The sequence below is a fragment of the Pseudorca crassidens genome, chromosome 3, assembly GCF_039906515.1.
Source record: "Pseudorca crassidens isolate mPseCra1 chromosome 3, mPseCra1.hap1, whole genome shotgun sequence".
NCBI classification, from domain to species: domain Eukaryota; kingdom Metazoa; phylum Chordata; class Mammalia; order Artiodactyla; family Delphinidae; genus Pseudorca; species Pseudorca crassidens.
Genome location: NC_090298.1, coordinates 104,561,986 through 104,698,674, shown reverse-complemented (window position 1 = coordinate 104,698,674; position 136,689 = coordinate 104,561,986). Strand labels below are relative to the sequence as shown.

Here is a 136,689-nt window from a genome sequence, read left to right as displayed (position 1 = left end):
CTGGTTACACTGAGCCCCTTGTGACTGTCTGCCCCTCCCTGCCTGCATCCGGTGTTATAGCCATACTGCCAGAGTTCCCAGCTCCCACAGTGGACCTGAGTGGCTGTGATTAGCGTTCCCACTGTATGAGATGGTAATAACGCCCATCCCAAACAACTGTAAAGATTAAAGGAAAAAATTACAAAAGTAATATAGTGCCTGGCAGTGGTAAGAGCTCAATAAATGTTGTTATTGGGGTATTTTGCACTTTTAAATATTGTCTATTTTCCTAAGTGAAATTCAGAAGCATTTTTCAGGTTTCTGAAAAGCGAAGTTCTTTGAGATTTTTATCGGGATCATAGATTTATAAACAGGAAAGAATCAATTTACAATACTCATGTTTTTTAAAATCTAGGTATATGGTATGTACGTTGAATTCAAATACTTAAGATGCTTAGCAAAATTATTTCAAGTTTATTCCTATATGGTTTATAATTTTAGTCATTGTCAATTGGATTTCTCTCATGTGTAAATTATCGCAGAGGCCATTTATTTTCCAAGGTAGATTAGCTATGAAAATAGGAACACAGATCCAATAATTCCTCAGTGTTTGCTGTTTGCTGGTTGTAGGCTTTTTCACTGGCAATTCCAGGGTTCTAGAAATCTGGCCAGGAATCAGATACTATCAAATTGTCTTCATGGTGTTGACCTGTAGGTGGTGCTGTTGGTCAGAGCAAGCGCCTCAGTTGGGCAGGGCCAAGAGTTGTGTGGACTCTGCTCTCCAGGAAGTCATCGTGGAAAAGGTTTTGTGTTCAGCAGGCAGATGTGCTAAACTCAGTGCCCCATTCTTTTTTTTTTTAAACTGAGTCTCCTTTTTTTTTTAAGAAAAAATTTATATATTTTTGGCTGTGTTGGGTCTTCGTTGCTGTGTGTGGCTTTCTCTAGTTGTGGCGAGCTGGGACTACTCTTCCTTGTGGTGCGCAGGTTTCTCATTGCGGTAGCTTCTCTTGTTGCGGAGCTCGGGCTCTAGGTGTGCAGGCTTCAGTAGTTGTGGCGTGCAGGCTCAGTAGTTGTGGCTCGAGGGCTCTAGAGCTCAGGCTCAGTAGTCGTTCACAGACTTAGCTGCTCTGCGGCATGTGGGATCTTCCCAGACCAGGGCTCGAATCCGTGTCCCCTGCATTGGCAGGCGGATTCTTAACCACTGCACCATCAGGGAAGCCCTAGTGTCCCACTCTTCTGAGCTGCTTTCCATTCCAGCACTACCGGTTACCTGCCTTCCCTTCTCCCGTCTGATTACGCGGATCATTTCTGCTGCAGTTGATTACTATGCGCAAGTAAACCATGAGCCCCGAAATATCAGAGAAAAAATGATGGCTGTAATCAGAGTAGTGTCTTTTAAATTTAAAATATTAAATAAGCTTTATTTTCCATCCACTCCGCCCCTCCCCACAGTAAGCATGCATGTGAGGTTACTCCATTTTTTAACAACTCCAGGGGACATTGTGTTTTACTTAACCATGGTCCAGGCACTTTTCAAAGCACTTAAATATAAACCCATTTAATTCTCATAACAGTTCTACAAAGTAGGTATTATGATCCTCATTTTACTAATGAGACAGGTACAGAGAGGGTAAGCAACGTTCCCCAGGTCTTACCGCTGATAAACGATGGGCGCTGAAACTGGCACCCAAGCAGTCTGGCTCCAGGTTCGTGCTCTGGTGATAGGAACTGCAGTCCCTGAAACTGTGGAGCTCTTACAGTGCCCTCCTTCCCTGCCTGCCTGTTTCTCAATTGCTGATATTTCCTTTTTCCTTTTGTATTGTTCTTTATTTTTGACATAATCACGAACTTAAAAATGGAACTTTTCCCCCCTAAACTGAGAATATGTTGTTGACCTGATTCCGCAACAACTCCAAATACTTTAGTGTATATTCCCCACAAACTACATTTTCCTACATAACCATGTACAAGCATCAAAAGCAGGAAATTGATGTTACTAACATTCTAATTCTTAGATCCATTCACCTGTCGTTTGAGCCAGTAGAGTCCTTTATAGCAAAAGGAGCCATGCTGTCATATCTCCTTAGTTTCCTTTAGTCTCTCCTTAACTCTTATGGCCTTGATACTTTGGAAGTTACAGACCACTGACTTGGTAGGATGACCCTCAACTTGGTGTTTCCTCATGATTAGGTTCAGGTTGCGCACCTTTAGCAGTACGATTGCAGAAATGGTGCCGTATTCCCCTAACTGAGTCCCATCAGGTGGTGCATGATTCCGTTTTGTCTATTATTCGTGTTACCATCGATATCTTGACTAGAGTGGTGTCCACCAGCTTTTTTCATTGTAAAGTGTTTCTCCTTTGTAAGTTAATATGTCTTGTAAGGAGGCACTTTGAAACTATATGTTCAGTTCTCCCTCAAACTTTCCATTTATCCACTTATTTGTCTCTGTTTTCCTATTTTATCCAGTAAGTGATAATCCATTTATTTCATTCCTTATTTGGATGCTCAGAATGTACTTCGATGTCCCTGATTTGGCCAGCAGGACTCCCTTCAAGCTGGCTTCTGTGTTCTTTGGATGTGTCCCCGTTCTTTGGGCGCTTCTTTGCTATTTGAAACAAGATGTCTCAGGTGGTTCTTGTACTTTTCCTTCTCCAGCCCTGGAATCAGCCATTTCTCCCAGGAGCCCTGATTCCATTTAGTCAAGAACCGTATTTAGGAGCCAAGATCTGGTGTACGTATGCCTATTGACATGAAGATGTCACTGCTCCCAGGTCCTCACAGAGGACAGAGCTGGGAAATACATGTACAGTTGACTTTTTTTTTTAAAATAAATTTATTTTTTATTTTATTTGTTTTTGGCTGTGTTGGGTCTTTGTTGCTGCCTGTGGGCTTTCTCTAGTTGCGGCGACTGGGGGCTACTCTTTGTTGTGCGCGGGCTTCTCATTGCAGTGGCTTCTCTTGTGGAGCACGGGCTCTAGGCACTCGGGCTTCAGTAGTTGTGGCGCATGGGCTCAGTAGTTGTGGCTTGCGGGCTCTAGAACGCAGGCTCAGTAGTTGTGGCACATGGGCTTCATTGCTCCACGGCATGTGGGATCTTCCTGGACCAGGGCTCTAACCCGTGTTCCCTGCATTGGCAGGCAGATTCTTAACCCCTTTGCTACCAGGGAAGCCCCCCTACAGTTGACTCTTGAACAACAGAGGTTTGAACTGCACTGGGCCACTTACACTGGGATTGTTTTCAATGTCATTACTACAGTACTGCAAAATCCATGGTTGGTTGAACTTGCAGAATTGGAACCTCGTTTACAGAGGGCCAACTCTAAGTTTATGCGTGGATTTTCCACTCTGCAGAAGGTCAGCACCCCTAATGCCCGTGTTGTTCAAGGGTCAACTGTACACACAAGTATGTCTATATTTACTTCTGAATCTGTCTGCTTATACTGAGAGCCAGGAGTTCACATCAAAACTTCCACATCCAGCCCAACATTACAGGGTTCGTTTTGGTTTTTTCCCTTTCAATATTTGCAGCTCTTATCTCTGATAGTAAGAAACTGCCTCTCATTACCCTTGATGTACTTTCTCATTGGAATAACCTGTTTCCCACCCTTCTGAGGACACCTCCCTCACCTCCTGGTTCTGAGGGTGCTGGTCTCATCTCCCGCATGGATGTCCTCACCCACCTAATGGCTTTAGGCCTGAACTGTTCTGGAAGAAATGAGGTAGAGAAAGAGGAACTGGCCTTTCCTTAAATGTAGATTTTTTAGTCAGAATTAAAATGTTACTTGACTCTCCCCCACCTCGCTTGTTTGTCCAGGAGCTGAGCTGCCCAGGGGTTCAGCCGGATAAATGGGTGGCACGGGTCTGGGAGGTGGAACACCTGAGTTCTAGGCACAGCTCTGCTTCTAAGGGGCTGGATGCTCTTAGAGGAGTAATCTGACCTCTCCGTGCCCTAGCTGTCTTGTCTGCAAAATGAATACTCTGGACCAAAACTGAAGTAAAAAATTGGTGTCCATGGGCCACAATCGATTAAGTGGTTGAGTCATCCTTGGGAGTTAGCTTTCAGAAAAAAATCAAATTGAAATTTCTTCAGATGGAGGCTGTGCACGCCAGTTAGCTACAGGTGGGCCACAGCTTGGATGATCTTTTCCAGTTTCACACATCTTCCAGCCCAAGGATCCTATGGCTTTATTCTTTAGGCTCTGATGAATCAGGCTTGCCCAGCTCTAACCCTTCTTGGCTAATGACAGCGTTTCTACCACGAAGAGCGAAACAGCCTATAGACTTCCAATAAGGACCCTGCTATTATTTAGGATATGATTTTATCTCCTCTAACAGACTACAGAGAATGAAGGCTCAACAAGGTAGTTTGTCTCTCCCATTTAACAGTCCAGGTGTAAGTAGTCCAGGGTGGACTGGTGACCCCATGGTGTCTGGGCCTTAAGCTTCTTCTGGTTGCTGTTCTGCTTGGTGAAGATGGCTCATTGCTACCACCTACATAATTAGGGGAGGGCCCTCTTCCACTTACAGGTGTGACCCAGAAGTTGCATACCTCAGTTCCACTCACATCACATTGGCAGAACTTAGTCACATAGCACATACTATATAGCCAAATGGGAGGTTGAGAAACAAACCTTTTTTTTTGGGAGCCGTGTACTCAGACAAAACTGGGGTGTTCTATTATGTTGAGAGAGGGAGAGAGGACAGAATGGATACGGGGGAAAATTAGCAGCTTCCACCACAGTATTTGTTAAAAATATTCTCCTCCTCCCACTGTCTGGAATATCCTCTGTCACCTGCCATTTTACTTCCTTATGCTATCTGATGATCAGCCAGTTAAGAATTCATTTAGATTCTGCTATCATTTCCCAGGGCTATCCGTTATTCATCCCTTTGGTAAAAAAAATAGAAGTAATCAGCTTCCAGAAGCAACCAGTCAGGGAAATTTCAAAATTAGTTAGGACAGAGTGGGAGGTGGAAGAGATACGTTTGGACAAATGAGACAGTTGGAGGAAGGGTTGGCAAAGATTGGCAATCCTGTAGGGAGCCAAGAGGCCAAATGGAAAGAGTGGGACCTAGAAAAGTCAGTGCTGGTAAAAGAGAAGTGGGAAATGGGAGAGGGGCTGGGTGGGAACCAGATGTGAGCTTCCTCTGCATTACCTCTTTGCTCCATTTTTCTACTCTGACTCGGTGGATTCCTAATCTACCACATTGGGGCTGTCAGAAGAGCTGGATTCGATTCCCAACTCTGGACCGTGTAACACTGGGAAAACCACATCTCTTCTAAGGCCCCCCATCTTCCTCTGTAAAATGGGCATAATCTTCCTACCATACTTCTTTTCCCAGAACCATTGTAAAATACAAATGCAATATCGGATACAAGAACTTTCTGGGTAAAGTGTAATAGACACCTGGTATTATTGGTTGAAATGATGGCACTCCCTGTGTTCTGTGTGGAGCTGTTCTAGGCCTGGGCCAGCCCAAGGGCTCTGATTTAATTAAGAGAGGCTTAGTGGTCTGGACCGATGGGGGACTGATGGGGGCATCCCTGATTCAGAGGTCATTCCTTTGGCAAATAGGGTCTGGGGGAGATGACATAGTCTGGGGGGTTAGCCCTACTTGGCAGGTCCGGGACCTGGGCTATTAGAGTAGACACCTATCTGGAAAGGAGGAGGGGGAGATGGGCATGTCCCAGGTGTATGGTCAGAGAGAAGCATGTTAGGCTGGGCTCCTGTAGCTGTGGTGGGATCTCCAGTGCTTTCTCTGATGAGCTCAGAGTCTCTTTAAGGAAGTCTTAGCCCAGGACGTTTGAGAGAAACCCAAGAACCATGACTGGAACTGGTTTGATCTTGGATTGCAGTGAGCCAAATACCATACCACTGAATTTCTCTCCTCTTGACCTGATTTGAGCTGGTGAACTCCTATTCAAATTGTTCCGCTTTCAGCTGCGAAAATCTTCTGAGTGGAAAGAGGAGACATTTTCTCCAGTTTAGGGATCATTTAAGTATGCAATTAACATGGGGACATTCAGCTGTGAGCCAGGAAATGCGCTTCACTCCTGATCTCAAACAGAGCCTGTGAGCCTCATGTTCTGTGAGAGGCTTTGCCCGTGTCCTTTTTTGGGGAGGAGATGACACATTGCCTTATCTTTTCTGGGGATAACATGAGGGGCCAGCGTCTTAGGGATACATCTTGTCTTATTTCAAATTGCAACTTGGAGAATCAGATGTTAGTTTTATACTACTTCCCTCAGAATTAACAGCTTTCATTAAAAAAATATAACAAACTGTGTTAAGAATAACCAAGACAACTCATTGAAGGTTTTTTTCTTGCCTTGAAGTAATGATCTGCCCCAACTTAAAAAAAATCATGCGTAATCATTGCAATATTTCGTGGTGTTTTAAATCCAGACTCTGTCTACCCAAAACAGAGTGATTAAATGATTTTAACCTCTTGAAATGGAAAAGAACCTCTAAGGAAAAAGTACCAGGCTTTCTACAGCTTCTGGGCCGTAGACCCTGTGGGAACGACCCAGTGAATTTTTATTCCCGCAGTTTGCCCTGAGCAAGGAGTCAAAGAGAAGACGTCTTCTCACCTCTGCCTACCTCTGCCGTCGGCCTTAGTTGCCAAGTAAGTGGCAACTCATTCCAGTATCTCCTGTGAATACCGGTAAGCTGAGCCCGCATTCCCCATTTGTATTGTTTGACCTCTACACATTTACCAAGGACTTTCTCGTGACCACACTGCCTACCTTCCTCCTTGAGGGATTTCGTTTTATTCTTTCTCACAAAAGCTCAGAGCCACGCTGGCTGCGGCTGCTATGGCCTTCCCGGCAGCACTCTCCGCCTGGCCTCCCAGGGCTTCCCCACCACAGAGGGTCCCCACCCCCATCAAGATGTCACAGCCTATGTGCTGCTCAGGCTGAGTGACTGGAGTCACGACATCCCCTCAGTCCTGGGTCTTTATAAAGAACCTAGTCAGTGTGTTGTCCTCTTTCTCCCCCAGCAGCATTCATCTCTGTAAAGTACATCCTCTGAAGAAGGGAAAAGCCCAATTGTTCCCTCTAAGCTGCCTAAATGACTTGAAGGGCTTGGATTTTTAGTAGCTTCCAGAAACAAAAAGGGCTTTTTAACTGGACAGACCATTTCCTCCAGCGAAATCTCACTGGCTGGCCTTTGTTTACTAATAAGCAACATAGGGCTGCTGCTCTGCGGCTCATAGTCAAAGAATCACTACAGGAAATTCGCTTCCGGGTTATTATTGGACTTATAAGGTCTACTTCTGGTTTGTTATTTCTTTTCCTTCTGTGTTCCTTAACAACCATAAGGAAGGTTACAGAAAACTTCATATGATCATCCTCACCCCAATGTGAAATTGATTGCTCCCTCTTTTTGCACCCCCATGGTTATGATGTACCTGTAATTTTTATTTATTTGTTTGTTTATTCTTTTGGCTGCATTGGGTCTTCGTTGCTGCACGTGGTCTTTCTCTGGTTGTGGCGAGTGGGGGCTACTCTTCATTGTGGAGCATGGTCTCTAGGCGTATGGGCTTCAGTAGCTGTGGCACGTGGGCTCAGTGGTTGTGGCTCGAGGGCTTAGTTGCTCCGCGGCATGTGGGATCTTCCCGGACCAGGGCTCGAACTCGTGTCCCCTGCAGTGGCGGGCGGATTCTCAACCACTGTGCCACCAGGGAAGTAGGGAAGTCCCTACATTCCATTTTAACCAAGGGCAATACATTGTGGAGAAGTGACAAGATGAAGGAAAAGGGTTTGGGCTTCTAGGCGTAAATTGTGGGATGCTAAGTATACGGGGGAAACATGGAAGACAAGGGTTATCTAGTAAGGTTTAGTTTATGCAGACTCATCTGGGTGCTGTCTCTACCTCTGGTGATAAAGGTTGTTCTTTCCTTCTGGGTATGAGAGAGGAGGACACCTTCACAAGTCAAGTTAAGCTTTTAGGCAGATGGGGCATGGACAGAGAGCTTTTCCTGTGTCTGCTTTTTCTCAACTGCCTTCAGCTCAAAAGAATCCTTCTGCCAAAGTGGCATATTTTGGGGTGGCATATTGTGATCCCTTTCATGTTTTTGGTAGAATTTGGATGTAGTAGAGATGGCTCATTTCCTAATCCAACATCCATCCTCTCCCTCTTGTGGTGGCACGATTGCCTAGAATAAAGACAGACAGCATCTTCTAGTCTCTTGCAAAAAGGTGTGGCCGTGTGTGAAAATAGCTTGGGTTCCTGAGGACTTTTAGGTGCAGCTCTGGACTGCCAACCCCTAGGCTCTTCTGAAACAGAGAGATAATCTTCTATCTTGTTTATGCTGTTGTATTTTTGGCATTTTATTACTTGCAGCCACAACTAATTGTAACAGGTATGTTGGTTTAACATTTGCATTTCCGAGGGAAAGATTGGGAGTAGAAACCTAAATCTAGCTGGGATGATCACAGAAAACCATGCCAGTTAGAGGTGTTCTGAATCTTATGACAGCCTCAGCTGAGGTTATTTTCTTTGGTAATTTATTTCATATTTATCCACTTACCAATGTGGATCATGTCCCCTCTTTCCTTCTTAGCCTTTGGATTAGAAATATTAATAACATTAGTATATTAAGTGTTGACATATTGATGTGTCCTATTAGGCTGAAAATAGCTGTGCACTGACAACTGGCAGCAAAGAAGTCTGATATACCCATCTTAGTATTTTTCACTCTTAGGCATAAGAAAAGAGCAAGCAATTCCTTTTTTTTTTTTTTTTAAGGTTTTCCCCTTTTATATTTATGTCATCGGAAGCATTTTCTGTTTCCTGGTGTCCTTAACAGGATTTGAATTTCTTTACTGCCTAGTCTAATTTAGCTCATATGAATAAGAATTTCTTGACAATGGTAGGTTTCCTTATGTTGTGAACTAGTTGTTTCCTATATAGACTGGTTGTCTAAACTATGTTTCACTTACCTTAACCATAAAGGAACAAGGAAATTCTGTTGTTTTTCAAGGAGTGGTGGCTATGGTGACGTGCAGACAGTGTGGAGGGGGCAGTCTGTGAGCTATACCTCTAGATGAACAGGTTTGTGAGCCATGGCTCTACGAGAAAATGCTTTCCCTTCAGTTTTAAGTGAGTAATATGTTTTTTCCCCCCATTAAGCTCAGACAATCATGAAGTTAGGAACTTTCTCAATCTAATTGGAGTCATGAAACATTAAAATAAGAACTTTTACCTCTGCATGCCCCTGCCCCAAAAGCAGATTGGGTCATCAGGTTGGCCGTTTTGGGAATTGTTATTGTTAATCTCTCTTTTGTCTGTTCAGTTCATACACCCAGCTACAGAAGCTGAGACGGTGGAGGAGCCAGGCCCTCCTCCCTTCCAGCAGGAAGGAGGTTGGCACATGTGACAGACTTTCCAGGAGGAGGGAGGCGAGGCCAGTGTGGTTGGTCTGGAGTGAGGCAGGGGGTGTGGACTGAGACCCGTGGTGCACACTTTCATGGACTTGGAAGAGAGCTGGAATTCTGTCCCATGGCACTTTAATTATATATGTAGTTTTAAAAGCAAAAATGGAATAATTCTGTACCCATAATCATTTGTGACTTATTCTTTGAAATTATCTATACCTGTGTTTTGGGTCCATAGTCTTTCTGATGCACGAGTGTCCTTACCTAGGTAGCCCTAGCCTGTTTCCTGCTCCCTTACTGCCTTTGTAAGAGAGAGAACTAGTCTAGCTTTTCCTACCAATATAAAACAAATTAGGAAAAAGAAAAGCTGCCACTTTCCTGTGTATGCATCTATGAAAGTAGTTCCCCTGGAACTGAGTAAAAACCCACAAATGGGCATTTTCCTGATAGGAAAAGATTCTTTTTTTGTTACTGGCCTGTCTCCTGCCTTCCTTGAAGCCCAGAGAGAGGATAAAATTGAATTTGTACACAGTATATTGTTTTTAATTTTTACTTTTGGCTACGTTGGGTCTTCGTTGCTGCGTGCTGGCTTTCTCTAGTTGTGGCGAGCGGGGGCTACTCTTCAGTAGTTGTGGCTCGCAGGCTCAGTAGTTGTGGCTTGCGGGCTCTAGAGAGCAGGCTCAGTAGTTGTGGCGCACGGGCTTAGTTGCTCTGTGCATGTGGGATCTTCCCGGACCAGGGCTCGAACCCATGTTCCCTGAATTGGCAGGCGGATTCTTAACCACTGCACCACCAGGGAAGTCCTGTACACAGTATTAATACCGTTAGTTAAATTGTAACACCTTAAAATAACATTATCTATCTGCTCTTATTTTCTTCAGAATCAGACGTAACTCGGTATTTAGTCAGAGTGATACTCTGATTTCTCTGAGAAATTAATATGCCCCTCTGCCCTTCAGCTGGTATATCAGTGGGGCATTTGGGGAGATAGTCTGTTTGCTTTGCATCACTAGGCTCTTTTTTTTGTCATTGTCACTATTGTCAGTTGATAATCACCAAAAGGGACACAGGGATTATGGCATGTGCCAGCCTGGGACATGAGTTGCTTTCAGAGTTTCAGCACTGAGAATCTCAATATCCAGTCCTGACTAGTCAAACCTCATAGCCTCAAGTGAAAAAGACAATGTTTTGAGAGGCAAGTACAGCAAAAATGACTGGCGTATTTTGGGTGGTATTTGATGGCAGGTTTACCCAAGACAAAGAAAACAAACAAAATAAGCCAGGGATGTTTTTTAATAGGTGGGTGATTTCCCAGGGTTTTCACAGGTGTCAGAGAAGAGAAATTCTTTTCAGGTGTGTTTGTGCGTTGGAAAGCTTTGCTTGGTTGATAGTGAGAAAAAGACACCTCCACATTCTCACACACACAGTCTGAGGGGAAAAACCACTCACAATCCCCACCCAGCTGGAATTCCCCACTTGATCCACTTTTTGGTGAAACCTGAGATCTGAGATGGGACAGCTGTTTCCAGCTGTAGTCTCAGGAGCCCAGTACATTCCGTGATTGGTGTGGACTTGTTGGGGCAGGCGGGGCGTGGCCACATGCACTGCAGATTCAGCCCAGGTTGCGATTTAGAGGATTTGGGAGCAGTATTCTTGGCAGGTATTTTCCTGAATTATCATAAGGAAAAAAACCCATCAAATCAATACAAAGAGATTTTTGCTTTTAGTGCATTTTCTTTATATAAAACCTAAGCTTCCTGGTTGTCCCATGTGGAAGGAGTAAGACATTTGAAATATATTTTATTAAAGCAATCTGAGGCCCAGAAAGGGGACAAGAAACCTGCCATTTGTAAGATTCAGAATCTCGGGAATCGGTAATTCCCAAGTGGGCGCTCTTGGGTGCAGAATCTGAATGGATGGGTGGAAGCCAGAGTGTGGATTTTCTCCACTGAATGGCTTCCAAAAATGCAGGAGGCTCTACTTAGCTGGGATAACTTAGAAGCAACGCCCAATAACAGGAAACTCACCACTAGAAAAATCCAGGGAGTTTTCACTTGAACACTCTAATGGATTCTTGAACAATTTAATGGATTTGTACTCCCAGGAGACTCTAAAGAAATGGGAAGTTTGGGCCCCTGGAACTCCTGTGTGTGAGGCTGAAATGAGGAGCAGCTTTGGTTCCTTACGTCTTTGGTTCCAGGGCACTGGGTGCTGGCTGTGCAATCCCGGCCTCAGAGGGAATTAGATGAGGGTCCCTGTGCTACTGCAGGAGCCAAGGGTGCCCACACTGACCTCCAGAGCTGGGGCCGGACAGCAAGTGGCAGGCGGACACAGTTCAGCCCGAGATGAGATGGAAGGCCCCGGGCAGCCCTTGTGCAGCATTTGTTGCCAGGGCTTTCAATTCTGTAGTCCTTTCTCTGAAAAAGAAACCTTTTCTAGAAATGTTTACTTTTAGGAAGTAAACTTAGGGTGGCGAGACATGTTTCCAAGCCTACAAAGAAAAGCCTCGTCCAGTGATACAGGACTATTTACCTGGTTTGTCATTCAGAGTTTGGTCTCATTTGGTCCTAGATAATGAAAACGTATTTCAGATATTCTAAGATTTGAGGAACCTAATGAAATAGTAGAGTTTACTAATGTTTTTGTGCTCTTAAAAAGGAATAGTGACCAGACAGAGAACAGACTTGTGGTTGCCAGGGGAGAGAGGGTGGGATGGGAAAAAAAAAAGAGAGTGGTAATTTCAATTATCCCATATTATGGGCCCAGGAGTCATTCTGGATGTGTAATTTTTTAGATTGCTCTATCTAGGCTTGGGAAATAATCTCCTAATTTGTTCATTTGTAAACTTATTAACTGTGCTTTGCTGGATATCTGTTTAAACTATTATAACTTCTTTTCCTTGAATGCTGTTTTCCCAGTGAAGCATGTGTAGTTGTCTGTTAAAGACAATGTTGTGAACTTTGGACAGTTTCTGAAGGTGCAGAAAATGTGAGTTTAGACAGGAGACAGCCTAGCATAGTGGTCAGCAGCATGGCTTCTGGAACCAGAGCGTCAAATCCCTGGCTCCTCTAACTAACTAGCCCTGACCTTTGAGAATTTACTTAATTTCTCTGTGACTCAGTTTCACTACCTATCAAATGGGGTGGGGGACGTGGTGGCCACTAGGAAGTGCTTTGCAAACCTCCAGCTGCAGAAAGCATAACGGACCACGGGCCCCAGCCACTGTGCTCTGACATCCGTCACCGAGGTTCCATGAGGCCAGGGGCCCGCGGCTGCTCCTGGCCTACTGAGCGTGGCAGGGATATGGGGCAGACCCAATCCTGGGCCACATGGAGCTCCTTTGTTTGCCACTTTGAACTAAGGTCTCTTTGATGGCTTTGCCTAACCCACCCTTTGTGATGGTTCCAGCCAATGTTCTCTGCGTTTCCTCTCTGGGCTCAGACTTACATTGTGGTCTGAGGTCTCTCCTGGCCTGGTCTGGCTCCCAGCCTTCCTCCCAAAGTGAGGTGGGGACTGGTTGGCCTCCAAACTATGTGCCAAGTTCAGGGCACCTCCCTGCTCTGGTGTTGGCACCCACAGGGCTGGTAGAAGCCTGGGTGATCCACTCAGAGAGGGGGACCCTCTCAGTGGGGCGCCTCTGCTCTCTTTTCTGCTGAGTGGACACTGCCTGGCTCCTCAGCCCTCACTGTTTCCTCTCCAGCAACACCATTTCTCACTTCCTTTGCTCTTTTTGTCTAATCATCTTCTGTTTCCCCACTGCTTTATGGCCTTTATACAGAGAGCCAGGCCTGGTCATCAGAAAACCAGAATGCTCTTTCTCTTCTGATAAACCTCCAAAAGTTGTATTTCTAGTTATTCTTCAGGCTGTTTCTCTCTCTCTCTTTTTTTTTTTTTTGGATTTTGATCTATATATATTTTTAAAAATTTTTATTGAAATATAGTTGATTTACAGTGTTGTGTTTCAGGTGTACAGCAAAGTGATTCAGTTATACATATATATATATATATATATATATATATTTGTGTGTGTGTGTGTGTGGTACGCGGGCCTCTCACTGTTGGGGCCTCTCACTGTTGTGGCCTCTCCCGTTGCGGAGCACAGGTTCCGGACGCGCAGGCTCAGCGGCCATGGCTCACGGGCCCAGCCGCTCTGCGGCATGTGGGATCTTCCTGGACCGGGGCATGAACCCGTGTCCCCTGCATCGGCAGGTGGACTCTCAACCACTGCACCACCAGGGAAGCCCTATATATATTCTTTTTTTACATTCTCTTGCATTATCAGGTATTACTGGATATTGCACATAGTTCCCTCTGCTATACAGTAGATCCTTGTTGGCTATCTATTTTATATATAGTAGTGTGTGTATTTTAATCCCCAAATCCTAATTTATCCCTCCTCCCTTTCCCCTCCCCCCCACCCTGGGCTGTTTCTCTTTTTAATTGTTTGGTTTATTTTTGCCTCTTTATCACTACTGCTTGCTTTCTTTGAACTATCAGGGTCTGCGATAGTCTTGTTGCTTGAATTCTGGAGGGTTGAAATCCGGATAACTGAGGTGATATGAGTGAATTATGTAAGAGTAGAAACTAATGGAGCAAATGAACAATTTCATTGTTATCTGGGAGATGCAGAGAATCTTTTAAGCTCAAAACAAAATGTCCTGGATGCTTGGAATAGAATCTGGGTATTTAAATCTTATGTGTTAGGACCAGATTCATATGAGATTTTTGATACCAGTAATACATGAATTGATTTACATTTCCCTAAAATCCAGAAAATAATAATTTCAAAATACTATGTGGACATCAGTTCTTATGAAAGATAACTTTGTAATGAATTTGCTCCCCCCTTAAAATATTAGCCTTCTATGTGCATTAAACTTCATACTGATGCAAGTTACCAGTGGCAACACTATAATCACAAATACTGCTTATACAATTGAGCTTAAACTTCAGGTCTCAGTAAAATCATAGGATCATTGCACTAAATGAATTTTGAAAGATTATTGGACCCAACACTTTGCAAAGGCAAGTTGTCCCAACAAGATCAAAATCAAACTTATTTCAAAATTTCTGGAAGATGTTTGCATAACTTGACGCAAAATGTAAATTCTTATTTAACAAAAATGCAAACTGAGTTATTTAAAGAGTGGTCGTATTAATCTTGTCCATATAATGGTTGGTTTGTGACATATTTGATGCTTAATGAGATATGATATAACATGAAGTCTACAATAATTTTAATTTTGAGAGAATTTTGGAATTAGTTTTTTTTTCCCTAGTGGTTATGAGATGTTTCAAAGCTTTGCAGTCTGGGGATTCCCTGGTGGCGCAGTGGTTAAGAATCCGCCTGCCAATGCAGGGGACACGGGTTCGATCCCCAGACCGGGAAGATCCCACATGCCACGGAGCAACTAAGCCCGTACACTACAACTACTGAGCATGCGCTCTAGAGCCCGCGAGCCACAACTACTGAAGCCCATGTGCTAGAGCCCGTGCTCTGCAACGAGAAGCCGCTGCAATGACAAGCCCGTGCACTGCAAGGAAGAGTCGCCCCCGCTCGCCGCAACTAGAGGAAAGCCGACGCTCAGCAACGAAGACCCAATGCAGCCAAAAATATAAATACATTTATTTTTTAAAAAAGGCTTTACAGTCTGGATTTAGGATAAACTCATGAGGCATGGCATATGGTAGAGGCAGAGGCTGGGATTTTGAATCAGAACACCTGGATTCAAATGTGTTTCCCTGCCATTTAGTCCCTTGGGAAAGTCATCTAGCTTCTCAGAATTTAGATTCCTCATCTGTAAAATTTTAATACTATATGGGAATGAATTTTTTTGGCCAGATTTTTCTGTGGCTTGAAGGCATATTATATAAAAAAGAGCTTTGTAACAAGTTCCTGTTACTATTTGCGTGAGGAAGACAATGTTCATATAATTTGTCACTCATAAGGAGAAACCTCGGGTTTGTTTTTAATTACATTCAATTATGAGGTGCTCAATTCCAACAGAAGTTGATCTTTTTTTGGGAGGGTAGGGCACATCAGTCATTCTGCTCTTACAAGTGATCCTTAATCAAGGAAAAAAAATCATAAAGGGGGACTTATGCATATTATATTCCTGGTAGGTGAGGCTCAGCCTCTCTTCCCATGATGCCATCAACAGCAGCAATGCCAAGCACTCGGTGACCCTGTTACTGAAACATTGTGCTCGTTATCTCACTGACTGCTGCCAACAAACCTGCAGAATTGAGTCATTATCTCAATTGCAGGCAATGTAACTAATGCCAAAAAGATAGGGAACTTTGCCATACCTCATTATTAGTAAGTCACAGAAGAAAAATTTGAATGTAGAGATTTGAGTTCCAGAATCTATGCTCTTAACACTTATAACTGCCTTTGAGATCACAAGTCACTGGGTTTAGGAATATTGTCATCATGGGTATCTCTCTTTTCCAAGAACTCCTGGGAATATCAAGAAGCTCAGTGCCCTTTGGCTGGGCCAGTTCTGCTCTAAAAATGCAAAATTCTTCTTGCTGTTGTTCTACTGGGTGAATGGCATGAATTTCTGTGGACTTTACTTGACATTGTAGAGGAGGGAAAAACTTTTCCTCTACCCCCTTAGGTTTAGTCTATGAGACCTGCGAATTAAATTGATAAACAGCAGCTTCACAGGAGAAAAGCTATACAGATTTTACTGATGTAAATAATTTTACATGTATGAGGAACTTCACAGAAAAAAAGTGAAAACCCCAAAGAAGCAGTTAGACTTGGAGTCTTATATACCTAGCTTAGTAGGAGAAAGGGAGGGAGAGAAAAGGCATTCAGGGGAAAACAAATGAAGTTTTGGAAAGATAAAGGGACCCTTAGGAGACTAGATGGAGGTATGCTAGTCTTGCAACAATGTCTGTTTGGGTGTGATTAGATTAGAGTTCTTCTCAGAGAGGGGATTTATGACAATTGAGTTCTTTTGGGAGGCTCTGCTTTTTGGTAGATAAGGGATTTCAGGGACTCAAAAGCCTTCAGTGCAAAATAATTTTTATGCCCAAATGGGATGGTATATTGTGATCCCTTTTAGTATGTTTGACTGAGAATGAAGTTCTTAAGTTACCTAATAAAGTGATATTTAGAGTTATTATCATTTGGTGCAATCTATGAAGACGATCTTATTCACTTTGTAGCTGCTAAGCAAATTCCTTGTGGGGGGACTTCATCTTTGTGGAGGCAATGCATGAAGCACCCTTGGGGACAGAAGATTGGCCTCCAGGCTGGAGAGGCTGGCTGGCTGGAGGCCCTGCTGCCTGTGGTGTGTGCTTGGGAAGGTCAGATGGTGTGAGCAAGGACCTCTGCAAAGGGCAGACTCTGAGAGATCAGGGGAGAGGAGGAAAACCTGTGCAATACCACAAGTCTGGACAGTGCATGATGAATGCTTTCCCTGGGACCCCTCAAATTATCACGTTTATATCAGTACATTTATATGCCCAGAAACTTGTACTGGATCTTTTGAGGAAACCAATGAAGACAGTGGTATCCAGGTCACCAGCACCCACAATCAGAGAATTGGCAATACAGGTACCAAGAGGAAGTAAAAAATGGGGGCAGTAAACATGTCAAACAGAAAAATACATCCTTTTGAGCAAAAACTAAATATTAAAAAAAAATAATAAACCACTCATGTGATGGTTCATTTTGTGTGTCAGCTTGATTGGACTAAGGGATACCCTGCTACTTGCTAAAACGTTATTTCTGGGTGTGTCTGTGAGGTAGTCTTGGGAAGAGATGAGCATTTGAATCAGTAGACTGAGTGAAGTAGATCACCCTCACCAGTGTGGGTGGGCAGCCAATCCTTGGGGTCCAATAGAATAACAAGGCAGAGGAAAGGCAAATTTGCTCTCTGTTTTTGAGCTGTGACATCCTTCCTCTCCTGCCCTTGGACATTGGAGCTCTTGGTTCTCAGGCCTTTGGACTTAGACTGAATTATATCACTGGCTTTTCTGGTTCTCCTGTTTGCAGACAGCATATGATGGGATTTCTTAACCTCTAGGACCACAAAGTAAATCTCTTATATCTGCATATATCCTATTGGTTCTGTTTCTCTGGAAAACTCTGACTAATAAAATGCAGTAGGCCATATAATATACCTTAATATATTACAAAAGGAACAGTATCATCCAGACTATGTTTTCTGACCATAATTGTCAATAACTTAGAAACCAGTAACAGAAGAATAGCTTAAACATCTCATATGTTGGAAACCAAATATTATTAAAGAAATCTTAGCTTTAAAAAAACTCATAAATTTAAAAAGAAGCCCAAATTAAGAAATATTTGGAACTGAGTGACATGAGAGGTGAGGCAGTTACAGATGGGAACCCTCATGGCTGAAGTCAGGTTGACCTAAACTTCTGAGGTGCAGGAAGGCCAGAATTGTCATAGTTGTCTGGACACTAGAATCAGCCTGCTGTTAGAAAATTCCGCAAATTTTTTTGTGGTGTCTTTAGGATTTTCTATACATAGTATCATGTCATCTGCAAACAGTGACAGTTTTACATCTTCCTTTCCCATTTGGATTCCTTTTATTTATTTTTCTTGTCTGATTTCTGTGGCTAGGACTTTCAATATTATGTTGAGTAAAAGTGGCAAGAGTGGGCATTCTTGTCTTGCTCCTGATCTTAGAGGAAATGCTTTCAGTTTTTCACTATTGAATATGATGTTAGCTGTGAGCTTATCCCATATGGCCTTTACTATGTTGAGGTATGTTCCCTCTATGACCACTTTGTGGAGAATTTTTATTTTAAATGGATGTTGACTCTGTAATGGCCTGTATGGGAAAAGAATCTTAAAAAAAAGTGGATATATGTATATGTATAACCTATTCACTTTGCTGTACACATGAAACTAACACAACATTGTAAATCAACTATACTCGAATAAAAATTTTTTTAAAATGTATGTTGAGTTTTGTCAGAAGCTTTTCCTGGACTTCCCTGGTGGCGCAGTGATTTAGAATCCGCCTGCCAATGCAGGGGACATGGGTTTGAGCCCTGGTCCGGGAAGATCCCACATGCCATGGAGCAACTAAGCCCATGTGCCACAACTACTGAGCCTGTGCCCTAGAGCCTGCGAGCCACAACTATCGAGCCCGTTTGCTGCAACTGCTGAAGCCCACATGCCTAGAGCTCGTGCTCCGCAGCAAGAGAAGCCATCGCAATGAGAAACCCACACACCACAATGAAGAGTAGATCCCGCTCACCACAACTAGAGAAAACCTGAGTGTAGAAACAAAGACCCAACACAGACAAAAATAAATAAATAAAATGTTAAAAAATAAAAAAAAAGCTTTTCCCGCATCTATTGGGATAGTCATATGAATATTATTCTTCAGTTTGTAAATGTGGTGTATCCCATTGATTGATTTGTGGCTATTGATCCATCCTTGCATCCCTGGGATGAATCCCACTTGGTCATGGTGTATGATTCTTTTAATGTACTGTTGAATTTAGTTTTTAATGTTTTGCTTAAGATTTTTGCATTTATGTTCATCAGTGATATTGGCCTGTGATTTTCTTTTTTTGTGGTGTCTTTGTCTGGTTTTGGTATCAGGGTGATGCTGGCCTCGTACAATGAGTTCAGAAGCATTTATTCTTCTTCATTTGTTTGGGATAGTTTGAGAAGGATAGGTGTTAACTCTTCTTTAAACATTTGGTAGAATTCAACTGTGAAGCTCTCTGATTCTGGACTTTGTTCCTTGGGAGTTTTAGTACTGATTTAATTTTGTTACTGATAATCAGTTTGTTCATATTTTCTATTTCTTCCTGATTTAGTCATGGGACGTTGTAGATTTCTAGGAATTTATCCATTTCTTGTAGATTGTCCATTTTAATGGTGTGTAATTGTTCATAGTAATGTCTTATAATCCTTTGTATTTCTGTGGTGTTGGTTGTTACTTCTCTTTCATTTCTGATTTTATTACCTGGGCCTCTCTCTCTCTCTCTTTTTTTTAATGAGTCTGGATAAAGGTTTATCAATTTTGTTTATCTTTTCAAAGAATCAGCTCTGCATTTCATTAATCTTTTCTATTGTTCTTTAGTCTCTATTTCATTTATTTCTGCTCTGATCTTTATGATTTCTTCTACTAACTTTAGGTTTTGTTTATCCTCCTTTTTCTAGTTCTTTTAGGTTTAAGGTTAGATTTTTTTTTTTTTTTTTTTTTTTTGCAGTACGTGGGCCTCTCACTGTTGTGGCCTCTCCCGTTGTGGAGCACAGGCTCCGGACGCGCAGGCTCAGTGGCCATGGCTCACGGGCCCAGCCACTCCGTGGCATGTGGGATCCTCCCGGACTGAGGCACAAACCCGTGTCCCTGCATCAGCAGGCGGACTCTCAACCACTGCGCCACCAGGGAAGCCCAAGGTTAGATTTTTTACTTGAGATTTTTCTTGTTTCCTGAGGTAGGCTTGTATCACAATAAACCTCCCTCTTAGAATTGCTTTCGCTGCATCCCATATATTTTTGGATTGTGTGTTTCCGTTTTCATTTGTTTCCAGATATTTTTTTGATTTCCTCTTTGTTTTCTTCAGTGACACATTGGTTGTTTAGTAGCATATTGTTTAACTTCCACGTGTTTGTGTTTTTTTGCAGTTTTTTCCTTGTAGTTCATTTCTAGTCTCATACTGTTGTTGGTGGAAACTATATTTGATATGATTTTAGTATTTTTAAATTTATTGAGACTTGTTTTGTTGCTTAGCATGCAACCTATTCTGGAGAATGTTACGTGTGCACTTGGAAAGAATGTATTCTGCTACTTTTGGATGGAATATTCTATATATAGCTATTAAGTCTTTTGGTCTAATGTATCATTTAAGACCAGTGTTTCCTTATTGATTTTCTTTCTGGATGATTTGTCCACTGATGTAGGTGGGATATTAAAGTCCCCTAAGATTATTGTGTTACTGTTACTTTCTCCCTTTATGTTGGATAATATTTGCTTTATATATTTAGGTGCTCTTATGTTGTTGCCTATATACGTACAATTATTATATCTTCTTGTTGGATTGATCCTTTTGTCATTATATAATGTCCTTCTTTGTCTCTTGTTACAGTCTTTGTTTTAAAGTCTATTTTGTCTGATATAAGTATTGCTACCCAGCTTTCTTTTTGTTTTCATTTGCATGGAATCCCTTTTTCTATCCCCTGACTTTCAGTCTGTGTGTGTGTCTTTAGATCTGAAGTGAGCCTCCTGTAGGCAGCATATATATGGGTCTTGTTTTTGTAGCCATTCAGGCACTCTGTGTCTTTTGATTGGAGAATTTAGTCCATTTACATTTAAAGTAATTATTGGTAGGTATGTATTTATTGCCATTTCGTTAATTGTTTTCTGATTGTTTTTGTAGTTATTTTTCCTTTCTTCTTCTTTTGTTCTCTTCCCTAGTAATTTGATGACTATCTTTAGTGTTATGTTTGGATTCCTTTCTCTTTTTTGTGTGTGTTTCTATTACAGATGTTTGGTTTTGGTTACCATGAGGCTTATGTGTAGCAATATACACATATATACGTGATTATTTTAAGTTGATGATCTCTTTTTTGTTGTTTATAGCAGCTTTATTCATCATGACAAAAAAATTGGAAACAACTAAGACATCCTTCAATAAGTGAATGGATAAACACATTGTGGTACATATATACGATGAAATACTATTCAGCAATAAAATCTAATGAGTCTTCAAGCCATGAAAAGACTTGAGGGAATCTTAAATACATATTGTTATGTGAAAGAAACCAGTCTGAAAAAGCTACAATACTATATGATTCCAACCATATGACATTCTGGAAAAGGCAAAACTGGAGACAGTAAAAAGATCATTGGTAGCCAAGGGCTGGGGAGGGAGGGAGGGAGGAAAGGACAAATAGATGAAGCACGGGGATTTTTCAGGGCAGTGAAATTATTTTTTATGATATTATAATGGTGAATATACAACATTATGCATTTTTCAAAGCTAATAGACTGTACAACACAAAGAATGAACTCTAATGTAAACTATGAACTTTAGTTAAAAATAATGTATCAATACTGGCTTATCAATTGTAAAAAGAAAAAAAGGTGAATTGTGAAGCATTTTTTTTTTAATTTAATTTATTTTTTATATAGCAGGTTCTTATTAGTTATCTATTTTATACATATTAGTGTATATATGTCAATCCCAATCTCCCAATTCTTCCCACCCACCCCCTGACTGTCCCCCCTTGGTGTCCATACGTTTGTTCTCTACATCTCTGTCTCTATTTCTGCCTTGCAAACTGGTTCATCTGTACTATTTTTCTAGATTTCACATATATGCGTTAATATATGATATTTATTTTTCTGACTTACTTCACTCTGTATGACAGTCTCTAGGTCCACCCATGTCTCTACAAATGACCCAATTTCATGCCTTTTCATGGCTAATATTCCACTGTATATATGTGCCACATCTTCTTTATCCATTCATCTATTAATGGGCATTTAGGCTGCTTCCATGACCTGGTTATTGTAAATAGTGCTGCAATAAACACTGGGGTGCATGTTTCTTTTTGAATTATGGTTTTCTCTGGGTATATTCCCAGTAGTGGGATTGCTGGGTCATATGGTAAGTCTATTTTTAGTTTTTTAAGGAACCTCCATACTGTTCTCCATAATGGCTGTATCAATTTACATTCCCACCAACAGTGCAAGAGGGTACCCTTTTCTCCACACCCTCTCCAGCATTTGTTGTTTGTAGATTTTCTGATGATGGCCATTCTGACTGGTGTGAGGTGATACCTCACTGTAGTTTTGATTTACATTTCTCTGATAATTAGTGATATGATTAGTGACATTCATGTGCCTCTTGGCCATCTGTATGTCTTCTTTGGAGAAATGTCTATTTAGGTCTTCTGCCCGTTTTTTGATTGGATTGTTTGTTTTTTTTAATATTGAGCTGTATGAGCTGTTTATGTATTTTGGAGATTAACCTTTTGTCTGTTGATACATTTGCAAATATTTTCTCCCATTCTGAGGGTTGTCTTTTCATCATGTTTATAGTTTCCTTTGCTGTGCAAAAGCTATTAAGTTTTGTTAGGTCCCATTTGTTTATTTTTGTTTTTATTTCCATTACTCTAGGAGGTGGGTTAAAAAAGATCTTGTTGTGATTTATGTCAAAGAGTGTTCTTCCTGTGTTTTCCTCTAAGAGTTTTATAGTGTCCAGTTTTACATTTAGGTCTCTAATCCAGTTTGAGTTTATTTTTGTGTATGGTGTTAGGGAGTGTTCTAATTTCATTCTTTTATATGTAGCTGTCCAGTTTTCCCAGCACCACTTATTGAAGAGGCTGACTTTTCTCCATTGTATACTGTTGCCTCCTTTGTCATAGATTAGTTGATCATAGGTGCATGGGTTTATCTCTGGGTTTTCTATCCTGTTTCATTGATCTATATTTCTTTTGTTGTGCCAGTACCACATTGTCTTGATTACTGTAGCTTTGTATTGCAGTCTTAAGTCTGGAAGTCTGATTCTTCTGGCTCCACTTTTTTCCCTCAAGATTGCTTTGGCTATTTGGGGTCTTTTGGGTCTCCATACAAATTTTAAGATTTTTTGTTCTAGTTCTGTAAAAAATGCCATTGGTAATTTGATAGGGATTGCATTGAATCTGTAGATTGCTTTGGGTGGTATAGTCATTTTGACAATATTGATTCTTCCAATCCAAGAACATGGTATATCTCTCCATCTGTTTGTGTCACCTTTGATTTCTTCCATCAGTGTCTTATCATTTTCTGAGTACAGGTCTTTTACCTCCTTAGGTAGGTTTATTCCTAGGTTTTTATTTTGCAGTGGTGAATGGGATTGTTTCCCTAATTTCTCTTTCTGATCATTCGTTGTTAGTGTATAGGAATGCGAGAGATTTCTGTGCATTAATTTTGTATCCTGCAACTTTATACCAAATTCACTGATTAGCTCTAGTAATTTTCTGGTGGCATCTTTAGGATTTTCTATGTATAGTATCATGTCATCTGCAAACAGTGACAGTTTTACTTCTTCTTTTCCAATTTGCATTCCTTTTATTTCTTTTTCTTCTCTGATTGCCGTGGCTTGGACTTCCAAAACTATGTTGAATAATAGTGGTGAGAGTGGACATCCTTGTCTTGTTCCTGATCTTAGAGGAAATGCTTTCAGTTTTTCGCCATTGAGAATGATGTTTGCTGTGGGTTTGTTGCATATGGCCTTTATTATGTTGAAGTAGGTTCCCTCTATGCCTACTTTCTGGAGAATTTTTGTCCTAAATGGGTGTTGAATTTTGTCAAAAGCTTTTTCTGTATCTATTAAGATGATCATATGGTTTTTATTCTTCAGTTTGTTAGTATTTTGTATCACATTGATTGATTTGCATATATTGAAGGATCCTTGCATCCCTGGGATAAATCCCACTTGATCATGGTATGATCCTTTTAATGTATTGTTGGATTCTGTTTGCCAGTATTTTGTTGAGGATTTTTGCATCTACATTCATCAGTGATATTGGTCTGTAATTTTCTTTTTTTGTAGTATCTTTGTCTGGTTTTGGTATCAGGGTGATGGTGGCCTTGTAGAATGAGTTTGGGAGTGTTCCTTCCTCTGCAATTTTTTGGAAGAGTTTGAGAAGGATTAGTGTTAGCTATTCTCTAAATGTTTGATAGAATTCACCTGTGAAGCCATCTGGTCCTGGACTTTTGTTGTTGGAATTTTTTTAATCTTTTCTGACCACAGTGCTATGAGATTAGAAATAAATTACAGGGAAAAAAACATAAAAAACACAAATACATGGAGACTAAATGATATGTTACAAAATAACCAAGAGATCACTGAAGAAATCAAAGAGGAAATCAAAAAATACCTAGAGGGACTTCCCTGGTGGCTCAGTGGTTAAGAATCTGCCTTCCAATGCAGGGGACATGGGTTCAAGCCCTGGTCTGGGAAGATCCCACATGCCATGGAGCAACTAAGCCCGTGCACCACAGCTACTGAGCCTGTGCTCTAGAGCCCGCAAGCCACAACTACTGAAGCCCACATGCCTAGAGCCCTTGCTCCGCAACAGCAGAAGCCACTGCAGTGAGATGTCCATGCACCGCAATGAAGAGCAGCCCCTGCTCGCCACAACTAGAGATAGCCAGCGCATAGCAATGAAGACCCAGTGCAACCGTAAATAAATAAATAAATAAATTTATAAAATAAAAAATACCTAGAGACAAATGACAATGAAAACATGATCATCCAAAACCTATGGGATGTAGCAAGAGCTGTTCTAAGTGGGAAGTTTATAGCAGTACAATCCTACCTCAAGAGACAAGAAAAATCTCAAATAAGCAATCAAAACTTACACCTAAAGGAACTAGAGAAAGAAGAAAAAACAAAACCCAAAGTTAGAAGAAGGAAAGAAATCATAAAGATCAGAGCAGAAATAAATGAAATAGAAACAAAGAAAGCAATAGCAAAGATCAATAAAACTAAAAGCTGGTTCTTTGAGAAGATAAACAAAATTAATAAACCTTTAGCCAGATTCATCATGAAAAAGAGGGAGAGGACTCAAATCAATAAAATTAGATATGAAGAAGGAGAAGTTACAACAGACACTGCAGAAATACAAAGCATCCTAAGAGACTACTACAAGCAACTCTATGCCAATTAAATGGACAACCTGGAAGAAATGGACAAATTCTTAGAAAGGTATAACCTTCCAAGACTGAACCAGGAAGAAATAGAAAATATGAACAGAGCAGTCACAAGTAATGAAATGGAAACTGAGTTGATGATCTCTTAAGTTCAAACACATTCTAACAACATTGCAATTTTATCTGTCTCTCATGCTTAATATTTTTGACATCATTCTTTACATCCTTTTGTTCTGCATATCTCTTAACTACTTATTGTGGATAGAGGTGATTTTACTACTTTTGTCTTTTAACCTTCCTTCCAGCTTTATAAGTGGTTGACCTACTACCTTTACTGCATGTTAGCCTTTATCAATGAGATTTTTCTTTTCATAATTTTCATATTTCTAGTTGTGGTCTTTTCTTTTCCAGTTAGAGAACTCCCTTGAACTTTTTTTGTAAAGCTGATTTAGTGGTGCTGAACTCTTTTAGCTTTTGCTTGTCTATAAAACTCTATCACTCCTTACAATCTGAGTAGATTGCCAGGTAGAGCATTCTTGGTTTTACGTTTTTTCTTCTCATCACTTTAAATGTATTGTGCCACTCCCTTCGCGCCTGCTAAGTTTCTGCTGAAAAGTCACCTGGTAGTCTTATGGGAGTTCCTTTATATGTAACTAGTTGCTTTTCCCTTGCTGCTTTTAAGATTCTTTACCTTTAATTTTTGCCATTTTAATTGCAATGTATCTTGGTGTGGATATCTTTGAGTTCAGCTTATTTGGGACTGTCTGTGCTTCCTGGATCTGGACTTCTGTTTCCTTTCCCAGATTAGGGAAGTTTTCACCTGTTATTTGTTTAAATAACTTTTCTGCCCCCCTCTCTCTCTTTTTCCTTCTGGGATCCCTATAATGCAAATGTCAGTACACTTGATGTTGTCCCAGAGGTCTCTTCAACTATCCTTATTTTTTTTTTTAATTAATTAATTTATTTCTGGCTGCATTGGGTCTTCGTTGCTGTGCGCAGGCTTTTCTCTAGTTGCAGTGAGAGGGGGCTATTCTTTGTTGCTGTGTGCGGGCTTCTCATTGTGGTGGCATCTCTAGTTGCAGAGCATGGGGTCTAAGCACCCAGGCTTCAGTAGCTGTGGCTCGCGGGCTCTAGAGCACAGGCTCTGCAGTTGTGGCGCATGGACTTAGTTGCTCTGCAGCATGTGGGATCTTCCCAGACCAGGGCTTGAACCCATGTCCCATGCATTGGTAGGTGGATTCTTAACTACTGTGCCACCAGGGAAGCCCTATCCTCAGTTTTAAAAATTAGTTTTTCTTTTTTCTGTTCACCTTGAGTGATTCCACTACTCTGTCTTCCAGTTCACTGATCTGTTCCTCTGAATCATCCAATCTACTGAATCTGTTTTTCTTTCTGGTATATTTTTAATTTTAGTTACTGTATTCTTAAGCTCTGTTTAGTTTTTCTTTTTAGTTTCAAACTCTTAGTTAAACTTCTCATGGTATTCATTCTTTCTTTTCCTGAGTTTGTTGAACATCTTTATGATCATTACCTTGATCTCTTTATTGGGTAGATTACTTTGCTTAGTTCTTTTTCTGGGGCTTTTTCTTGTTCCTTTTTTTTGGGAACACACTCCTCTATCACCATTCATTCATTCATTCATTCATTCATTTATGGCTGCCTTGGGTCGTTGTTGCTGTGCATGGGCTTTCTCTAGTTGTGGCGAGCGGGGGCTACTCTGTTGCGGTGCGCGGGTTTCTCATTGCGGTGGCTTCTCTTGTTGCGGAGCACAGGCTTTAAGGCGTGTGGGCTTCAGTAGTTGTGGCTTGTGGGCTCTAGAGCGCAGGCTCAGTAGTTGTGGCGCACGGGCTTAGTTGCTCCGCGGCATGTGGGATCTAGTTCCCGGACCAGGGCTCTAACCCACGTCCCCTACATTGGCAGGCGGATTCTTAACCACCATGCCACCAGGGAAGCCCCTGTCACCACATTTTGCCTATTTCTCTGTTTTTATTTCTATGTGTTCGGTGGATCAGTTACATTTCCTGATCCTAGACCAATGTCCTTATGTAGGAGACATCCTATGGGGCCCAGCAGCACACTCCCTTCAGGTCACCAGATTAATATGCTCTAGGGTTGCCCCCTATGTTGGCTGCATGGGCCCATCTGTTATGGTGTGGCTGACTACTGTTAGTGCCCTGGTAGGCAGGGCTGGCACCTGGTCTGGTTGGCTGCCAGGCCCTGCCTCATACAAAAGCTGCTGGCCTGCTGGTGGGGCAGGGTAATGGCATTGCTGGCTGCACATCTCAGGGAGCCCTGGGGTTGGTGCTGCCCTATTGGTGGACAGGGCTGGGTCCAGGGGCAAGTGGGTTTCCAGGACAGGTGCTGACCAGCTGGTGGGCAGATAAGCCCTGATGCTAATAGGCTGGAGAGGACTCCAAAATGGCTCTTTCCAGGACCAGTGTCCTTGTCATAGAACAGGCTTGTCAAAATGGCTGCTGTCAGTATTTATGTCCCTAAGGGGAGTCCCGTTTGCCTCCCGCTGCTCTAGGAAGCTCTCCAAGATGAGCAAGTGGGTCTGATCAGGCTCCTTTCAGATTACTGCCTCTGTGTTGGGCCTCTGAGCATGTGAGATTTTGCATGAGCCCTTTAAAAGTGGAGTTTGTTTCCTATCGCCCTCTGGCTCTCCCAAAAGTAAGCCCATCTGGCCTTCAGAGCCAGTGGTTCTGGGGACTTGTCTTCCTGGCGCAGGACCCTGGGTTGGGGAGCCCAATGTGGGAGCTCAAGACCCTTACTCCTTTGGGAAGACCTCTGCAATTGTGATTGTCCTTCTGTTTGTGGATTGCCTATCTAGGGATGTGGACCTTGACTATACTGCATCTCCACCCCTCCTACCAATATTGTGGTTCCTTCTTTATATGTTTGGTTGTGGAAAATCTTTTCTGCTAGTCTTCAGGTTGTTTTCATCAATAGTTGCTCTGTAAATAGTTGTAATTTTGGTGCACCCATGAGAGGAGGTGAGCTCAGGGTCTTCCTACTCTGCCATTTCATCTGAAGCTAGCAAACTTTTAACCTTCATTTAGGCTCCATGCAGAAATGGAAGATCTAGTTCTGATTGGAGCCAGTCATGTTCTTTCCTACCCTGGATAAATCCTTCTGGAGTGTACAATTTGATATAGAGATTCTTCTTCTGGAGACTACAACTTGACATAGTTGGATTACCACCCAATTTAATACTCTGCCTCTCAAATGTAGAAATGAATCAATTGCTCAGAAAGGTTTACAGTTGCTTCATATGACTACCAGTCATACAACTGGCATGATTATATGATTACATGACAGTGAAAGAACTGGCAAAACTCAGAACTTACTGCTGCAGATTTTAAATGTTTGCAACCTAAAATCAAAACCATAAAATTAAAGAGCATTTAAGATAATTAAATATATACCTTAAGTAGTACTAACAAGATAGAGCCCATACCTATTTTAGTTACCAAAGTTTAAAAAAATTTATGGGGAGATGTAAGTAGAAATCACCCAGTATTTCATTTCTAGTGAATCCCTCTTCCTCCTTGTTATTTAGTTTTCTTTACTCCAGGGTGGCTTCTGGATTTACAAGCGTTTTATTCTGTTCAGCAGCCACTCGGATTTGATTGTGCAATCAGTACTCTGCCTTCATTTTTCTTCTGTCAGTAAACTACCTCTGGAGCAAAAAAATTGGGTCACAAATGCTTATCTGTAAAGCTGACAGCATATCACATCCTTCACGCAACGTTACAGAGATCAACCGTGTCAGAGCCCCAGCATCATCATGCGACTGCTGTTCTTATTTCTTTGTTTACCAAGAAATGGCTTAATTTCCCCATGGGCGGCTTTAACCCTTGAATGGAAATTGCCACAGCCTTAAAAAGGAGGGAATGTGCAGTGGAAGGATGCACATTGCTCACTCACCACTGTTCTCCCCTAAAGTGGTCAGCAGAACCATTCAATGCCAAGCAATCTAGGAAATTTCTTCACAGCCCCCCGACAGCTGACTGGCTTGGACTGACTTCCTAACTGGGCATCCACTTAATAAACAGTGTTTTAACAAGTCCAGTGCTGATGGGGAGGCAGACCAGAAACTGTGAATATCTCTGTTTTTTCAAAGGGCAAATCTAAGAACTAGAGTCCTTGTTCAATCTAAAAGAGCCCACTCAGATTTTAATCTCTAAGTAGAGAATAAATATTATCATGAAGTTTTGTTCTGGGTTCAACCTCACAAATTTCCCCTCACCAAGGATGCCCCAGCTGAGTGCATAACCTGGCAACAGCCTTCCATAGAGTGTCATTCCTCTGTGGCCATCCACTTGGTGGCAAGACTATTGCTTGGGACCTCTTCTAGCATGGAGGGGAAAGATTTCTCTTTGGAATAGATTTGTGTCCTAGATATTGATCTGCCTTCCTTGTCCGTAATGTTTCTGCCTTACCGTCATGGTGACTTCGCTATGCACCACATTGCTTCTGATCAAGAAGCTCATTTCACAGCACAAGAATTTCAGCAGAGGGCTAGTGCCCACAGAATCCACTGGTTTTTACCACATACTCCATTGCTTAGCAGCTGCTGGCTTAATAAGACAGTGACATGGCCTCATGAAGGCCCTGTTAGGCTACCAGTTAGGAGAGACACCCTGAAAGCATGGGGTTTTATTTTACAGGATGAAGAAACCAACATATGTGTGCCTCTCCTATAGGCATGGGTCCAAGAGTCGAGGTCGGAGTTAAGAGTAGCTCCTTACACTATTATGGCTAATAATCTACTTATGGGAGTCTTGCTTCCCATCCCTGCCATTTTGAGCTCTGCTGGTTTGGAGGTGTTGGTTCCCAATGGACAAATGTTTCAATTGAATTGGAAGCTACGACTGCCAACTATTTCTTTTGGTTTATTAAAGCCATTGAACCAACATGCAACCACCACCACTACCACCACCACAAATAACAACAAAGGGGAGTGGGAAGGAAGAAGAGAGAGAGAGAAAGGCTCTGGGAATTCAGACCCTTCAGGAATAAAGATTTGGGTCACCTCACCAGGTAAAGAATTGTGACCAGCTGAGGTGCTTTCTGAGGGCAAAGAAAAGATGAAATGGGTAGTGGAAGATGGAAGAAGATTATAAATATATCTTTGCGATTAGTTACAGGAATGAAGACTAGAGCAGCTATGCATATTTTCTTCCTTTCTTTGTGTATATATGTGTATGCATTTGTATGATATGTATTATAAATTTGTTTATAGTAACAATTTTCTCTTTTCCTTCCCTTTTTTATTATTTTTTAAAATTTTATTTATTTATTTATTTATTTATGGCTACGTTGGGTCTTCATTGCTGCGTGCGGGCTTTCTCTAGTTGTGGCGAGCGGGGGCTACTCTTTTTTTTTTTTTTTTTGTGGTACACGGGCCTCTCACTGTTGTGGCCTCTCCCGTTGCAGAGCACAGGCTCCGGACGCGCAGCCTCAGCGGCCATGGCTCACAGGCCCAGCTGCTCCGCGGCATGTGGGATCTTCCCGGACCGGGGCACGAACCTGTGTCCCCTGCATTGGCAGGCGGACTCTCAACCACTGCGCCACCAGGGAAGCCCAAGGGGCTACTCTTCATTGAGGTGCACGGGCTTCTCACTGCGGTGGCTTCTCTTGTTGTGGAGCACGGTCTCTAGGTGCACAGGCTTCAGTAGTTGTGGCACGCGTGCTCATTACTTATGGCTTGTGGACTCCAGACCGCAGGCTCAGTAGTTGTGGTACTCGGGCTTAGTTGCTCTGCGGAATGTGGGACCTTCCCGGACCAGGGCTCGAACCCGTGTCCCCTGCATTGGCAGGCGGATTCTTAACCACTGTGCCACCAGGGAAGTCCCTCCTTCCCTTTAATATTCTACTCAAGCTTTGTTTGAGGCTAACTTTACAATTTAGTCACTAGAGGATAGAATATTCAGATGGCACTGTGACCAAATTTGAGGAATAATTTAAAATTAATTTATTTTAATTATTATTTTATTTTTAATTAAAACTCTTTGGGGAACTTTGAGTTCATTATTTTTCCCATTCTTGGTCCAATTACATCTAGAAATGGCCCCTAGATTATAAGACCAGGAGACAGGGCCAGGCACCAGGGAGAGGAGAAGGAGGCAGCTGCCAGTGCTGGAGTCCTGGGGAAGGGGCCACTCCTTCTTCAGGCAGGAGTTAGGACAGGTACAGGTGCAGGATTGCCTCTGACGCTTCAGCTAGTTGGCTGCCTTCCTCACACCCTCCCTGAGGGCAGGGGATGGGTCACTGGGATCTCCCTGAAGCAGGATGTGCACCCCATCCCGGTAACCCTGCAGAGGTGCAGGGTAGGTGCTTGCCTTCTCCTCCCGCAGCCCTGGGTGATGAGCTCTGTAGCTTGGCTCAGAAAGGTGGTGGTGGGCCCTCCTTCCTTTTCCTCTCCCTGCCTTCCTGTTTCCCAGGGTCCCTGGTGCAGCCTTTAGGACTCTGCATCAATAACAACTCACTTATGCAGGTAGGACTGAGGCCTGAGACTTCTTCCTTGGAAAAGGGGTCCACGAGGGCAATTCAGCCTTGGTGTGTGGGGCTCGGCAGGGGCACGGGACGCCTCCTTGGTGCTCCCACAGTTAAAGATGGCAGGTCTGGATGGTGAGGGCGTGGCGTGGGGGATGGTCCGTTGGCACCTCCAACACGTCGAGGCCCCTCCTCTCCATGCCCCTCCTTTCTGCGGGGGAGCCGCTCGTGCAACCAGGATACATCATGGCCCCAGGGCCGGGGCTCATCGAGGGAGCAGTATGGGGATCAGAGAGGCTGGCAGATGTGCAGGTCCCTGGACACTTCGGAGGACCGTGTCACCTCCCCACCCCCGAAGAACTCCTTGAGTTGGGGGCTGTCGAGCGCGGAGATGTGCACCGTGAAGCGAACCAAATCCTCAGCCCCCTTTCGAGGCTTCTTGATCACCGAAGCTTTGAACCGCCAAACACCTGTGCGCGGGGAGGGGCGGGACCCGGGGGAAGCAGGGAACTCGTGGAGGAAGCGGAAGAGGTTGGGTGGAGGTTGTAGGCCGGGTCTCCAAGCAGCTTGTGGAAGTTGCTGAATCGCAGAGATGGATACAGCCAATGTTGGGACTTTGCATCTCATCATTTTCAGGTAAGGATGAGACTGTCTTCCTTTCTATGAAGTAGAGTGGTGTCTCGTTAGAAACAGAGTTGTGTTTCTTGTTGCGTGAGAGTTCAAATATGTATAGAAAGGGTGGTTATGGGGCTTCCCTGGTGGCGCAGTGGTTGAGAGTCCGCCTGCTGATGCAGGGGATGCGGGTTCGTGCCCTGGTCCGGGAAGAAACCACATGCCGCGGAGCTGGGCTGGGCCCGTGAGCCATGGCCGCTGAGCCTGCGCGTCCGGAGCCTGTGCTCCGCAACGGGAGAGGCCACAACGGTGAGAGGCCCGCGTACCGCAAAAAAAAAAAAAAAAAAAAAAAGGACAAGAAAGGGTGTGAATGGATACTGCGTAGCCCACGGGGTGGCTAGTAGCCATTATTAAGGGATTCCCTCTTAGCTTGAAGCCCTCCCTTGTGATGCTAAGGTTGCAACACTTCAAACCGTATTGATGTTTTGCCAGCTGTTCTCTGTTAGATTCCGCTAACAAGGGGCCCTAGAGAGAGACTGCGCGCTGAACGGGAAGAAGGGATTGCTCCTTTCTGTTTACTCCCTCAGAGCTGCTAAACTTCTTCCTGTTACAGTGAGTGTCGCCTTATGCTCACTTCTTCGGTTTGGCACTGGCAGTTTCTTTCTGGAGCAGCAGCTGGAACCAGTTTGCAGTTTACCCAGCATTTGCAGAACCAGGCTCATTACGCCCCCTCTGAGACATTAGCGCCACCTGACGTGCCCCTGCTGCAGAGGGCAGAGTTTCAGCTCCACCCAGCCCCTCCCCAGCTTTTAAGCTTGGGTAGTTTCAGCCACCTGGCTCTTGTTCCCTCCAAACCTGAGTTTGCTACTTTCCTGCTATCTTTGTGTTCTGATTCCCTTTACTGTCACTGTTACCGAACCAAACTTGGGTCTGCTTGCCCACGTGCAGTAAAGCCAATCTACTGACACACCACACTGGATCGTGGTGAAGGAAAGTGCAGTGTTTATTGCAGGCCAAGCAAGGAGTCCAGGCACCTAGTGCTTAAAAGGCCCAAACTCCTTGAAGGCTTTCAGGGAAAGGTTTTTAAAGACAGGGTGAGTGAGGGGGTCATGGGGTACGTGATCAGCTTCTGGACATTCTTCTGATTGGCTGGTGGTGAGGTTAATAGGGGGTCACTATCATCAGCCTTCTGTTCCAACAGGTCTGGGGTCTAAGTGCTCATGGGCAGCACACAGTTAACTTCTTCCACCTGGCGGGGGTTTCAGTATCTGCAAAACAGCTCAAAGGACATGGCTCAGAATATTATCTATAGCCCTTGAGGGGGAACTAAGGTCCTTGACTTTGTTTAATGGCTGAACTATTATTGTCTTGCTTGACTGTTTTCCCTTATTTCTGCATTTTCTCACTTCTCTGATTAAAGTTACTCTTTGGAACTCGGGGAAGGCCTAGGAGGCTAAGGTTTTTCTACAGGCAGGAGGCAGGCAGAGGACGTGGGGGTTCTTTTATGGGAAGGCTCCATAGGGCCCCGTTCAGTTACAACACCAAGTTAACAGTTTTCTTTGTAATTGGAGTATAGTTGATTTACAGTGTTGTGTTAATTTCTGCTGTACAGCAAAGAGATTGTTATACATATATATAATTCTTTTATGTTCTTTTCCATTATGGCTTATCACAGGATACTGAATATAGTTCTCTGTGCTATACAGTAGGGCCTTGTTATCCATCCATTCCATATATAATAGCTTATTAGCTACTAACCCTAACCTCCCACTCCATCCCTCCCCCAACCCCCTCCCCCATGGCAACCACAAGTCTGTTCTCTATGCCTGAGTCTGTTTCTGTTTCATGGATAGGTTCATTTGTGTCATAATTTAGATTCTACGTATAAGTGATATCATATGGTATTTGTCTTTCTCTTTATGACTTACTTCACTTAGTATGATAATCTCTAGTTGCATCCATGTTGCTGCAAATGGCATTATTTCATTCTTTTTTTTTTTTTTAAGGCTGAGTAGTATTCCATTGTATATATGTACCACGTCTTCTCTATCCATTCATCTGTCGATGGACATTTAGGTTGTTTCCATGTCTTGGCTATTGTGAATAGTGCTGCTATGAACATTGGGGTGCATGTATCTTTTTGGATTATAGTTTTGTCTGGATATATGCCCAGGAGCGGGATTGCTGGATCATATCATAATTCTATCTTTAGTTTTCTGAGGAACCTTCATACTGTTTTGCATAGTGGCTATACCAACTTACATTCCCATCAACAGTGTAGGAGGGTTCCCTTTTCCACATCCTCTCTATATGCTTACCTTTTTAGTGCTATTTTCTATGCCATTTTTTGACAATACCATTCTAAATAGTGTCATAATTTAAGTGCTCTGCTATTGAATAGTCTCTAATATTTTGCTGTTAAGGCTTCAGAGAATATTCTTGTATATAAATCCTTGATTAGATCTCTGCTTATTGCTCTGGTATAAATTCCTGGATAGAAGATTACTAATTCAGTGAAATTTGAACCATTTAAAGGCTCTTCACACAGTTGTAGAATTTCTCTCCAGAGGTAGCTGACCCACTCTTGAATCTCTAATGGGTTTTAACTATAGAGCATTGACATAGAACTTTTATAAAACTGGACTGTCAGACATGCAAACATTTTAAGAAATAATGAATATGGTTCCTATTAAGAGGAGAGTATACAATTTGCCTCACATGGCAGATGTGCTTTAGAAACTTTGTAACATTTAATTCTCACAATGACACTTTCCCCTGGTACTTTTATCCTCATCAATAAAATGGGGGAAAATGACCAAATATTTTGCTTACGGTCACATAACTCATAAAATGAGGACCCAGGAATCAAGCATTGGTTTTCTGATTTCACAGTTAATTTTTCTTTCCCCTATATCATTGCAACCCAAGAACTTGAATCAGTTTTTCGGAAGTGAATACTTGGGAGGAAAGAAGTATGGGTGAGTTGGAAGTAGTAGAGAGGAGGTGAGAAGCAATTAAAAAGCATATTGTCTCTGTTAAAACAATTTACAAACTGACAAAATACAGCGTTGGCAGGGCATTTTAACCAATGAGTATTTATTAAAAGCTAGGGGTGCACCAGGCACAATTCTTGTCCAGTAGGCCAACAAATACAAATGATGTAACCAATTCACTTATTAGCTTATCTGATTAAACAAAATACATTTCATAGAAATGATTATAAAATGCATCATAGATAAACAGAATATCTTTTATATTACAGATATTAGGGTACCTAAATAATTATGAATAAAAACCAGCCAACCCATATGGTAAATAGAAGTTAGCAAAACCACTAGTTAAATATTTTAGTCAGCAAGAGAAAAGCATGCTATCATGCTGAGATGGGTTTCAGCATTAATTACAGACATCCTATTTCAAAACACACACAGTCCACCTACAATCTTAAAAATGCAGTTTTTCATCCTGCATCAAATCACTATCATACTTTTTGGTTTAAAGATTAGTTTTGGTTTCAACATAAGTTAATTTAGTAGTTTAGTCTCATGTCTCACAAATTCTTGACCTGGGGTGGGTGAAAATCAGTTCTATTAGTTATTAGAGGAACAAAACATAAAATGAGATAGTTTAATCCACTTTGTCCAATACTCTTGCCAATACTCAACTGAGAAGTTAAGATGATATACAGGTGACTTAAACCAGAACATAACAACAGAAGGGAGAAAACCAAAAACTAAAATGTTATTTGTTTGAAGCAAGTCTGTCCATTAGGGCTTTTTTGTTTCTTTTTATCTTTTGGGAGAGTCATGGCAAATTCTTTAAAGGATCCTATCGAGTTTGTTGGCACACGATATATCCCTTAGTTTGAAGGTTGGTTAAGAGGGGTGTACAGGAGAGAAAAGGCAGGTGGGTAGGACTGAAGAGGCATGGAGTGGAGGAGTATGTCAGTACCGCTGACACAGTCACGATAACCCACTGAACCACAGTCGTCCAAGTCTGCCAGGCCCTTCCTGAGACCTCCAGAGATGGGTCTGTTTTTTTCAGGCAGCAGCCCTGAAAACTTCCTCAGAGAGTCAAGGTCAAATTTTATTGCACAGGAACCAAAATTATTCCCCTTCCCCCATTTCCTGAGCTGGAGACCTCCAAGGGCAAGCACGGCTGGGGCTGCCCATCTGCTTGCTCCTCTGGCCAGCAGGGAGCACTCTACCAGAATGCCTGGGGAGCACCTACTTCAAGGGAAGTGCGAGGTTTTGCATTGGTCCAAGCTTCTGGCTGGTCAGTCACCATTCTCAAGTAGCTTTTGTAAGTTGTTTTGTATCTTGAAATAAGAGAAAAGCTCCTGTTATTACATAGAATGGAGTATATTAAGGGCATATTTGCTATGGTCTATATAATGCTTGAGCTTAACCTCTTCTATCTTGAATAAAAAGCTACACATGGGTTCAATTTAGATTAGGCAAATAAATGCATGATTGTGGCATAGAATTCTATTTGACAGACCACTTTAAAATTAAAAAAGATAGGCTAAAAATTTTTTGAAAGAGTGGCACAAAGATGAAAATGTCGGTAGAGACTAAGAGAAACAGAAGACCTGGCAACACCAGGTGTGACCCATATGCATTCAGAGACAATGAGAAACCGGGTTTGACAAAGCCCATGTGATGGTCTGAATCGGACAAACACCACAAATAATGTTTAACACTCCTATTAGATATGACATTTCCCACGGACCCTGCCTATCTGTGGATCTTAAGACCACAGTATAGTGTTGGGCATTGAAAATGTGCTTGGTAAATGTTTGTTGGGTAAATGAACTTTAAAGAATTCAGAGCAAGGGATTTTCAAGAGCCAATACTGTGAGGGAGTAGGGAACCCTGTGGAACAAAAGAAAGAGAACGGTCTTCTTTTGGAAGAATATTCTGTGATGTCCTAGAGATCTAATCAGTATGTGCCAGGAACATCATGTGTGCTCACCTTGACCACACACCACCACACACAGAGGGAGGTTTTATACACCAAGCTAAGGGCCAGAGATGCTACGTAACAAGACCAGTCACACAGTAAGTGGCAGAGTAGGGAAAAGAACAGACATCTGACTCCAAAGTTCATGCTCTTTCTTCTGCACTGCTCCACCATTAATGCCATTCCCAGTACTAAGAAAATAAATATTTACTTCTTTACCTGTAAGAGGCATTGCCTTCATCCCCCAAATTCCTACTTCATATCTCCCCTAGCTTCCCACAGGACCAAAGATGAATGGAAAAGCAGGAGTGGGGAGGTAGAGAAAGAAATGAAATAAAAGACTGATATCCAAAATATTTAAAACACCTGCAAAGACAAAAACCCCAAAAATAAAACAAAGGAGATAAATGGGCAATTTACAGAAGGAATATTACAGAAAGAAATCCATATGGCCAGTATATATATGAAAAGATGCTCAACCTCAGTAGTAATTAGGAAAATGCAAATACAAACCATAATGAGATTGGACTTCATACTCTTAGACTAGGAGGTAGTAGGGGGTCAGAATGGCCTAATGGTGCCCATCTTAGAGAAACTGAGGAGACATTTGAAGCTAATTAGTTGACAAAGTCCTGCGTAATCTGTCAGTGTCAAGTGAAAAGGATGACGGAAAGGGCAGTGATGCCATGAACAGAAATGGGGAAGTTACAAGAGGGCAGATCAGGAGGCTGAGACATGACCAGTCCCTGCAGGAGAGTAGAAGGAAGTTGCTGGTACTGAGTAGAAAGAGCTGAGACCTGGCTCTGACTTTCCCGCAGCACACAGCTGCTGTCCCCCGACCATGCGCTGCTGCGTTACTACCAGCTTCCCTTAGGCTTGGGGGTGCAGATCGAGCAACAGCACATGGGTGTGGCCTGGTGGCTATTTTTATACTAAGATTCCTATGAGCAATGTGTGCAACTTATGACTTTTTACAACTTCAACACATTCCTTTTGACCCTAAATCCCCTCTTCCCTTCTTCTGCTTTGGGACACAGGTTTCTGTTGGTAGTATAGGCCTCCTAGCCAAGTAGCTGGGCTCTGCACAAGACATGGCCAGCTGTCTGCCTGTTGTGGACGAGCTCTCCTGTTTTCCTGTCCCTCATTACAGAAAGTGGTGTCCCAGCCGGGCCCGGCAGGGGAGTGGGAAGAAATGCACAGGAGGGCAGCAGGGTTCCGTGTGTTTCCAGTCCAAAGAACACCACTGTGTGCCAGAGTGAGCGAGAGAGAAAATTACCATCCCGTTCTCTAGGTCAGCACGGAAGCCAAACATTTCTAAGCATTTCATCCAAAAAATTTTATCTTCAATTCTTAGCAACTGACATTTTAGAAGGGAAAACAGTTCTCTTTGCTATCCCATACCTTCTCTAGCTTAATTGTGGATTTAAAAGAAAATTTCCAAGCTTGCCCACCGATACAGTGATTCAGTGGGAATTATCTGTCATGCCTTGGTTTAGAACAGAAGTATGCAGACTCCTTCGCTCTCCATACTTCAGTGGTTAAATGCTAGATACCATTTAGTATTGCAAGACAAGCATAATTTGACTCATTTGTATTTCATGTTTCTTCCCAAGTGAGCATAAGTGCACCATTGTGGAAAGCCACCAAATACTTGGCATTTGTGGCAGCAATTCGAATTGAACAACTCACTCTAAACCTTTCCTTTAAGGATAAGGGTCAAAATAAAGCATGAGACAGGGACAGACATGCTGAAAGGAGAAATAAGAAATGTTAACTAGGTTTAACTCTGGGGATATTTCTGGGTGCCTACCTTCTCCTGTTCACCTCCCTACTCAGTGGGCTTATCCCCCAGGCCTAAGGTTGGATTCTGAGGAGCAGTAAAAGCAGAGGGCTTCGAAGCACAACTTTGAAGTCAGACCTGGTTCACATTCCAGTCCTGCCAGCTCTCTGGGTGTGTCTCCCGGAGCAAGTTCACTTGAAACTTGACTTCTTTTGTCAGATGGGAACAATGGCATGTATCATAGAGAGACTGAATGCAAATATTTTCTGTATGGCGACAACTAACGTGGGTGGAGCTGGGGGCTGCCCTCGCTGGTTGCGGGCACTCCTGACCGTGCCCCTCCCCGAGCCCTGTGTCAGCCGACACTTACCATTGGGCCCTATGGCACAGAGAATGATTTCTAACCAAGTGGGAAAACCACAAGGTCAACCAACAAGGAAGATGGGGTTGGAACCTATTTCTCAGTGGAAAAATCCCCTGGCTGCGTATGGTCATTTAGGTGGCCTGTTGCACAGCCATGCTTGTGTAACCCCTGCCCTGTGGCAGTGGACAGGCACTACTGCGACGCCCCCAACCCAGGAAAGAGACCTGTCACCTTTTCTAGTCTCATTATGTTGGCTGTAAGCTCTCGGCACAGGACCTCCACATTTAACTGTACGTGTGACCCCGGGCTGGATGGTGCTGTCTGTCTGTAAGAACACAGAGAAGAATTACTGTGGGCAGGGATGGCAAAGAAAGAAGTGGAATGAACACATTTTAAATTTATCTGACCAGAAAACTAGGTTATAATAGAAGACAGTGTGCATTTACCTTGTTCACATCAGAAAGGCCCTGCAGTAATCCTCAACTTCAGACTAGATGTTTAGGGGACTAAGTCTTCAAAGCTTAGCTGGAAATCTCTTAAGCTATTTTTGTTTAAGTGGCTACATTGCGCCTCAGCTTCCAAACACAAATCAGACAATTATTCTCAAGCACACAGTTTCTTAGACTACTTTTACTGACTCCCGATACCCTCTCTCTGCCCACAACTGCACGCATCTGCAAGGCTTACTGCTCTTCTCAGTCATGTATGTACTGTTTATAGGAGAAGCAACCATTTACACTAGAACTTTCATAATGTTTAGGAATGTCTTTAATCAAACTTCTGTTGATGTGTGACTTTTGCAGTGGCTTCTTTGAGACCTGCAGTACAAACATAATTGCCCTTGTCTAGTAATATAACCGATGTATTCACTATTTACCACTTGACTGTTAAAGGCATGGGCTCTTACTCTGAGGTCCACTGGGGTCCTATACCAGCTAAAACTGTAGGAAATTTAGAGATGTGTGTACATTTTCCCAGAGAGCTGCTCTAAAACCAAACCATTGATTAGATTTTCATGTTAAGGTTAAGAACCATGGTCTGTATCTCCTTTCCATTTCTTGGTTGTAATTTAATTTTAGATGTGAAGTTTTTAGATGGCATTGACTGGTCTAATTTATTTTACATAGGATCCATTTTTGAGACATAGGTACTTGGTAACTTATCGATGATTATCTAAATATTAAGAAAGCAATCAGATGTTTTTCACTGAGTAGTTCTGAAACAAACAGTTTTTTCTTTGTCCTTGATCCATAGTATCAAAATCTTAGATCCGAAAAAGGAAACTGAATCTAAACCTTCTGATTTCTAAACGAGGTATCTGAGACCCAGAGTACTGATTTATCCACACGGAATTCTGACAATCCAGACCTTCCCGTCATGGGTATTCCCTGACCTCATATAATATGTGATCTTTGTGATTTTCCCTTTAAATGGTTGTTTTTCAAATTGCATCTCCTCCTGGATTGATTATTTAAATAGTAGAATAAGTATTCCATTTGCTTTCCATTAGTGGAATTTCCCCCTCATCGTCATCGTTAATTAAATGATAACAGGACATAAGGTACATTTTCCTAATAAAATCAACCCCTTATATGGTAGTGAACTAATAGTTTGCAATAATGTAGAGCTACCTCCTAGCTTTAAGTGTATTACTAACATTTTGAACAACACGTCAGAGAGTAAGGGCAGGGTATGAATTTATTCCAAACCATTCATTAGACTTATTACTGTTTCAAATGTATATTTATGGTTCAGAAATAATCTGTGTACCAGCATTGCATAAGCCATAGAACAAGACTTTTAGGTGACTGTTAAGACTGTAAAGAAAGGCCCTAGAATTGTATAGCATAATAGTTCTCAGAGTGTAGACCCCAGGCCAGCACCAGAAATTCGGAGAACGGGCCCTGCAATCAGTTTTAACAAGCCATCCAGATGATTCTGATACACACTGGAAATATCCTGACTCACTTCTCCGCTGTTCCTTGTAAGCAACCACTGGTGACTAGGTTTTTGTAGTCATATAGACCTGAAACCTGATTCTGTTAAAATTATTTCTCTGAGTCTCAGTTTCTTCATCTGTAAAATGGGAATAATAGCTATCTTATAAGGTTATGGTGAAGCTATGAGAGGAAACTGTATCTGTGTAAAAGATCTACTGTAATAGATCTCTAGCACACAGTACTTACTCTGTAAAGAAATATCTCTACTTTTAAAACTTCAGGTAAAAGTATGCTCTAAACATGGAATACTTTATTTTACTTTTTAGAGAATGTGTCAAAATCCTCATGTAAATGGGTTTAAAGGAAAGACCACTATGGCAATAGATTTAATTAGGTTAGGCATGTTAAAAATACGTGGTAGAAAATCTTCACAGACACATTCAACTAATTACTAGTCACATGGATCTTTATAGTGGTCAAGAGTTTTGTAAATAAGTGAGTTCATACAAAGAGTTATATATGATGAAATGTGCTGAGTTACTTGAATTGCTTCTTTTCTATGAATGTCTTTTGACTCATTGCCATTGTACAAAGATAAACTTGACTATCTTAATAAATGGGCCAAGGTCACAACTGAGTCTTAGGATAAGAGAACAAGATAATGTAAAATTAGGCTTGTTTCTTGCCTTATCACTGGCGACACTGTAGCAACTCAAGAACATGAAGAGTCAGGTCATTTCTTTCCATATATACACTTAACAAAATGTCTCATACAGAATGTATCCTCAATTAATGCTTGCTAAGAAGGATGCCAAGCTCAGGTCAAACATTATACTAATGTGAACAGCAAGCAGAAGACAGCACTGGAGGGAAGTGTCTTACTCAGTCTGATGGGTGTCCACAATGGAGGTTAGTGACCCCAGCCGCTCCTCCAGAGAATTAATTCTGTATCTCATGTAGAAGGTCGAGATGATTAGTGCACAGACACTGGAAAGGGATAAAAGAGAAATTCCCAATAGGTTAGTGGCCAGGACCTGATTGATGTTTATAAAACAGTAACCTCAGAGGCAACACTGTACATTTGAGGCAAGGTATTTTCCAAAATAACTTGGCTACAGAGACTTCAAAAGTCTTTTTTCAACAGACTGATGCTTGCACTAAACTTTAGAACTAGAAGGATATTGAAAATTCTCTATTTCCTCAATTTACAAATAATGGCATTTCAGTAGTCTCGCTCAAGGCCAGCCAATGGAGATTCCCGAGCTGGTGCTCATTCCTCCCACCAGGTACTGTCGAAGGCCCTGGCCAGCGAGTGTCCAGTCTTGTGACTCACATTCTCTGCTTTATCTGGAAACCAAACTGCAGATCCTCCTTGGTTCTGAGGAACAGCCTAGAACTGGGTCAGGTTATTTTCAGAAGAACAACTGGCTAGAAGCTACAGGCTAGTTACAGGCTAGAAGCTGAGAGGGAACTTAAAAAAGTCAATGCCTAAGTTTTCAATAAAGGGGATGACATTTTCAAGTTGTTTTGGTCTCTATCCAGAGGACACGGGATAGATGGAAAAATAAACATGAACAAAGATGCTGCATAATCCAGGAAACCATTTCCTAACTGAGAGTATCTACTTAGAACTTAGTCTTCTGCTGGACTTGGCATATTTTGCTTTTCCTTCCTTCCTTCCCACTATTTATTTAAATAAGAAGGGGATGAATATGAAAAGGTGACCTAAGTTTAAGAAAAAAGGTATTGAAGTAGGAGACAAAAATTTCCCCCTAAAAGATTTGGGTCATATTAGAGGCAACTGAGATTCACAATGGCTCTTGGTAACATGATGACATTATTCCTGTAGTAAAATGAATCATTAAGTCATTCATAATAAATACACTTACTTACACAATTGCATAGAATATAAGAATATGGTGGAGAGTCGGACATTTCTGAGACTTTACTCTGGGTATGATTCCAATGGTTTCTGACTGACCTGTTGGGTGGAAAACAAAAAGCTTCTGTTTAAAAATGATAACACATCTCCTTCGCGCAGCAGTATCCCTATAGGGAAGAAGTACTTGAGAGACAGAATTATTTCCAGGTAATAAAAATCAGAGGAAATACTAACCAAAGCCTTTGCTTCTCATTTTAACCAGTAGTTACAATTCCTTCCCACATGTTGCATTCAATACATATCTATTGAGAGCCTTCTCTGTGCCAAGCATTGCGATGGAGTGACTGGTGAACAATACAGACCCCATCCTTGATCTCCTACCAGTACAACTGGTAAGCAGTTATTATAATCATCAGTAAATAATAATAAAATAACGTGAGTTTTACTGGTAATTTTTGAATCACAACCTCAAAGTATTCAGAATAATGAAAGGTCTTCCACGAAGGCTGTTCACCTTTGTATGCCCGACAGTAAAGCATGAAACTGGGTACAGTTTGTTGAGTGAATAAATGAATTAACATGCCAAGACCTACAGCAGGAAGGGAGGGGGAGGGAATAGCAAAGGCAGTCATAAAGTGAAACATGAGGGCCCTTTAAAAATTACAGGCAGATGCCCACCCCTGCCCCCCAAATAATCCATTCCTCACCATGCCCAGGGAGACTCTTGGCTTTTCCTTCAGGCACCCTGTTCACAAGGGCATCTGCCCGAGTTGGTTTTGCTTCTCCCTTGGAGACATTCAGAACTGTCTGGGATTCTGTCACATGGAAATCTACCAAGATGAAACGGGGCTGGGTAAGCTTTCTCCCCAGTGCGTTTAAACACATAGGATCAACCACAAAGCAAATCAATCCCTTAATATGCATAATCGCCAAAGAATATAAATGGATCTTCTTACGAGCTGGTTGAGTGGTTTGGGGATGAAATCCAATGTTCAAGCAAATAAAAAATAAAATGATAGAAGGGCAGTCTGTCCTTATCCCACTGACTCATGGGGATGATTCAGCTATAATAATTAATAATATTACTAAAGAAGAGGTAAGAAAATACTGCATGTTTCTGCCTTTCAACCACTCCAATATTATGTCTATTTAAGAGACTTTTTTTTTTCTTTTTTGTCACACCATGTGGCTTATGGGATTTTAGTTCACCGACCAGGGACTGAACCTGGGTCCTCGGCAGTGAGAGCGTGGAGCCCTAACCACTGGACCGCCAGGGAATTCCCAAAGAGACATTTGTTAAATGCGTACTACCACATAGGCAACTCCCTTTCCTTGAACTTTCAAACTACCCTTTGTTTAGAGTCCCTTCCTAATTGTTAGCTCAGAAGGTGTGTTGTTTTTTGGTGGTTTTTGGCTTTTGGTTGAGCTAAGGATGTTTTATGGAGAATTAAATTTCAGTAAAGATACAGAAATCTCCCAGACCTCGAGAGTTCTCAGATTCAGGAGTCTGGGATCCAGAACTGCTGTATCCTTCCATGTCTTGCCTTCTTTGCCGTACCACTCCATCCAGATCTGAGAATTCGTCGTTGAAATCCTGAGGGGAAATAATGAAATGAAGAGAGAGGCCCATTTTCCTTTATTCAACAGACAGAACTTTGTAACCTCCAGGCCTTTCACTTAGGCCTGACCTATAAAAAATGGAAAAGAAGGAAGGATTACCCCATACTACTGGGTTTCCTCAACAGATCACGGAGTATCTGGTTACTGATTTTTTTGGGCAGTTAGAATTCTGTTAACAAACAGTGGCCAACTCGTTTGAAATAACAAATGTCTAGGAAAAAAACTGGGATGCTGTTGTTTGAAAAGCTTCTAGGGTAAAGCTAGAGAAGTCTCATTAGCATTTTGTAATGAGAAAACATGACCAAAACAGACATACACAAGGCAAATAAGTAGCTAGAAAGTTCTAGATGCATGTTCTAAATGCAGAGAAAGGTTTTCTCAAATTATAGTTTTAAAAAGATATTGGAAATAGAAAAGGGAAAATGGCTTTAGCAAATTAGACACCGGAAGGAAAGTTTTAGCTTTTTTCTTCCCTCGAACAAATCAAAACAGGGTCAGTAACATTACTTCTAAATGACAAAAGGGTGAGAGAGGAGGGAGGAGTCGGGGAAAAAGCAGGATGTTTTTACTGTGTATCCCACTTGTTCCCCAAAGTGCTTAGGAAATGAAGAGACAAGACGCGTCACTAAAATGTCGCGGTGAAGGCACAATTCGGCGAGCTTTTCACAATTTATTTAGCTGCCAAGTGAAGAAGAGGAGACATATCTTGTAAGCAAATTACCAACCTTTCACCTTCAACTAGCTGTCTCTTGATCATTTCAATAGTCATTTCAATGTCATGCAAGAATTTATAGGGGAAGGAAAATTTTAAAATTCAAGTCTCCTCAATTTAATAATTAATTGAACACCTACTACAGATCAGGCAGTATGCAAAGCTCCAAACACACATGACTGCGCCTGATCTCCACAGCCACGTCAGGAGCCTGGCATTTTACTGGGTGAGGAAGCTGAGTCAGAGCAGTTAAAGAGCTTGCCCCATGGCATAGCTCAGCTGGGTGGAACCCAGATTCGAAACCATGTTTGAGGGATTCCAAATCATAAGTGTTTCATTCTATTTTGTACTGTTTCTCACTATTTTTTAAGGTAGATTTTTTTTTCAAAAAATTGAGATAAAACTCACCAGTTTAAGTATACAAATGTAGTGGGTTTTAGAATTATTACATTGTCGTACAACCATCACCACTGTCTTATTTCACAATACGTCCATCTCCCCCCAGAAAGAAGCCCTTTGCCCGTTAGCATTCACTCCCAATCCCGTCCCTTGGCAACCACGAATGCATTTTCTGCCCATATGGATTTGTCTGTTCTGGACATTTCACATACATGGAATCATGCAACATGTGGCCTTTTGCGTCTGCCTTCCTCCACTAAGCATAATGTGTTCAAGGTTTGTCCATGTTGTATTATGTATCAGTAGTTCTTCATTTTTATGGTCAAATAATATTTCCCTGTATGGATATATTACATTTATCCATTTATCAGCTGATGGCTATCAGGGTTGCTTCCACTTTTTGGCTATGATGTATAATGCAGCTATGAACATTCTGGTTTAAGTTTTTGTGTGAACACGTTTTCAATCCCTATACTTTTTAACAGCTCTCAAAAAAAAAAAAAGATTTGTAGGGCTCCCCTGGTGGCACAGTGGTTAGGAATCCACCTGCCAATGCGGGGGACACGGGTTCGAGCCCTGGTCCGGGAAGATCCCACATGCCACGGAGCAACTAAGCCCGTGCACCACAACTACTGAAGCCTGCGCGCCTAGAGCCCGTGCTCCGCAACAAGAGAAGCCACCACAATGAGGAGCCCACGCACCGCAACGAAGAGTAGCCCCTGCTCACCACAACTAGACAAGGCCTGTGCGCAGCGACGAAGACCCAACGCGGCCAAAAATAAATAAAGTTAAAAAAAAAAATTGTAGATGTTGAAACTCTGGGCTCATACTGCTTCACCAAAGGTATTAAAACATTTAACGATTATCAATTTGGGAACAACCATTTGAACAACACGGCTAGGACTCTCTTGGGCTTGCATGATACCATCACAGGTATAAATCTTGTACAAATCGGGGGAGCTACTTCCCGTTCGAGATTTACTCTGTAGTCAGAAAGTCTAAGGGAATCAAAGAATCTCTACCTCTTGGGCATTACAGCTTTCTTCTTTTACAGTTATTTCTGGGTATCCCTCAGCTTCTCTACTAAGCTGTAAAGACTTTGAAGGCAAGAACTAGTTTTGGTATTTCCTGGTGTCCTTATGGGTACACTAGCATGGTGCCTTGAACATAGAAGGCATTCAACGACTTGTGGGATGAATCATGCCCTACCTAAATAGACTGGTGAATCTCTCTAAAACAACGCTGACAGACAAACAGAGCAAGATTTGCTGAATACCTCCATGGACCAGTAACTGGCTAAAACAGCGCACTATCATGTTTCTTTTCTTTTCCAGGATGACTCTTTAATTACCTGAAAAAGTTGATGACCTCCTATGGTCCCCTCTTCTTCAGGACAGAAATGCCCTGTTTCTTCAACTTTGCCTCCAATACTGTGGTCCTAATTTCCTCCCGCACCCTGGTCACGGTGTAAGGAGAAGTGTGATTGTGGGACCTACTCACTTTCTTTTGCATTTAGATAGTTATGTAGGCAACTCACCAGAGGCAGAGATGAAGGGCGGTCTGCCTGGAAGCTGTTTTCAAGAGAAGATGGATTGGGACTGTTGCCGGTACTTGTATTCTGAAATTATCGAAACAAAATTAGTTTTACAAAATGAAGGAACCAGATCAACTACAAAACCATAAGAAATACAGAAGAGAGACAGCAGTTGAGGCTCAGAGAGGTTGTACTCACTTCTAAGTGTCCACACACAGACTTCAGTAGTTTGTAAGTTGAATCTCTGGAGAGTAAGGAGACAAATATGTACTGAAAAACAAAATAATAATTATTTAATTATTAACAGATACTGCTCGACTAGAAGTGAGTGTTCAGAGTTAAAAAATTTATCTGTATATTTTTTCATTTTCAAACACCATAGACTATATTCTATACCAAGTCTATATTCTCATTCCACTCAGCCACACGTTCAGTTTTTATTCCATTCCTGGAATAAAGTGAATATATTCTCCCACAATAGCAACAGAACTCTCAAACCCAACTTAAATAATACAGCAATGTAGAGCAAAATGAAATCTCCGGTGCTCTGACATAGGTGCCCCGAACAAGCATGGATGGAAAAGACCTGGATAGTAAAGAAAGGCCAGTTGTATTCGCCAGGTCCTCTTTTAAGCCTCTCCCTCCCTTCCCCGCCCCCCTTTTAGAAGGTATTCAACAATTCCCAAGGGTCTGCTTTCTCTGCTCTGACCTAGATTTCCATTGAAAATGTCCCAGCCACTCTAAAAGGCTCATTCTTTTTCAAGCCACTTCCAGATTCTTTCTTGTACAAATATGGAGATTTTCTGGTGAATGCTTATAAATAAGTTATGGGAAAGAAGTCAGAGCTAGACAAGTAATTTGGAGACAAATAACACAAGGAAAAATGATTTTACCATAAACCACACGTAGAGAAATAAAAAAGTTCACACTTTTTCCATCTATTTGAGCCACAGCATCTTTTCACACCCCCTTTCCAAAGTTTGTGATTACCCTCTCCTGCATTCCCATGAGAGAAACCGATACACTTCCCGAGCAAATACTGTATTCCAAAGTAGTTAACATTACGGGTTCTGGCATTAGACAGACCGGGTTGCAAATTTTGGCTCTGTTACCTACCAAGTGGGTGACACTGGGCAAACTCGTAGTTTCAGTTTTCTTAACAATCCCCACCCCTTACAGTATGGTAGTGTGGAATAAACGTGTAAATATAAGGAAAGCATTTTGTGTACGCCTGGCAAGAAGTACCTGATGCTTGTTAGCCATTCGTATTAAAAAATAATAATAATCTAGAAACATATTAACATATTTCCTAGCTCATCAGAATAGCCTCTTTTAATCTTTCCTTCTTTCTCCTTCCCCCTTTAAGTTATTCAGTATGATTAGAAATGAATTGTAGCTTTTATGCTTTCATAAAAATAGTAGGTAAAATATTAAAAAAGAATTTCAAGTGAAACATGAGTAACCAAACCATTCTACTCTCTCTCTCTTGCCAAGGTGAAACACACATCGCTCTCCATGCAAATATTTCAGGTTGCCCATGTCTGGGGTAGCCCAACAGTCAATGACAGCTCCGGAACTTCTGTACTGAAGAGGGGTAGTTAAGGCAACCTGGAGGCAAAGAGGGCCTAGGAACTGGTCCTCAAGCTGAACTTGAATAGCAAGCGCAAGTTTTACGTCTTTAGGTTGGCTCTGGGGAGGCACCCAATGGAGGTTATGGGGAGGCTGGTCAACCCCACCCCAGGGACTCCTCATATTGCCCTGCCGCACCCTGTGAATAAGGTGGTGGTGATGGTGGCGTTTTAAATAATAATAAAGAAATGAAATATATCCCTGTAGCCTGACCTGACCTCATAGATGTTAGGGAAAAGGAAGTTGGGAAAGAATTTTACTTTTTTGACTTTGGTCAAGTAAGTATAATGAAGTCAGCAGGAAATTCAAAATTGGCAACTATTACATTAGAATAAATCACCTTGTCAGGGGAAACAACACTACACAAATGTCTAAAGGCTGTGATTTCAAAAATTCATCTCACAGAGTAACTCCTGATTCATGGTATTATGGTTCAGGGTCTTGGTCCTCCGCAAGAAGCCCCTAAGGCAATGAAACCCAGAGTAGGACAAAGCAGGGTGCCCGCACCTGCTGCGTACTCACCCTGTCTGTGACTGTCGCTATAATCAGGGCATTTGGCACCAGAAGGGCAGTTTTGGTTTTCTTTATCAGGGTTACCGAGAAAGCCGGAATAGAGATCTGAAACAGAATCACTGAGTTAACATGGGTTCAGGCTTCACAGAGCAGCACTCCAAATCTTCACGTTAAAGGAAAAATAAAAAAAGATAAAACCAGCAGCAAGCTCTCCAGCCTCCATGAAGAAAAGTGAATCTTAGAAGAGTGTCACCGAGGTCGTCTGGATCATCAAGTCTACAGAAGGGTTTGGTGGGAAACCTGGGACATGCGAATAGAATGCAAAATGTAGGCTCTTAAGAAGTTACATGCTTGTGGTCATCTACTTTGAGCTCATCTCTACACACCCTCCTCTTTTCTGTCCTTAGGGAAAAAGGCTGAAAAGCACTGGTATATAGTAGGCCCATTTTTGAACAGGGAGTCTGGGGCCTGAATTCTCAGTTCTATTACTATCCACATGACTTATTCAACCTTGTAAGGTATCCTTTCTTGGCCTTGGTTTCCTGACTTATAAAATAGAGACAGTCTTACCTATTTCCCAGGATTTTCTGTGGATTAAATGAGATAATAGATGGAAAATGCCTAGCACTCAATAAAAATGTCATTCATTTCCTCATCTGTCTCATAAAAAAGAGGATGGGTGAAATACAATCACCCTTAAGTTCTTTTCTCTCTCAAACAATAAAGAATAACAACAATGACAATTACAGCAGCTACCATTATCAATACCTATTTACCAGATGATAATTTCATTTAAATATGACAGTCCTATAATGTAGACATTCTAAGAGATAAGGATGTTTGTTTAGAGAGGTATATAACTTTCTCAAGGTCATAAATAAGTTACAAAGATAGAATTTGAACCAATCTGATCCAAAATAGGGGTTCTTTTTCATACAAGGTACTGCAAGAATGTACCAGATGCTGCGAAGAATAGTAGATGTTCCTGATATTTTTATGTTACAGCCCTTCAGCCAGGTTTGATCTCAGAGGAAAATGGATCACATCACTTTGATCCCTGAAAAGAGAGTCACCCCCACTCCTGGTAAAAAGAAAAGGGCCTGAATCCCTCCACAGGTGCACACACTCACATGAACATACATTTTGTAAAAATGCTTCACATATTCTGAAAGAGATCAACAAGGTCAGTGGGAAGAGGAGGGGTTTATGTTAGTACTGCCAGCTTGAAGGACCAAAACTAAGCTTTCAATTTTCTTACATTTTAATTTAGAACGTTTGCGTTCATATTAGGTTTATGAGATGGAGTTGTTCTACTGCCCCTCCAGGTTCCTGATGGGAAGACTATGAAGAATGAGGGGCTACAACACAGCAAAAATAAATAAATTAAAAAAAAAAAAAAAAGAATGAGGGGCTAATCTAAATTAAACACTAAAGAAAAAAAACTATTTTGCCAAAGAACTCTACCCACGAAACTTTTTAAGTTGGGGAGATAATTCAGAAGTGATAAATTGGGATTACTTTGGGGAAAAGAATGTAAGCTCTTCCAAGACAGATGATGATATAAAAATGAGCCTAATTTCGTTTCTCAGCAGCAACACACACACACAGTGATAAGGGGCTATAAATTTGGATTTTTGCAGAATGTAAGGCATGGAACACCCTTAAGAAGGAGTTTCTCTCAATTGCTTCATGAGTATAAGTGACAACTAGATAACATTTGAGAAATAAAGCATGAATCACTTCTCTGTTTGAGCCTAGATGCAATGTGATACATGCCTTTAATTTTACTAGCATCTAAAAATACAAACAGGGCTTCCCTGGTGGCGCAGTGGTTGGGAGTCCGCCTGCTGACGCAAGGGACACGGGTTCGTGCCCCGGTCCGGGAAGATCCCACATGCCGTGGAGCGGCTGGGCCCATGAGCCATGGCTGCTGAGCCTGCACGTCCGGAGCCTGTGCCCCACAACGGGAGAGGCCACAGCAGTGGGAGGCCCGCGTACCGCAAAAAAAATAATAAAATAAAAAAATAAAAATACAAACAGGCTGAGTAAAAGGTTCTGATTAAAGTTACACTTTAGGGTGCTTAGAAAATTCCCCTTCCTAGAGCAGATTGCTTGCTTGTTTTTAGTTCACATTGGATCATGTTGGACCAAGATCTGTTGGCAGTGAGCAAATTCTGCCTCAGAGCTGAAGCCCACATCTCCTTGACACCATCCTCAGTGGGTAAGGAATGTGCAAGTCACTATCATGGTTCTTATCTTCCCACCCCCTCTTGTCTCTTAGATTAGAGACAGCACATGCAAAAGCAATCCCACATGTCCTTGTCTTTAAAAAACCAGGTCACTCCTTTTAGCTTTTTTTGGTCAGTTCTTTCTTAGGTAGAGATAGGATTTTGAAACCATTGCTAGAATCATATTAGCTTGAAATCACTTACTGGCTTTGTGAATTCCCCATCCTTTAACAAAGGCTAATTTTTTTAAAAAATTATTTATTTTATTTATTTTTTGGCTGTGTTGGGTCTTCGTTGCTGCGTGTGGGCTTTCTGTAGTTGCGGTGAGTGTGGGCTACTCTTCGTTGCGGTGCGCGGGCTTCTCATTGTCGTGGCTTCTCTTGTTGCAGAGCATGGGCTGTAGGCATGCGGGCTTCAGTAGTTGCAGCACACGGGCTCAGTAGATGTGGCTTGCGGGCTCTAGAGCTCAGGCTCAGTAGTTGTGGCGCACGGGCTTAGTTGCTCCACGGCATGTGGGATCTTCCTGGTCCAGGGCTCGAACCCATGTCCCCTGCATTGGCAGGCGGATTCTTAACCACTGCGCCACCAGGGAAGCCCAAGGCTAATTCTTTGTTCACTACTGTTTTCAACCCCTGCTGCTTTGGTCAGAGGTGTTGGCTCTCTCTATTCCTGAGAATTGTCTTTATCCCATGGAATTGGAGATCAGTAATACCCAGTTCCCTTCCCCACTTCATGAACAACTGCTTATAATCCAGAAATCTAGAAATATGGTGCAATACTATTCAATATTGCTTTGCATTATACTGATTCAAATAATACTGTGAATCTAAACTATGTTTATCTAAACATAACTCTGTACAATAAAAATTACATGTTTGATGTTAGTCTGCTGACTCAAAACCAAAATAAAGAATTTCCATTATATTTGTTAAGTGGTCTTTATTTATAAGACTGCCAGTGGCTTTAGGGAGAATATTTAAATAAAATATATCTACCAGTCAAAACAAAAGGAGTTTTTAATCAGCAACTTCAAGAGTATAAAAGCTGCTTATTCATAATCACGAATCAGAATGATTAAAATCTTACTGAGGGCTTCCCTGGTGGCGCAGTGGTTGAGAGTCCGCCTGCCGATGCAGGGGACACGGGTTCATGCCTCGGTCCGGGAAGATCCCACATGCCGCGGAGCGGCTGGGCCCGCGAGCCATGGCCGCTGAGCATGCGCGTCCGGAGCCTGTGCTCCGTGACGGGGGAGGCCGCAACAGTGAGAGGCCCGCGTACCGCAAACAAACAAACAAAAACTCACTGAGGTCACGCAAACCCCAGGTGTTTCTCTGCCACTTTGTTCTGGTGGCCTGACTGAACTGTGTGATGTGACATCACAGCTCAAAGGGAAAGAATGTCAGTGGGGTGGACTTAGTTTTTCCCTTCTCATGCCAAAGTCCCAAGGGCCTCGTTTTAGAAGGTGGTGCCCTGGGAAAACTGCCAACTTCTTCAGGCTATCCTCCTTAAAGGCTCAGGTATCGTGGGCCTCTGCTCCCCCAAATCTGTGTTTAGTGAGAAGGAAAAGATGTCCGTGTTCACCGAGGACTGAGGGTATGTGACTCCCCCAGACCAGGCCTAAAATGCTCCAAATCCTGCTCATTTTGTGCTGGTGACAGAGTGAGCTCTAGTAAGTATCTTATTTGTAGGCCTGTTTGCCTAGATATCTCTGATGGTAACTGTGAATATGGTGTAAAATTCAGATTTCTTCAAAGAATTGTTTTGGGTTTAATGTATGTCTTTGAAACAAATTATGACACATTCTCCATATGAAAAACTTTAAGAGTGTACTGGTGACATCTTGGTAAAAAGGATTTAAGGTAGGATTGTGGGAGATATATATATATATATATATATATATATATACATAAGGAAATGAATGAGAGAGTGCTGTTTAGGGAAAAAGGGAAGTTTGGGTTATCTAGAGGCATTTAGAACCTGTAGTATTTGGAACTATAGTAAAGGAAACTTGGTCTAAAGGAATAATAATGACACAAATACTTATAGACTTGCTACATTTAAAACAATTAATAGTCACAATATATAAGGAAATGCAGGATTAGCTTTCTTTCTGAAAAATTATACCAACCTTAGTGTCTTTTCCAAAGACCTTGGAATGAAAACAAATCCAGTTTTCTGATACAAAGAGCTTCCCCTGGTATAATATTTCTTTCTGTAGAGCACAGGTAAAACCTGGGAAAATATATACAGGTATAACATCATTTAGAATTTCCATTTAAAATGAAAATTGTGTATATATGTTGGTGACTCAGAGATGCACAGAGATAACACACTCACATGCTCAAAAGATCTCTCACCTCTTTTTCAGTCATCTTTAGTGGAATAAAGCTATGGAGATGAGAGTTTGTTTTTTAATTCCAAGTCTTACAAACTTCAGTATAAACGTCAAAATGGAAAGGCAAGGGGCTTCCCTGGTGGCGCAGTGGTTGAGAGTCCGCCTGCCAATGCAGGGGACACGGGTTCGTGCCCCGGTCCAGGAAGATGCCACATGCCACGGAGCGGCTGGGGCCGTGAGCCATGGCCGCTGAGCCTGCGCATCCGGAGCCTGTGCTCCGCAACGGGAGAGGCCACAACAGTGAGAGGCCCGCGTACCAGGGAAAAAAAAAACTCCTCTCTTTGGGAAGGTGTGGGGAAGGTGTGTCATCCTTGTGCTAATGTTGGCACTGCTGCCCTTTCTACCCTGGTATGGTCACTAATGACTCCTTTTGAAATAGATGGTCTCACTGTGGGGAGAACACATGACCCACACCTTCCTGTTTGGAGATGGTGGGAGGAAGCCAGCATGCTGCCTAAGCATTTGTGTACTGAGGGAAGCTGGAATGGAACCCTGGGCCCCAGATGCGTTCAGCGGAGTGGAGCAGGTGCTGAACATTGTGCTGGGCCAGGTGTTTAGGTGTGACCACTGAGCCCTGCACAGCACAGGGGTTGACATGTCTGTCCACCTACGTCTGTGTTGTCTTCTTCTAGTGGCCTCTCTTGCTCTGGTCTTATTATCTTAAATCTCAGCACGATCCAATCACAACACATTTCAGCAGTGAGTATGCAAGGCGAGGACATTCTGGAATCCCCTTGGATGGTTCCATATCATATCACGTGGAGGAGGTCCCTTTCCCATTCTACTCCCTTATCTTTCAAGGTGCTGGGTGAAAGCTGAGTGAGGTCGGTGTTATTGTTACATCATGACTTTCAGAAACCTATTCCCCTTGGTGATTCAGTCCCCAGACTCTTTCTTCCCCCAAACCAATTAGCATCTTTTCAAAGTCAACCAAGTCAGAACTTACTTTGCCTCAGGGGTTCCTCAGTGGGGACATCCAGAAACAGCTTGTGGAAGTGCATGTTTGCCTTGTCCTACAAGGACGACAAAACACAGGCATCACCGCTCTTGTTCTTCTCAAACATCACGAATTTTAACTTCAATCTAAATTATGTAACAAATCTCCCCACCCTGAACAGAGAATCTTAGGAGTTCATTCTCCCTGATCTCATAGTCCCCAACCCAACCCTTCAGTGAAAAACGTGGAAGGCAGGGCACAAAGGTTTCATTTTCCAACAAGATCAGTGACTTGCTGACTGGACATATATATATCTATAATCGTGAAGTAGCTGGTGGTCAGCCTTCTGCAGAAGTGGCTGGACAAGGATGTCCCTAATAAGAAATGAGATAAAATCTCACCAGGTAGTGGATCCCAGGGCACTAAAGGTCCCAGCGAGTACTCTCAGAAGAGGGTAGCGGTTAAAAGCCCTGTATCAGATTACCCTGAGTTTAAGTTTTAGCTGCACCTCTTCTGTGGCACGTGATCCTGGCCTAGTTACTTAACCTCTCTGGGCCAGTTTTCTCTTCTGTGCCAGTAGCTGCCTCAGAGGGATGCCGTAAGGCTTAAATGGGGTAATACGTCTCCGGTTTGTCACTGTGACTGTTACTGTTGTGAAGGTGTTCCCTTAACCAGTGTCAGGGGGAGGTGACAAGTAGGATTTCACACAAAAGACTTAACTCTCCAGGGCGGTAGAAGGCCCAAGAGTCTGAAATGCTGCAAATCACTTCATTTTCATCTGTTTCCACTTGTGACAACAATGTATAGACGGCAATTTACAGTTTGTAAAATGCTTTCACAAAACACCACCCCCAGCCCCACAGTAACCTGGGAACTGATGTCAGTTCAGGACCCTGTGCCTCAGGGATTATGAGCGACTTAACTGGCTCCACACAGCTACTAAGAGGTAGAGCTGGGTCCTCCATCCACAGGACCACTTTTCTTCAAAAGCATCCTAGCAGGCAGAGTCTTATGAGCGGAACAGAGAGATACCACACGTTGGCCCTTGATGATGCATTATCCAAACTAGGAGTAGTCTCAGTGGCAGAAATGGCCCTACTATTGCCATAAAGAAGAGCTTCAGACAGGTCATGCGTATGGCAGATGGTCCCCTCAAGTCAACTCGTTGATAGATGAACACCTCACATAAAGTAGGTTAGCTCATGCTCCTTCCTTGGAGTACATCCTGCATCCAGAAAGTTTCCTTGATTAAAGCTAGGTGTTCTATCAGGGCTTTGCCGAGATCTTCTTTTTAATGGCTACAGTGAGCACTGGTTGCATGCTTGATTTAAAAATATCCTGGGCCATGGAGTCTTCAAAAATGTGAAATTAATAAAAATAAAATTTAAAAAAACGTAGGGACTGATCTAAATTAAAGGTGACATGACAAATAAATGGAATGCATGGTTCAACTGGATTCTAGAGAGGGGGAGCAAAAAGTCTTTATAAAGGACATTCACTACTGGGACAATTGTGGAAATCGAAAATGGATTTTATATTAGTAATATTTTTGTACATTTACTATTTAGTTAAATTTCTTGGGTGAGCCAACAGTTTCTTGTTCTAGTTCTTAGGAGATACATATTCAAGTATTTTAGGAGTGAAGTGTCAAAAAGCCCCAAACTGTTGGCCCCAGTAAGTATGTCATACTCTATGACACAGAACTGGGCTTTGTTACCCATCTGGGTGTATTTTGAAGCAGACCCCAAATTGCTTCCAAAAAAGAATCATGACCCTGTTCCCAGGTTTTCCTCCTCTGTGTGCAGTTGGGAAGCCTTCTATTCACACAGGTGCCTTATCACACTCTTTAATTGTAGTGCAAGGATGTCACACCTCTCCTGGTCTCCGCTAATTATTAGACAAGCACATGACTCTCAGTACTCACTGCCCCTCTGCATGTGCCGCATGGTCAGCTGTGAAATATAATGTTGATGAAAGCTCCCCCGAGGGAACTGCAGCTGGTCCTTTCTTCCTGATTCTCTAAAATCTGTGCCTACCTTAGTCCTGACCCTTGCGTTCCCTCTTCCCATTGGCTTCAATGCTTCTGTCACCCTCTGAGACAATACACATTTCATTCCCAAATTACCTGGCTGGAAGATGAGGCCTTTTTCCTTTCAATCTTAGAGTCATTCTTGCTTTCTGTTTTACAGTCATTCTTCTCACTTGCTAAAGAGGCACCATCAAAACTGGATTTCGACCTGAGGAAAGAAAATCCAAGAAGTCCGTAAGATGAATTTTTTACGCTACCATTAACTGTATACAGTGTAATACGTCTTGATTATTATACCAGCTCACAAGAAAGCCTGACATTGATTTTTCTCTTCTAGACATCGATAATCCCTCAGGACTCTAAGGACACGGTGTGGGAGACGGGGTGATTCCAGCAGGCGGGATCCCAAACTGAAGAAACCGTACCTTTTGGAAGGGAGAAGTATCGATTGAGCTGTGAAAGTAATTATATCATCTCAAAAGTATTTTAAGCAGTATAAGGAGGAGTACTGGAGGCTGATTATTGAAACTGCAGCTATAGTTCAATCCAGAATTCTGTGAATACTTAACAAGTGTCAATTGAGAGAGGCGTCATGTTAAATGCCTCGGGGCGCACAAGACAGTCCTTACCCTTAAGGAACCTGTGCGCATATCAAGCATCTTTTTAAAAAGGCAGTACATGATGTAGCATCAAAACAATACATATCATAGGCGTTAGGAGGTGGTATAGAGACAGTTAAGTCCAACAGGAGGTAAGAGAAGAGACCAGCAGGTCAGTGAGGGTTTAACACACTGGGCCTAACAGGATGAGCAGGAATTGGGTATGGGGAAAAGAGAGACAGAACATCCCAGAGTGGGAAAATAGAAGTAAAATCAGGACAAAAAAAAGAACGTGTTTGGAAGTCCTTCCTTTGTTCTCATAAGGGCAGAGGTCAGAGCTCCCGGATTTCTTTCCAAGGTGATTCTAGTCCTGGCTCTTCCTTTGAGTAGAACTTGCATCTTTAACCGTACAGCGAAACCCAGCCATTTCAAAGTGGAATGCATGCATGATTTTTAGAGGTATACACATGGGAAAATTTTGTGATACAATTATGTAGATTTTTTTCTGTTTATTGGGGGGAAAAAATGGCACATGAAATTCATGATTCCATGATAGGATTCTCTAGAATGAGGCTCAGTTAAAATAATGTTTGGTTCAAAGTGAATTTAAGAAGACTCTTAAGCAATTTGGGTGGCATATGGGTGTGACAGAGGGACAGAAATGAAGTTAGAGAGAGACTTTGGACTCTGGCTTTCTCAGCTGTGAAGAGACTGACTACGTGATGTCCCAGGCCTCTGCTGCCCGCAACAGTTTTGAGTCCACAGTGCTCAAACCAGAGGCAAAATATCTCTCATCAATTCAAGGCACGGAGATTTGGATTCAGTCACTGGCCACTGAACCAATTCACAGATATAAATTTCTTTAGAATTCCAGGAATTACTTTTTTAAAAAAACTATGAGTAGACATTTGTACTCTACTTGAAAATAAAATTGTTTTTACAAATGTCAAATTACCTATTATTTATACTAGCCACTAATTTGAATTTATCACCTCTACTGATTCAAATTAATGTATGTTAATGGTACTGTCAAGGCAATGATCAGACCTTCTGAAGAACAATGGACTGTAAGCAAACGTGACAAAAGGGCAGCTGTACCCTTGATGATTTCAAGAGACACAAGTAGAAGGGCTTGTCTGCACAGCATCGGCTCTGAGGTAGGGGTGGGAGGCATGCTTATTTACATGCGTTATTTCTTTGTATCTTTTCAACTGTGTTAGTCTCACTTCATACAGATGACTATGAGCAGGACCTGAAACCTAGTGCAAAACATTTTTATTCAAAAATTCAGAATTGGGGCTTCCCTGGTGGTGCAGTGGTTGAGAGTCCGCCTGCCGATGCAGGGGACAGGGGTTCGTGCCCCGGTCTGGGAAGATCCCACATGCCGCGGAGCGGCTGGGCCCGTGAGCCATGGCCGCTGGGCCTGTGCATCCAGAGCCTGTGCTCCGCAACGGGAGAGACCACAACAGTGAGAGGCCCGCGTACCGCAAAAAAAAAAAAAAAAAAAAAAGATGCATCAAAACAGTCATGCAGAAAAGATGGAGACAGAATTGGGAGTGATAGTCAGAATAGAAAAATCTGGGGGCAGAGTGAAGACTTATGCTTGGTCCTGAGTGAGGTATAGATTTGCAGAGAAGCCGTGGGCCGGGTAGCCAGGAAGGAAGGGAAAAGCAGGAGTTATTTAACCATCCTTTAGCAGAGGACAAAAGACGTAGAAGGTAGGAGTTCTGACAGTTCTAATATGGGGAGGAGAGCTATTACTCCTCCACTTGGTGTGGATAAATGGCCACAGTTACCTGTAATTGATCACTGGCTTAACCATTCTCTTTTAAGGGAACAAAAGCAACTTGAAGTTCCTCCTTCTTCCTTCCAAGTGAAAGCAAGCACATAATTGGTGCCCCTGAGAGTGACGGGGACCAGAGCTCCACATCTCAAACCGCCTGTCCCCTCACAGCCCCACGACCAAACTGAGCCCGGCTTCCAGCACCGGCTCCAGGAAATGGGCAGCCCAGGGAGATGTGCACACCCCACCCGGGGATCCCAGGCAGGGTTTCCCTCCGCTCTTTTCCGTGGCTGCCAGGAAAGTGAGACAGCAGGTGTGCACACCCACAGGCCGAGCAGACAATCCAACCTGGGTGGCCTCAGCAGCAACCCTGGCAGCCTTTCCAGGTGCTTCTAACTCCATGCCAGAGAGGGGCCCACCCCGGCTTTATCATTTAGCAAAATCAGTGCTTTCAGAAAGGGGCAGAAATTCTGCAGAAGGCTGCAGTGGGAAGGAGAAGAGAGGCTGGCGGGAAGAGCTGAGAAAGGAAGGCAGGTGCCAGTGCCTGGATATCAAGGAAAAACACCCCACTTCTTTCTCAGGGGTGTCATCTGCTTGTAGGAGATCTTCACTGTTAACCATCACCATAAAACTAGAAACACCAGCTCCTCCCAGCAACCCCTCCTCCCCGAAAGGCCAGAAGAACAGAGTCAAGGTGAGGACTCACCGCAGGGAAATGATTCTCTTCGGGTCTGCGGACTCGGTCTCGCTGGACAGAGCAGGGGACAGGGCTGCTGGCGACCTGCAGACCTTCTTTTTCTCCTCCACACCATTCTCAGCCTCTGAGCTGGAGAAAACACTTCACCTTAGATATCCAGAGTGGGGAGGAGGGAAAAACGATGACATGACCTCGCTTTCTGGAGAGTGGAATGATCTTCAATGCCCGGGACTGGCTGAAGTCAACAAGGACAGCAGTGCCCTTTCCATCCCTCCATCCTACCCCCTCAGCTGGTGCCCCAGGGGGTGGAGCTCTGGGTCATGCCTGCTTCAGATACACGTGCAGGTTTATGTGCAGGTAAATGTCCAACTTTGCAGGGACTTTCCGGCTCCCAGGTATGCGGCCTGTGCCCTGCGCTGCCTGGCTCTGCCCAGCCCAGCATGGAGGTGGAAGATCACCCAGAAGCTGGGAGGGCCCCTGACCTGTGCACGAGCTCACGTGCGGCCTCCTGCCAGCTGTGAGCCTTTCTGCTGGGCGCTCCCACCCCGTCTGTTTGCACTTACGTCACTTATCATCTTTTGTTGTAGCTATATAGGTCCTGGTTTGGGTGCTTGCTAATTTCACCAAGCGCTTCTCTCAGCAATTACACTCTCTAATCCGCACCACCACCCAGGCTAGGTGGGAATTATTACTCCCATTTCACAGACTAGGAATTTGAGGCTCTCACATAGTGAATTTCTTGCCCGAGTTTGCAGAACTAGTACCTGTCTGAGTTGGGATTCAAACTCAGGTCTGCCCATCCGAGAGGCCTCTGTGTACATGCCCATTCTCATATTTTCTTTCTTCGCATCCATCCACCCCCCAGCCACGCATCTATCCTCCGAGCCCTCTTACTAGCTCTTCAGTGTGGGAGCCCCAGGCTGGGGAGAAGAATCTCATTGATTTTTATACTGACCACGAGGTCTAGGATAGTGCGGGTATATAATCGCACTCAGTAGGCTTTTGGAAAACTAGGTCTGACCTTGGTGAAAAAGGGAGTAGAGGAGACAGTAAGTCAGAGGGTGAGCACGCTGAACCATTAACAGATGGAGGACGGCCAGTGCAGTGGACACAGGTGAGCTCCCTCAGTCTCGGGATCAGGGGAAACCATTTCAACATGGAAGGAGAGGAAGGAATGTGGCCAGGGAGAACACAAGGTGGTAGCATGGATCAGACCTTCTTTGGTGTCAGCCTGCACAGCAGAGGACTCACAAAACATACTTCTAGACCATGAGAACTCCACGGTGGCTGAGTGTAAAGGAAGACAGCATTGCTGTGACAGTTTAGCTAATTTTAATCCTAACTTACCACCCATTTAGTATCTTCACCTGCAAAAAACCTCGCAGGCAGGAAATGCTATTGGTTACTTGAACCTCTGTGGTTGCTTGCTTACCACTTTTCACAGCGCATGGAAATTCCAGCCCACATTGGGAGTCCTACTGTCGTGTCAAAATCAAAACCAGGTATGTCTGACAAGGTATCCAAGTCATAATCCCTACGAGTGGTTGATACTCTCATTCTGCATTTCTCCTTTTCTAGGTAGGTTAACATCTGAGGACATAGGCCCAACCTTCTATTTCTTCAGTTCTTTTCAAAGTACTTAAAGCACTTATGTACATTAAAAGGACTCAGTACATAACTGAATTGCATTATGTGATAAAAGGTACATGGAAAGCCTTGAAACATTAAAATGAAAACATTGCTTTGGTTTAAAATAGAAGATTTATTTTATTTATTTATTTATTTATTTATTTATTTATATTTTTTTGTGGTACGCGGGCCTCTCACTGTTGTGGCCTCTCCCGTTGTGGAGCACAGGCTCTGGACGCGCAGGCTCAGTGACCATGGCTCACGGGCCCAGCTGCTCTGCGGCATGTGGGATCTTCCCAGACCGGGCACGAACCCGTGTCCCCTGCATCGGCAGGCAGACTCTCAACCAATGTGCCACCAGGGAAGCCCTAGAAGATTTATTTTAATATCAAATTTATGGACTCCGAGAATTTAATTTAATTTATGGACTCCAAGAATTATAGAACTGTTTAAAAAAAAAAAAGAATTATAGAACTGTTAAGGGCCCTTTGAGCACATCCCTGCCTTTTCCCTCTATCCCCCAAGACACACACATTACTCCTATTCTTCAAAAGCATAAGAAATCCACTCAAGTGAACTTATTTACAAAACAGAAACAGACTCACAGACATAGAAAATAAACTTACAGTTACCAAAGGGGATGGCAGTGGGGGCAGAGGGGTGGGTGGTGGAGATAAATTAGGAGTTTGGGATTAACAGATTCACACTACTATACATAAAATAAACAACACGCACCTACTGTACAGCACAGGAAACTATGTTCGGTATCTTGTAATAACCCATAATGGAAAAGAATCTGAAAAAGTACACATATATGTGTGTGTATATATATAGATATATCTCTGAATCACTTTGCTGTACACCTGAATCTAACACAACACTGTAAATTAACTATACTTCAAGAAAAAAAAATGTTATAAAAAAAAGTAAATCAGAAAATCTCTTTAAAAAGTTTCCATAGGAGCCTTCATAGAAATGGGATACGGTGAGGACTGAGCTAATAATGGGAGTGTGCTTAGCTTTAACATGGATTGATTAGATTTAACAGTGTAGAGTGGCACAACCTTGTAAAAGTGATACTACAATTTGCATTTATTTCTAATGGGCCTCTGGCTAGACTTTGGGGTTGGCTGGGATCAGAGCCAGTTTGTTCTTAAGTTGAATTCATTCTGATGCTTGACAATCCTCCACCGCCTTGTCCATTGGAGCCCTACTTCTAAAGGTCAGTATACTGTCTACTTGACACCCAACTAACACCTAACACCTACCTAACACCATACACAAAAATAAACTCGGGGATTCCCTGGTGGCGCAGTGGTTGAGAGTCCGCCTGCCGAAGCAGGGGACACGGGTTCGTGCCCTGGTCCGGGAGGATCCCACATGCCGCGGAGTGACTGGGCCCGTGAGCCATGGCCGCTGAGCCTGCGTGTCCGGAGCCTGTGCTCCGCAACGGGAGAGGCCACAGCAGTGAGAGGGCCGCTTACCACAAAAAACAAAAACAAAAACAACTCAAAATGGATTAAAGACCTAAATCGAAGACCAGACACTATAAAACTCTTAGAGGAAAACATAGGAAAAACAGTCTTTGACATAAACCACAGCAAGATCTTTTTTTACCCCCCTCCTAGAGTAATGAAAATAAAAGCAAACAAATGGGACCTAATTAAACTTAAAAGCTTTTGCACAGCAAAGGAAACCATACAAAAGACAAAAAGACAACCCTCAGAATGGGAGAAAAAAATTGCAAAGGAAGCAACAAAGGATTAGTCTCCAAAATACACAAACAGCTCATGGAGCTCAGTATCAAAAAAACAAACAACCCAATCAAAAAATGGGCAGAAGACCTAAATAGACATCTCTCCAAGGAGGACATACAGATGGCCAAGGGGCACATGAAAGGATGCTCAACATCACTAATTATTAGAGGAATGCATATCAAAACTATAGTGAGTTATCACCTCACACCAGTCAGAATGGCCATCATCAAAAATCTACAAACAACAAATGCTGGAGAGGGTGTGGAGAAAAGGGAACCGTCTTACACTATTGGTGGGAATGTAAACTGATACAGCCACTATGGAGAACAGTATGGAGGTTCCTTAAAAAACTAAAAATACAACTACCATATGACACAGCAATGCCCCTACTGGGGATATACCCTGAGAAAACCATAACTCAGAAGGTCACATGTACCCCAATGTTCACTGCAGCACTATTTACAATAGCCAAGACATGGAAATAACCTAAATGTCCACAGACAGATGAATGGATAGAGAAGATGTGGCACATACATACAATGGAATATTAGCCATAAAAAGGAACGAAATTGGGTCATTTGTAGAGATGTGGATGGACCTAGAGTCTGTCATACAGAGTGAACTAAGCCAGAAAGAGAAAAACAAATACCGTATATTAACATGTATATGTGGAATCTAGAAAAATGGTACAGATGAACCTATTTGCAGGGCAGGAATAGAGATGCAGATGTAGAGAATGGACATGTGGACACAGGGTGGGAAGGTGAGGGTGGGCCGAATTGGGAGATTAGGATTGACATATATACACTACCATGCATAAAATAGATAGCTAGTGGGAACATGCTATAAAGCACAGGAAGCTCAGCTCGGTGCTCTGTGATGACCTGGATGGGTGGGACGCGGTGTGTGGGGGAGGGGGCAAGAGGGAGGGGATATAGGTATGCATGTGGTTGATTCACTTCATTGTACAGCAGAAACTAACACAACATTGTAAAGCAATTATACTCCAATTAAAAAAAGAAAAAAGAAGCTCTAAAGGAAAAAACAGGCATGCTTTTACATAAGTTACTGTCCTTGGTAGATTAAGAAGGTTAAAGGAAAATGGATATAACTTTTCTTGAATAAATTTGGCTTATTAGATTTTGATATTAAAAAAAAAAGAGTAGGCTCTAAGGGAAGACTGTCAATATTCTGAGTGGCAAGAAAAGCCACAGTCATTTTGTCTTTGCACCTTAGACGTCAAAATCTTCCTGTGGAACACAGCCACATCTAGATAAATATGAGCTTTTTCTTCTAGTAAAATTATTTCCAATGTCTATCAAAATAATTTCTTCTACAGAATGTTTCTGACCCATAGTAGCCTGTAAAGCATGTATTTGGAATAATATTTGGAAAAGTAAATAGGTTTTTCAAAACAAAAAAAAAGTTTCCACAAACCAGTCAAGTAAATTGAAAACAATAAACCAAAAAAAAAAAAAAGAAAGAAAAAGAAATCCACTCAAATGAACTTATTTACAAAACAGAAACAGACTCACAGACAGAAAATAAACTTATGGTTACCAAAGGGGATAGCAGTGGGAGCAGAGGGGTGGGTGGTGGAGATAAATTAGGAGTTTGGGATTAACAGATTCACACTACTATATATAATAAACAACACGGACCTACTGTATAGCACAGGGAACTATATTCAATATCTTATAACAACCTATAACAGAAAAGAATCTGAAAACGTACGTATATATATATATATCTGAATCACTTTGCTGTACACCTGAAACTAATACAACATTGTAAATTATACTTCAAGGGAAAAAAATGGTTAAAAAAAAGTAAATCAGAAAATCTCTTCAACAAGTTTCCACAAACTAGTCAAGTAAATTGAAATACAATAAACCACAAAAAAAAAGAAAAAGAAATCCACTCGAGTCCCTCTTTAAGTAGGGAGATGAAGTGCGTGTGTAACTTCAATAATCCACCTCAGCATTCATTCAAATATTTACGCAATTCTATGCTATGCAGGGTCAGATTCAGACTTAGAGGCAGCACGGTAGCTGTCCTGCACAGCACCCTTGAAGACTCAGAAAGAGCCATGCCCGGCCAGAAGCACTCATAAAAAGGTGCTGTCTGGATGTAGCCCTACTGACACAGGACTTGGCAGAGAAATGGTGCCTCTTGCTCTGGGCAGGAAGAGCCCAGCACCAAGGAGCAGAGGAAGCGAAGTGGCTGGATTTCAGCCCCTCCTTGCCCCGCCCTTCCTGGCCAGGCACTTGTGTGCAGTGCTGGGCACTCAGCCCTCACCAAGTGGGTGGTCCTGATGCAGCGCCCCTAGCTTAGCACTGACAAGATTACAGAGCCTGCCTCTAGGTCAACCCACCCACACAAAGTCTTTCAATGACAGAGCATTCAGGTATGTGCAGATTAAAATGACTTTTTTTTTTAAACATCTTTATTGGAGTATAACTGCTTTACAATGGTGTGTTAGTTTCTGCCTTATAACAAAGTGAATCAGTTATACACATACATGTCCCCATACCTCTTTCCTCTTGCGTCTCCCTCCCTCCCACCCTCCCTATCCCACCCTTCTAGGTGGTCGCAAAGCACCAAGCTGATCTCCCTGTGCTATGCGGCTGCTTCCCACTAGCTATCTATTTTACGTTTGGTAGTGTGTATATGTCCATGCCACTCTCTCACTTTGTCACAGCTTACCCTTCTCCCTCCCCATATCCTCAAGTCCCTTCTCTAGTAGGTCTGTGTCTTTATTCCCGTCTTACCCCTAGGTTCTTCATGACACTTTTTTTTCCCTTAGATTCCATATATATGTGTTAGCATACGGTATTTGTCTTTCTCTTTCTGACTTACTTCACTCTGTATGACAGACTCTAGGTCCATCCACCTCACTACAAATAACTCAATTTCATTTCTTTTTATGGTTGAGTAATATTCCATTGTACATATGTGCCACATCTTCTTTATCCATTCATCCGATGATGTACAGAGTCTCCACCTTTCTCTTCCCTAGACTGGCTCCTGGTCTCTAGCACTGGTTCTGCCCTGGAAAGCCCTCCCCAGCGGGCACAAGCTCCACAGAGCCTCCCATCCCATCACCTCAGCTCTGCTGCTGCTGGCTCTATAACTCACTAGACCCCTCATCAATTAATGATCCAACTACGAGAAGCAGGGAACTTCTGTTTTTATCCACAGCACTCAGCTCAGCATTTTGCTCAGTGTGGTCATTTATTAGTGTTGACTGATGTGGGATTAATTCTACGGCATCCAAAACAGAAGTGAAATTCATCAATGGGCCGATTCAACTTTAGGTTTTTGTTTACTCAAAGATGCTACGGAACTCAAGCAAGTTAATTACCAACACAGGCGAGATGATTCCTGGAGCACCCCTATCACAGAGGTCTTGTTGGCAGCAAACTGAAACTGCTAGGATCCGAAGAGCAGAGGCTCACCTGTGTTTGAGTGAGGAGGGCATAGGAGAAGGAACAGACCACTTTTGCAAGGCCTCTCAGTAACTTTAAAGTTACTGGCAGTGAAGCTGAACTCTCATTGACGAGGGAGATGAAATAACAGATCTCACTTAAGTCATGAAAATAAATCAGCTTGGGGGCTTCCCTGGTGGCGCAGTGGTTAAGAATCCGCCTGCCAATGTAGGGGACACGGGTTCGAGCCTTGGTCTGGGAAGATCCCACATGCCACGGAGCAACTAAGCCCATGAGCCACAACTACTGAGCCTGCGCTCTAGAACCCGTGAACCACAACTACTGAGCCCGTGAGCCACAACTACTGAGCCCACACGCCTAGAGCCCGTGCTCTACAACAAGAGAAGCCAACGCAATGAGAAGTCCGTGCACTGCAACGAAGAGTAACCCCGCTCGCCGCAGCTAGAGACAGCCCGCTCACAGCAACGAAGACCCAACGCAGCCAAAAATAAGTAAGTAAAATAAATAAATTTATTTAAAAAAATGAGTGACAGTTTTAAGCAAGCATAGAAGCAGCAGAAGGTGCTGGGAACACGGGATCCACCTTCACTTGGCTTTGGCAGGTTATTTCTTCTCCTATCTCCAACCCAATATAAGCACCAGTTATGGGCCCTGAAAGCTTCTAAGTAGGAATTTCAGAGCAGTGAGATAGACACACTTATACCAACCAAGCCTGACTTTACCAACTAGGCAACAGCATTTTTATTACCAGCTAGGAAGTGCTGGTTTCAACAAGACACTGCCACACACTGTTGCACCACAATCTATAAATAAAAAACAGGTTGGACGATCCCTATCAACAGTCCAATATTCCTCACTTCCTAGACGTGATTAGTCTGATGATGACTTGATTCAGATTTCACAATTTTTCAGAATTAGAATTCTTACATGGGGTCAACTATCATTCCTCCTGAAAAGAGTCTGAGTTAGAGTAAACTCAACACTCCTCTGTTCTGTCATATCCATCTCCCAGGCCCTTTGCCTCTCCTGTTGAAGATGTGTTGTACTCAGGCATCATCACGTGTAAGTGATAATTAGGTTCTATCTCAGGTGAGTGAATAAGCTGTATTTCAGGTAAATGCAAACAAGTGCCTCACTGTGGTTCAGTCCAGGAAGCTGTGCTCCTTCCTAGTTACAGTGATAAACCTGTGCTTGTCTACTTTCAAGTTAAATTAGTCTAAGCTTAGGCATAAAATAGGTCACTAAACTCCTTTATGGTAGTACCAGTGAGATAGTTTTACACCCACTATCATTTAAAAAACTCCCTGATTATCATTACTCAAAACCACAGTCTTGACCAACAAAGGTTAAGAAGTGACTTGAAGATAGGATATGTTTCACCAGAGGATCCCCCGAAGATAAAATCCTGGAAATGGGATGGAAACCCTGTACTGAAAACTAGGCTGCACCTGGACTCGCCAAGATCTGTAGCCTGAAAGACTCTTGTTTTTGGTGTGCTGCCCACTTGGTGGCTCTCCGGCTGGCAGGCAAGGGTGGCAATACTTGGGAAGCTGAGAGATGGGCTATAGGGACAGAGGAGGACTCTGGGGGCTGCTGCACAGCAGCCACAGTAGAAACAGAGACAACACAGTTACCAAAAGCAGGAAGCAGAATGGGGTGCAGAAGGTGCAGGAACTGGTGATAGAGACCAGGACCTCTCCAAGACCCCTAAGCCTCTCCAACTGCAAAGTCAGCTCAGTCTCCCAGCTAGATTTTTCTAAATCAGGAAGAACAGTCTTTCATTTACAATTCTGATATAAGGATATCTTTGGAAATTTTACATTGTATTTATTGATCTACATATTTATTTCTGAATAGGTACTAGAAGCACAACAACACAATTCAAAAGTTACAAACGGAAAAACAAATCTCCCTTCTACCCACCCCTGTTTTATGCTGGCCCTGTTTCTCTCCAGAGGCACCTACTGTTCCCAGCTCCTGTGTGTACTTCCAGGGAGTCTGAATGCATATGAGTGTACTTTTAAGCACAAGTGATAGCATGTTATTCTAGACACCCCCCGCCCCCTTTTTTGAAACTAACTTGGTGTTCTTTCCCTATTAGTACCATAGAGCTTCCTCGTTCTTTTTAATGACTGCATAGAGTTCCACTGTAATGGCTTACAAAATTTAACCAGTTCCTTATTGATGGGCATTTAGGTGATTTCAGGCTTATCACTAATACAGACAACACTGCAAAGAATGTCCTTATGTGACATATGTCCTTATGTTTTATTATGTGTGAATATATCCCTAGGATAACTTCCTGGAAATGGAACTGCTGTGTTAAAATGTACACAAATTAAAGAAAAATTTATAGTTATTGCCAAATTGCCTTTAGTAAAAGGTTTTGTGACCCACACCCATAATATGTAGCAGTGTTTACACATTCTTACTAAAGTGTTACACTTAAAAAACAATTCAGGGACTCCCCTCGTGGTCCAGTGGTAAAGAATCCACCTTCCAATGCAGGGGACGTGGATTCGATCCCTGGTTGGGGAACTAAGATCCCACATCCTGTGGGGCAACTAAGCCAGCGCGCCACAACTACTGAGCTCGTGCACCTCAACTAGAGAGCCCACGCACTCTGGAGCCTGTGCGCCACAACTAGAAAGAGAAAACCCGCACGCCACAACTAGAGAGAAGCCCACGTGCTGCAACTAGAGAGAAACGCGAGCAGACGGCGAGCCGTAATGAAAAAGATCCTGTGTGCGGCGACTAAGTCCTGATGCAGCAAAAAATAAGTAAATAAATAAAAGGAAAAAATAAATGAAATAAATATTCTTAAAAAACCCAAAAAACAATTCAGAGTGCTTAGCAGAGTACCTAGCACATAGAATAACAATTTTACCAATGATTAGTGTTAAACTTTTTGATCTCTACATATCTAAGAGGTAAAAAAAAAAAAAAAAGTCCCATTATAGTTTTGATTTACATCTCTCTTCTGATGAGTAAGGTTGAGTGTATTTTCTTATATTTAAGAGTGTTTTTTATTTCCTGTTTTGTAAATTAGCTGTTCGTATGTACATTTTGCCAATTTTTCTAACGCGTTGCTGATTGAAACATTCAGGGAAAACAATTCTTATAACTGCATCACCAATTCTTGGCAATATCCTAGAATTGACTTTTTAAATAAATAAACATTTAGAAAAGTTAAATGGATATTAGGGCCCAGCATAACGTTAAAATAAAAATGTTAATGACAAATTAAGTGTCTCTTGATAGGCTTACTGGCAGATTTTTTAAAAAAGGAATACCGAAAACACAGTATTCTTTGGTTTTGTCAAAACCTGTGATGAAAACCCAACAGGCTTCCCAGTCCAGGAAGAAGAACAGGAGCACAGATGTTTGCCTCTCCTTTCCGAGGCCTGTTAAGATGAGGATTTATAAAAGAAGTAGTAATCCTGCTTACAATTATGGTGGGAAACCATCAGCAGAAGAGTAATTTCCCCAAATTTCTGAAAAATGGAAAGTAGAAAGTAAATATTAACTCATGCAGCAAAGCAGAGGAAGCTGTATTTCAGAATTTGGGTATAAGTGGAAGATAAGAGAATACTGATCTGTTTGACAGAGTCCAATAAGGTGCTATAGGAGGACGATGTAAGAAGTTGCCGAAAACATTAGACTAAATTAAAGGTGTATGTGTGAGAAATTTCTGCCCACCACTCACCTTGCCCACACCCCCATCCTCAAGACACAAATGGCAGACAGTCAGCTACTTAGCTTGTGAGGAGAACATATCAGAAGGGTTGTCAATTAAAAAACTGAATAACTTAGCTGCAGAAAATCAGGGTGCCTAAGAAGGGGGCTGGAACTCCAGAGTAAATCCCTTCTCTTCCTTCCATTTTGAATAAAGTGGTCCCAAGCTAAGTACCAACTCCCTATTCATATTCTTCCAAAACTACTCTAATCCCTTATTTTTTCCCTCTAGTCCCTCATTCTTAAATATGAAATGACAGCAAAGGATTGCCAGACCCTTGAAGAAAATCTGAAGTCTTAAAGACCAAGATAAACTAACAAGAAAGTAAAACCCTTAGAAAATTGACTTCAGAAAACAGAAAAAACAAACAAGCAAACAAGAAAAACAAAACCCCCAAACCTTCTAATTAATATCTTCAGAAAGAAGATAGAACTCCTAAAACAGATCACAATATTATGGAAAAGGAAACCTTCCTTGACTCCTCAGTTCTCTCAGAGTCCGAATCCCTAATAGCCTACAAGGCACTTCATGACCTGCCCTGTCTGCCCCACCTCATCTCCCTGACCCCCTTTTCTCACTCCACGCTCCCACAAGAAAATCTGTGCACTGGCTATTCCCTCTGCCTGGAACGCTGTTGCCCCCATAAAGCCATGTGGCTCTCTCCCTCTTTTCCTTCGAGTCTTTACTCAAATATTACCTTCTCAACGAGACCTATTTATTTAATCAAAGGGCTGGAAAATAGCATCAAGATACAGAAATTCAAAAGAGAGAAAAAGTAAGAGGGAAACACAAGACGTGTTTAAGCCAGGCACTTTTTTTTTTTTAACATCTTTATTGGAGTATAATTGCTTTACAATGGTGTGTTAGTTTCTGCTGTGTAACAAAGTGATTCAGTTATACATATGTTCCCATATCTCTTCCCTCTTGCGTCTCCCTCCCTCCCACCTTCCCTATCCCACCCCTCTAGGTGGTCACAAATCACCGTAAGCCAGGCACTTTTATATCAAATGAGTAGGAATTCTAAACAGGAAAAAAAGGAGAAGTTATTATTAAAGAAAAAACAGGAGTGGTAAAAAGGTGAAAGAAGGGCAGAGGTTACTAATTTCTTATTCTCAAAAGTTGGGAGTCAAATTAATTTAACAAGAGATTTAGGTCAACGTGTTATTTAAAGAGGCAAATGTATGCAAATAGGAAGGAGAAAGAGTGATATGCCTATTTAAAATAGGGAGGAGGAAGAGAGGGAAGCAGGGCGTTAGTATAAGTGAGTTGACTCGTATGTTCCATTAAAACAGGAAGTTGAGACAGAAAGTTTAGAATATGTAAGCAAGAAAGAGCAGGATGAATACATTTTTATAGATAATGAAGTACCACTACCACTAAAACCAGGCATAGTTAAAACCAATGGGGGGGGGGGCAGATGAAAAACCTGGCATTTTTTTTCTGGAGTAAGGCAGCAGAAAGAAGCAAATTAAATTGTTGTGAAGTTTGATTCCTAATGAGAAAGCGCTGCTTTGAGACTTCATTTGGTTGGCAGTAGGAATTAATTGAAGATTTTTAGACAGAAGGAATGAAATGATGAGGATGAGATATTATTCAGTGTCCACCTCTTCCTGTACCTACATCACTGAGAGGCCTGATGAGATATGTGCTCCTGGAGGGTTACGCTCGCATCAGTGTATAAGAATGGGGATGTGCTGGGATGGAGAGTAGAGACAGAAAATGCAGAGGCAGATGTGGGGAGGAGTTTGAAGGCAAGAAGCAGACACGGCACTGGAGAGAGAATCCAGAGATAACACCAGGATGGGTAGGAAAGCAAGCACTGGAGAGCAACATTCAAGATAACCCAAAGGTTATCTGGGGAATGGAGATTAGCACCACCGTGCATAGTTACAGGGAACACAAGAGGAAAGTTGTGTTTGGTGGGAGGGACTTTGCAAATCTAGTTTGAGATATAATAGACACATATTGTTAGCAGGTAAAAAACTGTATTTGAAAACCAGAAGAGCCCAAAGAACAACAAAAAGATACTGTCCTTGCAGAGGAAGGGCTCTGCCAGTTGGAAACGATTTCTGTTGAGTCCCAAGCACATTGCAATAGCAGAGAGCGGTGCCTAAATCTCAGCTGCAATACCAGGGCTGGAGGAATGGCTTAGCACAGCCATCAGTGGCCCCAACATGCCCCTTTAACCTGGTCCCATGAACAATCATGGGATTCATTTCTACCTTCTTTATATCTACTCCCAATTCTGTTTTCCTAAATCATTGCTTTTCCTTCAAAGCCTAAGGCAACTCACGTAACTCCGAAGAGTATTCAAATATCAGGATTCTGATTCTGAAGGGACAGAAACCCAACTCAAACTGGTTTATGTTTTTTGTTTTTTTTTAATAAAAACCACCCACAAGGGCTTCTGTCACTACTTTAAGATGAAGTCAACAGCAGAGAACAGCTGCAGCTGCAGACGTGTCCCCTCAACGTCGGGAACATTCAGCAGTGGTCTCCAGGGTCTCCCTCTCCAAGTCTTCTGGGACAATCAATGCCCCCATTCATCCTCTTAAGACACTGCCTCCATTATGTCATGCCCCTGCTCCAGAACCAACAATGGCTTTCTATTGAGCATCACAGTGAGGTATCTGGTTATGAGTCAAGACCCTCCAGAGTTTTGCAGTCTCCCTCTACTTTCTAAAAAGAGTTCTCCATTCCAGCCATGTTGATCTTCTCACCATAGCCTCACTTACATCGTGTTTCATCCTCCCTCTGTGCGTGGCTCTTGGCTCCTCTAGCCTGGACTATCCTCTCTGTGCCGCCTTTTTAATTTATTTATTATTTATTCATTCATTTATTTTTGGCTGTGTTGGGTCTTCGTTTCTGTTCGTGGGCTTTCTCTAGTTGCAGCAAGTGGGGGCCACTCTTCACCGTGGTGTGCGGGCCTCTCACTGTCGCGGCCTCTCTTGTTGCGGAGCACAGGCTCCAGAGGCGCAGGCTCAGTAGTTGTGGCTCACGGGCCAAGTTGCTGTGCGGCATGTGGGATATTCCCAGACCAGGGCTCGAAGCCGTGTCCCCTGCATTGGCAGGCAGATTCTCAACCACTGCGCCACCAGGGAAGCCCCTGTGCCTTTTTAACTACCCACAACTATCCATTGTTCCATGCCCAGGACATGTCCAGTTATACACCCTCTTGATACCAGCCCCCATCTCTTTACTTCCAATGTCTGGATATAAGAAATTATGCAATTAATACTTGTTGACTGGACAACTTTGAGTATATATGGGGTTCGGAACAACCATCAGCATTTGAAAAAGGGCTTGGGCTAAAATTTTATCTCAAGACCTATGTAGTAAGCTCCTTCCCAAGTGTGATTTACAAGTCCTATTGGAAGAGGGCCATGCTGAAGGTAGAAGAGGGGGATAAAGGTCGTCTTTCCACTTTCCCTTTCACTGAATCAGCATTGTGTGCATACTTATCTTTCAAACTGACCATTAATTAGGTGAGTAATAATTTGAAACTATATGGAAACTTGAATAGACTGTCTTCATTGCTGGAAGAAACAACAGTCGTAAGCAAAATCATAATCAAAATAAATAACTTCTCAGTAGTGGTATTTTGAGGCCAAGCACAATTGGAAAACAACAAAGGAAAATGACAAGAAAATGCATCAAGGAGACAGCAACTGACTTTTCCAACTTCCAGGAAAGGTAGATTGACGCTGCTGATAGTTCCGCTTTGTTATTTGCACCCTCAGCATGTAAATAGGATTTTGTATAATGCATTGCTCAGTACGAACAAAGTTTCTAAAAATACATATCTCCTTCAAGTTAGTAATTTTCTCAGGGGCAAGGCCTTTAAATATTTTTTGTATTTCTATCTCTACACCTTTTTTGAAGGTGTTCTTCCACCAGCAACTGCTGAATGTCAGAATAAGCCGCCTTTCATGTACCTAAGATACATTAGAGGAGCTCTAATTAAGGCTTTTGGCCAAAAGGAAGTGTTTGGGAAAGACCTAGATTTTAAAAGTGTAATGAGGGACTTCCCTGGTGGTCCAGTGGGTAAGACTCTGCACTCCTGATGCAGGGGGGCCTGGGTTCGATCCCTGATTGGGGAACTAGATCCCACGTGCACGCCGCAACTAAGACGCCCGCATGCCACAACTAAGAGCTGGTGCAGCCTAAATAAATAAATATTTAAAAAATAATAAAAATAAAAAAAGTGTAATGAGAAACTTACCAAAACAGAAAGATAAGAATGCAAAAGGCTGGGGCGTGAAATCCAGGAACAAAGTTTTTTAAGAGGAAGTACAATATTAACAGATCGTCAGCTATTATGGCAAATATTCAAAATATCATAAACATCAAATAAGACTGAAAGGTACCTCAGGTACTGTAGATTAAGCACACACATAAAAAACAAAACCCACTGTCAAAACAACCCCATTAAAACCCAGAATAAAAAAATGTTAGGATCTCTAATTTTGGGTTTTTCAGAAGTAAGTGGAATCCATCACAGAAATGATCCATTTGGAGCCCCATTTTAAAGGAACGGAGGATCAAGAACAGCACAAAATTGGGAGGATGAAGATTTCAGGCAAAATTCATAAAAACTTTACAGTATGCAAAGAAGGAGAAAAAAAGAACAAGTCACTTGTATATCAGGATTGCCAATAAGAAGGTATTTGTAGTATAAGAACCTGGGAAGTGAGCAGGAATACAAGGAACTGAGTGTCTGAGGTGCTGTCCTTACAGCTGGAGGGATGAGGGTGAGGCTGAGCAGAGAACCTGAGTCCTGAAATGAGGCTCAGCTTTATGAAAATGCTACTCCTGAGAAAATTGTTGTGTATTTTCTTTTTTTCTTTATAAATTTATTTATTTATATATTTAAATTTTTGGCTGCATTGGGTTGTCTTTGCTGCATGCAGGCTCTCTCTAGTTGTGGCGAGCGGGAGCTACTCTTCGTTGCGGTGCATGGGCTTCTCACTGTGGTGGCTTCTTGTTGCAGAACATGGGCTATAGGCGTGTGGACTTCAGCAGTTGTGGCACAAAGGCTTCAGTAGTTGTGGCTCGCAGGTTCTAGAGCGCAGGCTCAGTAGTTGTGGCGCATGGGCTTAGTTGCTCCATGGCAGGTGGGATCCTCCCGGACCAGGACTCGAACCCGTATCCCCTGTATTGGCAGGCGGATTCTTAACCACTCCGCCACCAGGGAAGTCTGTTGTGTATTTTCTGATGGAGGGGTACTAGAAGAGAGTCATGTCAGGGGGACCCAACTTAGAGATACTCTTCCCGGAAAAAGAAGGAATGAGGACCCTTTTCCTTTTCCTTTTCCAGCAAAAGGAAAAGGGACGAGGGAGAGACACCCCAAAGGGAGACAGTCCTAGTAAACTTCATGGACAGAACAGTCGTTTGTCTTCATAGAAATTCCTCTTGAGTTAGACTTCCTTTCTCTTGTTACCATACCTACGATAATAACTTTTACTTGGAGAGAGAGAGAGAATGTATCATGTCAGAAATACATGTATTTAGCCAGAAGGGAATATTTTACCTATTAATAGCACAGTAATGTTTAAGGTTAAAGAAAACAGTAAAAATACCCAAGGCCATCAGAGCCGACTTGGGAAGAGAGAAATGTTTGCTTCTGTTTTGAGGAGCCCTGGTCCCCGTGGAGACGAGCTGCGCTACTTTGGCCCTTAGCGGTTGCAGGAGGCGTTTGGACTTGACGCACTGGAGATATGAGCTGTCTCCCACCACCCTGGCTGCCATCTGTGATGACTTAAGTGCTTTCTTTCCTCTATACCCTTCATTTCCTGGAACTCTGTCTTTGTGTTCCATGTGGGGGGAAACAAAAAGATCAAATGCCAGAGAGCCGAAAGACCGAGGTACGTAGGCACTGCAGCAGAGTTAAAAGTTTCCACAAGAGTCCAGAATAGCACCAGGGAGCCATCCAGAAATCCGTGTCTCCTTTGTTTTCCCCACACAAACTTGGCAGTACCATTTCCTGACTCCTGTACTCTGATCTCATTGCATGTGTATGAGGACAGCTCAGGATGTGCTGTGTAGGAATTTCCCAGAGGTCAGTTTCACACCTTATACCACATCATCCCCAGTGATCAAAATGGACATGGAATCTCATGGATGTTATTAGCACATGTGACAATTCTCTTTGCTTGAACGCTAAGAGTAATATTATTGAAACTCAGGATTTCCTTTCTAATGAAAAATTAATGGGACTTAATTTCTAAAGAAGAGAGATACTATCACTTTTTTAAAATGGGATAACTCTACGTTAGAGAAAACAATTTTCTGTAAAAGGCTTTGGTTTAACCAAAACACTTCCAAACTAGATACACTTAAGGAAAGAACAGTTCATGCTACCCTATGGCAGAAAATAAAACAGTACATTTTTAGTTATTTCAATATGGAATTAATTCCATAATTATATCATACCATATATGATATAAATAATATATATCAGAATATTATATCATAAAATCATACATTGATATATCATTATATATAATTGATATTATATATATCAAAATATGGAATAATTGTAGAACTAAGAACTCTACTGAAAAGAAATGTTTATCCTAGTATTTTAATGACAGATAACTTTCACAGGATAGAAGAATTATAATTAATGTAATTTACACATGATAATTAGTACCTCTTTCAAGGAAGTAAGCAGTAAGTGTAATAAATCTTACATCTGATATCCTTATTTCCTGTCCTTTATTTCTCCCACTACAAATATGCATTTTCTCTACCTGTCCTAAAATATATATATATATATATATAGATCTTTGGAAGACATCTATTCTTGGCCCCTTCCCTCTTCCTTGCCACTCCTTCCTACTGGATTTTCTAGATGACTTTACACTTGCATTGCTGTTCTCAAAGAGCATTCACACCCATACCACGATACCATACTAGCCCTCATGCCAACCTTATGAGGCAGGTATGTAAGACAGGTGTTATCCATATTTCATAAATAAGGAAACTAAGTTGAGAGCTTTGAGCGACCAAAGAATAATAAGCTAACTGCTCTCATACTTTGACTATCTGTCTCCTACCAAACCTAGTCAGACACCAAGACCTGTGGATTTCTACCTCCTTAACATTTTTCCAGTTATGCCCCTTCCTGCTCTTTCGCAGTTCTGTCGCGTTAGCTAGGGTCCTCAGTGTCTCCCGCCTGGACCCCTAAACCTCCCCACCTCATCTGAATGATATGCAACATTTCCTCTGTCCATCTCACACCTCCTTCCATCTATATGGAAGATCACTTTGCCCTGTGATCTTTGAAAAGCCCAAATATGATATGATATTCACATCATCTCCCCAACCGTACCCCATTTAAAACCCTTTTGGTTCTCCATTACCTACAGGATAAAGCTGAATTTGATTCTTTCTGCAGTCTGGAACCTCCTCAGTGGCATTTAACCTCTTGCCATGTTTTGCCCAGCCCTGTGCTTGGGCTGCCCGAGCCCTCTCTTGTGGCCTTGGTAAGCACTGGTCATCTTCCAGGATTTAGCTCTGGCTGGGGCCTTCTCCTATAGGAAGCCTTTTCCAACCCTCTTTGTGCCCTGAGGACTGACCCTCCTTTATCTAATGTTTCTCCCCAGTACTCTCAAAGGTATGATTGCCATGGAAACTGTATGCTTTAATATGGGGTTTGTTTAAGAATTATGAATGGGCTACAATTTGCTTATCTTTACTCTCCTTAGAGCATAAGCCCCGGAGGGCAGGGTCCGGGTCTTATCTCTGTATGGGGTGTTGGGGGGAGGGGGAGGTGCTCTACTCATTTCCCTTAAGTATTTCATGTTCCTTCTACCAGAATCAGAGGCCAGGCATTCTGATTTCTAGCCCAGAGTCCTTTTTGACTGCACCAGACCTTATAAATAGCGACAGGAAGGGATGTACTTCACTGTGAATTCCTGGACTCAGGAAGACTGGCATGGGAAAGGCCAGAGAAGTTTTCTGCTGGGGGTTGGGTCATGTTTTGGCAAATTTAAACTAGTCAGGGGCAGTTTCAGTGAGGCAATAGCCTGCCCTTCCAATCCTGCCAGACAAAGATCTGACAAACTGATCCTGCAAATGTTGGGGGCAAAGAAGAAACACTTCCACTGAGGAAGCGTCACCATTTCACTCACTAAACAGGGTGACAGGTAATGGAGTCTGCCTTAGGAAGGCCAAAAGAGCTGACATTATTGCTGGGAGGGGCCATTACACCTTAGCTGGCTTTACCGTAAGAGTTTAAAGGGCAACACTTGGTTATTGCAGATTCCGAGAAACAGGAAGAAAACAGGATTGCTTTTCTTCATTTTATGCCTCTGAACTGGATAAGCCTCCGGGAGAAGAATCAACTCCATGACCTGTGGCTTTCTAAGAGTAGCCCAAGGCACAGTTTCTGGGAGTGGCGTCTTCATCAGGGATATTTATCATATTTCAGTGTCTTAGTAAGAGCCTGGCTTTCTCTCCTCCACACCAGGTCCTCGTTCTCACAGCATGTGTTACAGAGCTGTACCGCACAGAGCTGCTCTCTGTCACATCAAACTTGATTTTAGAAAACACATTTTTTTTCATTAAAAAAACTGGGGTTAAAGGAACTTAGAAACATGTATGCATTTTCTATTTGACCAATGAAGCTAGGTGGCGTTGACAAGAGGAACAGTGGCAACGTTTGACGATCAGGCATATATTTCATCAGAAAAACTCAGACTGTCTACGTCTTGTGATTAATACTTAATTCACATCATAGATGAGTAATCAAAGGTACCCACTTACTTTCATAAATGATTACAAAAATTTCCAACCACCTACTATGAAAATATTATGACACAGAGTAGGAAGAATGATTATCTACTCATGGCCCATCCTGTTTCACCTGTATCTCTGCACACTCCTCCCACCCCATAATTACTTTAAAACAAATCCCATTACCTTCACGTCTGCAATTATTGCAATATGTAGCTCTAAAAGATGAGGACTTTTTAAAAAAAGATAAGCATAATACCAGTAACAAACTCAAAAAGGATTAGCAATTATAATTAACTAAAAAACATGTGAAATCTAGCTGTTCTTTGGGGAAGGTTTTAGCATTACAAATTATTATTGAAGAATAGCGGGGCAATTCTAAGAGATGCCAGCTTGGTATACTGATTTTGAGCTGTAGGCACCTGAAGAACAGCAAATGCAGGGAGAGGCTTTCTCTCAATGTCACATATCTGCCTAAAGACAGATCCTCCTGAAGGAACTCAGTTGTCATAAATCCCCTCCCCAAGTTTCATCAACCAGGGAGGATGGACTCTTATCACAGAGAGGAGACTAGGAGCTCAAACCATACCTAGACACAAACTGTCAAAACTATCATACCTCCCCTTTATTCTATGTGCCCTTCACCTTTCCTAAAAATAGGCCCTGAGGGGCCTATATCTTCTCTCCTCTTTCTTTATTAAGATGGTATTTAGTCCTAAATTCTATAGCCACCTGGAGTTACGCATTTTCCCCCGGGGAATCTCCCATGTATACATGAGATATACATGTTAATAAACTTCTGTTTGCTTTTCTCTTGTTAATCTGTCTTGTATTAATTACAGGGGTCTCAGCTAAGAACTCAGAAGGGTAGAGGGGAAATTATTTTTCTTGCTGTTCAGTATTTAGGACTGCAGTGGACTAAATCATCTCTGAAACAGAGCTGAATATTTGAGCATCCAATATGGGATTTGGGAGAGTTCATACTCCCTGTATGAGTCCACATGGCTGTCGCCAGCTTGGCAATAGAAGATACCCACCTTGGTATCTCCAATTGCTGGGGGTGCCTTTTCTCTTGGGAGCCTAGCTGCCCTGGTTACTCTGGGGAGAGGCAGAAACAGACATGACACTCCCTAATCTCAATACTTGGGCCAGATTAGGTTTTCTTCGGGGTGAAGGAAAACAGATTCGTAATTACGTGGGTCAACATGAAGCTAGTTGTAATTATGAGCAGAGCATATCCAACTGGATGAGCTACCATAACTCTAGGTGGGATGATGGAGCCACACCTGTATCCTGCCTGTGTCTCATGCAGCAACTGCTCCTCTGCAACCTCTCCCGGCTCACATCCAAAGGACAATCTTGAGAGAAACCTGAGCAGAGCAGACACAGGTGGTGATGTGATAGGGAAACTGCCCATTTCCTCTGGCCCATCAATACTAGGTGTCAGCAAAGCCTCAGGCTGTGCCGGCACCCGAGACTGTCTGGGCTTTCCCACAGACATGCTCGTTTGCCTTTGAGAATCTCCAGGGTTAGGTCACATCTCCTGAGCACAGAAGAGCGTCAATTCTGTACCCATCTAAAAAGCAAGAGGCATGTGGGTTTGAAACAAAATCTGGAGTTCTAGGTGCAAAGCTCAGTGCTCTCAAAAGTATTAGATTCTCAGAATTTGTCCATCATAAATATACACCACAAATGGTACCTGCCTCCGTATCTTTCCAAGAGGTTCTTGCCAATTCTTAGAACAAAAACCTATAGCATTTTGTTCAGGAAAAACAGCTCTTATGGAACAATGATTCCTACCCTCTCCCTTGAATGGCTTCAGGTACCAAACAGGCAGGTTACCTTAGAAAAGACACTGAGGAAACATCTTTTCAAAGCTGGAAAGACTGTTTGTCTTTAAGGCAGCTATCTGCGTAGTATGGTTTGCTCAATGGTGCGAGATCACGGGCAGGGTTCCCCTTTTGTAGTGTCCCTGAATCCCCTTACCACCACCCCGCGTGCCCCACATAACCGAGGACTGAGGAGGGGGAAGATGTTGGAAGGCATCTCTAGCTTTTACTTTTTTTTTTTTTTTGCGGTACGCGGGCCTCTCACTGTTGTGGCCTCTCCTGTTGCGGAGCACAGGCTCCGGACACGCAGGCCCAGTGGCCATGGCTCGCGGGCCCAGCCGCTCCGCGGCATGTGGGATCTTCCCGGACCGGGGCACGAACCGTGTCCCCTGCATCGGCAGGCGGACTCTCAACCACTGTGCCACCAGGGAAGCCCTAGCTTTTACTTTTATGCATGTAACCACACCGATACATGCAGTAACTAATGGCATCTTTCCATCACAGCCGAGAGAAAGCCGGTTTTACGGAAGCGAGAGAGCAAGGTTACTGTGCAGGAAAGTCATCGCTGTGTCAATACCACCACTGGGACAGCAGTAGGTGACTGGGTAAAGGATGTCTTTGGAGACTGAAGGGAAGAGAAATGTGAAAGAGGCTGTGGGAGGACTCTGTGCCCTCAAGGTTTTGCCTGGACCCTGTTTTGTTTTAACTGACAGCACCCTGGCTCAGGACACAAATACACAGGCTGAAACAACACGTACCAAAACCAGGACTGAGAATACAAATCAGGCTGAAGAACTTTTCTCACCTCCAGGACGTGTCATTTTAGGCGTACAGTTTGAGCCATACAGTTTCTGGTAAGATCAGTCTGTGAACCCCACAAATTAGTGGTTCTCAAAGTGGGACCTAAGGACCTTCTATTTCAGAACCACCTGGGGTTGGGGGAGGGGCCTTGTAAAAACGCACATTATTAGCCCAACTTCAGACCACTTTAAGTCTTATACCCATTACAATCTTGGAACCACTGAACCGGGTGTCAACCACGCCAAGATTATTGAGCCAAGTGGAAAGCAAGTCCATTAACTTTTGTTTCTTTCACCCAGCCGTTGTATGAGGAGTACTGAGTGTGGTAAATTTATCAGCACAAACCAGTACTTCTGGAAAAATACTGCCCCTTAATGACGAATATGCAATGCTACTTCAGGAATGAGGGTTCTACATTAGTTAAATGCACTCTCCAAAATCAAAATACAAACCATGTTAAGTTTTCTTTGGGAGACACAATTACTGGTGGTTTTTCTCTTATTTTTTTTTTAATTGGGAGTAAAATTGCTTTACAGTGTTGTGTTAGTTTCTGCTGTACAATGAAGTGAATCAGCTATATGTATACCTAGATCCCCTCCCTCTTGGACCTCCCTCCCCTCTTTCCACACCCCCGCTCCCACCCACCCCCCATCTAGGTCATCACGGAGCACTGAGCTGAGCTCCCTGTGCTATACAGCAGGTTCCCACTAGCTATCTACTGAAGCTCAATATCAAAAAACAAACGACCCAATTAAAAAATGTGCAGAAGACCTAAACAGATACTTCACCAAAGAAGGCATACAGATGGCCAAGAGTCACACGAAAAGATGCTCAACAACGCTAATTATTAGAGGAATGCAAATCAAAACTACAATGAGGTATCACCTCACACCAGTCAGAATGGCCATCATCAAAAAATCTACAAACGGGCTTCCTGGTGGCGCAGTGGTTAATAATCTGCCTGCCAATCAATGCAGGGGACACGTGTTCGAGCCCTGGTACGGGAAGATCCCACATGCCGCGGAGCAACTAAGCGCTTGTGCTACAACTACTGAGCTTGCACTCTAGAGCCCTTGAGCCACAACTACTGAGCCGCTGTGCCACAGCTACTGAAGCCTGTGCGCCTAGTGCCCGTGCTCCGCAACAAGAGAAGCCACCGCAATGAGAAGCCCGCACACAGCAATGAAGAGTAGCCCCCGCTCACTGCAACTAGAGAAAGCCCACACTCAGCAGTGAAGACCCAATGCGGCCAAAAGTAAATAATTAAAAAAAAATTTTAAAAATCTACAAACAATAAATGCTGGAGGAGAGGTTGTGGAGAAAAGGGAACCCTCCTGCACTGTTGGTGGGAATGTAAATTGATACAGGCACTATGGAGAACAGTATGGAGGTTCCTTAAAAAACTAAAAATAGAACTACCATACGACCCAGCAATCCCACTACTGGGCAAATACCCTGATAAACCATAATTCAAAAGGACACGTGTACCCCAATGTTCACTGAAGCACTATTTACAATAGCCAGGACACGGAAGCAACCTAAATGTCCATCGACAGATGAATGGATAAAGAAGATGCGGTACATGTTTTTATGCTTCGATCTATGGCTTTCAAGGTTACTACAGCGAGCTTCTTATAATCATAGATGTTAATTTGTTTAAAAGTTCTTTTAAAAAGAGAAAAGGAAAAGGGATGACATCAGATTCTGAGACACTACTTACGCACAATATCTTAAACTAGAGTAGATTTCAAGTAAACATTTAGCGGGGATTTTTAAGCCGTAGGCATACAAGAAAATCTAGAAGACATAACATACATTTGAATACACCTTGGGAATGCATCTTAAATAGGCTTTTGAATGAGCTTGTTTCAAAATTATGACTGATGTAAATATTCAGGTAAAGAAAGCTGTTGAACATGAGATCAGGAGTTAATGGGTTACTACGCTAAATTTAAACCCTATAGCTTGACAATGCATCATGACAAGCTATGAGTCTATCTTCTATCATTCAGATTTAGGCTGGATATTCTTACAGGCTTATTCTTTCAGAGGAATTTTAGAATCATTCTGTAATGTTTTCTTAAGAGAGTCATTGAGATTTTGTTTGGTTGCACTGAACTTATACATTCAAGGAATGAAGCTATGTTTATAATGTGAAGTTTTCCTTTTAAAGAAGGTAAGCCTCTGCATTTAAGTTGTCTCCCTTAGTAGTTGTATTGTTTTACTTTAAGTTCTTTTAAATCTATTTCTGGGAATTTTTATTTTTTGTTGCTTTTCAGTGTCTTTTCCTACAGTTTATTTTTTAAATTAGTATTAGTAAGAAAGGTAATTGATTTTAAAATATTTATTTATTTATTTATTCTTGGCTGTGTTGGGTCTTCGTTGTTGCATGCAGGCTTTCTCTAGTTGCGGCGAGCGGGGACTACTCTGTTGTGGTGCGCAGGCTTCTCACTGCGGTGGCTTCTCTTGTTGCAGAGCACGGGCTTTAGGGCGTGTGGGCTTCAGCAGTTGTGGCTTATGGGCTCTAGAGCGCAGGCTCAGTAGTTGTGGTGCACAGGCTTAGTTGCTCCGCGGCATGTGGGATCTTCCCAGACCAGGGCTCAACCCGCGTCCCCTGCATTGGCAGGCAAATTCTTAACCACTGCACCACTAGGGAAGTCCCGGTAATTGATTTTTTAAAATTTTTTTATTCGAGTATAGTTGACTTAAAATGTTGTATTAGTTTCCGTTGTTAATTTTTTAAGTATTTCAGATAATCAGTCAACTTATTGAATACTCTTGTCTCTAACTTTGATAGTTCACTTAAGTTTAAAAAATAAAATTTCACCTACACTCAGTGTACAGAAAGTCCAACCTCCTGTGGGTTACACTGACCTAGCTGCCTTTAATGTTCCGTATTGTCTTCATCCTCTAACATACTGATCATGTTCCCTTTCTTGAGAACGTTGACACCTAGATCCTTCAGTGTCCAGGAGGATGGCATCCAACAACTTGGCATTAAGTCCAGGGATCTTTATTTTCACTTCACATAAATCACCGCCAATGCCTGGCTTTCATCATTGCTCAGACTGCTCCAACCAGAAATCCTCTGTCAGTGAGACATCTTTAATCTCCCACTGTCAGCCTGTAACCTCTCCTTCCGTTTCCCACCATGTGCTTTTTGCCCTCAGACACAGACCACAGTCCTTGATATTTCCACGTTCTTCTAGTTGAATCAATCCCTTCTGGACTTATTGCCTGGACTTATATATATATATATGTATGTGACTGATCACCTTCAGTTTTCAGACATGCCTGTTCTTCTGCACAGCCATTCAGCATAAACACCCCAAGACCAGCTCAAAATTAGCCTTTTAAACTTCTCATCGCTGGATTCTGAGTGACGTCAAAGGGGGAAAAATTAGCCCTATGGTGGATTGGTTCTTTGCGGTCAGCAGGGCCTTCAGCAGTCTTTGGACATCGTCCTCTCCTATTCCTTCAACTTGCATGCCACACACTGTCCATGCTCTCAAGCCCCTAACCAAACACTACTCATCCCTTTTGATGAAAGGGGTCACGTCACTATCTTGCTGAGACAATTGAAAAATGAAGTATTCAGACAAGCAGGTCTTCACCTGACCTACAATCACCTTGCATCTACTGCATCATACATTCCTCCAGTTTCAGAAGACACGGTCTCTCTCTTATTGATGTTCAAGCCCACTTTCTGATACCTCTGGGCTTGTTCTATCAGTTATTCCATCTTTGTGCCACATCTTCATCTTTTCCTTCTTTGCTGGTTCTTTCTCCTAGTTTATGTACAGGCTCACAAAGCTCTCTGATCAAAAAACCAAAACCTTTGGGCTTCCCTGGTGGCACAGTGGTTGAGAGTCCGCCTGCCGATGCAGGGGACGCGGGTTCGTGCCGCGGTCCGGGAAGATCCCACATGCCGCAGAGCGGCTGGGCCCGTGAGCCATGGCCGCTGAGCCTGCGCGTCCGGAGCCTGTGCTCTGTAACGGGAGAGGCCACAACAGTGAGAGGCCCGCGTACCACAAAAACAAAAACAAAAACCTTTCTTAGACTTCACTTCCTAGAGTTACCTTCCTGTGTTTCCTTCACTTCTCAGCCAAGGCTCTCAGAGCCATAGTCTACCCGTGATGTCTCTGATTCCGCATTTTGCATCAACCCAGTCCACTATAGTTTGGCCTCCATTCCCACTGCTCCACTAATATTTCTCTGGCAAAGTTCACCAATGATCTCTATGTCGCTAAATGGCAAGCGCATTTCAGGAGTTCTCTTAATGCCGCTATTGGTAGTCCATATTGTTGACTATCTCTTGAGATTTTTCTTCCCTTTTTTTTTTTGTTTCTATACCATTTTGTTTGTTTGATTTTGCTTTTGTTTTATTTTTTGCTGTGCTATTTATTCTCCATCAACCTTGTAGCATCTTCTTTGACCTTCATCTCAACATAGCATCGCTCCTAGGTTCTCTCTTTGGTCCTCTACTTTTCTCTCCACTGGAAAATTCGATCCAGTCTCATGATTTTAACTATCACCTATATGCTGACATTTCCCAAATCTGTCTCCCAACGCTGACCTTCTGGGGTCTTTTCTTTTCTTTTTTTAAAATATTTATTTGGTTGGTTGCACCGGGTCTCAGTTGCAGCACACAGAATCTTCGTTGTGGCATGCAGGATCTTTTTTTTTTTTTTTTAGTTGCGGCATGCGGGATCTAGTTCCCTGACCAGGGATCGAACCCGGGCCCCCTGCGTCGGGAGCGTGGAGTCTTAACCACTGGACCGCCAGGGAAGTCCTTGGGGTGTTTTCTGACACCAACAACCAATTCTCTGATTCTCCAGATACCAACTGGGTATCCAACAATTCAATTCAATTCTGGCACTAACTACCCAAAGTTAGAGCCAACCTCATAGGTTAAGGGCTTAGTTCCACAAGACTGCCCCCACTTCAGATGTCAGCTGTAAGTCCCAGGCCAAGTGGCTATAAATCAGGGGTTCCCATGACTCCCCCCCATCCCCCATCAGGTTCGATAATTTGTTGAATGGCTCACAGAACTCAGGGAAATGCTTAACCTACATTTACTTCTTTATTATAAAAGACAAGTCAAGAACAGGCAGACGGAAGAGTTGCATAGGGCAGGGTATGCGGGCATGTAGAGCTTCCATGTCCTCTCTGGGTGCACTGCCTTCCTAGCACCTTGGTGTGTTCAAGAGTTTTTATAGTACTTAATTTCTTGGTGCCCTCCCCTCCCAGGAGGTTAGGGATGGGGCCAAAAGCTCCCAAGCTCTAATCACTTGGCCTTTTTGGTGACCAGCCCCATCCTGAGGCTGTCTAACGGTTCTGCCCTAAACCATCTCATTAGTATAAACTCAGGTGTCATCAAAAGGGGTCATTATGAATAACAAGAGACAGTCCTTCTTAGCACTCAGGAAATTCCAATTCTAGGAACTCTGTGCCAGGAATCGGGGACAAAGACCAAATATATTTCTTATTACAGTACACACCTCCATCCCAATCTCAATTTTTTTTTTTTTTTTTTTTTTTCCCCGGTACGCGGGCCTCTCCCTGTTGTGGCCTCTCCCATTGCGGAGCACAGGCTCCGGACACGCAGGCTCAGCAGCCATGGCTCACGGGCCCAGCCGCTCCACGGCATGTAGGATCCTCCCAGACTGGGGCACGAACCCATGTCCCCTGCATCGGCAGGCGGACTCTCAACCACTGTGACACCAGGGAAGCCCCCAATCTCAATTTTTATAAAAGGGAACCCATCATTTTAGACCCTAAGCCTCCTTTTCCTCCTACGTTCCATGGCTTAATTAATGGCATCACAATCCATGCAGCTTTCACCTGGAGAGAGAAACTAAGAGTCATTCTACCTTCCTCTCTCTGTCAATGAAAATCAATCACCTGGTTCTTCCAATTTTATCCCTTTGACATTTCTCAAACCTATTCTCCCATTTTTCCTACTAAAACAATCTCATTTGGATTATTTCACAGACAGCGAATCCCTGCTTCCTATTTTGTTCTCCATCCAATCTATCTTAAACCTTGCTACTGGACTCATTTCTGAAAAAACACAACCTTGACTTTATCACATCCCTTCAGTGACTCCCTATGTCTTATAGCTAAGACCAAGCTCCTTCTCATGGCATAAAAGGTCGTCCTCTGTAACCTTCCTCCAATGCATTGCACCTGCTCAGGTACTGCTACTCAATATATAACTTATGTTCTAGTAATATTAGTTCTCCATAATCACCAGGTTGTTTCACATCACTGTGTCTTCACTTAGGCTATTCTTTCTGGATAAAATGACCTTTTTTTTTTTTTTTTTGGCTAATTCCTATTCCTCCTTCAAAATTTAGATATCATCATTTCTTCTAAGAAGCCTTTTACTCAATCCCCACCCTGGGCTGGATGCTTCTCCACTATTCTCTTAAAATGCTTGTACATATTCTTATTTATCACAATAGACTGAAATTCATATTTAATGTCATGGTAAGATATTGCTCAAGTTATAGTGAAATATGCTGTAATGTTCTTGAGGGCAAGATCCACGTCTAATACATCCTAATATCCCTGTAACATACTATAGTGCTTAATAGTAGGTCCTCAAAAAATGTGTTAAATTCCAACCTTTGATATAAATAAAAGTATTTTAAAGAATATAAAGTGCTTTATAAATGCTATAATAATTATTAAGTTGAAGTGGTAAGCTACTATCCCCGACTTCAAATCTGAGAAAAAGGGCTTTTTATTTTTTTTAATTAATTTTTATTGGAGTATAGTTGCATTACAATGTTGTGTTAGTTTCTGCTGTACAGCAAAGTGAATCAGTTACATGTATGCTTTTTTTCTTTTTAACTTTAAACTGTATTCTGTATTCAAATGGAATATGTTTATTTTCATACCTGACGTATACCAGAGAAACCTGCAATTCCATTGGTAATGAATTTGCTCCCCATTTGTGTTATAGGTTTAAAATTGTTACTTGCTTAGACCTTTCTACTATGAGTTGTCCAGAAGGCATTGTGGCCCTGTCACCTGCAGCCAAAGGGCAAAGCAGAGTTGTCCAAATGCAACGTCAATGCTGATATGTATCTAAAAATACGTAAGAGGAGAGTTGAGGTATGTTCCAGCGGCAGTCCCGCCTTAACCAGGTAAAAGTTTACCAAGGGGAAGAAATAAAAGCAAAAAAAATAATAATAATAAAAGAGGCCAAACCAAGTCAGAAAGCAAGGATTCTATTCATATTCAAAACACTTTCCTCAGTTTGTTCAGCCTGAAAGAATTCTTTACACAAAGGCTATAGAAGAGCACAGAGAAATAGGGCAGTTTCTTCAAAGACTCATACGCTTCAGGTTGGAAGGGATCTAACAAATCAGGTCATTCAGCCCTCTCTCTTTACAGAGGAGGAAACTGAAGACCAGAGAGAACGACTTCCCTAAAGTTTCAAAGAATCAGTAGTAGAGTCAAAGCCGGAAGTGAAGCAAAGAGAGCCAAGCAAGGAGAATTCTGAATGGGGGATCCAGGTCCTCCTGTGTTCTGCTCTCCTGTCCCAACCGGTCAACAGTTTAGCCACAGACCCCTAAGGGTTCACCAAAAACACGAATTTGGACTTTCAAGTACCCTATCCTTGTTCATCCCTCGCCTGGAATAACTTTTCCCTCCAGTTGAGGCGAAATTCTTTCTTACCCATCAGCCTCACTTCAGATATCACCACTTAGCTCAGTTCACCTCAAAAAACGCAGACTGCCTAGAAGGCAGGAGAAGAAATGAGCCGGAACTCTCCTTACCATGGTGCCCCCACTTCAGTGACTAATCTGCATCTGGAACATGACCCTCAGTATCTCCCAGGGAGCTGTCCGGAGGTCATGCCCTACACCATTTCTATTAGCATTTGATAATTATTGTGGAATTTTTTATCACACAGTGTGTGTGTGTGTATGTGTGTGTGTCCCACTCTCCTCTCCCCAGTCGGGGAGCTCCTAAAGGGCGTCGCCCACACCTCACTCAGCCATGTGTTCTCAGCATAGAGTAAGCGGTTAAGAAACGCTTGCTGAATTACACTGGATTAGAGAAGAGTGGAGATATGTCACAGAGAAGTTACCAAACAATACAGGATTAAAATCAGAAATGAGATATGCTATGCTAATGAATGCATTCCGACCAAAAAGTCAAGAAAAGGGAACAGGAAAATATGCTTGTCTTTAAGTAGGCTCCAAGACTGATCAGGTAGTAGACCAATCAGCTCACAGATATTAACTATCAGATAACACTTAGAATAGGGGGAAAAAAAAAAAGGAAAGCTTCGTTAGCTTCATAGCTAATTGATTGCTATCATATGGGAAAGTCAGGAGTAGTGCCTTTCATATACCAGTGGAAAAGTCCATCTGGTATAAAACTAGGATATGGGGAGGGGACCTGAGAGAAATGTAATTTGTATACAAACTCCCATAGTGTGTAATGAAATGGAACAAAGAACAAGATGATTGTGATAGCTGAACCTTCAGTTACTTCACTGCTTAAACTCATGGAAATTTTTTTCAAAAATTGTTTTCTGGGACTTCCCTGATGGTGCAGTGGTTAAGAATCCATCTGCCAATGCAGGAGACACGGGCTTGAGCCCTGATCTGGGAAGATCCCACATGCCGTGGAGCAACTAAGCCCGTGTGCCACAACTACTGAGCCAACGTGCCACAACTACTGACGCCTGTGCACCTAGAGCCCGTGCTCTGCAACAAGAGAAGCCACTGCAATGAGAAGCCCACGCATCGCAACGAAGTGTAGCCCCTGCTCGCTGCAACTGGAGAAAGCCCACGCGCAGCAACGAAGACCCAACACAGCCAAAATAAATAAATTAATTAATAAACTCCTACCCCCAACATCTTCTTAAAAAAAAAAAAGTTGCGCAGCTTGGAGTTGTCTGTCGTGCACTAGTGTCCCATGGTTATAGTTAGAAAAGCAGGAATCTCCTGCTGATGCTTAATAGCTTGAGGAGAAGGTCTTTTTTCCTGCTAACCAGGTAAGCAGTCTGAGGAGAGCATGGGCATCGTTTCTGTGTTTGTGGGTATCCTGGTCAGGGTAAGATTGGGACTTACATAAGATTCCTCTTGGGACATCCTTAATGTTTATTAGCTTCTAACTAGTGTTGTAAGCCCAATGGCAGAATTTGTGCAGATCTCAGTTCTTCTGTTCATGGCTTTTTATTCACTGTGACTAATAAGCTTCCTAATGAATCCTGGCCAGACTTAAAAAAAAAAAAAAAGAATCAGCTCCAGGCTCTGAAAGTACCCCGCAAGAAGAATTTCAAGAAGATTTCGTGCAACTGCAGCATTTTTGGAAAAGTTCTTGGGTCCCTTAGGTGACTACTTTAAAAAACAACAACAACAACGTTCGTTTTTAGAAACAAAATTGGTCACATTACTTTACAGAAACACTCTGTACTTGTGCAAAGAAGAACCCAGCCACGGTTTTTAAAAATTGGAATCCATGAGTGACTGCTGTGCAAATCACCATGTAACGCTGCAATTGAAACAAAGTTCCCTATGGTCAGGTCTGAGCACAGATGAAGACAAAAGTATCCAGAAAGGCACCTGTGTCTGACAGTACACAGAGAAAGCACCAGTGCCCAACTGGTAGCTAAAGGTGCTCTCTCTACTCTGTCCTCTATAGATCATTAGAAATCCTTTCAATGTAAGAACTGTAGAAAGAAATGAAACGAGTCTCGGTTTTATAGTTGAGAAAGCAGACCTATAAAAGTTAAGAGACCTATGCAGGGATGCATAGACACCTAATGGGAGCCACTCTGCCTTCTTCATCTTTGCTCTTCCCAAGTGAGGTTATACAATTAATCATTTTAGGAGGCTGGTTCAGATTAGACTGCCTGCCTTTGAATTCTGGCTCCAACACTTCAACAGCTGTTATAAACTTGGGCAAGTCGCTGTGTCTGTTATGCACAAAACGTGACGATAACTGTAACTACCTCATTCCATGTATATATTTAAAACTTTGAACAATGGTTGAGCATGCAACAATGATATTGTAACTACCTCATTCCATGTATATATTTAAAACTTTGAACAATGGTTGAGCATGCAACAATGATATTGTAACTACCTCATTCCATGTATATATTTAAAACTTTGAACAATGGTTGAGCATGTAACAATGATATTACCTCATCTCATCTAAATATATCAACTGTTATATTTGATATGTTTTCCGAAGCTACCTGATTTGATATATTTTCTGGAGCTACCTAGTTTCTTCTTTGAAAGAAGATCAAATCTCTCAATAAAATAGTCCTTTCCTCTACTCTGTTTTTCTTATGGGCAAAGGCCTCCTCTTCACCTTGGTGACTGCCATGACACTCAGCATGGTGCCCAGTACAGAGAACTACTTAGTAAGTGTCAGCTGACACACAAGCCAATCTCTCTGGTCCTTATCAACTGTTAAATATTGCCTTTCTCCCAGCTCATAAGCCATTTATTATTCTCTCATCGCAGGTTCCGATGACAGGTGTTGACATTTTGTGATTTCAGAATTTGAGTTTAGAAAATGTGTTGTGATTCTTTGTAAAAATTTCAGAAAAGATTCTGATCAAATCAAGAACAAGTATAAGAAATCTACCAACTTCACATCAAAACTAGTCCAACTTTAGAAGAGAGGAAGGGAAAGAGGGAGGGAAAAAATATTCTTGACAGTTTGTACGGGCTCTCAGAGGACTACATTATTTGTTATACACAGCATCCAGCACAACATTTACATTGTTAGGATCCAATGAGGAACTATTTTCTAATGAATTATAGAAATAGTACAGCGATAATAAAAGTTGTCATGATGAAGAGTTTTTCTTCACCGTTGACATATGGCAACTCAACTCACAATACAGCTTTTACAGCACTACACGCTAGGGGTTTCAAAATAATTTGTAGGATCACAAGATAACTGTTTTCAGATAAGAATCCTTAACAGTAAAAGACACAAAAATTAGAGTATTTCTGAGGTTCTTCCCAGTTTTAAACTCATTGCACAGGATGGAAGACATAATTTGAAAAGTCTAGAAGATGACAACTATGGATATAATCATAAGCCTGACATATATGGACTTAAAGAAAACACCAACGTTTATATACAGCAGCATCTCCACTGGGGAAGAAGAGGCACGTCAGCCACCCAGCTCAGTGCCTGAGATTTCAGTGACAGGACACAGAAGAGCACAGGGAGAGGTGAGGAGGACCATCCGCCAGGAGAGAAGGGGGAGATCACATAGGTTAATGGTGAAGTAGCATTTTTTTCTTCATCTTTTCAATATGACTCAATCTTCTCCCCTCTCTTTCTAACTTTCTTCTATTCTCCCCCCATCTCCTTACTCCTTGTCTCCAATGTCACATTTCTGTTTCTCCATTTCGGTCTCTGCTCTTCTTAAACAGGTCTCATCACTACTGTGACTTCTATCTAGTTGTTCACAGGGTGGCCCACATTTATTGCTGCCTCATCTGACTGGGGGCCTGTCTAGGATCATCCGGTTGGACAGGGGCACAGAAGAGATTAGAAGATGAACGGGTAACTTGAGGATGGGCCAGTCAGACAGCAACCCTTCTTTCTAACGCTCTGAGTCCACCTGGCTAAGGTCACTTAAGAAACCTCTGTTCCAATGGATTTATTTATTCATCAATATTAAAACTGTGTAGGTCAACTTATTGGTAGATAATTCTTCTGCAAAGAAGTCTGGGAAAACAGTGGTTTATGGGAATAAAGTCCGCCCTTTATCGAGCTCTCCTACAGTGTGCAGTCCAGATACTGTAGGATCACACTTAATCTTCCTGACCTCACAAGGTGCTTCATTGTGCCAAGTCCAACACACTTAGAGGCATATTGGAAGGTGGAGGTTCTAAGGAAAAATAAAACAACAAAAAACTTGATTCTGGCCTTAAATGACAAGACCGTAAGAACAAAACCCAAATCCCTGGCAAGTGGTTACCCCTGAGACAAGGAACTGTCAGGTGGGAGATGAGAAGAAGACCTTCCTTTTTCATTTTGTACCTATCTATGTTGTTTTAATTTTCTAGCCTTTAAAATATGTCAGCACAGATAGGGGAAGATTACGGTCTCATTTAAAATTTTCTTCTTTGTATTACTGTCATTAAAAAAAAAAACCAGTAACAAATGTTACATGCAAAATTTTAAGAGCTTGTAAAAACTGTACCCAAGTATGACAGTCTGAGTTATCTTTAACACTGCAGTTTGAGGGAGTTTTCAAAACCCTAAGTATGAATTTCACTCAGTCAACAATTCAACAGATATCTGTTATGTTCTAAAGTGTAAGGTACTGACCTATCTTTAAGGTGTTTGCAATCTTATTTCCCTGCTATGTGAAAGAACTTTCTCTTAAATCTACACCACGGGCCCTCATGCATTGCTGGTGAGCATGTAAAAGGGTGTAGCTGCTTTGGAAAAGTTTGCCAGTTCCTCAAAAAGTTAAACATAGAGTTACCATATGACCCAGCAATCCCATTTCTAGGTATATGCTCAAGAGAAATGAAAACATCTGCCCATACAAAGACTTGCACACAAATATTCATTGCAGCATTATTCATCATAATCAACAAGTGGAGACAACCTAAATGTTCACGAACAAGTGAACAGACAGACAAAATGTGGTCTATCCGCAAAAAAACAACCCTCAGAATAGGAGAAAATATTTGCAGATGAAGCAACTGACAAAGGATTAATCTCCAAAATTTACAAGCAGCTCATGCAGCTTCATATCAAAACAACAAACAACACAATCCAAAAATGGGCAGAAGACCTAAACAGACATTTCTCCAGAGAAGATATACAGATTGCCAACAAACACATAAAAGGATGCTCAACATCACTAATCATTAGAGAAATGCAAATCAAAACTACAATGAGATATCATCTCACACTGGTCAGAATGGCCATCATCAAAAAATCTACAAACAATAAATGCTGGAGAGGGTGTGGAGAAAAGGGAACCCTCTTGCACTGTTGGTGGGAATGTGAATTGGTACAGCCACTATGGAGAACAGTATGGAGGTTTCTTAAAAAACTACAAATAGAACTACCATACGACGCAGCAATCCCACTACCGGGCATATACCCTGAGAAAACCATAATTCAAAGAGTCATGTACCAAAATGTTCATTGCAGCTCTATTTACAATAGCCAGGACATGGAAGCAACCTAAGTGTTCATCAACAGATGAATGGATAAAGAAGATGTGGCACATATATACAATGGAATATTACTCAGCCATAAAAAGGAATGAAATTCAGTTATTTGTAGAGATGTGGATGGACCTAGAGTCTGTCATACAGAGTGAAGTAAGTCAGAAAGAGAAAAACCAATACCGTATGCTAACACATATATACGAAATCTCAAAAAAAAAAAAAAAAAGGTCATGAAGAACCTACGGGCAAGACGGGAATAAAGACACAGACCTACTAGAGAATGGACTTGAGGATACGGGGAGGGGGAAGGGTAAGCTGTGACAAAGTGAGAGAGTGGCATGGACTTATATATACTACCAAATGTAAAATAGATAGCTAGTGGGAAGCAGCTGCATAGCATAGGGAGATCAGCTAGGTGGTTTGTGAGCACATAGAGGGGTGGGATAGGGAGGGTGGGAGGGAGGGAAACGCAAGAGGGAAGAGATACGGGGATATATGTATATGTATAACTGATTCACTTTGTTATAAACAGAAACTAACACACCATCGTAAAGCAATTATACGCCAATAAAGATGTTAAAAAAATAAATAAATAAAAAATAAACCTATGGGAATAAAAAAAAGTGGTCTATCCTTATAGTGGAATACTATTCAGCAATGAAAAGGAATGAACCACTGGTATATGCTACTTCATGGATGAACCTCAAAAACATGATGGTAAGTGAAAGAAGACAGATACAAGAGACTGCATATTATATATGATTCCATTTATATGACATGCCCAGAAAAGAGAAATTTACAGAGATAGAAAACAGATTAGTGACTACCTGGGGCTGGGGTAGGGGGTGAATTTTGACTCTTTTGTTTAAGTACATTTTATGTCATACTAATGGGAATTAGTATAAACGGGCCCAAGGGATCGTAATGGAGAGAGGATGTGAAAATGTTCTAAAACTGGGTATGGTGATGCTGCACCACTCAGTAATGTTACTCAAAGTCATTGAATTGTACACTTGAAATGGGTAAATTTTATGATATGTAAAATATGTCTCAATATGCCTGTTAAAAATAATCTGCCTCTTGGGACATCATGTCCCATCATGAATGTGGGAACCTCTGACACACGTGGAATGACCAACGAGAACATATCAACTAGTTTACCTTAGGGAATGGAGTTTAAGTTGGTTCTGCTTCTCTCCTAAGGGTATATGATCAAGTTTAAGAGCATGGATAAAAACACGCTCTTTTCTTTAAGAAGGAAGAACAGTCATTCAGGTGGCTGTGGAGGAGTCTGTCTCCAGGACCTGTGCTTTATGCCACTTGGAAATGTGTGAAATGCCTAAAGCTGGGCATTTAAAGAACTAGAAAGATGTTGAAGGGGAGGTCTACTGAAGTTCAGCAAATGGAAACAACTCAGCAGTTTAAAGTTGAGGAGCCATGAAAGAAAACCCAGCGCCAGGATGTAGGATGTAGAAATCAATGGATCAGAGATAAAAGCACTGGACAACAGATGTGAGAACACCAAATCAGTAAGCAACATTTAAATAAGCTGGTAGGTCACTAAAGAGTTATGGCATGAGATCCTTTCAGCATAAACTAAAAACCAAGATGCCATGTTGGATTCATGGAAATGCTCAGCGGCTGTCAAAGTGCCCTGTAGGTGTAGCTGATGCAACAGAGGCTCACTTAATAGGACACTGGTGCCTGCGACTGTTAAGAGTTACTAGGCCTTTTGAATTTTGACTATTTTGTTTAATTATACTTTCTTTTTTTTGTTTTTTAAATTAATTTTTATTCGAGTATGGTTGCTTTACAATGTTGCGTTAGCCTCCACTGCACAACAAAATGAATCAGCCATACACATACAGATATCCCCTCCCTCCTGGACTTCCCTCCCATTTAGGTTACCACAGTCCCAGACCTTCAACAGTGAGGACCACCACAGCTATGGCTTATGGAGCGCTGACCATGTCAGGCACTAGGTGAAGTGAATTTCTGACATTTCGCATTGAAACTTCAAGGCAAGCCTAATCAAAACATCTGGCTTAATTAAATTTAGTTATTTATTTATTTCTTGGCTGCGCTGCACAGCTTGCAGGATGTTAGTTCCACGACCAGGGACTGAACCTGCGCCCTCGGTAGAGAAAGCATGGAGTCCCAACCACTGGATGGCCAGGGAGTTCCCACAGCTGACTTTATTATTCTTTACAGATAATGAAGCTTGGAGGTGCTAAGCAATTCACCAGGGTCAAACTTCTAGGAGATAGGAAAGTCAGACTTCAGATCCTAGTTTCCTAGAGCCAGCATTCTTAACCTCTTTCTGTACTGCCTTGACAAATCAGCAATTTCCAATGATATTAACATTGAGCCATGGAGCTGATTTGGTTCATTAAATTTCTTTTCAAAACATTTAAAACCAGAACACTATTTTTCTCCATCCTTTCAAACTCCTCGATTGTTTTACCTTAATATAATTTTAATATTTTCTAATGCTGTAATTTTTTCTTCTTATCCCAAAGTTTGTATTAAAAAGTATGCTGGTTGGGGGCTTCCCTGGTGGCGCAGTGGTTGAGAGTTCGCCTGCCGATGCAGGGGACACGGGTTCATGCCCGGATCCGGGAAGATCCCACATGCCGTGGAGCGGCTGGGCCCGTGAGCCATGGCCGCTGAGCCTGCGCGTCCGGAGCCTGTGCTCCGCAACGGGAGAGGCCACAACAGTGAGAGGCCCGCGTACCGCCAAAAAAAAAAAAAAGTATGCTGGGTAATCTGTCAGAGTTGGTGAGCTGGAAATTAGAATTAAAGAAGAAAAATAATATACAAACAGACATATGGAAAGATATATAATATATAGATAATTTACAGAGATTTTTCTTGCTAAATAGTCACTTTCAATGTTTGGACTTCAGCAAGCACTAAGAAGTCGAGCTATACTCAATAATTATTCATCTTTGCTCCTCTTGCTTCCAATGCAAGATCAGTCCCCAACTGCAACTCTTATTCTGTTTGTCAAGTACCCACAATATGCACAAGACTAAGGTAATTTATTTTTGCTTGAATTCACTCTTTAAAGTCAAAATATGTGCCCCAAATCATTATTATTTCTTGATAATCCCAGAGAACTTCCTTTTAAGGTAAACTGCTTATATTGCATACATCCACCCTCTCTTTCTCCACACATATGAAATTGAACAAATTTCTAGAATTCTTACATCCCAAATTATTAAATTTTTAAAATTCAAACTGCATTACAAGTGTATGTGGCATGTGATATAATTCATTATTCGAAATATGAATCAACTGCCCAGAAGTATTATCAGTATTAGTTTTAGATACTTTTTGAAATTCATTAAAAGTAACGAGGCCATTACTAAATGAGATCCGCCAGAGACTTTAAGAAATAAAAGTGTATCTAACAAAATGTGTGTCAAAAAAGTTAGGCTATGTTAGAAATATCTATGCAACGTGAACACAAAATTAAGAATGAAAAAGATAAAGTAGGGAAAAACTAGGATCTCGAAAGGAAATATGCAGCTAGAACTACCAATTCTTGGTTAAAAAAAAGGGGGGGCTGTTATTTTTAAATTGAATATGTATTTTGGTGGTGAGTAAATGGGCAGTCTCACTTCCAGCACAAAGATGAATAAATAAGTCACAGTTCTTGTGCAAGTAAATGTACCTAAAAATTCTACTGCTACTTACACCACCATGAGTAAACTTTAAAGTAAACATCAAAGATTCTTGTGATACAATAAAAAAAAAATTCTACTGCTACTGACAGATAATTTGATTTGAGAGTATAACTTCCCCTGAGGTCGTCAAACTGAAAGTCAGCTGTAAGCATATTATATACCTTAATCAGTGGGGGATGGGATCCCAGCCTCCACAGCTCACCAACACATAGTTATTGAAAGTGATTATTTGCTGAGTCCTTTGAGAAATTCAATAAGAAAAAACGTGATTGGAGTTTGCAATCTATTTGGGGACAGTTAACTAATGTACACTGGACTACTGTGTGAGTATATGTTAATAACTTAGAGCAGTATTTCGTACACACTAAACGTTACATAAACATTAACTGTTAATACATAGTAATAGTAGTAGCGGTGAACTTCTCTGGGCTGACCACATACATACAGGGTGAGCACTGGTAAGAAAGAGGAGAGTATGGCTAGTGATTAGGAGAGGCTTTAAATGAAGGAAAGCTCAAGTTGATTTACAGAAGTATCTTAAGAGAGACAAGAGAGGGCACTGCTTGAGCAAAGTAATAGAGAGCTGAGGAGGGAAGAATGAGGGAATCTGATTCAGTACTACGTTTGGCACACATGTTCCTTATTCTTCTGCATTATCGCCTCTGAATTACAGTGCTGCTAGCGTGGCTGGCTACAGAGGCTGTGCAAGCTGACCAGGATTAGGAAATGAGGTTGAAATGGTCTATGTGTGTCCAGCTCATTACGGGTCTTAGATTCTTGGCAGAGGAGGCTGTTTTTGAAGAGTAGGTTACGGAGGGCCATCATAGATTCTAGAGCATAGGAGGAGGGATAAAGATTCAAGGTCAAGCTCTAGAGTTAGGAGTCCTGGACTTGAATTTGAGCTGTTCTCTTATTAACTGTGTCTCTGCCTGGCTAGTTACTTAACCTCTCAGAATCAGTGTTCTTACTTGTAAAATGGAGATAACGATAGTATCGACTGGATTCTGTATGACAATGAATAAGTGTTGAGCATACAGCCTGTCACACAGCAAGCATTCTCCATAATTGGCAGCCATTATTAATTAAGAGGCTAAGGTCCTAGGTGATGAGGCCCATGTGGGTGAAGTTACAGAAGCAGAGAATGGGGAGGAGCAAGCCGTTCTAACACTCTTGAAGAAAATGTCCCTTGGGACACTTAGCCTTCAACAACTTTGAGCTTAGTGATGATTAATCTAAGATGAAATTCAAAACAGACAAGTTAGACTGGGTTTCCAAGCATAAAAATTTTGCTACTCAACATGATTTCAAATATGGAATTATCACACCAATATATCACTGTGAAAATGTATCTACCTGTGTCTTTAAATTACTTTTATTCTGTTACCAGAGCAGGAGTTTAAGAGCTCAGAAAAAAAGAGGGTCTAAAATCTTAGATTGAATCAGAAGTGACTTTAGTAGGCCTGGGAATTAACACTTTGCGGGGGAAAAACCAAAGACTCAATAAACCAAAGACTGCCAAATGGGTACATATCCTAACTGTGGAGAAGATTCAGTTATAGGCCAAACTTTTTATAATATCTTGTTTGTGTATTTAATGTGGCAATGGCCACCATCGTCCCTTGAAGTACTGTAACATACATACATGGCTCCCCTCAACAGTGCTCTTGGAGTTACAGAAAGACGGATACCAAATCACATTCATTCTTGTATTGCCCACCATTATTGATCAAATAGTAGGTATTCCCATTTGTAGAACTGAAATGAATTTGTGAAACTGAATGTTCCAAATGAAGGGCTGGCTGTTCGGGGCCTTGAGCTTCAAGGTGGTTGTGTATCTTCTACATAATTATGTTCTCAACATCTAAAGAATTTTAATTTAACAAAATTAGTCTAATGCTATGGCAGATGTTTTCAATCAATCAGAATGCTCTCCTTGACTGAATATCTTGAGGACTGGGAGGGAATGTGAAGATTTAAAACTTAACAGCTGTTGGGTGGGCTTGAATCATTCTGCTTTGTGTAGCTGAAAATAATAAATAGTGCCTCTGGATGAGTTCTGATCCAGGAGTTTAGAGTCCTGGGTTCCAGTCCTGCCAGTGCCACTTACCACTCCTGTCACCTCAAACATCTATGAAATGGTGACCAGACTAGCCACAACACCTCTTCTTCAGGGAGGTAAAGTTTATAAAAGAATGGTTAAGGAAATACATGTCATTTGCTGGTTCATCTTTTTCTTGGTCTTGAATTATTAGTATAAAGTAAGGATGTTATTTCTGGGTAAGGAAACAAGAACATTTTGTGAGAGTTATACCTAGAGCAATTTTTCCTCAATCACCTTTTTTCAGTCAGTAAAGTGCAAAGAACATGAGCTGAAGTAGCCAAGGAAAGCAGACACTTGAAGAGAATATGACCAAAGCCTTTGAAACCACAATTCAAAGCAGCTAATAAAAGCTATTCTTTTTCTAAAAGGTCGGCCCAAACTTCAATAAATGGGTGGAATATGCTTTACCAACACAAGTCTTTATGTGCAACCAGGCTGTGTTCCTAAAAATGAGTAAATGCTGAAATAATGAATGATGAGGACTGAATTTTTTAAATCTTTTTTGGGGATTGAATCTTTACTATTAAAAAAGTCTGTCATCTTTTTTATACTAGTAGCAATAAAGCATTTTAGATACCCAACAGCTTGGTACCATAAAAATTAAAATTGGGCTTATTTAGATATTTACCTTAGTCTCACTTAATGTTATAGTGACACAGAAAATGACCAAACACTTAAAGATTCTTTTCTTTTTTAAAAGAAAAGTTTGGGAATAACAATCACATAAATAACCATACTTCTGGATTTTAAAAAGTACGTAAGATAAATAAATTTCATTACAGGAAGCTAATCCTTGTGATCAAATATTTGAGTTTTCAGCTTCTTAAACCAGAAGAGTTTATAGGTCAAACAATGTGCAAATCCTATTACGCACGTGAATCTTTTGGGAGGATAGTCACAACCCAATATCTGATGTTTTATGTTCACTATGCTCCCTCACCCCACTCCCACACCCTCCCTCAAAAAAAAAAAAGCGTATAACAAGTTTGTGTTAAGTACTCAACAAAGGCAGGCAGTCTTTGAGGGGGAAAGATAAAGCGTATTTCATATTTTCCACTACTTTTCCTCTCTCGTGAGGGGAAACAGTGAAGGGGATGGGGGGAAAAAAACACCCTCACGCTCCGAATCGAACGACAAAATACGCATCTTTGTGAAGCTAGTGACCAGACGACATCTACGGGACAGCTGCATCTTCACACAAGTCATTAAGATGTAAGACAGTTAGAATAAATGTTAAGCGCTGCTTCTTGATGTGGCTTGGAGCTCTGAAGAGTCGCCCCAGACCTCCCTTGGGATTTATAAAACACCAGTCGTGCTCTCGGCTCAAATAATTCCCATCCCCACCGGACTGCAAGCTGCAGTGCGTTTCTGAAACGCTGCCGTGCCTTTTCTCTACTACAGAATCGGGGGCAAAAAAGAGACCGGGCGCCACAGGAAGAGTTCAAGCCACAGTTCTGTCCACGTTAAAAGTTCCAGAAAACCGTTCCCATTCCCAACTCTTCCCTGGCAGAGAAGTTCGGGCAGCGCGCGTTCTACCGCCGCGGCTGGGATCCAGCGGAGGGTACTTACTGGGCTGAGCCAATTTTGCTCTCTCTCTTCCCGAGCACTTTGGCAGGCTTTGTGTCGTCCACATCTTGCTGTAGTTCAGTCATCAGGGCCGCGTCTGGAGGGCACCTTCAGACAGTCTCCTCCTCCCGCTTCCCCCACTCCCACCGTCCGGGGCGCAGGCCCAGCGAACCCGCCGCGCCCTCCCTTGCGCCCTGGGCCGCTCGGCGCATCCGGGCCGGCCCTGCCGGGGGCCGCCAACCTGGACACGTTCGAGCCGGCGCGATTGGTCCGAGCTGGCGGGGCAGAGCTGGGAGGGAGGGAAGGGGAGGGTCGAAGCGAAGTGACAACCTCTTTCTCCAACCCAGGAGGCGGAGGAAGAGAAAAAGGAAACCTGTTGAACTAGTCTTGCGGGCAGAGGAAGCTAATTGGCCAAGCAGGTGAAACATATGCCTAATCCGGCGCCGTATAAGTAGCCTCCTGGTAAACTGGGCTTTTTTTCTACCCCGACTGTAAATATGGGGTATGAAAAATGGGCGGCCGGCTGCAGATGCTGGAAACGGCAGGACTGAGTGATGCTCTCTCTCGCACAGATGCGCTTTGTGGTCTGGCCTGTGCCCCAGCCTAAATTATTCAAGCAGGGTGTAGTCTCTTTGAGGACTGCCTGTCAGAGCTTAAACAATACGTCGGTTCAGTGACTGAGGCAATAAGAGGTAGTTCCTGGTTGACCCTTCCTAGTTGGTAGGGGAGGAGGGGAGCGTGGAGAAGCAGCCATCAAAACCTCACCAGCAACTTGCTTGCTACGCGCCCAACCAATAAAATGAAGCCACTTCTTCCTGCCTTGCTGGTTCTGTCACGTTTTGTGTTTGAAGCATCCACGGACTCATTTAAGGAACTTTGAGACCTGCCATGTTCTAGCCATTATTCTAAACACCCATTTAGTAGAGTGGGGAAGGAGAAGAAACTTCCCTCTGCCCTTCTAGATTCTTCTGGCTGGTCTAAGGGTTACCTTGACGTGAGATAGATTAATAGGAGAAAATCAAAGTTAATTACCTGCGTCCAGGGGGCTCCCTAAGAAAATGAGGCCCAAGGACAAGTTAGGCAATCGAGGCTTATGTGCCACCTGAGAGAAGAGAATGGGGCAGGGGTTTGGGACTTCATAGCGTTGACTGAAAAAAAAACCAAAATTGCACAACCTAAAAGTTGAGAATTATGTTTTATTTGGCGGACTTGCTGAGTACTTAAGTCCAGAAGACAGCCTTTTGGAGAGCTCTGAGGGATTGCCTGGAAGAGGTAAGAGAGGAGCCAGGACATATACGAGTTTTGGCAACAAAAACCGGGTAGTCAAAAGATTACTGTTAATTAAAGAAAAACCAGACATCTCAAGTTAATGAATTTAGCACTCTTCTATGTATGGGGAGATGCAAGAGTCTGGGCTTATTGAAATCATTCCTTTGATATGCACCTTAACTGTCTGGGGCCAGTGTCCTGCTTTTTTTCCATCCTGAATCCCCTCAGGGTGCACAGTTGTGGATGGCTCCATTGTTTGAGGGAAAGAAGGCAATTCACAGGAAGATGAAAATGAGCAAATGGGTGGCAAAAACTGTTTGCTGGGTCATACAGAAACAATGGAACACAGAGAGGAATTTCAACAAGCAGACTTTGCTAGGTTCCTCCCTGTCTACACACCTAGTTCATATTATACTGTAGTAATCTACGGTGACAGCTCCCTTCCTGGAACAGGTCTTCTATCTAAATTTTTTTAGGCAGTTAGGAGAAAGTTCAAAGATTCTTCCCCAATCTTTTGGGCCTTGCTTCTTTTTAGCTTGAAATAATCTGCGTGCCAAAGGGATGCATTTTGGGGTGGCCAGCTTTGCTCCCCTGCAATAGCAAATAACGTATGTGTTGGTAGATTTGTAATTTGCTACAGAGTAGTTGAGACTAAAGAATAACTAATACAAAACCTTATTGTTGGAGGCCTAACTTTATGGCTGGGATAAAATTACTAACATTACGCTCCGGGGCTGCCTTCGGATTTTCTTCTAAAATTAATTTTAGATTTAAGAATAATTACAGGGCTTCCCTGGTGACGCAGTGGTTGAGAGTCCGCCTGCCAATGCGGGGGACACGGGTTCGTGCCCCGATCTGGGCGGATCCCGCGTGCCGTGGAGCGGCTGGGCCCGTGAGCATGGCCGCTGGGCCTGCGCGTCCGGAGCCTGTGAAGTAGTCAATAGCCCTTTCCTAGTGGGGAGGAACTAGAAAGGAGCTAGTACACAACGTTATTTTTCTTAGTGGCATTTGCTTGAGTTTAAAAGACATTGTCAAACAGCTTCCTAATTTGTTTATTCTTTGGGCTATTCTACAGTAAAATGGAATGCAGTATTTAAAAGGCAGCAGCAGTAAAATGATAGGGAAACTTCATTGTCATGTGATAAAATAGAGACATAAGATTATGTCTAAAATACATTTTGGGGGACTCTTTGATTTGGCACCAATAAAAAATCCTACCCTCTATTTTTCTTCCTCCAAGCCTCTGGGAACATAATTTCTTGTTTCTGACATCAAAGTTCTAGCCAATGCTTCTTCCAGTTATCGAAGCAGTTCTAGTAGAAAATGCCTAACCCACAACCTTTCAGGAGGTAGGGGCTTCTATCCAACAGCTTAGAGTACTGTGAACAGAGAATGTTGCCTGACATTCCAGTTAACAAAGTATGTTGCCTGCCATCCCTGTTCTGTAAGGATCAAGCCATTAGCCACTGCAGGTACCCACTTATGGTGTGCCCTATGGGGAATTCAGGATGGAGAAAACCAGGAAGCTATCTGTGCTTTGGATACTGGCCCTAGATACTAGATAGTTAAGATGTGTGTCTAAGGAATAATTTCAGTAAACCCCGAATCTTGTAACTCCCCATACATAGAAAAACACTAAAATCATTAACTTGAGATATCTGTTTGTGATTAGCAGTAATCTTTTGATGTTCGACTACATGTTGTTTTGGGGGTTTTTTTCCCAGCAAAAAAACTTGTATATATCCTGGCTCTTCTGTTATCTCTTTGGAGCAGTTCCTCATTGTTATCTGAGAGACTGTCTCCTGGACCATAGTCCTCAGTAAGATCCTCGAATAAAACTCAACTTGAAACTTTTAGGTTGTGTAGTTTTTCTTTGGTCAACAATATTGATCAGATTGCGATCTCTTCTTAACATTGATCAGAAACACTGTGCCTCTGTCCATAGTTTTGGGGCAGAGTTCAAATATGAGTTTGGAGATTTGAGTGGCTTTTTGGTTGCAATGTATGGTCAAGAAGTTACCTAATTTATAACACAGGGCGGGGTATGTGTTTATTAGCCAATATAAGTACATGTAAAGTGTCATTACATGCCTGTAATTTTATGTATATTGTCTGATGACATATGTTTTAGAAAATGTTGATGCTCTTACCAAGATGAAACCTGGAAGTGCTGTAATAAGTTAACTACACAAAATATTTAATATACATCATAAGTCATAGAATCCAGGAACACTCTTCAGACCATTCCTGTTTTCAGTTTAAGGTTACTATGCAGAGGAGAAAATGGGGAAAAAGTGAGAGAGTTCAGAAGAGAGCTATACATGGAACTTCCCTGGTGACCCAGTGGTTAAGAATCCACCTGCCAGTGTAGGGGACACGGGTTCGAGACCTGGTCCAGGAAGATCCCGCATGCCGCAGAGCAACTAAGCCCATGTGCCACAACTACTGAGCCTGAGCTCTAGAGACTGCAAGCCACAACTACTGAAGCCCACGCACCTAGAGCCCAAGCTCAGCAACAAGAGAAGCCACTGCAATGAGAAGCCTGCACACTGCAACGAGGAGTAGTCCCTGCTCGCTGCAACTAGAGAAAGCCCGCACACAGCAACGAATACCTAACGACGATGATGCAATACAGCCAAAAATAAATAAATAAATAAATAAATTTTTAAAAATAAAAAATTTAAAAAAAAGAAGAGAGCTGTACAGTGACACTGAAGAACTTAATTATAAGACATTTTTTAAAAGTTGTAGAAATGAAAGTTGAGAAGCATTATATGCAGGGGAACTTTATTGAGTGATTTCTGTCAAATATGAGGGAAAATTTCCAAATGAATACAGCCATTAAACATTGGAATGGGAAACTCTAGTAGGCTATCTCCTACTATATCTCCTACTATAGAGGCCTTTGAAAATAAAATCTTAAAAAATCAAATAGAATGGTTTTAAACCAGTATTTCCCAAGCCAAGTTATACTGCAGATGGGGAAATTTGAAATACTCTATTTCTCTCTCTAGGGATGAAGCAAGAACTAAGTTTAGCACCTGTGTTGAGAGGAAGAGGCAAGATCGTAAGGGCTTACTGCTCTAGGGGCAGATGGTAGTTGGGAAAAACTAGTATAAATCTGATTTTGTGAGAAAGCAGAAGCAATAAAAAACTCTTCCAAGTCAATACTCTGTTTTTAAATTAAAATAAATGACACCATATAAACAATAAATTAAAATCTACACTGAAGTTTTAAAATAGATGTCTATTTTCTGTGTGGTAAATGTTACAGATCACAACAGTGTGAAGTGGGGAGGCCTCTGAGACCAGCCAGGATAGTGGTTTTCACACCAGATTCTGGGGTGACTGGTGAGGGGATGGGCCACCATTTGAGCTTAGGTCTTCTGACGGCAGTCCCCACCTCTAACCACTACTCCAATATACAGCCTGTCCTGCTTCAGTCAGAACTCTTCCACTTGTATCTCTCTCATTTATTTCTGTTCTGTATTAGTTTCAGTTTGAGGGAAGGGGTTGTCTGCCACACATCCAACAGAATTAAAATATCAAATCCCTGCCATCATTTTTCTGAGCCCAAGCTTCAGAGAGTTTAGCGACTTGGCCAAAATTACAGTGGTCCCAGGAGGATGAAGACCCAGCTTTTCTGACTCCCAGTGGGTGCTTATAAAGGGTAGTAGGAAAGTGAACAGTGAAAACAAAGCTTATTAATGGCAGAGACATGTGCCTTAGAGGAGAGTGTGTGTGAGGGGGGCAAAGCCCAAGGATCCTTAGACATATGTAGTATTTGTGGAGAAAGAAATGTTTGAATCTAGAACTACCTTTGGCGGCTGCATTTTGCAGTTATCTATTGCTGCGAAACTAACCACCTCAAATCTTGGCGGCTTAAAACAATGATGTATTATTTTCTCTTATGGTACAGTGGATGGATGGGGCCCAGCTGGATAGTTCTCATTTGGGGGCTCTCATGCAGATGCAGTCAGAGGGCCCCCAAGGTTGGGGGGGGGCAATTCCCCCAAGGGCAATTATTTGAATGCTCTTCTGAGCTGGATGTGCACCCTCATATCTGATGCTTCAGCTGAGATGGCTGGAACAGCTGGGGACTATCTGAGCATTTTAGTCTCTCTGCATGGCCCCCCACATGGCTAGCTTGGGCTTCCTTACAGCATGGCAGTCCCAGTATAGTTGGACTTTTTAACTTGGTGATTGGCTTCCTCCAGAGCATATGTTCCATGATATCAAGATGGAATCTGCAAGGCTTCCTATGAGATAGCCTAGGACATCTGGCGTCTTCACCTCTGCTGCATTCTGTTGGTCACAGGCGAGCCACAGGGCCAGCTCAGGTTCAAGGCAAAAGAACTACCCAAGGTGTGAATACCAGGAGTGCAGCTCACTGTGGGCCATTTTTGGAGACCAGCTACCACAGTGCAGATAAGAGATTAGGTCCTCTGACTCCAGACACTTCATCACTGGGCATGTGAGTAAGTGGGCATTTCTAATAGCATTGTTCTAAACATGTGAGATATAGAAATGGACAAAACAAGCAAAAACCCATACTACGGTGGCTCTTACATGCTACTTTTTTATCAAAAATAAAAAAGTAACACATAAATAACACAGTTTCAACAGATAAGAGATATAAAGAAAATAAAATAGAACATCAGGGAGAGTGAGGGAGGTCTGTTTTACATAGGATGATCAGGGAAGCCTCTTTGACAGGTGACATCTCAGCTGAGACTTGAAGGAGGGGAAGGAGGAAGCCATGTGAAGTCTGGGAGCAAAGCTTGCCAGCCACAGCGAAGGGCATGGGGAAAGACCTCCAGGCAGGGCTGAGCTTGGCGTATGCTAGGGAACAGCAAGAAGGCCACTGTTCTACACCGTGCCTGGCGTATAAGGAGGGAAGAGAAGGTTGCGGGGAATGGTCTCAGAGAGACACTATCTCCTCTGCCCATTTGTTTATTATCTGTCCTCTCCTACAAGAATGGAATCTTCTCAAAAATAAAGGACTTGTCTGTTGTGTTAGCCACTGTATACACAGCGCCTGTTTCATGTTAGATGCTCAATAAATATGTGTTGAATGAATGAATGAATCGTTGGGTGATTGTTTCCAACCAGAGGTTCTCAACCATACTCATCTGGAACTCTAGCTGACCTGAGATGTTGATTTGAATAATATTGGTCTTTTTTTTTTTTTTTCAATTATCACGGGGAAAAAAAGAGTGCATGAAAAAGAAATATAACTTAAATCTCTCCTGAGCCCTCCTTCCCCGTTTAGAAAGGAAAACCTTTGGCCTGTGCTACTTCTCACTTGTCTGCTAGTTGAGTGCAAGTGCTTCAAACAGGTCAGAGAGGTCCCATGACTCCCAGATGGTCTAGCTCCAGAGCAAGTCCAAGAATTACTGTTTATAACCCACAGGCAACACTTTAAAGTTATGGAATCGCTCATATTTTCTTAGAGAAACATCCATACAGCTACTTCCTTTCCCTGTTTTGGGAACTAATGGCCATGCTGTCGATATGAGGACTGGCCTTTCTCTTTCCTTGCACCCTGGTTTGGCATGTTCTGTTTTCCTCCCTGTGAAATGTTTTGACAAGGCAGTCCATGCAGGGCCATCAGCACATCGTTTTGAAGCAGGTAATATTGAATTATTGTTAAAGTAGTTTCTGCAAGTTACATTTTTCTTTATGGCACCAATATTGCACACTTTTAATTGCTTTTCATTCTTTTTGCACATACTTTCATATTTTCTGACAATTCCTATTAGCATTTTGTTATCTTCCAATCTGTTCTCGATGTAGCACCATTCATTTCAAAAATTTATCCAACAAATAACCTGGCAAAGAAGGAACATGAGAGAAGGAACCAACAAATACCGCAGGCAAATAAGAAAGTTTTTCTATTTCTCTCAAATAGCTACATATTCACTTTGCTTTTATTTTGTGGCTGAACCTTATAAATAGACCCTACATTTGAGGCAAATTGTGCAGTCTGTCCTCCCTCCCTCCCTCCCTTCCTTCCTTTCCTCCAATCAGCACTTTTTGGATGCCTTTTATGTGCTAGGCTATATTCTGGGTGGTGGAGATATAAAAATAAATAAGCACCTGCTTGCTATAAGTGAGTTTGCAGTCCAATGGGAGAGTTCAATACACAGATATTTACAAAACATACATACACAGAACCTTAGTCAAAAACTGCTACCTTCATATGTCACAACCAGACACTTGGACCAAGTGACATCATTCTGTAAAATGGTGAGAGGGGCGGGAGATGGCCCTCTGATTCTTCAGGTTCTACTGTTTTGGGTCACACATGAGCCGCCCCCTCCCCCGCCCCTCCCCCCAGACATCTGCACAACTTATTGAAAAGGCCCTAGACTGGAAGTCAGGAGGACTGGGCTCTAGTCCAAGCACTTTGCTTGGTGCCAGAATATGAATCTATTCATGAAACACGGCATTGAAGTAACAGAACGCTGGCCTCAAGGGAAGGACCCTAAACCTCACGGTTATAGCTACATCACTTTCTGCCTTACACAGACTAACTGTAAGAACCAGGGGGAAAACAAAACAAAACATCTTTTACACAGAAATGTTGCATTTACCAATTGCAAAACGACAATTTTAAATAAATTTCATGAGGAGAGAGTAATTATGCAAATCTATTCCTTTGGGAACCTAAGGCCTTGACCTCCTTCCTGTAGGGCTTTGTTCTTCTTTGCATTCATTTCTACTTTTAAAAGCATACCAGATGAAAACAGAATGTTTCCCTGTGTGTTAGGATCACAGGCTAATTAAAATCAGAATCTAATTATTATTTTTAGTAGTAGTCAGCAAAATGAAAAGTTCATCCTTCCTCCATATCAAAAAGTATATAAGTTCTTTAATAAGACACATAATAGAGGGAGATTCAGACATTGGAAATGCTTGGTGCTATAGAGTCCCAATCTCCCAGATTTCAAAAAAATAATTGTATAAATTTGTAGTAGACACTGCAAAGAAACAGGAGATGAGAGCTGGTGGGAATGGTCTTGGTTCCTAGCTTCTCAGTTGTCCACCACCCCATCCCCTGCACCAGGTGGTCCTACAGTATTTGCTTTTCTGCTATTGGCATCCAAGGGCTTTCCTGTGGTATCCTGTCAGTAAACAAATCCCCTTGTTTGAGCTAGCTGAGTGAGTTTATCTGGCAATTAAAGAGCCCTGGGAGGAGTAGAGGAGTCCGGCTTCAGACTGATCTTGGAGTCCTAATATGCATCATACTACCTCGGAAGAATGACTTAATCTCCTCTAAGCCTCAATTTCCCCATCTGTGGGAAAAGAATGGGAATAGCAGTAGTATCTATCTTATAGGACCACTGGGGAGTTTAAAGAGAAAATATATATAAAGGAATTAGTACACTATGCAGGTACATAGTAAGCACTCAAGTCGTATAAACTACTAATTATCATTATTACTTTATTACTGACCAGGATAATATTTTAACAAATTGAGGGTATTGCCCTCCCTTAGTTCATCAGCCCTCAGTATGTAAAGACAGTGTGTATAGTATTATTACATGCTAGACAGATTTACAAAAGCTAAAGATGTACCTTCTCTTCCTCTGAGTCCTCAGCCCTCTTCAGGTTGATTTCCTTATGTCAGAAGCTGAGGCTACAACCTTATATCAGTGGCACTGATATGTTTAACTTGCTGGAGCTCAGCTACAGTCTCTCATGTGTCCTTGGGGTTTTTTTTCTCTCTCAGATGTCTTTGCCACTGTAAAAGCTTTAGCTTAACCATTAAAGGAGACAATGGAATTGAGAGTTAATCAATATGAACTCTTATGGACTGGAGGCTTGTGATAGCTAAGGTGACTGACTGCATGTCCTGGTTTGCTTGGGTCAGTCCTGATTTAGTCCTGCAGTTCTGGCATAATTATGATAGTGCCCCTTTCACTCTCCAAAGGTGTCCCTGTTTGGATAATTTATTGATAGCCAGTGCACAGTACTGGCCAGAGTGAAATATCATGTTAGTTCAGTTGTTGGGCTAGGCATCTAATGAACCGGACTCTTGGATCTGATTGGCTGCTCAGTACAGTACCCTCTGTCACTCACTGTACTCCCAAATTTATTAAATGACCTGAAAGTTACCGAATGCTGGGGTGAAAATCAATGTATGCAAGAATGTCAAATGACCACAGTTACTTGAAAAATAACTCAAAGCTCGTGCTCCATTGGTGTCAAATCAGGGGCCTGCGCAGAGTTGATAGCTTCATGACCCAACCAAGAGTTTAGGTCTAAGTGACTCCCTGTTATTACTTATCTTGGCTTCGCTAACCACAAGGCAGAATTTTTGCTTAGACCTAACTGAGTCAACACTTATGTTGATACTGAGGTGGTAAACATTCTGATTTAATTCTCCAGATGCTTTCTTTAATCATTTTGCTCTAGAAGAAAGAAATGGGTCATATGACTCTTCTACAGTAAGAATTTGAAGGCTGCTGCTTCTCTTAAGCTGCAGGCTATGGTTTTCAGTTTACCACCTAGTGAGCTAATTCCTCAGATCCTTGGGTACCTAATGGTTAGTAAACCGCCAATGTAAACTTTGTAAAGAAAAACCCTAGCACATACCAGAAAACAAAAAAAAATCAGGTTTAGGATTCCTTTACTTTTTTATTTATCATTTTCTATTTTTGTTACCTGCTTTATTTAAAATGTGGATAGTGGTTACCTTGCGGGTATGGACGAAGAAGGGGGTAGACGACTTTCAAGGGCGCTAGAAATGTTCTATATGTTGATCTGGGTAGTGGTTATGTGGGCGTATGCATATGTAAAAGTTCTTGAGTGTACGCATTTTAATGTATTTGAGTTAAACCTCAATTAAAAGAAGTAAAAAGAAAAGCCTCAAATCTTTTTAGCCAGAGCTGGTTAAAAAAAAAAAAGTATTCTGGTTAATAAAATAACAGAAAGAAGAAACGAAACACCTACTTACCTAAAGATTTTATCTCTTTTTTTTCTCTTGTATATCAATATGATCTTTGTCTCTTTACTTCTTTCTATGGATATATATCTTATTATCTCTGTCTTTGATAATTAAACTGCAAATTATGGCAAAAGAGTTTTTGAATAAGACTTTTTCTTCCTACTTCCAGTCACATGTTTATTTCAGTATGTGACTTTACAAAGTTTTAAACTCTTTTAACTATGCACTTTTTGCATAACCCATGAAATAGCTACCAAAAGCGTCCTAAGCAATACCAGTCACAGCTTAGGAATAGTATGTAGCCTCACCTCTTAATTTCCAGTTTATCATGTGATTGTTTAATAACTTAGTTGAGTTATATAATCAAAAGGATCAAGAGAAGCAAATGGCATTTACTATAAAATAAATGCTCTGCAAATTAGAACAGATATTTTAGAAAATATTTGCTACCCTCAAATATCCTCTTTTGTTTTGCTATCTACCCCCAAATGGTACTCTACTAATGTGTAGCCAGCATACAATGATCTAAGATTTAGGTAAGTTCAAGGACTGAGATTATATTCAGTTAAAGAAAAAGTAAGGGGGAAGGAGAGGCTACAATTAATCGAGTGCCTCCTATGTGCCATACACTGTGCCTAGCATAGACTAGTTAGTCTTTACAACAACCCCATGAGGATTTTCTTATTGCATCAATGAAGAAACTACGGTTCAGAAAAAGTAAACAACTTTACAAAGATCGCACAGCTAATAATTCAGGTGCGTTGATTTCTGAAGCTTGCTCTTTTTGTGCTATTTCTGGTGATGCCACAAGAGGCGAATTCTGAAGTGATTAAAAGATTCCAAGGGCCTTTGAGATAATCTCATCAGTCCCACTTGTTGGGAGGTAAGAAACTGGGTCTAGGGAGGTTATATTGTGTCCATCTGGGCAACACACAGCTCAATTTCCTCCTGGAAGCTCCCTTCACTTCTCTCCTCACCTCCCCACCTCATCCTGCCCCACTAACCTACCATAGTCAGAATTAAAACCCTTTGTATATATTTTGTGGTATGCAAGGGTGAGTGGCTTCTGGAGGCTGGATTTAAATCCCTGATCTACTATTTATGAGCTGTGTGACCTTGAGTAAGTTACTCAACCTCTCTGAGCTTCAGTTTCCTCATAGTGAAAAAGAAGAGAATAATAGTGCCTGTCTCATAGAGTGGGTGTGATAATTAAATGAATTAAAACATGAATAGCCCTTCCCCCCATCAACCCATGTTGGACATGTGCAGTGAGCAAGCAATTTTATTATAAGACATTGAAATTTTGTTGTTATTCATTGCCACAGTACAACCTAGCTCACATGTTTCAGGATACCTCTGGTCAGGCTCTATATACAAGACCTTTCTTCAAGACCATGCATACATTCACTAACAGTGGAAAAAAACAGGTAGATTGATATTTATGGTATGTTTCATCTGCTTGATTTACAAGTGGAACAATTTATTGACATGTGGTTAAAACATTCATTGCATTAGATCATACTTTCCCTTTCTCTTTCCCTTTAGAAGACTACTAGTGATAGACATTATAGAAATTTAAGGGCCCTGGAGATACAGAATCAGTCTCTATCAGAAAAACAAACTAACAAACAAAAAAGCCATGGATAGCCCTTTAGAATGGGGTGTGGCATGTAATAAGTGTCTCATGAATGTTAGCGATTAGTTCTTGTTATTATGCTGCATAATACTTTTATCTTGATTTATTGTTACATGTATACAGGCTCGTCTTTCCAGTGGGATTGAGATGGTGTCTGGCACATCTTGGTAATTCTCCCCTCAGTGCCAAGATCAGTGTTTAACAATTCTAGACATGGAACAAATGCCCCTTGGATTGATTTCATTTACCTAGCTGATGACTTTGCAAATTTTCCACATTTTCCAAATTTCACCAGTTAGCGACTCCGTCAAGTGCAGAATCCAAGCCTCCCAAACATTATTCTGCTACACTTGACAATCCTGATTATTGATTTCCCAGCTGGCATTTATCCCCGGGGTTCTTCATTGCTTTTGGAAATCTAAAAGTACAGGGGTAGTTGCATACGCCCATGATTCAATTCAGGAATTAGTTATTTCTTTGTTATTCCTTTAGGGGATTAACATCAAGCATGGACTGCCTTTCTAGCCTTGCTATTATGTGGTTAATGCAAACTGGGCTAATGTAACAAGCAAGTAAATCCTAACGTGCTTTCTACCGGCAGCTTCCCATTTCCATCGCACTGTTTCTTCAACTCCCCCTTCGAGCTGCCAGGAGGAAAAGTAAGGCCTTTTTCTCTTTTTGCTTCCCGTCACATTCTGCTCTCTATCAAATATTCCCACCACAGAGAAGTCCAAGGCTTCTTTTCCTTGAGTTGTATCGAGACTGTGGAATCCTGAAATTTCCCGATTTCAGGGAAGGTCACTATTGTTTTTTGATTTACAGTCAGAAAATTTTACCTCTGCATTTCAGTAGCACGAGACTATTGTTTTCCAAAGTATGATATGTGGAACGTCATGACAAGCTTTCTAAAAATGTGGACTGCCACAATCGGACATTAGCATTCCATCCTCTTCTGGCAGAGTAGTGGATGTTTTTTTTTTAAATGACAAATTCAGCGCTATTGTTTTAAGATTCAAATATTGTTCAGCATCTCTGAGTTTTGGAAAAATAATGCTGTTATTCTACTGTGAATTTCATAAGTTGTTCCCTTCCAGATAGCCACTTCCTTATTAGCAGAACCAGGGGGATGAATATATTTAGAAAGCCTCCCTGACCTTTGCGAAGGTTTGGAGACTTTTGAGTCATTCAATGTGAATCTTTTGGTGTGTCAAACTCGACATCAGGAAATATGAAGCTGCTTTTAAATAAGATAAAACTCATCATGCAAATGCTCTGATGTATAAAATTACAAGAGAAATGTAACTTTATGGAATATTAATTTTACATTAAGATGAGTTTACTTCTAGAAGAGAGAATAGGCAAAACATTCTCTGATGTAAATTGTACCAAGGTTTTCTTAGGTCAGTCTCCCAAGGCAATAGAAATAAAAACAAAAATAAACAAATGGGACCTGATCAGACTTACAAGTTTTTGCACTGCAAAGGAAACCATAAAAAAAAAAAATGAAAAGACAACTTACGGAATGGGAGAAAATATTTGCAAATGATGCAACTGACAAGAGCTTAATCTCTAAAATATACAACAGCTCATACAACTTAACAACAACAAAAACAACCCCATCAAAAAATGGGCAGAAGACCTTAATAGACATTTCTCCAAAGAAGGCTTACAGATGGTCAGTAGGCACATGAAGAGATGCTCAACATCGTTAATCATTAGAGAAATGCAAATCAAAACTACAGTGAGGTACCACCTCGCACCAGACAGAATGGCCATCATCAAAAAGTCTACAAACAATAAATGCAGGAGAGGGTGTGGAGAAAAGGGAACGCTCTTGCACTGCTGATGGGAATGTAAATTGGTGCAGCCACTGTGGAAAAGAGTATGGAGGTTCCTCAGAAAACTAAAACTAGAATTACCACATGCTCCAGCAATCTCACTCCTGGTCATATACCTGGACAAAACTGTAATTCAAAAAGATACATGCACCCCCTCTGTTCATAGCAGCACTGTTTGCAATAGCCAAAACATGGAAAAAACCTAAATGTCCATTGAAAGATGAATGGATAAAGTAGATTTGGTACATGTATACAATGGAATACTACTCAGCCATAAAAAAGAATGAAATAATGCCATTTGTAGCAACATGGATGCAACTAGAGATGATCATACTAACTGAAGTAAGTCAAAAAGAGAAAGACAAACATCATATAATATTACTTATATATAGCATTTAAAATATGGCACAAATGAACCTATCTACAAAACAGAAACAGAATCACAGACATAGAGATCAGACTTCTGGTTGCCAGAGGGGGATGGGGGGAGGGAGAGGGATGGACTGGGAGTCTGGGGTTGGTAGATGAAAACTATTACATTTAGAATGGATAAACAACAAGGTCCTACTATATAGCACAGGGAACTATATCCAATCTCCTGGGATAAACCATAATGGAAAAGAATATAAAAAAAAGAATGTATGCATGTGTATAGCTGAGTCACTTCACTGTACAGCAGAGATTGGCACAATATTGTAAATCAACTATACTTCAATTTAAAAAAAAAAAAAGATGAGTTTACTTTAGTCCGTATTGTATATTTTTTCCTGCTGTCTCTCCCCCTAGGGTCTAAACTGTGTGAAGACTGGTTCGCTGTCTCTTGTTGAGCCCTTTAGGTATTCCTAGTACCTATGATTAGTGCTCAGTAACTATTTCTTGAACAATAAATGATGACAACTAGAAAAACACTACATATTACAGGGAACATCCGATGTAGAAATGCATTGTGTTCTAAATGGCATTTTATTATTTGGGATGCAGAATATATTTTCTCATATTAAACAGTAATTTGGAAGAACTTAGGTCCCTAGATTCACTCCTAAAGTTGAGCTTATCCCATATTGTAAATTCTATTGTTTTAGCTATGCTAGGAGCAAACTTTTTTGGGGTTAGCTCAGGAATCAAATCATCTTTTTTTTTTTTTTGCAGTATGCGGGCCTCTCACTGCTGTGGCCTCTCCCGTCGTGGAGCACAGGCTCCGGACACGCAGGCCCAGCGGCCATGGCTCACGGGCCCAGCCGCTCCGCGGCATGTGGGATCCTCCCGGACCAGGGCACGAACCCGTGCTCCCTGCATCGGCAGGCGGACTCTCAACCACTGCGCCACCAGGGAAGCCCCCAAATCATCATTTTAAAACTTGTTTATGTGGTGATGGAACTTCTTATCCTACAGTGAACTCTGCACTGAATTCAAGAATAGGTTTCCCTCTATGTAATTTCCTTCCTGGGTGAATATTAGTCAAAGGTGTCTGGAGAGATGAGGAACTGGCTGTTAAGGGGTAAACATTGTCTTCTCCAGGGCTTTGGGGGAGACGCTACCCTAACCCCTGGCCCTACAGAGGTACTCTCTTTCCATTAAATTCCCCACTCAATTATGAGGACTTCTAATTTCTATACGTGACCTTCTCCTTTTAGCCACACATCCTGTATAATTACTTCAGCCCCCTGAGGAAAATAGTATAAAAAACTCTGGAACTAATTTTGAAGCCACTACAGATCTACAGGCCTTTATCCAAAACCCATGAAGACAGGTGTACTTTGTAATTCAGAGAGATTTTTGAATTTTAGGAAGGCAATATGACACATGAGCTGCAGGTTATATAATATCCCCAGCTTGTAATTCAACACAATAATAGTTCTTCAGCTAAATGTGTGAATATTCCCACTAAGTGAGATAAATAGATATTGCTTATAGCCTTACATCACTTCAATTCAGATTCTGCAAGCAAAGTCATAAATGTTTTTTGGTTTTCAGAGCTCTTTCTAACTCAGAACTGCTGGTAGGGGATTGTGGAGCTGTAATACCGGAGAAATTATGTCTCAAAAAAGAGGTTGTCCCCATCCCAGAATCCTGGACTGGGTTCTCAAGAAGCAGGGCTCCTACTCTGGGAAGATTGGGAGAATTACCTCCTTTGAGAAGGCTGGCATAGCCCCTGGGATGGTATTTACCAATGCCTCCTAGCTCAGCCAACCCTTGGACTCATTAGCCACAGTTTATTGCTAGTAGGCCCATTGCTTATGAAGCCAGGCTTTCTGAGTTGGCCAAAAGAACTGTCACTCTTAGAGAGAAGACTTCTTTCCACTTGGGGAAGGGCGACAGGAAGGCACAGGGATGGCCGTGGCCCCCAGTGGGGATGGTGGCAGAAGCCCCACAGATACATGTCGGGGGGAGGGGGGAGGATGCTACTGAAGGTGCTGGAAGGGAGGGCCAATACTGCGGCAGGGTGGGGCCTGAAACCTGACTCCCCTGGGATCCCCACCTAGCTCTGGTTGTCCCTATGGCTGGTTCAGCAGTCACAAAATAGTGACTCTCAGCTAAATATGACCAACCAGTGTGTTTTGTCAGAATTCTGAAAGCCTAACAGCGAACTGGGAACTTTCCAATCTGCTGTTGGCCCAATGGTCCTTATTATCTTACTTCCACGATTTACACATTTGTGCCATCTGCTGGGATTAGAGTGTCTGACCTCGGCAGATGACAGTGGGGTCATATGGGTTACCTCAGTATTTAGTTTTCTGAGCTTAACCAGCAGCAGAGATATCTGGACTATTTCCAGTAGATATGGTCTACCCAAGACATGCCCTTAGAAAACTGTATAGTAAAGTATCATAGCTCTATTTGATAGTAAACTTTCCTGTTTAAGTACCAGTAAAGAAGGTCTGAATCTGGAAGTTTCCATAAAACATTCCCTCTCATTCTAGAAACTGAATAGCAGGCTCTGTCCTGCTGCTTTGGACTTTTCAGTCCCTGACATTGTTTTTTTTTTTTTTTTTCTTCTCTTTTTAAACTTCTGGCATTCTAGCATTGATTAATACATGGTTTGCTAATAGATTTTTGGGGGATTAGTCTTAGCAACAAAAAAAAAGCTTAAAAAAAAAAAGAAATGAAATGAACTGAGCTTTTGTTAATGCCAGTGTATTTTCCATGAAGGCATGTTTGTGAGTTCTCTGTTGCCTGGAGCCTTGCTGGGAGGTTCAGTGAGTCTAACCTGGAATTTCTCCAGAGCTTCTCTCCTCTGCATCCTGTCAAGCTAGGCAAACTCTAAGGGGCCTTTTAGCTACCACAGGTCATTTTTCCAAAACATCATGTGATCCAACTCTAAGATCATAGTTGTTAAATTCAGATCAAGATAAAGTAATCATATCTTGAAATGTGCTGATTAGGTAAGTAATTAGAAATGAACTTCAATAATTAAAATTAATAGGCAAGAAGAGGTTGTACTTAACCACCTTTGTTTATTACAGAATTTAATTCTGAGACTAAATGTTAACCATTAAAAAAAAATCCTTCTCTTCAATATATACCAGCCTGTGTTTCTTTCCTAATTACAAAATACTGTTATTCCATTTTTCCAAAGGAAAACTATTTTCTAACCATGAAAGATATATAACTCTATTATGAGAACTGTAACCAAGAGCAAAAGGATGATTCCAAATAGCTCACTTTAGGAAAATGGACTTGAGGCTCCTTCATTAATGTACTTTGGAGACCCACAGTTATAACTCTAATGGCTTTATCCCAACAGTATCCCAAATATTCTTTGTGCTAGCCTTAAGCTGTTTCATAGCTAAGGGTTATTAATCTGGCTGGCTCATTCTTGGTAAGAATAAAAACATATTTGGGGCTCTTCAAATGTAGAAAAAAACCCATGGGTTTTACTTCATAGAATCAGTTTCTTGAGATTAGGAAAAACTTCACAGGTCTTGTCTAGATGTATGTTTGAGTCCCCTCTATACTTCTGACCCAGTCACCCCACCAGACTCTAAGTGGGATGAGAGCAGGAACCATGGCTATTTCATTCACCTGTGTGTAGCTTATGTTGAGCTTTCAGAGTAATTGTTTGATAAAAGGAATGCAGAATGTTGAATGAAACTATCAAAGACTTGAAAACCTCTGGGAACAAGGAACTCATTACTGTTCAAAGCAGCCCAGTTCATGCCTGGGCAATTCTGGTTGCTCAGAGTTCTCTTTTGTAATGACTGGACTGTCATCTCTTCCCACACGTTTGTTCCATTTTAGCCCTTCAGGCTGCACAAACTTGCTCTACCACTTGCCAAAACTTTAAATATCTGAATTGACCCTCATGCCCCACTCTCTCCACCTGGCCTCTGAGCTTTGCTTCTGCAGGCTAATATGCCTAGTTCTTTCACAAGCCGCATAGATCTGAGTGTCCCCATGTGTTCTCAGATACTCCCCTCTGAGCATGCTCTAGATTATCGCCTTGAAGTAGGCAGGATGGTCAGAGAAGGCCTGACCTGCATAGGATGGTTACCTTCTGCATTCTAGAGTCTATTGATGATTTTTGATATCAAATTAACCTTTTAATTTTTTGGAGGAATCAATTTTTTCAGCTTTTCAGAGAGAACTTCTAATTCAGTCTTAGCAAACCCTACCTAAAAGGCAAGCAAATTAAATGGGAGATAATTATTATCTTGGAGGCAGGTTTAGCCTGCTAAATGGTTCATCTGTTGTGTCTTGTTTCCAAGGTGACTTATTTGGATTCAAGATAATTTGGCTCTTTGTGAAGATTAGATGTAGAGAGTTAGATGGAGCATCTCTCCCTGGGTGATCTCTGCCAGGAATGTTCCCTCCATGGCAGCCAAGCCAATCATCGGGACTGCCAAGTCTAATTCTGGGAAACTAAGGTCTCCCCATGTGGTTGCCTGATAGTTAAGGCAGAACTGTGAAGATTTTGAAAGGCTGCTGCTAAAAAAGAATTTACTATATATTTTCTCATAGGGCTAAAGGTACAATTTAGCAAAAAGAATTTATTGATTTTCATGAACTTTAGTATTGCCTGAAGACAATTTTTAAATCAAACTATTAATGTGGAAGATGCAGGTACATGTATATGCAAATATGTAAGCATTTTTACTAGAAATAATCGATTGGTGAGATAATATGTTTACATTTGGGTAGAGAAAATTGTAAAAGAAAACAAAATTTTTTGAAGTTATTTGAATCCTCTGAAATTATAGTCAGTTTATAATTTGGGGGGAGGTAGGGATGATGGAAAGTGGGAGAAGAAAGAGGGGGAAGCTGATGGGCGAAGGCAGGGAAGGGGAAAGGAGTGGGGGGTGTAAAAGGGAAAGGGGACAGAGAAGGCAGAATGTTTAAGAATTTCCAAGTGGGCACAGAATCGTTACCTGTTTCCTTGTGTGCACTTTGAGTCTTGCACTGTGATATATTTGGTAACTCACTGGTCAAAGTTAAATAATTCTTATGTAATAGAAATGTATTGTTCTGGGGAAAAAATCCCTTCCACTTCCTGTTTTGAATGTATTCTAGTTGATTTATGGTGGTTATTGGTTCTAAAAAGAGTTGGGACAGCCAACAGATCCTTTCGTGCTTCCATGAGATAGAAGATAATTCTTACTCAGTATTTGCAGGAAAGAAAAGGACTAAATTAGAGTCCTCCTGCTGAGGGTTTACTTCTCAAGGTTACATCTTTGGCCATCACATCTGGGCTAATGAGAACAGCTGGGCTGACAGGACACAGAAGCAACCTAAATGTTCATCAACAGAGTAATGGATAAAGAAGATGTGGCACGTGTACATAGTGGAATATTACTCAGCCATAAAAAGGAATGAAATTATATCATTTGAAGAGATGTGGATGGACCTGGAGAGTGTCATACAGAGTGAAGTAAGTCAGAAAGAGAAAAAGAACTATCGTATATTAACGCATATATGTGGAATCTAGAAAAATAGTATAGATGATCTTATTTGCAAAGCAGAAATAGAGACACAGACATAGAGAACAAATGTATGGATACCAAGGGCGAAAAGGGGTGGTGGGATGAATTGGGAGATTGGGATTGACATATATACACTACTATGTATAAAACAGATAACTAATGAGAACCTACTATATAGCACAGGGAACTCTACTCGGTGCTATGTGGTGACCGAAATGGAAGGAAATCCAAAAAAGAGGGGTTATATATATGTATGGCTGATTCACTTTGCTGTACAGTAGAAACTGACACAGCAGAGTAAAGCCACTACACTCCAAAAAAAAAAAAAAAAAAGAAAGAAACAGCTGGGCTAATAAATATTTCAAGGGTGTGTCATGAACTCTGTTCTTGGTGATAACAATTTCATCATCCGTTCATCTGGGAGGATTCTTCCTTGAATACCAGGGCCAAAAGGTAAGAGTCAAAGAATTTGTGATTCATCTATCCTTCTTTCTACTGTTCCTCCAGAAGATATGCTGATGGCAGGAAAGGAACAAGGGTTTACTTGGAGGGCTGGAGAGTGGAAGGCCATAATGGTGGTAATAGACGGACTTAAGCTAGAAACTCTTGGGACCACTGCAAAGTGAGTAGGCCTAATTGGCCCTAAGACTATTGAATCAGTCCTCTTGCCAGGTTTGTGGGTGTCAGCAGACTTCTGACTTGAGAACCAAACCTCACAGTGTCCCCCTGGCTCTGAAATCCTGCTGAGTCTATTCCAGAGTCTCTTAGTCCTCTTCCTCTTTCCCTCGAGGATCTGTTCTCATTGGATGGTGACTTTGAGATCTTCATTTTCCACCCCTGTGCACAGAAGAGGTAACACAGCAGGCCTGAGACTGGTCTTCTAAGAAAGACCTGTTGGCAAGGTTGGCTTTTAGCTGGCATTTTGGAATTTGGATTCTGGGGTGTTCCCACTGTTCCCCAACTGATAAAAGTGGCTCCATGAGCCTAGACTATGGAAATAATATGATTTATGCCCATCATCTGCTTTTTTTCTGGGAGTTTAAATTTGGAGTATGTACTGATACTAGGCAGAGGGTGCCTATATGACCAGCTGCCAATAAAAACCTTGGGTCCTGAGTCTCTAATGGGCTTCTCTGGGCACATCGTACACATGTTGCTACATTTTGGTTGCTGGGGCGAGAAGTGCATTCCCTGTGACCCTCTATGTGAGGGAGAGAGCACGAGGAAGCCTGTACATGGATTCCTGACTCCACCTGCATCTTTTTCCCTTTTGGCCCAACTTACTATGTCACTGTAATAAATCTTAGCCATGTGTACAACCATACGCTGAGTTCCGTGAGTCTTTCTGTGAATCTCCAAGTGTGGGGTGGTCTTGGGGACCTCTGAGGCAACTCCCTTTCCTACAGTACTCCTACATCCCTATCCTAACCCTACACAGTTCCAGTGAAAGGGTAAAAGGGAAGCATTTTTTAAAAGTTAAATGGCAAATAAAGAAAATATTGATCTAGAAGATCTGGTTCAATAAAAACATGCCAATCCTTTTGAAAGTCAGGAAGCCATATTTATCAGTCATGGAAAACTTATTTACATACTTTGTACTTACAGAATATGAACTTTCAAAAAAAGAAATGATTTCTTATGATCTCTCACTAGCATCTTACAAAATAACAGCTTAATTGACATATAATTCATACACCATAAAGTTCACTCTTTTGAAGTCTATATAATTCAGTGGTTTTAGTATCACTAAACAGAGTTGTGCAACTGTCACCACTAATTCCAGAACATTTTCATCAGTACAAAATGAAACACTGTAACCATTAGGAGTCAATCCCCATTCTCCCTTCTCCCTAGCCCTTGGGAACCACTAACCTACTTTCTATCTCCATAGATTTGCCTCTTCTGGACATTTTGTATAAATGGAATGATGTGGTCTTTTGTGACTAGCTTCTTTCATCCATGTCATGGCATGTAACAGTACTTCATCCCTTTTTATGACCAAATAATATTCCATTCTGTGGATATACCACATTTTATTCATCAATAGATGGACATTTGGGTTATTTCTCCTTTTTAGCTATTATGAATATCCATGTACAAGTTTTGGCCTGGACACATGTTTTCAGTTATCTTGGGTATATACTTAGGAGTGCAATTGCTGGATCATATGAACTTTATGTTTAACTTTTAGAGGAACTGCCAAACTGTTTTCCAAAGTGGTTGTACCATTTTACACTCCCAATAACGTATGAGGGTTCCAATTCCTCAAACATGCTCACCAACACTTGTTAGTTTCTTTTTTGAGTATAGTCGTTCTACTAGATGTGAAGTGGTATCACGTTGTGGTTTTAATTTGTATTTTCCTAGTGACTAATAATGTTGATCACCATGTTGCATCTTGTTGGCAATTTACATATCTTCTTCGGAGAAAAAGCTAGTCAAATCTTTTGCCCATTTAAAAATGAGTTGTCTTTTTATTATTGAGTTGTAAGAAATTCTTTATATATTCCAATACTAGACTTTTACCAGATACATGATTTGCAAATATTTTCTTTCATTCTGTGGATTGTTTTCCACTTTCTGGATGGTGTCTTTGGTATTTACTTTTGATGAGGTCCAATTTATTATTTTTTTTGTAACTTAGGCTTTTGGTGTCATATCTAACTCCATACTTTTGGTAGGGATTTTAATCACCCCACTTATTTTAGGATGTCTACATCCATTAGCCCAATTCCTTTACTCCCTGATGGAAAGAGATTAAAGGTGGGAGGGCTTGCAGTACAGTGAGGTAGAAAAGAGCATGGGGTTTAGAGTCTTAAGATTGAGTCCAACTCATCTGTCATGGAATTTAAGTACTTGATTTTTCAAACTTCAGTTTTCTATCTGGAAAATGGGGTAATTACTATTTCATAAGGCTATTGTAAAATTTGAATGAGCTAATTTGCAAAAAGAGCTTAGCACTGTACCTGGCACGCAGGAGGCATCTAATAAATGTTAGGTTGTTATTTTTTTAAGAGAAGGTGGAACTGAGCCTGGACCTAATCAAGAATTACCCAACAGAAGTAAAGCTATCACTCTGTTCCTAATTGCGCATTTTGGAAAGGCTGCTAAAATTATATAGAACTGCAGATTTGCTTGTGGTTGTATGGTTTTCTGGCACTACGGAAAAGCCCGATAGGCACACAGTAGGAGAATTTTATTTCTTTCGAATTCAGTAATAAACAAAGCAATTGTTCTTTGGGATCCAAGGAAGAGCCCTAGACCAAAAAACTGTGGTGTCAGCATAATTGAACGTTTCATCACGATATGTGTTTCTTATTATTTATCATTAACTAAGGGCCGTTTATATAACTACATGGAAACTAACAAAATTCCTTCCCTCTCAGGTAGGTAGAGGACTTTAAGAAAGGTCACTTGATAACTTCATTAAATATTTATCATACTTACAGCATTACCTTAGAACTTTCATATTAATAGCCCAATCATTTGGTATTGACATGAACAGAGTGGTTTAGGGCCACAATAAAACATACTCTGTTTTATTATGATAAACACAGATAACGGTCAACCTAAAATTGTGTTACTTTATTCATCATCAAAAGTTCAACTCTTGGTCAGTAATTGGCATAATTATATTTCCTAATGGGGACAATTTAGCAAATATTAAAAACTCTTTTGAGAAAACCCATAATAAGCCAATGCCATGAAATATTTAAGTTATGCTACACAGTTTGCTTTTTTACTTGTTCCTATCTTAACTTGCAATCCAAAAAAAAACATTTAGGGATTACTCTGTCCTTACTAAGGACAGAAGACTAACCAATAACCTTAGTGGGATACACAGTCTTTTTTACTAAAAATTTGGCAATTCAGTAGGTGATCTAGAAGCAACATGCTGTCATTAATGGGAGAATGACAGTAGGATACAATGAAAAATTTTCAATCATTACCAAAGTGGATAAAACAATCTGTGGGATGACAGACCAAGTTAGAAATCAGCCAAAGGTGTATTAAATAACATTTATGTAGTGCTTATATATGCTGGGCAGTTTTCTAAGCACTTCTCAAGTCCAGTTACTCATTTAATCCTTACAACAGCTCTGTGAGGTAGGAGCTATCACCCTCCCCACCTTTAACAGGAGGGGTAACTGAAGCACAGACATGCCAAGCCACTCAGAGGAGATGGGCCTCCAGGCAATCTGGCTGAGGCGCTGGTGTTCTTAACTACCCTTCTATGCTACTTCTCAACTCAAAGAGGAATTAGTAGCAGTAGAGTAGTTTTTGGATTTCTGGAATCTCTACTTCTTCAACCCCTGCCAAATGTGGTATATAATAATGCATATAAATAAAAGATCTGATAACTTTTTTCTCTCTTTTAAAGAGGCTACCACCTTTATGTTTTATTCTAAAATTAAATTCTACATGAAATATGTCACATACTGTAGTATGTATGGATTATATAATGTGGTCAGCTTGTATAATGACAATATGAACGTCCCCCCCAAATTATGTCTATGTAGGGGATAAGTTTCATTCCCATATTTTTCAGAAATCAATCATTTTGGAAATACCTTTTCATACCATCACAATAGCTTCTTGCATAGATTTGTTAAGCTGTTAGTAAGTACTTTCCCATTTCCTGGTATGAAATATTGATGACAACATTTAGCAAATTAGTCTTGGTTGAAAAATAAAGCATTATGTTAACAACAGCAACTGGGGCAGACTCAGTTTTGTACGGCCTAAAGCCTATACAATATGGCGGAATTCTTTCAGAAGAAAAAATACGTAATTAGGTGCAAAGAGTGAATATTGAATTAGGAGAGCTTTGTTCAAATGATAGGCCCTAAAGTTTCAGCTTTATTAGCTTCATGGTAAAACACCACTTCAGATAGTAACTAAAATAAAATTTAAAAAAATACCACAAAAATAAAATAATACCTGAAAAGAATTCTTTACTTTTTTCCCCCAGAAGGAGCTTGTAATTTTAAACTTATATATATCACCTCATTTGATTTTTTTTTTTTTCTCCTTTTAATTTCTCAGTTGTCTGGAAAAAACCTGATCTCTCCATTTTGTAAGATGAGGAAAAAGAGAGGCTCAGTGATTTGTTCCTGGTCACGGAAGTCTGTCAGGGCTAGGCCTGGGCTCTTTCCATTATTCTTTCAGCAGATGAATTTGGAGAGAGAATATTTTTCATCAGAAATGAAGAAGCCTCTTCTCTTAGTGTCTTTATCGTTATTTTACTGGAGAAGAAGCTAAGGTCGGACAAATTTACAACAAAGCCAAAGCCCAAATTCTCGAATTCTTGAGTATAGAACATTGTTTCACCTTATAATCCGGTAGCACTGTTGGGAAAATGTTTCATTTTGATGTGAGACAGAACTTGACCGTTTGAACTTGTCTTTTCTTTCTAGAGATAATTAATTTTTTCTTTTCCTAGAAGAACTGTAATTTTGAGGAAACTACTTTGAGGAAACTACTGGTGGGTGTTTTCCCCCTACCTTATTTTCATATTTCTTTGAGATCATCATAACACAGACGTCAGTCATACAGGACAAGTGAAATCACTCGACTGCTGCTTGGCTCTTCAAGTTTGGACCTTAAAGTCCTCAAGTTTCTCCATGTTTCAAATACATAACAAAGTATTTTTTTTAGCTTCATCCCCGCCCCGCCCCGTGTTTAACTCTCACTAAGTCGTTTGTAAGTTATAAAGGAATGTATGGGGATAATAAAACAAATAGGAAAAAAAAAACCCTTAAGGTTTGACACAGGGCTCAGTGGATTATGACTTCCGACTGTGTTTCTATAGTAACACTTTGCCTACCTTGTAACTATAATAATAGCAATTCTTTAGTGTCCTCCTTCCAGCCACTATATATTACGCATACCTAATCCTCACAACAGTCTTAAGAGGTAGGTGTTATTTGCCCCATCTTACAAATGAGAAAACTGAGGTTTGGAAAGGTTAGATAACTAGACCAAGGTGACGCAGTAAGTGCTGGAATTGTGATTCAAATACAGGTCTAACTCCAAGGCTACTGCCCTTTCATCATGTATCACCTTTCAGATTAGAAATATGTGGTAGTTTTGCTGTCACCCACAGCTCTTGTGGTGGTCAGCCTCCAAGATGGCCCATGTGATCCCCTCCTCTTGATTTTCTCCCCCTTTTATGATCTCCATCCCCACTGAATACACAGGGCTGACCTGTGTAACCGAAGGGATATTGCAAAAATGCAAAACACTTGTTGGTTAAGTATTGCTTGAGGGAAATGTTATCCGAGGCAGAGAGAAAACAGGCACAGAGGCATGAAGATATGAAAATGTGAGGCATGTGTGAGGGATTATTTATTAAATTAAAAACCAATGTTTTATGGAATTATTTCTTTTATATCTAATTTAATTCAATTTTATAGTAATTAGGTTTATTTTTAAACTTTAATTCAGCGTAGAATTAAGCTAAAATTAAACTTATATTTAAATTTATGGAAACAGGAGTTTCAGCCTATATTGCTCCTTGTAGCCTTTCAGTTGTGTAATTTTTCCCTCTCTTTTCCCAATGGCGAGGATGAAACACTTGGGACCACAGTGAGGCAAATACCAGTTGCGATCTAATAATGAATCACTGTGGAAGAGTGAAAATGTCCTGGACTCGGAGTCAGAAGATCTGAGAGGTCACCCGACTTTGCCATTAGCTGCTCTCCCTGCACTGAGCAGATTACCGACTTATGGCCCTGACTGGTCTGCTGCCCCTCAGCCTTCCTGGGGTGAGGTCAGCAGCGCCCCAGCAAGGGTCAGCCGTGCTTGCCAGCTCACGGAAGCTCTTTATTCATCCATCACCCAGCACCATTTTTTTTTTTTTTTTCTGCTGTACGCGGGCCTCTCACTGCTGCGGCCTCTCCCGCCACGGAGCACAGGCTCCGGACGCACAGGCTCAGCGGCCATGGCCCACGGGCCCAGCCGCTCCGCGGCACGCGGGATCCTCCCGGACCGGGGCACAAACCCGCGCCCCCCGCATCGGCAGGCGGACCCCCAACCACTGCGCCACGAGGGAAGCCCCACCTAGCACCATTTATTCATCCATCTAACACTTAACATTGTTTAGTTTGTGCCTGGAACTGTGCTGAGTGATTGGTTAGGAATAAGAGGCAGAGAGTAAGGAAGAAAGACAGATATAAAAACAAGCGAGGTTCAGTGTGTGATAAATGCTGTAATGGAAATAAACAAAAGGTACAATGTGAGCCCAGAGAAAGGGAGATAGGGTGGGGTTGGCTTTCTGGAGGCAGTGATACCTGGTCCAGCTTTGAAGGACAGCTCAGAATTGACTCTGCCCACGTGTTGTAGGCAGAAAAGAAGGTTCAAAGGTCCAGAACTAGCACTTGTGGCTGGAGGGTGATCTCCCTGGGGCATGAAGAGGGCAAGAGATGTGACGGGAAGCCGACAAGATCACAGTGTTCCCTCACAGTCCAAAGGACAATGCTCTGAGATAAATGAACACACTTGTATGACCTGACCACTCCTGCTGTCAGGTTTCTTTATCGCAGGAGCATGCTTGGAGTGAGGCTTGTTCACGGCACACTGTTCTGCCCCTATGGGTTTATTGGATGGAATAAACCAGAAGTTTCTTTTTCTCCAGGATTATCCTGGCAGCTGTGAGTCTTTCACATTTGGCAAAGTTTATTTTGTCCCACTAAACATTTGAAATGTGCAGTTTATTTCCAGATCTAAGTATTGCAACATGGGGATTAAGAGGAAACATGCTGTGGGAAATTATAACGTGGAGAGTTAGGTTAATAATTTAATCTTCAGGGTACATGTGCCTTGCCTACCCTCTATGTTTGCCTGAGTGTGTGTCTGTCACCAACAGAGACTGGAGCCCCTGGAAGCAGAAGCTGGGTCTTTAGCCATTTCTTTACTCCACAAGAGTCTCTCCTCATTGTAGAGTTTCTTCTTTGTGCCAGGTGCTGGGGATACAGAGGCAAGGATGTATTCCTAGCCTCTAAGAGCTCTAGGTGATTAGTGAATATTACCATTATTCCTCTGTGGATCTCCCCCACTGCCTTATAATAATCACAGCTAGTGTCAGAACATTTGCTGTGTGCCAAGCGCTTTCTGTATTATCTCACTTAATACTCTCCACAGTCCTATGATTATCTCCATTTTGCCGTTGAGGAAAGTGAGGCACAGAGAGATTGCACCGTTCAGAAAGTGATGAAACCAGATGTACACCAGGCAGTCCTTCCTAGACAGAGCATCCCTACACAGAGATTATAGAAAGTATTCCATAACTTTCGGTTAAAAGAAATTACCCACTATAGTCGTTCTTTTATCACCACTCAAAAGTACATAGAGCAAATACCATTGTCTTTTTACAGATAAATTTAACTGAAACTCACAGGATCATACAATGACTCAGTGTAGAAATCAGAATCCCAAAAAAGTCTTCAGTCTTTCAGAGAATTATGCCTACTTCTGAAACAAAGTGTCCCCTCTGGGGTTGTAAAAATCACCTTGGGTGCAATGAAGAAACTGAATGAAATGACCCTTGAAGATGGATTTGATTTTCGGAAATAGCCCAAATAATTTGAGCCAAGCCAGGTGAAGAAATTGGTTAACGAGGTTGGATAATGCTATTTCAGTCATGTAACTGGCTGTGCATTCACTGTCTGAACTAATGTCATCGGTTCAATTATGCCGTATGGCAACAACAGAAAATTTCTCTTCCTTTTCTGTTACTTGCTTTCCTCACCTAAGCAACATAGAGAGTAGCCATAATCCATCTACCACAGTGAAAAGCCACCAAAGTTTATAAGGTCACATCTGTAGAAAGTTCCCACGAGTAAGCCACTGTGCAAATAGTGGAGACTATTATTACTGCTGGTTGATACAGAAACACTCATTCATCACTTGTGGACTTGTTGGCAGATCTTTCCATTTGCCCTCATCTAGGCCCATACACATACACATGGAAGCCAAAGCCTAGAACTTCCACTTCAATTACCCTTGGCTGGTTTTGTTTTGTTAAACATGGAGGCGAGAGAGGGAGAGAGCAAGAGAAGGAGAGAGCAAGAGAGAGCGAGAGAGAGGGAGAGAGAGGGAGAAAGAGAGAGAGATGAAGGCATGTAAATGAACCTGATTTTTAAAAATCTGTTACAATAAAAAGCTTTTAATGAAAATGGGACTTTAAGCTGAACTCATCCATAATAGATTTCCACGAGGTTTTAAAACCAAAAGGCTCAGATCTGCTGGAGAACACAGATATAGAAGCAGTTAGAATCAGCAGCAGATCAATGACTTTTTTTTGTGGTACGCGGGCCTCTCACTGTTGTGGCCTCTCCCGTTGCAGAGCACAGGCGCCGGACGCGCAGGCTCAGCGGCCATGGCTCACGGGCCCAGCCGCTCCACGGCACGTGGGATCTTCCCGGACCGGGGCACGAACCCGTGTCCCCTGCATCGGCAGGCAGACTCCCAATCACTGCACCACCAGGGAAGCCCCAGATCAATGTTTTGTGGGCCTAAAGCTTATGCAAATTTAGGGTCTTCTTTAAGAAAAATCATGAATAAAAAATTAGGCATGAAAGGGAGTATTTATTTAGAAAGAGAAAAGATACCAAATTATTAGTTTGGAAATAGCTGACAAATTCCATCAATACCTCCAAATCCAGAAAACTAATGTAACACTCATAAATCAACTGCCTTCCATACTCTATGCTATTTTCTTATTTTTAACTGATACTTGTTGATCTCTTCATATGGCAAGAATTTTGTAATATTTTCAATAGAGAGATAATTTAGTCTTTTCTCTAGAGAAAGCTTAAGTTTTATCGATAGGTTAGACATTTTCTTTCAGAGTCAAGCCTATTCTTGATAATGTCATGCTAAGATGTACTATGTGACGCATACAGAGACAATGGCTGCTTTTAGTATTACCTTGGGTTTGTGCCCCATAAACAAGGGATTCTGATAAATTGTGCAATAAGCATAAAGTCTGGTATACTTCTATCAGCTGCGTCATCAAGTATCAAGTCCTAATAGGAGAGAATTTCTGCTGTGACTTGGCATTAGTGAGAACAGAATCCATATAATTTACACGTGTGGTGATGGGAAGAATTTGCCAGAGATCACCTTCTGGCTCTGCACATTTTCATCTTTGTTTCTCTTCCATTCCCTTCATACTTCTGATGCATGGCACTTGTCAGACATGTTTAGACGATGGTACCATCTCCGGCCCTGTACTTCTGTGTCACCGAGCAAGGTGAATTTGCTTATTGGAGTATTCCTGGAAGCCAGGACAACCAGCAATAACTTATATGCACATAGAAATGATGGTAAATCACATAAATACATTCCACTAATCTCAAATTAAATGTATCTCCAAACGACTTCCCCTTAGCTCACAGCGCCAAAAATGCCCCTGGCTACCTGACTGGAGAGGAATGTGACAGAGGGAGAATTGGAATGGAGAGAGAGAGCAATTATAATTGTAGTTAGAATATTATCTGAAAAGTTGACGGAAATGTACGACTACATGAACATCTTGCTAGGGACATTCCCAGGGCCTTGGAAGGGGCCCAAATAAATGAGGGTTGAAGCTGAAGCTTCTTTGGTTTTATAATAAACATTCCCCTGATGCCAATACATTCTGGTAAGTGGTTAATATGGAATATGGTACCGACAAATAAGAAAAGGCTGCTAGTTCTGAGGGTGGAAGTAAGGGGGCAAAGGGGAGTCTCCTTTGATGTTATACTAGACCTTTCAGGAGGTGCATCTGGAAAGATGAATAGGAATTTTCAGATGTCCTGCATGTACAAAAGCCCGGTGACACGATCAAACATGTGTATTGAGAGAATACTGAGTGCTCTGTATTAGTAGACTGTGGAGAAGAGCCTGGCACAGTTTGGGAAGGAGACTGTAGGTCCCTTCACTCCTGGCAGTGTTAGCACTGGGGTGTGCTATGCTCTCCTTCTTGGAAAATTCTAACTCTCCTATCAAAGAGGCCTATTCCTCTGTATGTCACCTCCTATTCTAACCTCCACAGCCCCGCTTCACTACACCCTGGTAGCCTCAAGGCTTGGCAGAGTTCACCAGTCCTGCTCCCCTGACCTCACCCACTAAGAACAGATTTAGTCCATTCACCGAAATACCTGCCTTGTGCTCAGGACACTATTATCTTTCCCCTTAACACACTCTTACTTTCTTTGATTGCTACCCCCTCACCCCTGCTCCTGGAGAAGGAAGCCCATTTCCTAGAACTCAGCCTCCCTTCAGCTTCTAAATATCACTCTTAACCCTACAATTCCTATGATGAACACAACCTGAGGCCATGAGCTCACCTAGTAAAAATGGGTCAAGATATGATGTCTACTGTGTTCCTGTTCTTCAGGTACCAAATAGTGCTTCTATCCTTTCCCTGAAATCAGAAGTGGGATTGGCTAAGAAAAAGCAAGGCTCTTGGGAGGGTAGAGTGGAGGGGAGGAAGGGCCAGCATCTCCTCTTCTACTCACTGGTGACAACTGGATGAGTAGAGGAGTAGAAGCAGAATCTTTGGAGCCACTAAGAGGAGGCAGAGTGAATGTGATTCAAGGCTGTCTTGGACCTGCCAAGGTCACTGTCCACAGCAGCAGCCTGGAGTGGTCCCCAAACCATAGCACGGGTAGTATGAGTAGGCCTGGGCTGGTCCCACCCTGGTTTCACATTCCAGCTTGGTACTGCCCCATATTTGCCCTCTTTGGTTGTCATCTTGGACCTTGTTTGTGCCTCCCAAAGCCCATGGCACCCCATTCAACACATTAGCTCCACCGGGCAACTTTCATCTTTACCTAAAACTGAAATAGACTGATACTCTAAAAAGAAATATTTTGGAGAAACAAATTTATTAAAAGCAATAGCTCTAATGGTAATTTGCATAGTAAATATCCAAAAACTAATTTTAAAAAATACCTGATTTTTATTTGCCGAATGACTAATTAATTCTCCAGAGCCTTTTCCAGTCTGTTTATAAAGCTTAAAGCAATTCATGTTTTTCAAGGCTGTCCAGTGTTCTGTATTTTGGGAAATGATGACTTGTTGTGAACTTTGAATGTTGAGGTACTGTGCGCTTTATGAGTGCCAGAGATTTTCAAATGAGGATCATCTTAGTGGAGGCCAGGAAAGTACTCAATAGTTTCTACAACTTCTTAGAAAACCTCAATAAGAAGGAAACTTTTTTTTTTTTTTTTTTTTTGCGGTACGCGGGCCCCCACCGCCGCGGCCTCACCCGCTGCGGAGCACAGGCTCTGGACACGCAGGCCCAGCGGCCACGGCCCACGGGCCTAGCCGCTCCGCGGCACGCGGGATCCTCCCAGACCGGGGCACGAACCCGTGTCCCCTGCATAGCAGGTGGACCCCCAACCACTGCGCCACCAGGGAAGCCCAGGAAACTTTTTTAATCTGAGAAAGGCTGATAAAACCTGAAATGTTAAAAGCATTCCCTTTTAAATTAGGAACAAAATGAGAATGCCTGGAATTACTATTTATAGTCAACATTATAATGGAGTTCCTTGCTTGTATTATAAAATAAAAAAGATTTAAAAGGGCAAAGTTCAGAAAGGTAAAAAAAGTTTTAAATTTCAAATAATATTATTGTCTACAAAAAACTCAGTCTACAGATTATTAAAATTAATAAGAAGATTTAGTAAGAATGTGGAATATAAGATCAATTTAGAAATTTAATTACATTTCTGCACAACATCAACAAAATCAAATTAAAAATATATTTCCAAAAGCAACAAAGTTGTAAAGTATCTCGGAATAAATCTAACAAATGATGTGTAAGATCTTTGTGTAGAATAATCTAAGCTTTATCGAAGGATATTAAAGAAGACCTAAATAAATGGAAGCCACACCATGTGTGTGAATAGGTATATTTAACACCATAAAATGTCAAATTTCCTCAAATTGAGCAATAGATTTGATGCAATTTCAACTTTTAAAAAAAGTTTTTGTGACAAGCCAAATTCTAAAATTTAAATGGTAGAGCAATGGGTCAAAAGTAGACAATCAGGGCTTCCCAGGTGGCGCACTGGTTAAAAATCTGCCTGCTAATGCAGGGGACACGGGTTCGAACCCTGGCCCGGGAAGATCCCACATGCCGCGGAGCAACTAAGCCCGTGTGCCACAACTACTGAGCCCGTGCTCTACAGCCCGCGAGCTGCAGCTACTGAAGCCTGCACGCCTAGAGCCTGTGCTCAGCAACAAGATAAACCACCGCAGTGAGAATCCTGTGCACCACAACAAAGAGTAGCTCCTACTCTCGGCAACTAGAGAAAGCCCAAGCCCGCGTGCAGCAACGAAGACCCAATGAAGCCAAAAATAAATAAATTAATTAATTAATTTAAAAATTAAAAAAAAAGAGTAGACAATCACTTCTGAAGTGAGTAAGAAGTCTTGTCTCATCAGATAACAAAACTTTTATTATAAGGTGATAGTAATGAAGACAGTGATATATGACAGAGCTGGCATTGCAGATTAATGGGGAAAGGAAAGACTATTCAATAAATAATGTGGGAGAATTCTTTATCCATATAAAAGATTAGATGAGGACCTAATTCACACCAGAAACAAAAATAAATTCCAAATACAGAACGGACCCTAGTTTTAAAAGAAAACATACTTTTAGAAGAAAATACATAAGAACATTCTTATAACCTCAGAATGGGGACGGAATTCTTAAGTCACAGGAAGCGCAAATCATTAAGAAAACAAGATATCACCTCACACCAGTCAGAATGGCTATTATCAAAAAGACAACAAAGAACTAGTGTTGGTGAGGATGTGGAGAAAAGGGAACCCTCTTGCACTGTTAGTGGGAATGTAAATTGGTACAGCCACTATGGAGAACACTGTGGAGTTACTTAAATAACTTAAAAATAGAACTACCATATGATTCAGTATTTCCACTTTTGGGTATTCATACAAAGAAAACAAAAACACTAATTTGAAAAGATGTATGCACCACAATAGCAGCATTATTTACAATAGTCAAGATATGGAGGCAACCTAAATGTCCATCAACAGATAAATGGATAAAGAAGGTGTTTTTTATATATATATATATATACACAACATTAACATAAGATTTACAGAAAAACATAAATGTAGCTTTTGGCCAACCCTATATATATACACACACATACATATACACACACAAAATGGAATATTATTCATATACCATAAAAATATTGAAATTTTGTCATTTTTGACAACATGGATGGACCTGGAGGATATTATGCTTAGTGAAATAAGTCGAATAAATCAGAGAAAGACAAACACTGTGTGATTTCACCTATATGTAGAATCTAAAAAATAAACAAATGAACAAATATAACAAAACAGATACAGATGCACAGATACAGAGAACAAACTAGTGATTACCAGAGGGGAGAGTGGTAGGGGCAGGGGAAAAATAGGTGAAGGGAATTA

The 136,689-nt window shown here is 41.7% G+C and overlaps 1 protein-coding gene and 1 pseudogene across 5 annotated transcripts; both read right to left on the bottom strand.

The window, feature by feature from the left end:
* Nucleotides 1–31,196: 31,196 nt before the first annotated feature.
* LOC137221005 (sorting nexin-15 pseudogene) lies at nt 31,197–32,845 on the bottom strand (annotated as a pseudogene).
* Nucleotides 32,846–35,202: 2,357 nt separating this feature from the next.
* On the bottom strand, nt 35,203–102,903 carry GRAMD2B (GRAM domain containing 2B). Of its 5 annotated transcripts, XM_067731596.1 has the most exons (15): nt 102,619–102,901; nt 60,136–60,255; nt 57,353–57,472; nt 57,144–57,255; nt 55,028–55,094; nt 53,815–53,918; nt 49,468–49,563; nt 47,515–47,586; nt 47,320–47,400; nt 44,534–44,645; nt 43,759–43,881; nt 43,063–43,150; nt 42,052–42,156; nt 39,461–39,554; nt 35,203–36,441 (listed from the first exon to the last, which is right to left on the bottom strand). In XM_067731596.1, the coding sequence occupies exons 1-15, from the start codon at nt 102,699–102,701 to the stop codon at nt 36,400–36,402; spliced, it is 1,419 nt and encodes a 472-aa protein (XP_067587697.1). In that variant the 5' UTR covers nt 102,702–102,901; the 3' UTR covers nt 35,203–36,399. The 5 variants fall into 5 exon arrangements, with proteins under 5 accessions (XP_067587697.1, XP_067587699.1, XP_067587700.1 ...); XM_067731598.1 differs by lacking the exon at nt 39,461–39,554 and having other exon boundaries at nt 102,619–102,902; XM_067731599.1 differs by lacking the exon at nt 57,353–57,472 and having other exon boundaries at nt 102,619–102,898.
* Between the last annotated feature and the right edge of the window lie 33,786 nt (nt 102,904–136,689).

What these genes read in the sequence shown, in the direction of transcription:
- GRAMD2B (XM_067731596.1), bottom strand. Translation starts at nt 102,701, where the DNA reads ATGACTGAACTACAGCAAGATGTGGACGACACAAAGCCTGCCAAAGTG. An exon ending in TGAGGAACCCCTGAGGCAAA is followed by an intron (nt 53,919 to 55,027) that starts GTAAGTTCTGAC and finishes ATATTTTCCCAG; the next exon opens with GTTTTACCTGTGCTCTACAG. An exon ending in TAGCGACAGTCACAGACAGG is followed by an intron (nt 47,587 to 49,467) that starts GTGAGTACGCAG and finishes TTTGTTTTTCAG; the next exon opens with TACATATTTGTCTCCTTACT.